Genomic DNA, 121896 nt, shown 5'->3' with positions numbered 1-121896 from the left:
TCAAATTTCATCACTGTAGTACTTATAGTTTCCGAGTAAATCGGCTGTGACAGACGGACAGACGGACAGACGGACAGACGGACAGACGGACATGACGAAACTATAAGGGTTCCGTTTTTGCCATTTTGGCTACGGAACCCTAAAAAACGTACCTCAAAACCATACAGAAAAAGGTGCGGTGACCTAGATGGCGATACGCTTATATTAATACGAGTATTTGTCATTTTAACACATATCAAGCTAAGAATAAGGGCCAAATTGTCAAAATTGAGGTTCAAAAGTTTTAAGCCTGTGTCGAGAGATGGCAGTCTATGCAGTGTGATTACACATTTTACTTTGACAGTAACTCTCTATAATACTCAATTCTCTTTGCCTAAAATATTACATTACTTCTACAGGCTCTATAATTCAATTGTATTGGGGCATGGCACTCAAATAAATAAAAGAAAGTTATCAGATATATATTAACTATAATTCCACACAGCACAAATCAAACCGGGACCCAGAAGCCAAAGCGTTTGTCACACGTCATTAGACGACAGGGTTTTCGAGTGAACCATTTTATGATTATCCAATGTGTATTTTTCAGTGAATTGCTTTCCACAGATATCGCAACAGAACCGTTTTTCTCCTGTGTGCAGTTGCTTATGCCTGTTCAAGTGAGTTTTGCGGCCGAATGATTTATTACATATGTCACATGTAAAAGGTTTATCGCCGGTATGAATCTTTTCGTGTTTACTGACACTGGAAAAATCTTTGAATTTCTTGTCACATGTTCTGCAAGCGTACGGCGTTTCGCCGGTGTGAATTCTCGTATGTCTTTTAAGACTAGATTGCTCGTTGAACCGTTTTTTACATACTTTACAAGCATACGGTTTCTCACCGGTGTGTGTGCGCGCATGCGCACTAAAATTGCACTTTAGAGAAAATCCCTTACCGCACACTTCACAGAAGTAAGTTTTGTCCCCGTGTGTACGTTTATGAGTATGTAAAGCCGAACTCTGTGTAAAAGTTTTGTTGCATAAGTCACAGTTGTAAGGTTTGTCACCAGTGTGTATTCTCTTGTGTACAATTAAAGATGATTTCTGTGAAAACCGCTTCTCACAAACATCGCAGCCGTAGGGTTGGTCTCCGGTGTGAATACGCCTGTGGTCGATCAAGTGGTGTTTGTGTTTAAACTGTTTTTTGCAGAATTCGCAATTGAATGATTTTTCTTCGTTGTGAGTTTTCATGTGGCCGATTAAATACTTCTTCTTTGGGAAGTGTTTCCAGCAGGTTCCGCACTTGTAGAGTTGGTCGGTGCGGGTGGCGGCGTGTGGTTTGTCCTGCACAGTGCCGATGGCGGGCGGGCTCGGCTGGCTCGCAAGCTTCGCCGTCTCGCCGCGGACGAACTCTACTTTCGGCGCTATTTCTACTTTTATTACTTTCGGTTGTGTTAACGTTACTATTGGCTTCAAATCATTTATCTCTTCCCCCGAGTCTTCGTCTGTAACAAAATATTGAATTGTTCTTGAAAACTACACGTAAACAGCTAAAAATATTTCCATGAAAGTGATCGCTTGCTACATTATTAATTATGACTTTCACTGCGGTATGTGGTCACACTACCCCATGCCAAATGCCACAGCGAAGGATAGGAAATTTAAGCAAGTAAAACTAACAAGGAGCGAAATTTCTGAAGCAAAAATCCTTATGTCAAAGTGAGAAAACAATTTATTCTATCGACTATCGATAATTAACACACGACGTAGTTTTACTGTTTATTAAAAAATAAATTTTTAATACAGTTGCTCAAAAAGTGCCCGTTTTTTGGCTGTTTAGCGTGCGAGAAGTTGTATTTTACGAACTAGTGCGTAAAAAGTATATACGTTCCATTTTACGACTACTTACCGAGCTGTTTTCATATTAGTCTAGTTTACTAAGACAGAATAAAACTATAAACATACTATTAAGTGATTAATATTTAAAACGTTAATATTTCATATGTAATTGTTTACTTTTAGTCATACTAAACATAATTTATAAAATGGTTTATACTTTGAAAAATCGGTCATAATGAGTCGTGTAAACAGAACATGATTGGAACGAAACGCGTCTTCTACTGTCAAAGTAGAGGCGTCTACCATGTTTTAACTTAATGCACGTTCAAAAAACCTCAATATGTTACGCGATTTGTCATAATTATTTTACGTTATTTGCAATACGTCGGGGCATAAATGGATCGATTGAATTAAAATGTAGTTGTACATTAAACAATCGTCCCAAATCGTAAATGTTTATGTTTTTATGGCACCCAATGAAATAAATTATGTTAGATGAATAGCAAACTCGAAAATATGCACGCAAGTTTAAAAGCTTCAAAAATACGCCTTTGGATTGTCAAATAATCCGTCAATGTCCATGGGAAAATTGATAGTTCGGATTGTTTTATTTCGTTGTAAGTAAGTAGTAGGTAGTGTTTTTTCGCAACTATATTAAAAAACGTCGTTCGTCACACGTGCGAAGCCACTCATCCCGAGATTTGAGCGTGCCGCTCGTGGCAAAATGTCTCGGGACTCGTGTAATGACATACTTCTCGCACTTATAACGAAATGTACTATTATTAATAGGTTTATTAAAAAAATGTGAGTGTCTTTAGTAAAACGTCCCACTTTGTCGGTTACCATTAAGCCGAGGTTTACTTGTATCTTTATATGAATAAACTAGCAAAGCGGCTTTATAGCAATCGACAAAGTGGGACGTTTTCCCGTGCACACTCACAAATAAATGACTGAACTAGTCGATCACAACCTTCATACTTTACTTCCTAATGTTTAGTATTTTTTTGCCATGTGCCGTCACCGTCAGATACTTGACACTAACTTTTAGGTTCTTTTACACTTATTATTTCATTGATTGGATCATTTCATGGGCTGTCCCGTACAAACGCATTATATTTCGTGTGTGCGATTTTTTCAGTGTTTAAAGCAGACGATCATTATTTTGTGCATAATTCTGCACATTGTCTTGGATATAGATCCTCTTAGGGTGGTTTTAGTGGCATACGGATGATGCGGAATTGCGGACCGACCACGCGGAGCCATCCGCATTACACTAAAACGCTCCCCGAATTTGTTTGCAGAAAAACGCTCCCTGTTTTGCAGAAAATTCGCGTTTGTACGGAACCACTATTATGAGTGACTATTATTTATGATGTGTAATGTAACGTCCTGTCGAATTTAACAAAAAGCGGTAAACCAATTAGTTTCTGACTTATATTGATTAGCCTAACGTCCCGTCGAATTTACATTGTTTTTAGCATTTATGACGTTTGACATTATATTCACTAGGAAACCCTAGTACTATATACAAACATTCATTTCTTGGACATTACTAATGTAATTTTAGTTTTTTATTTTATTGCTTTATTATGACATATTATTGGTTTACTTTTTAATTTGATGATTATTATTGTTTGTATCAATTATTTTCTTATTATTATGTTGTGACGATCTTTTTGTGAATTGGTGCTATTTTTAAGTTAAAATAACATGTAATTTTCATCAAGAAATAAATATAATCTAATCTAATCTTTTAACGGGAATAATAAAACACACTGTGTTATAAAACACCCAATTAAAACATAATTATAAGTGATCGTAAAGTCTTGATTACGAAGAACGAAAGTAATATAAATAATAAGATTAATAAGCGTAAAATAAATGAGCGACCGAAGAACCGCAAGGCAACAGTAATTACACTCATAATTTGTTGTTTCTTAAGGTGATGTTACTTTTTATGTGATAGCTAGCTTTTGCCCGCGGCTTCACTCGCGTTAAATTCGAAAATTTCGAATGCTCCATACAAAATTTGGGATCTATATCAGAATCCCTAAAGTTTTTTGAACTATTTTTACATTGCCTAATATTTTTTGGCATAATGATCATTTGGCCTAATTTAAATGTCCTAATATTGTTTCGCCTAACACCGTTAAACCCACTTTTTTAGAAGCGATTCGGATTTGTGTGAGGTCACGGTTCTAACCTAACCTAAACCTACCTTTCTAACAGCGAATCGGTTCTGGGTAATGTCATTTTTGGGGCAAAATTTAAATTATGCCAAATGATCTTTAGGCCAAAAGAGCGTTAGGCATTTCATAAATCAATTGTTTAGTTTTAAAATTTATTGTTTGTTTTTTTTTTCATGTTCTTACATACTGTTTTTTTCTTTTATGTTATCTAAGTTTCGTGACGCATTGGTTTTACTGTAATGTCATGTAAACATGTTTTTACTAATAAATAAATAAATAAATAATTCGGCCAAATGAGTTAGGCCAAGTGATTTTCGAACAAACGTTATTAGGGATTCCGAGGGAGACCCAAAATTTGCAGCAAGTGTAAGGAGGAAGATATTGCAAACTCGAGTCTTTAAATCGCCCCGACAAGCCGTCGCGATGTAACTATACTCTCGTTTGTAATATTTAATTCACACCCTATGTTGTACTATGTATTATTCCTTGTTTATTCTTTTTTAACCCCCGAGGCAAAAACGACGGGGTATTATAAATTTGACGTGTCTGTCTGTCTGTTTGTCTGTCTGTCTATTTGTCTGTCTGTCTATGTGTGTGTGTGTGTGTCTGTGGCATCGTAGCTCCCGAACGGATGAACCGATTTAGATTTAATTTTTTTTTGTCTGAAAGCTGAGTTAGTCGGGAGTGTTCTTAGCCATGTTTCATGAAAATCTGTCTACTATGTCGCGATCGGGGTTTTTTTCAAAATTTTAATTTTGTGGTTTAGGTTAGTTTATGAATTCCTTAATATTAACACTAACAGACAGGCTATACATGTTGATTGCATAGGAGGGTAGTTAGTATTAGAGACTTATACAATAGGGTACTCGTATAACTTATTAGTTAAATAAGATTAATAATAATCAGTAGCTAATGGAACCCGTAAGCGAAAGCGCGAGCAAGGGAGCGCGGATATCATGTTTACTTCATTTTTTTTGTAAGTTATAATAATAAATAAATTAAAAAAAAAAACAATCTATTAATTTCCGCAAATACAATATTGCCGATTTTTAGAAGAATTTTAATGTTTTTAGACTTTACGAACACTAGTAAGGTACAGCGGTGTAAATCTCGACTGGGGGACAAATGTAACTGGTCAATTTTTTACATGTTTTACAATGTTTGCATTATTAAATAGAGTCCGAGTGTGTATATGGAAGGCGTGTTCAGTGGATACACGTAGAACTCAACATCATAATGTAATAATGAAAAAAATGGATCAGTTACAATGCCTCCCCCCCCAGTCGAGATTTACCCCGCTGTACGTTATACACAAAAAACAGACTTACGTTCCTGTTTTTTTATGGAGCTGATATCAGGGTTCTAACCAGTGAAGGGTTTTTTTTTGTTTGAAAGCTGAATTAGTCGGGAGTGTTCTTAGCTATGGTTCATGAAAATCGGTCCACTATGTTGGGGTTTTTTTTTAATTTTATTTTTTTACATTCATTTTCTGAACCTACTGCACCTTAAATGCATATTATGCTTCGCATTACACATTTGGTCAAAACGTCAAAACGCAGTCTAACACGCTATTAGATAATATAAAATCAATTCCCTTCAAAAAAAAAAACATTGTAGCGTTGTATTTAGCAATGTGTTGTAAGTCAGTTCAAACAATTTATTTTTATTTTATTTTATTTATTTATTTAATATGTTTACACGGCATTACAGCATAAACACCAATACACCGAATAAACTAACATTGACAAAAAATACAATTTACAAAAAAGTATTATAACGACACATAATTACTTAAAAATATCATACACCGACCGTGGAAGGCCTATCATCCATCGTCTCGCAATACCTCAGACACTCAAGAATCTCAAGATACACTGTCTTCCATCTCCATGCAAACAAATCGCAATCAGGTGCTGACGTCAGTAGCGCATTGAGAAGTGTCAAAGCTCGAGGAAGCGGTGAGTTTTTGCGTGACACTGTGCGCGCCGTCGGCACCGACCGCCAACAGCGGGCGCACACGCGGTCTCAGACTAATTCTGGGAATATCAGGCACATACAATCTGAGAACGCAGTTCACCAGATCTGGGCAGTCTGATTCATAATAGGCTAGTTTCCTATACTTAAAATAAAATATTTTATGCAGTGCACGAAATAAAGCACCACATAATTAGAAGAAAAATATGGACAGTAGTTATTTTTAAACATCGTTTAAACAACATTGACCGCGACGTCACTCGTCAGTATTTCATAGTAATTCCATATTAGCAGTATTAGCACATTGTTTTGAGAGTTCTTAAAAAGAGGCTAATTTGACTAGTAGGAATCTAGCCTATTATAACCATAAGAATTTTGAATGATTCACGGTTATTTTCATTAGACTTATATTGACCGGGATATAGACCGTGATTACCTTTTGTAATCACGGTCTATATCCCGGTCAATATAAGTCTATTATAACCATATAATATTAACACTAAATTCTCGCACATATTTTAAGGCTGCTTTCAAAAAAAACGTCAAAATAATGTAAAATTGATAGTTTTAGTCGGTGAAATACTACACTTTCCGTTATCCAATAGATTTATTTAATTCAAATTTAAGTTAGAGCATCTTATTATTTTGATTTTTATAAGACTGGATTTTTGAAAACCAAGTCACTAAATTAATTATGATTTTTTCTCTAAAGCACGTTTAGAAAAACTCACGTATAGAGCTGAATTGGTCGATCTTATTTGTAAAATTTGGACAATTTTGATTATTAAAACAAGTAAAATTATAAATCGTATACCCTGTACTACAAACTTCTCAGACTACATTTTTATTATAAGGTTTTAAAAAACGAGGCCAAGATGAAATCAATTTTTTTCAGAAATTACCTAAAATTAAGTGACAATTTCTTTGGAAATCTACATCACATCGAAATATTTTTTGTATTTAATGAATTTGCAACGTTTACGTTTAGTGATTATAAATTGCTATTATTTATTTTTGTCAATTTTTTGAAAACGACCCTTCACCGGTACAATTATTACCCAATCCTTCCTCCACGTTTGGACATTTTTGTAATTATTTTTTTGTTAACTAAGTAGAAAAAGTCCTATAATGTGATTTATATATATAAACTACTCGCAAAGCCCTTTAATTTGATACCACACACGGTATGATCAAGCGCTGGTACGCAGATGACCTTGTAGTGACGGTGAGGGGAAACTGCCAAAGTACTATATCGTACCTTATGCAGAGGGCTCTCAACACCATAAACGCCTGGTGTGGTGAAAATGAATTGTCCATCAATGCAAACAAGACAATTATAGTTCCATTCACGAACAAACAAAGGCTGGATAAATTAAAACCTTTGGTCATGAATGGTAAAACGATTCCGTTTTCTTCAGAAGTCAAGTATCTGGGGGTAACACTGGACCAGAAACTGACCTGGAACCAGCACCTGAACGGAACTCTACTGAAGGAAAAATCGGCCCTGGCAATATGCTGCCGTCTCGCAGGCAACAGATGGGGCCTTAAACCCAAAATTGCCTTATGGTTGTACACTGCTATAGTGAGACCAATAGTGTCCTACGCCTCTGTAGCATGGTACAAGAAGACGTTGCAGAAAGTGGCAGTGGCGAAGCTCAGCAGACTGCAAAGAGCTGCTTGTAGCATCGTTACTGGAGCAATGTCATCCTCTCCAACAGCGGCACTAGAGGCCCTGCTGAACCTGTCGCCACTCCACCTCTATCTGGAACTAGAAGAAAGATCCAGCATACTGAGAATAGTGGCTACAAAGAGAGGAGGGTGGATATCACAAACACTGAGACTATTTACTGAATCAGTGCTTGATATCCCTGTACTGGGGATGCCGACAGACACCATGCACCCCCAGTTCTGCCCACAGAAACTCTACTCTGTGGAAATCCCGGAAAGGGAGGACTGGTCAAACAGTCAAATATTATGGAAAGAAGGAAGCCTAAGGTGGTACACTGACGGCTCCAAATCCGGATCTGAAGTAGGCTGCGGAGTATACGGCGAAACGCCTAGAAGGGCTAAAAGCCTAAATCTAGGACGGTATTGCTCTATATTCCAGGTATACGCCATCTTAGAATGCGCGTCAATCAACCTGCAATGCAACTACGTCAACCATACTATTTACATCCACTCGGATAGCCAGGCGGCACTCTTAGCCCTAACTTCGGACGTCATAACGTCCAAGCTGGTTGAGAACTGCAGGCAACTATTAAACAACCTTGGATCCAAAAACAAGGTTGTCTTAAGATGGGTCCCAGGGCACGCAGGCATCGAAGGCAACGAGAAAGCCGACGAGCTTGCACGTACGGGGGCAAAGGGTAAGCACCATGGCCCAGAGCCTTTCTGTGGTACCCCAAAAAGCCTTACGAAACTAACCCTAAAGACCTACTGTCAATACAAAACTATTCAGCTCTGGAGGAACACGCCAGGCATGAACCATTCCAAGGCTCTCATCAGAGCCTACAGCAAAAAGGCATCCTCAAATGCCTTGGCGCTGTCAAGGAACCAACTTCGCAACCTAGTGAGGGTGCTGACAGGGCATTGCCACCTGAACAAGCACATGCACACTATCGGGAAACGTGCAAACGGGCGGTGCAGATTCTGTCTAGAGTCTGATGAAACGCCCCTGCACATCCTGGCAGAGTGCCCCTCTCTAATGCGCACACGTAACATGATTCTGGGCAGCTACCAATTTCACCCAGAGGATGTGAGGTATCTCGATCTCAAAAAGATACTACAAGTCTTTGAATTTGTAGGACTTGATCGAGAGTTGTAGTAGGTGGCGATCACAATAGATCAGAAATGGTCGCAGTGATACATAAGGCGCCCTGAAGCCTTACAAAGCCCCTAACCTAGAAGAAGAAGAAGAAGATGATCAAGCGCTCGGTTGCGATTTCAATGGTTTTCACACGAAAGCCCTCTTAATAAAAAAGAATTCGCGACCACGGCTTGTGCAATCTGACCGAAACGTTGGAAAAAAGGTAAAAAATGTTATCTTCGTAGAGAACAAATCAAATTATTTTATTAAATATTTTTTGATTTGTTTTTCTTTAATAGTAACACTACTATATATAACTATATATATATATATATATTTCAGTTTATAAATGTTATCAATCGCGTTCGACCATTGTGTGAATTTTAAAATATCAAGATAGTTATTGAAAACAGGCCATATTTTCACAACTGCCTGCCTGCTTAATAATGAATGCGCCAGCAGGCAAGCCAAGTTCTACAGAAGAGAACTGTGGCATCATGTCAGTGTTACACGATTTATTGTTTATCTTAATGTTAGTATGGCTCATGTCATCTTCCTTGTGTTATCCCGGCATTCTGAACGGCTCACGGGAGCCTGGGGTCCACTGTGACAACTAATGCCAAGATTCGGCGTAGGCACTAGTTGTACGAAAGCAACTGCCATCTGACCTTCCAATTCCAACCCAAAGGGTATCTAGTCCTTATTGCAATTGGGCCGGTTTCTTTACGATGCTTTCCTGTTAGTATGGCTCATAACCATATATTTAGAATTATTAAACTAGATTGTGTAGTTAGGTCAAAAAGTGTGTCCACATGAGAGGTCATTGTTTGGGCTGGTGTCCCTCTCGCACTTACTGACAATGTCAACATTATTCAGTGACGTCATCACTGTCATACATTGGGGATACCAGTTAATTTTCAAAGTCACTACTAAATCTACTAATACCCAATTAAAGGTATTTTTTAATTATACAAATCTTTGATTTATGGGCATTAAAATAATTACATTATAATTATTTTCTAATTCTTTAAAATATATCGTAACCCTGCTTTGAATATAACACTAAAATAAAATAAGAAGTTTTAAAGTCAGGTAATATACAGATAAAAATACTACTACTATGGTAACCTCATTAACACTGGTCACACGTGCGAGAGGGACACCAGCCTAAACAATGCCCTCTCATGTGGACCGTTTTCGCTAGTCTGATACGATCAACTTTCTCTCTCGGTGATAAGGTTCAATTTAGTATGGCAAAAAATGTGATTGAGCTGTCCCCTGTAAAGGTCTTTGCTCATAACAATTAAAATTCAAAGAACAATACATACCTTTAAGTCCGAACTGTCCGAAGCATGCATTTTACATACATACAATCATGCCTGTATCCCATAAAGGGGTAGGCAGAGCACATGAAACTACTAAAGCTTCAGTGCCACTCTTGGCAAATAAGGGGTTGAAAGAAAACGAAACTGTGGCATTGCAGTGACAGGTTGCCAGCCTCTCACCTACGCCACAATTTAACCCATATCCCATAGTCGCCTTCTACGACACCCACGGGAAGAAGGGGGTGGTGGCATGCATTTTATACTTCTAAAATGATTAATTATTAAATAAGACAATACAAAAACTTACGTTCGAAGTCATCCGTCACGTGGTCGTCTGATATTTCTTGTTTTATCTTAGATTCGTCTGAAACAAAATTAAACTCAGTTGAAAAATACGTTTATATATTATATTTAAAAAATCCGTCGAAAATTAGCTAAATACGCGCGGCTGGTTTGAGCTGGAGCGAGGCCACGAGGGTCGCTGAAGATAGGAAGGCGTGCCGCTAGCTTGTGAAGGCCCTTTGCACCTCTGGGGTGCCTTATTAGGACTACAACAACTTATTATATTGAAAATGAAAATTTATTGGTAACATTTGGTTACATGTCAATGGGTAGGTAAAATTTAAATTATTTAAAATATCAATAGTATTAGGCATATAAAATAACACGCTATATACCCAGTAAATAACACGATTTTAACTTAATGTCATGCTTACTAGTAGGTACATACAAGTTCTTTTTTAATTGACACTGATACTATATCAAGTTCATAATATTGAGATTACTAAAACTAGCGCCTCGACCCGGCTTCGCACGGAGGGTAGTCCCCGCTAGCTAATTAGCTATAGCTGGGTTTGCTTAAAGGATAGACACGACCATCGCGGCCTTTTGTGTAGACCTATGAGAGACAATTCCGCGCATCGACCGCCTTTGGCATGGAGTTCATTCTCTGAACGGCAAAGTGGGTGTTGTAACTTGTAAGGGGAAGTTTCCCCCCTACTTGCAAGGAGAGAGTACAGGACAAGAACAGGGTGCGTAGCCGAATGGCACAAACGTTCAGGAAACGCTCATGAAACGAAACGCTCGTAGATATCTATCTCTATCTCTCGTGCGTATTGGCGCTTATGCTGGTACAGTCAACGTCAAAAGTAAGTGATCAAAATCAACGTTTCAAAACATCTTCTAGTATGACGTGCCAGATGTAACAAGTTATACCAACGTGTCAGTTTAAAATGATGTTTTAATTAGTCAAAAGAAAATGATCATAACAACACCGAGACACAGAAACGAAGTGACAAGTCAATATTTCAAATCGATATAATGATACACAATTCAGGAACAAATATCTGTGTTTATCACACAAATAAATGCCCTTACCGGGATCCGAACCCAGGACCGTGTCTTAGTGAACCTGCCCAGTAGCCCAGTACTGACTACGCCAGACCGGTCGTCATTTGATATTTGCCACTTGTTATTCAATATATTATTCCTCTTTATTCATTTTAATTCTTAGGCTAGGTTTTATAATATGATTATAAAAGTAAAATACAAAACCACATACAAAAAAATACAAAATATATAAACACATTATAAAAAACCTAACCTAGGGTGCCGCCAGCAGCGGGGCAGGGCCCAAGCTGCCGGTGGTTAGGGCTGCAGAGAAAGGAACCGTCGGACTATCCGCGCCGTGTCCAAGATCACCGCCTTCTGCATCTGGCCCTTGATCCAGCCACCTAGCGAGAGTCTCTTAAGATGTTGGTCGAGACTCTTCGCTATGAGACCGTTTGCTGAAACGACTATCGGAACAATGATCGTTGATTCAACATCCCACATGGCGGTTATCTCGTGAGCCAAGTCTAGGTACTTACTGGACTTGTCCTTCTCGGCTTTCACGAGATTCTCATCATGGGGGATGGTGATGTCAACGAGCACTGCCCGGCGTTGCAGTCGATCTATTATCACAATGTCAGGCTTATTGGCTACAATAGTCCTGTCAGTGATAATAGATCGATCCCAATAGAGCGTGGCACGACCATTTTCGAGAACCGGCGCAGGTAAGTACTTGTAGTACGGTACTTCGCGGTCAACAAGGCCGTTAGCAAGATGAGAACAACCGGAAATGATATGCTTGAGTGACTCTCCGGGACGGCGGCATGCCCGACAAATGTCGACCGTACCGTCCTTCAGGATATATTTCCGGTAGTTGTTCGTCATCATAACTTCGTCCGCAATTGCACAGGCAAAACCCTCGGTTTCTCCGAAGAGGTCCCCGAATCGTAACCAGTTCACCGATGCGAGCAGATCTACATCGGGTCCCGTGAGGGCCTTGTAGAACCGCCCGTGTAGCTGCTTGCTCTCCCATACCGCCTTGCGGTCCGCAGTACTTAGTACCACAGGTTTGCGCCAGTTCTGTTTCGCCAAGGAGAGCGGCGTGAGGTTTCCGTCCACTGCCACCACATCACGATGCATCCCGCACTCGTTGTTAAGGAAGTAATTCCTGAGGTTGTACACCTCACGGTTGTGGAGATCTTTGGCGTTTAGGAAGCCTCGACCTCCGCACTTCCGTGGGATGTACAATCTCATAACAGACGAGCGTGGGTGTAACATACGGTGTGTGGTAAGCAGTGAGCGGACCCTCCGATCCAGGGCGTCCAGCTCAGTCTGGGTCCACCGTAGTATGCCAAAGGAGTATGTGAGTAGAGGCATTACCCAGGCGTTAAAGGCACGCACTTTGTTGCCTCCTGACAAAAGACTGTTAAGGACTTTTGTGAGCCGACTGAAAAAGCGCTCCTTCACCGACCGTCTAATGCCAACATCCTCAATACCCAACGACTGTGACATACCAAGGTACTTATAGGTTTCTGATTCAGAGATAGATCTGAACGACATCGTCTCAGAAAGTTGTAAATTTTCTGAATTTACAACCTCCCCCCGCTGTACATGCATAACCGCACAATTATCGACACCAAACTAGTAAACTAGTTTATTATTATTATATATTCAGTGAATGAAAAAAAGCTTGTAAAAAACATTGACATTCAATAAGGCCTAACCCAGTATACCTTTTGGATAGCTTTCATTGTAACTAGTGCACACTCCAATTATTTAGTTCAGAAATATAACATTTTTTTTTCTTTAAACTTCTTAATTGTTAAGAGGCACTGAAACTTGAGCAGTTTCATGTGTTCTGCCTACACTGTTTGGGGACACAGGTGTGAGTTTATATACACGGTTGTAACATGAGGAAACCGTTAAATTTTAACTACGCATTTCTAAGAGCAAAATAAATATGAAATGTTATATGATGTCAAGCAAATTTCACGAAAAAAAATTTTTTGTGTAATTTTTTTTGAACTTTTCTTGGATGTATTTTCACATAAAAAGTAAATGTTAATCGACAAACTGGCACTTAGAATTAAAATATACAATTTTTTTCTAAAAAAGTACCTTTTTCCAATGATCACTAGTTACTTTTTGATATATATCAAATATCAACGAGGATAAGATTATGTCCGATAACGGCATCATCGCCATCAAACCAGCGTTTTATTCTGAGAAATAATAAGTATTTTTTTAAATAGCTCTGAAAGTAGACGAAATCCAGAAAAGTTTATATGACATTTTACTCTTCTAATATGATGAGGAATAAAATAAATAAAAAAGCCTTTTATTCTAATTGCACTATTACATTTTTTTTCTACATTATTTTTTTATTTAATTATGCTGGTGCATTAGACCCTTTTTGGGTGAAGGCCTCCTCCATCGATTTCCACATGTCCCTATCTTTGGCAGTTTGGATCCAGTTTGGGCCAACTGATTTTATAATATCTTCGTCCCATCTTGTGTATGATGAGGAATACACACTTAAAATTATATCTATCAAATCAGCTTTGAATCTCACCTTTGATTATATAGTCCCCCCATATCCGCTGCAATTCCTCCTGATTGTGCAGCACTTGCAGCTTGAAGTCGCTGGCATCTCGCAGCCGGCCCACACACACCTCACAGATACCAGCATCCTTCTTGCTGTCCGTTACCTGTCAATGTATATGTATTCATTATTTTATAAGCAAGCAGGCAGTTGTGTAAATTTATATTACTTGTCGGGGTGGTCTAACAGTAAGCATGTCAGCTGCGATAGCTGGAGACCCAGGTTTGTTTCCCGACTTCGCCACAAGTGGGGTTGATCGTTTTTTCTTTAGTGTATGGTGTCTATTTCAGTTCATCTTTTTATGTCTTATGGTATTAGGTTCAAGGTTGTATGTCTCCGTATTTTCAAAAGCCAATTTTGTAAGGCACTAGAAATAAATGACTTCTGAAAAATTAAGTCGGCACTTTTTATTGTATAGTCGAGTTCATAAATATGTGTAATTTTTTAAAAAAAAAAGGACAGCTAATAATTTTAAATCTAGTGACCACACCACTCTTTTTCGATTCTTTTAGTAGAATCTAAAACGCTAGTAGTGGAGATATTACTGAACAAAGTTCACGAAATCGAATGGTCGAAATTCACAAAACGGACCCCAGATAAACGATTGCAAATTGATTAAACAATATATTACTTGTATATCGAAGCATTCCGCTAGCATGACCGAATATATCTCAGTTTTGTCCAAGTGCAGATAAGGCATATTCATATCTCTCTCCGGCGACCGTCGCAAGCAACAGCGGCAGGACTGCAACACCTCCATTACGTTATTCATATTTATTGCATTAAAATTTTCAGAATAACATAGAAATGTATGAAGTTGTTATATAAAAGAAGTAAAGTAACCAAATCAATAAACAATCCTGAAGATAGGTTATGATAGTTTGACATTGACACTTTTTTTTTTGTGTAGTGCTTACGAGAATTGATTCATACCGGTTTTTATGGCCAAGTTTAAGTGCTAAGATTGGCTTTTGCCAGACCACTTTGCCAATGTCAACATTGTCAAGTGAATCAGTTGAACAGGGGTAATTCCAGGAGTACACCTAAAAATTCAGCCCCAGTTTTTGGATTTAAAGAAATAGAATCGTCCCACGATAAGTTTGCAACGATTTTCACACCCTCGCCAGTGCAGATGTTATTTTAAATTATAAACTTTGATGAAATTATGACGTTTACTTAACCCTTGCAGAGGCGGGGCTATTAAAATCTATGCAGACTTATCGTGGGACGATTCTAAATTCCATACTTGATGCCATAGATTTTGATTGGTGACTTGGCACTTGGCATTGAATTGACGATAACCGGTAATCAAATCAACAGTGGGGCGGTACTATCTATTGTTTGTAAAAAAAATCAAGTGTCAATGTGTCATGGTATGTCAGCTGTTTCGCTCTTATCTTATCTTTATCTCGTTTTGTCCGCTGATTTTTACTTGTGTTCTTTGCTACATTTCTAAATTACGGCTTAGATATGACTTCAGTTCAGTTCGGATCTCGTGTAGGATACGTATTCAATCGTGTTGTTTTTCGAACCATGCGGTCATAAGTCTGTCTTGTTTTAAGCCAACGTTTAGTTAGGACTACTGGGTTTACAATGGAAGCTAACGGATCGTGTTGCTGCTGCTTGCTGCGTCCGCCGGTCAGGGGCATGAGTACGCCGTACGTGCGCCTTGGAGTTACGGAGATATATTCGGAAATGCTCGCGGATTGCTTTGATATACGAGTTAGTAAAATCCTTCTTTAAACCATCAATATTATGACATTTATGACGCTGGTGGAGAGGTTGAAATAAAATGATCAGTGTGACACACGAAAAGAAAATCACCACGTGCCTTTTAATTTAAAGCCCTTTGTGATCTTCAGATAACATTTTCAGTTTCTTTTTGGTAAAAGTTAAATGATAGTGTATGATAAATTGATGGTAAAAATACTCTGTAATTTTCAGGCAATAATTGGCAACAACGAGAGTGGCATCTGCACTGCATGTGTAGACCGTCTGTTGGATGCAAGTGACTTCAAAAAACAAGTGCAGTGCAGCCAGGCAAAACTGCAGGAGCGCGCTGATGCTCTACTGGATATAAAAGGTATAATACCACTGGTAACAACTGATGCCCACAAATTCAGCCTCTTTGATAGTAAATATTACATGAAGCAGTTTGGTTTGTGTGAGTTCGACATCCTTATGCCATGTGGCAATAGGCTAGTTTCCTATACTCAAAATAAAATATTTTATACAGAACATGAAATAAAGCACCACATTATTAGAAGAAAAATATGGACAGTAGTTATGTTTAAACATGATTTCTATTTAATAAGTCAAAGAGAAAGATATAAAGTAAATGAATTGACCGTGACGTCACTCCTCAGTATTTCATAGTAATTCCATATTAGCAAATCGTTTTGACAGTTCTTCAAAAGAAGCTGATTTGACTAGTAGGAAACTAGCCTGTTTCCTCAAACTGGCATTTTAGTCCCTCTAGAGTTATAAAATTAACACATGTAGTGAATTGTAGTGTGCAACTTTTCAAACCAACAATATTCACATTGTTTTCCTAATAAGTAAAAAAAATAGGACCCCTTGTATGCCGTGATGAATTTTTCATATGGTTTCCTCGTATGCGGATCCGTGTTCCAGCATATTAGAAGTTAATTAAGCTCCAATATTGGTTGAACAACTAAATTTATTGTACTCTATAGTTAGTTATAATAATAATAAAAATTAAAAAATTAAAAAGCCTTTTATTTCTTACTATTTGGTACTTAACATTAATTATAATCATACCCCGTAATCGAACCCGCAAATCTGTAGCAAATTTACGTCAGGGTTGTCACTATGTAGTACAAATAAATTAAATTAAATTGGAACGAATTTAGTTTTGAAATATTACGATGATTATCTATTGCCGAATGAAGATCAATGTTGTATTTTTTGGAAAATGTAAGTATTAAATGAAATACCTACCTACAGTAAATTTTGTTATGTTACCTGTAATCTAATCCTGGGTTATCTTTTAAAAGAATGTGAAGAGTAACCATTTTTCTTTTCTTGGTGGCTTCTATTAACTAAAATAGGTAAATGTTTGACGACGTTGTCTTTCTTTGATTTTATATTTCCTGCACATTCAATATACCAATATTCTCAAGTAATAAAGATTTCAGGTTAATATTTGATCGTGGTCAAACGTCTACCTATTCATACTACAAAAAAACAGAAAATATGTAATTTTATGAACAAAATGGCAGACACATTAAAACGCGTTTAACATTGAAGACATTGACATATTACTTATTTTCTGATACAAAATTAAAGTTTAGATACCTAAACGAGTATATCTAAAATTTATCATTACTTATCATTAAATTGTAATTTAATAATACGTGCAACAAGTAATGTAGGTAAACTTATTCATCGTAATCGCCAACCTTACCCTAATGCCAAACTTTCAAATGCTACGGTTTTGCTACATCCGTTACGAGGTATGATTATAATACAAAGTTTAATAAGTTATTTTGTAAGAACCCTTCCTGTGAAAGTGAAGGCCTCCTCCAGTGATGACCACTGTTCTCGGTCCCTTGCAGCCACCATCCATTTTTAGTTATTTAGTTATGTACTCAATATTGCTGGTGAGAAAATGCATGTGTGTTATTTTCGGTTTCCAATCCCTGGTGCAGCTTAATACTGATAGATGTGATTCCATCCTTATCCTCGTAAAGCCCAATGTACATTACAATGTACATAGTTGCTTCACTTTAATTTGAACCTTTAAAGAACTGAATAAAGAAGAATTTCCATTGTTACATTGATTTTTGAAACAAACTAAAATCTCATCAATTTATTTGTAGAATAAGGTTCAAATTCAAAATGGGAAAACTAACTATGGTGCGTCATACAAGGTTATAGGAATGGTTGTTGTCCAGGTTTAACTAAAAGTAAAGTTATACTTACTCTAAATTTTAATTACAGGTGAAGAAATAAAATTGGAGATAACAGAAGGTAACGACATCAGTGGTGGACTGATATTATGTAAGTATTTCTTGTAACGTTTAACGTTATGTATGTATTTTTTGTAACGTTTTCAATTTTATTCTTTTTTAACTGTAAGTAGTCCATTTTTCTTGTATATGTGTTTTGCATTTCTTCTGTCTGTTGCCCTCCGTGAATCTTTCTCACTTGATGGTCTCATCGGAAGATCAGCGCTGGAAGTCACCAGCAACACGCTGAGATGAGGCCATTTCGTGGCACTTCATTACTTTCTGTCTTGTTGTTATTATGTGTTCTTTGTCTTGTCTGTGTTCACGAATAAATGTTTATTCTATTCTATTCTATATTTTAGAATACAAGCTATCAAGTATTTTTTTATATGCACATACAATTGCTAATAGAGAAAGAATGTTTCTACCCACGATTTAAGTCACCCTGTACTGTTGATGCTGTTTCTTATTTTATGGCGTTGTTTTAGATGAGCCGCCCAAGTTGGAGGTGGAAGATGACGCGAACGATTATGATACGCTTTTTACATGTAAGTACTAGCTTTTGCCCGCGGCTTTGCTCGCGTTAGAAAGAGACAAAAGTAGCCTATGTCACTCTCCATTCCTTCAACTATCTTCACTTAAGAAATCACGTCAATTAGTCGCTCCGTTTTGCCGTGAAAGACGGACAAACAAACAGACACACACTTTCCCGTTTATAATATTAGTGTGGATGACACTGAGAGAAGACACTGAGCTTGTTACAAGTAGTTATGAATATGTCAAAAAGCAAACCTTTGTTTATAATTACATATTTAATGATGCCCTCATAATTTGTTTAAAATTCCTAAAAGGTGTAGACGGAGCACAAGTTTTAGTTCCATTCTTAGCAAATAAGGGGTAAAAAGAGAATTGAATTGCAGTCACAGTTTGCACGTGACAGGTTGGTAACTGCCCACACGACAAATTAAGTCACTTATATATCCCACAGTCGATTTCTACGACACCCTGCTGAAACTGCCACCACACGGGAGCCACGTCGATCGTCAATCAAAAATTCATATCAAAATAATCTAGCCTATAGGAATTAATCGATAATTATATTTTTTATAATGTGGAATAACACGTGTTTTTGATAAATTTCAGACGACGATAACAAAAATTGTGCGCCGTATGAGCCGGAGCCGCCTTTAAGCGCAGAAATGGCGTGGACAAGTTATTCCGACAGCTTCGAGCCTTCTAGCTACGACGGCGCGAGCGCGGACCAGGAAACAACTAGCCGTCGACCTATTCTCATAACACGTGCTAACCAGTCACACGCTAATTCAAGAAAAAAAACACATACAAAGGAAAATACTTCTAGAGTCTGTAAAAAACAGGTGACGCGCGACGCACACCAATACGAGAAAGAAAATGAGACGATATATCCTCTACGTAGCAAAGTCAAGTTCGAACATAAACCCAAACCGAATAATGATTATACTAATATCTACGCAACGGGACCATACACTTGTAATATCTGTTACGTCGTAATGACCACCAGACGTTCTATGGCATGCCATATGGCAATTCACACCGAACCTAAATCTGAAATATGCGAAAACAATACGTGGGACTGTGACAAGTGTGATAAGATATTTTCTACAAAAAATGCCATGAATAGCCATATGAGAAATGTACACTCGAAAAAGACATTCAGATGCGACGTGTGCTCGAAATTATTTAATAGTCTTCGGCAGATGACTAAACATAAAGTAATACATACTGAACGGGAAAGGAATTATTGTTGTGACCAATGTGGACAACGATTTTTAACAAATACAGTTCTCGCTTGTCACAAACAGTGTCACACGGGTGACAAACCGTTCACTTGCGATATTTGTCAAAAGAAATTCCGGAATAAATATAGCATGAAAGAGCATGTCTATACACACATGGGATTTATGCGTTACACATGCAATAAATGTGGGAAAAAATTCACTACTTCGTCGGGTTGCAGAAAGCATGATTTATCTCATCATAAGAACACTATCACAGAGAGGGCGTTTTCGTGTGAAATATGCAATAAGCAATTTATGCATAATCACCATTTAAAGAGACATAAGCTATTGCACACGGGCGAGAAACCATACGAATGTGAAACATGCGGGAAGCAGTTTTCTGTTAAATTTAATTTAGACACGCACATGCAAACTCACGTCAAAGGGACTTACTCCTGTGATGTTTGTTCTAAAACATATGCGACCAAAGAGAGTTTGAGGCAACACAAAAGAGTTCATTCCAGAGACAAAGTTAAAAAAAGTGAATAACAGATGATATTTTTTTGTAAATGTTCATGATGTAAACAATTTCATAAACTTAATCTTTATTATAAGGTATCTATAATAAACACTTTTAAACGGATTTATTCGCTTTTTTTTTAAGTAATTTCAGTAGAAAGGTGGGCCAAAATGGTTACCGAGTGGGACCCACGGACTACCATAGATGGTGTAGGTAGGGGTTCAGGCACACCAAAAAGGAGATGATGCGACGACCTGGAAAAAATTTATCCTAACTGGTGGGGAAATGCGAGTGATAGGGTCGAGTGGAGGAAGAGAGGGGAGGCCTTTGCCCAGCAGTGGGACACTAACGCAGGCTAGAAAAAAAAATCAGTAGAGGTTGATAATAATTGTTTGTAAGTAAAAAAAAAATTTCGCACTACTTACGTCTGTATTGGTTTGTATGAGATAATAATAAGATTTAAATGAAAATTCTCGTCTACATCTTTGATTCACTTGGAAATGTCATTAAACGACTTAAGGTACAGCCGGGCAAATCTTGACTAGGGGGCAATTCCATTATTACACTATAATGTTGAGTTCTACATGTATCAACTGAACACGCCTACCATATATAACCGGTGGACATTCTATTGAATGATGCAAACATTGTAAAATATGGAAAAAATTGACCAGTTACATTTGCCCCGTTGCACCTTACGGACAAACAATTACCAACCTTAAACATCGTTGACCATAAAAATACCCCCACCCTTCACCTGCGTCAAACATCAGGGTAGCTCCAGCTATATTAAAAACATAGGCCGACAGTCAACTCCATCCTCCTTGCGTTATCCCGGCATTTGCCACGGTTCATGGGAGCCTGTTTATGTATTAAATGTTTGTATTTTTAATACCTATTGTAATTTACCACGAATAAACGATTTCTATTCTATTCTATTTCTATTCTATAATCGCTACAATCTAAGTATATTAATTGAATAACATATTTGTACCTATTTAAAGTGTAAAATAATCATTTGGATTAATGTACTTACCTGTTGACGTATAAAATGTAAATTTTATGAATAAATCATTGAATTAAATATTCTATGATAACCTTTTTTAACTTCTGCACACCTACTATAGACAGGCAACCTAATCTTGGCACAAAAAATTGGAGCGAAATTCAAAGTTTCTATGGTTATTAAACCTTCGCAATCAATTTTTAAGTATTATGGCTCGTTGATGATTCCAGATTTGATTTCGGTTGATTGAAGGATAAGGAAGACATACGTTTCATGAAGACAATTGGCCGGTGCGTCCAACATTTTTAAAATTTGCCGCCTTTTTTAGTGCCAGCATTTGGTTGACCGTCTAATATTTTGTGTCAGGAAAATTACTTAAATAAATAAAATAAAGCGACTAAACCCGTTTAGAAGTGTTTATTATAGATACTTTCCATGACATAAACTTAATTAACACCTTACAATAAAGATAAAGTTGTTGAAATCGTTCACATGATGAACATTTATCTATGAAAAATATCATTTGTTATTTACTTTTTTTAAGTTTCATTTTTACAACTTTCACTCTAGAATGAACTCTTTTGTGTTGCCTCAAGCTCTCTTTGGTCGCATATGTTTTAGGACAAACATCACAGGAATAAGTCCCCTTGACGTGGATGTGCATGTGGGTCCTCAAATAAGATTTACCAGAAAACTGCTTCCCGCATGTTTCACATTCGTATGGTTTCTCGCCTGTGTGCAATAGCTTATGTCTCTTTAGATGGTGCTTATGCTTAAACTGCTTATTGCATATTTCACATGGAAAAGTTCTTTTTATGGTAGTATTCTTTCGAACATGGTGAATTAAGTTATGCCGTTGGTACCCCGACAAAGTAACAAATTGTTTTCCACATTTATTGCAAGTATAAAGCTTAAGGCCCATGTGGGTATAAATATGCTCTTTCACGCTACGTTTATACAGGAATTTCTTTTGACAAATATCGCACGTGAACGGTTTGTCTCCTGTGTGACCCTGTTTGTGCCTAACGAGAGCTGTATTTAGTGGAAACCGCTTTCCACATATGTCGCAACAATAATTCTTTTCCCGTTCAGTATGTATCACTTTATGGTTATTCATCTGCCAAATAGTTCTAAATAATTTCGAGCACACGTCGCATTTGAATTTCTTTTTCGAGTGTACATTTTGCATATGGCTAGTCATGGCTCTTTTTGTAAAAAATATCTTATCACACTTGTCACAGTCCCACGTATTGTCTTCGCGTATTTCAGATTTAGGTTCGGTGTGAATTGCCATATGGCATGCCATAGAACGTTTGGTGGTTATTACCACGTTACAGATCTTACAAGTGTATGGTCCCGTTGAGCTAATATGTCTATAATCATTATATGGTTTGGATTTCTTTGCGGATTTGACTTTGCTACGTTGATGTTTGAATGTCTCAGATTCTTTCTCAAATTGGTGTGCGTTGCGCGTTTTCATTTCATTGCGGACCCTAGAAGTATTTTCCTTTGTATTTTTTCTTGATGCAGCGTGTGATTGGTTCGCACGCTTTGTGAGAATAGGTCGACGGCTAGTTGTTTCCTGGCCCTCGCTCGCGTCGTCGTGGCTACAAGACTCGAAGCTGTCGGAATAACTTGCTCCCGCAATTTCTGCTTTTAAAGGCGACCCTGGCTCACACTTTTTGTCATCGTCGTCTGAAACAAATTTTATAATCAAATAATGTCAACAGGATAGGTTCTGAATTTTTGATTGAATTACGACGTGTGCCGTGTGGTGGCGGTTTATAGTTATTTGTTATACAAGGGGGCAAAGTTGTATTTTAACGCCGAGTGTGGAATTGAAAAACGAGCAAGTGAAAGAATACTATAGTTGAACCTGTTTCGGCTCGAAAATAGAATCCTGAACTTGCGAGTTTTTTAACACACGAGAAGTAAAATACATTTGCACCCGAGTGTAACACAAAACTTTTCCCCTCACTATAGCGAGGAAACTACAACGCAAAAAATGCCTTTATTACTGCTTCCAGTAGTTCCACAGGTGGTAAATCATCTTTATTACTAGATTCACCTACTTTTATCAATTTTAAAGCAGCTAATTTGACTTTATTCAAGGTCAAATTACTTTACTTACTAGTGGATAAAATGCGTTTTTACCCGCTGGTATTAAAGGACAAAACACGTGTTTCCGAGCTAGTGAGGGGAAAAGAATTTTATCACCTCATTTTCTCCCATGGGTGTCGTAGAAGTCGACTGTGAGATTTATAATTTATAAGAGAAAGAGATTTAATTTTCGTGAGGGCAGTTACCAATCGGTCACTGCAATGTCACAATAGGCTAGTTTCCTATACTTTAAATACAATATTTTATGCAGTGTTCGAAATAAAGCACCACATAATCAGAAAAATATGAACAGTAGTTATGTTTTAACATAATTTCTATTTATTCAGTCAAAGAGGAGAATATATAAAGTAAATGAAATGACCGTGACGTCACTCCTTAGTATTTCATAGTAATTCCATATTAGAAAATCTTATTTACAGTTCTTAAAAGGAAGCTGATTGACTAGTAGGAAACTAGCCTATTCAGTTCTCCCTCAACCCGTTATTTGGATTAATGGAACTGAAACATGTGCTCCTACTCATTTTGAGAATACAGGCGTGAGTTTATAAACTAATTATAACGGCATCATCATCATCATCGGCATCAAATATGTAAATATACATAAATGATTAGTTTTTGACATAACTACTTGTAACAAGCTTGCAGTCTATTAAAATTTCATAGGCACTTACATGTAAGAACCGTGTCATAATCATAATCGTTCGACTCATCTTCCACCTCCAACTTGGGCGGCTCATCTAAAACAAAGTCATAAAATGAGAAACGGCCAACGGCAAAGTCGTGCCAAGCCTAAGGTTCCTTATTGCGATTTGTTTATTGTTATAGTTAATGTTGTGCGACTTGGCCGTTGAAGGGTAGCGGTCTTGGCGACAAATTGGTGCAATGGTGTCATGTCATGGAGCACCTGGTTTTGTACCCTTGTGTACCCTTCAACGGCCAAGTCACACCACATTAACTATAATAATAAAAGAAAGGAATCTTAGACCGGCTTCGAATCCCGGTAAGGGCATTTATTTGTGTTATGAACACAGATATTTGTTCCTGAGTCATGGATGTTTTCTATGTATTTAAGTATGTATTTGTCTATTTAAGTATGTATATTGTCGCTTAGCACCCATAGTACAAGCTTTGCTTGCTTAGTTTGGGGCTAAGTTGATCTGTGTAAGGTGTCCCCAATATTTATTTATTTATTAAACTTGGCATGACTTTGTCTGGATTTCATTACTTTTGGAACATAGGTTTAAGTAGGGATCCTTATATAAATAGATTTTTATTTGGTTCAAGGTGGATATCTTGTATATATGTCTTGGTTACGGTAGTAGGGTAGTCGTTTGCTTATCAGTATTGTATTGTATTGTATTGTTTTTATTTATTGCAATTCACATGTACATTACAGGTTTTACAAGTACTTAAAAGTATAGGTAGGTACACAAATGACACATGAAGCCCTGAGGGGCGCAGCAATAGTTAATGTAGGTAGGTAGGAGGTATTTCGCTTATACAATTTGTTAGGTACAATATTTTTCACGTCATGACGGTGCGCCAACAAATAAGGGTAAACAGTCTCCAAAGTAATTCATGACACGGTGTTCTTTAAATGTGTCCGGGGACAGACCTCGTTCTGTGATTTGTGCGTTACAGCCTGTAACTTACACGTAAAGTCCGACCGAGATTCTCGGCCTCGAATAACTTGTATGAAGTCTCGGCCGGCCGAGATTAGAAGGTGCACGGTGACTTTATCCCAAAAAAGAAGAGCAATAAGAAGATGGCAAGAAAGAATTACCACAGCTTCTCAACATACCTCTTCAAAGTGTTAAAATCGTATAAAAGAAATAAAAGAAGGGTTATAAAAAAAAAAGATACTTACATAATATCATACCATCACCTTCTGTTGTCTCCAATTCTATTTCTTCCTCTGTAATCAAAATTATAAGTAAGTTTAACTTTACTTTTATTAAATCGTATATATGAAATGATGAAATGAACACCAAAACCAAATTATTGTAAATATTTAATGCTTAACATTGGTAAGAAAACTGACACCAACTTAACTTTTCATGCTAATTGCTGAACCCTATTTCCGAAATTCCCCACACACTAAAACACGCCACAGACAGTCTGAAAAATTCATAATCTTAAAAATTATTTGTATGCACCTGTCAGTTCAAACTGACAGAATTTTCAGATTAAACTGACAGGTTGCATACAAATCTTTTTTAAGATTATGAATTTTTCCATAAATTAAATATAACCAGATCATACCATCCCATACATTAAAATGCGACCGCCGAACGCGCTTACACTCCACCACACATAGATGGCGCCACAAAAAAAATGCCTTGTTGCCACCGATTATTTGTAGATTGGCATTAAGTGTCAATTCCAAGCCGTAAATCTATGTCAAAAGTGACACTTAACGCCATCTACAAGTATAATCAAAAGCTACAAGACATTTTTTTTTGTGGCGCCATCTATGTGTGGTGGTGGAAGCGCGGTCTTAGGCGGTCGCATTTTAATGTATGGGATGGTATGATCTTGTTATATTTAATCTATGATTTTTCAGACTGTCTGTGGCATGCTTAAATGTGTTCATTTTAAAACTCTACTTGTATACTTATTAAGAGAGTTCACACAGAAAAGCCACCTTTTAGGAAATTGCCACATGGCTTGTTTAGGGATACCTAAGTTCACAAAAATCAAACTGCTTCATGTAACATTTTCCTACCAAGGAGGCTTGTGTTCGTTACCAGTGGTATTTTACCTTTTATATCCAGTAGAGCATCAATGCGCTCCTGCAGTTGTGCCTGGCTGCACTGCACTTGTTTTTTGAAGTCACTCGCATCTAACAGACAGTTAACACACACAGAGCAAATGCCACTCTCATTGCTGCAAATTATTACCTGAAAATTACAGATTACTAAGTGTTTTTGCTATCTATTCATCACAGACTATCATTTAACTTTTACCAAAATCAAAAAATTACCACAGGTTATGGCCCATACGCAACGTTAAGGATCATTTGTTTAAAGCTAGGAAGTGTTTGTATTTTTTCAGCATTATTTAGTCAGCTTTCGTACGGCGAGAATAACGTTAGCAACCACAGTTGTTGACAACATAACCTTAGCAACGAGAGTAACATCATAGTTAAAGAAAAACCGTAAGTAAACTACATCATGGACAGCAAGGACAACATAAAGACTTTGAAATTAAATACGAATTATTCTAATTGGAGAAAACTAGCTAAATTATTTCTGGATGCAAAAGGAATTGGAGCTGATGATAAAGGTAAAGACGCAAAAGCTAAATACTATATTTTAAATTCAATAGATGAAAATATTTTACATTATGTGATTAATTGCTCAACCACAAAGGATATTTTTGAAAAATTAGATATTGTATTCAATTACAAAGTGGAAAAAGACAGTCACCTCAGAGTTATAGAATTTTATAACTACAAATTTACTGGAGATATACTTCAAGATATTAGCAAATTGCAAAATATGTGTTTTGAACTAGAATCTACCGCAAATAAAATAAATGATGACATGCTTATACAAAAGATTTTGACCATTTTACCTTCAACATTAAATTACTTCAGGACTGTATGGGAGGTAACTCCGAAGTCTGACCAAACCATACATACTTTGATCGAACGAATTCAAAAAGAACTTAAGCTTGTTGATAATAATTATTCAATTGTAGTCAATTCAGATATAAATCACCAAACAGAGGAAGCAATGAAAAGCAATGAAAGAATTTGTTTTAATTGTAACCAACGAGGGCATATTGCGAGATTCTGTAATAATAAAAAATGCACAATTAAATATGCAATAAAAGTGGCCACACTTCCAGTGAATGTTTTTCTACAAAGGTATGTAGGAAATGTAACAGGAAGGGACACATTGAAAAATTTTGTCGCACTTTTAGTCTGGTGAGTGAACAACTAAAGCATACAACTAGTATTAGAGCCATTATTGATTCGGGTGCATCCTCTCACATGTTCTATAATAATGATGTCATTAACTCCACAGAAAATGTAAATGTAGAAATAAGATGTGCTAATGCAGAGAACCTCGTCGCACAAGCCATAGGTACAGTAAAAACAAATGTTTTTGAACTGGAAGATGTACTACATGTTCCTGCAATTTCTAGAAACCTGATATCTGTAAGTTCAATCACTGATCATGCAGCTTCTGTACTCTTCGTTGGAAACAAGGTAACTGTAAAGAAATATAATCGCATTATTCTTACGGGATATAAAACTAGAAACGGTCTTTATGAAACAGAATTTTCTGCTAACACTGTTCGCGAGGTTTTGCTTTCTGAGAACGCCGATATTTGGCATCGTCGGCTAGGTCACGTATCGGATGTGCCGCGTCTAGCTAAACTGGTGAACGGTATCAAAATTGGGGGGAACATAAAGAAAACTTTTGTGAAATATGCATTAAAGCAAAAATGACTAGAAAACCTTTCAAAAATAATAGAATTAAAGCAAAATTTCCTTTAGAAATTATCCATACGGACATTTGCGGTCCGATAGAAATTCCCACTTGGGATAATAAAAAATATTTTATTACTTTTTTGGATGACTTTACACATTTTTGTGTTGTCTACTTAATTACTTTTAAAAGTGAAGCCTTTGATAAAATAAAACAGTTTGTGACTTTAGCGGAGAACCATTTCAATACAAAAGTTAGGAAAATCAGATGCGACAACGGAAAAGAATACTCGAACAATAACCTAATGTCTTGGTGCAGCTCTAAGGGCATAATTATGGATCTAACAATACCCTACACTCCTCAATTAAATGGAAAAGCAGAGCGATTGAATAGAACCTTGTTAGAACGAACGAGAGCATTAATATTCGATGGTAGAGTTCCAAATTATCTATGGGGTGAAGCTCTTATAACTGCAAGTTTCTTAATCAATAGAAGTCCTACCGAAGGCAAAGACAAAACTCCAGCAGAGATGTGGTTTGGCATCAAACCTGATGTATCACATGTAAGACGTTTTGGTTCAACAACTTATTATAAAATAAACTCTGGTGTACGAAAGCTAGATGTCAGATGCAAAAAGGGAATCCTGATTGGATATATCAGGAATGGTTACAAAATATGGGTGGATGAAACAAAAACAATTGTAAGAGCGAGGGATGTAAGAATAAATGAAGATGAGCAAGGTATATATACAAATGAAGAAAATGATGAAAGTATTAGAGGTCTTTGGACAATCGACGAAGAAACTGAAGAGACAGTTAGAGAAGGCACAACACAAAATGAAGATCAAATAAACAGGCAGGAAGAAAATCAGGTCAGAAGAGTCAACAGTAATGAAGGTCGAGAAGGAGATACATTAAGAAGAATTGAAACAAGTAGCAATGGAGAGGAGGGTCGAGAAGGAGGTTCATCAAGAAGAGTTGGAGGAAGTAGTAATATAGAGAAGAGTCGAGAAGGTGATATGTTAAAAAGAAAAGTAAGAAGTAGAAATGCAGAGAATGTTCGAGAAGGTGTTATTCATTTAAGAAGATTAGGAAGCGAAACAAGTGAAGATGAAACAAAAGATGAAACAAAAGAAGATGAAACAAAAGATGAAACAAAAGAAGATGAAACAAAAGAAGATGGAACAAAAGAAGATGAAACAAAAGAAGGTGAAACAAAAGAAGGTGAAACAAAAGAAGATGAAACAAATGAAAGCGAAACAAATGAAGGCGAAATAAATGATGGCGAAACAAATGAAGGTGAAATAAATGAAGGCGAAACAAATGATGATAAAACAAAAGACAATGAAACAAATGAAATAGAAACAATTGAAGAAGAAGAAAATAATGAAGTATTTTATGATGGGAATGAAGAATTTTTTGATAATGAAGAAGTTGAAAATCAAAATATTGATAGTGATGTTAATCAAAATAGAAGAGTTCAACCTGCTAGAGACCGCAGATTACCTGATAGATATAAAGATTATTTAATGAATTATGATACTGAAGCTTCAATGTTAACTTACGAGGAGGCAATAGAATCAAAAGAAAAGGATAAATGGAAAAAGGCAATAAAAGAAGAAATTAAATCACTTGAAGAAAATAAGACGTGGTCATTTGTGGATGAACAGGAAGCAAAAGGAAGAAAATTAGTTACTAGCAAGTGGATTTTTACAGTAAAGTCTGATGGCAGATATAAAGCCAGACTAGTTGCAAGAGGCTTTCAACAAAAGTACAAAATAGATTATGACGAGACGTACAGTCCGGTAGTTAATAGTACGTCTTTAAGAATCTTACTATCTATTGCAGCGGCAAAAGGGTTAAAAATAAAACAGTTTGATGTGAAGACAGCCTTTTTACATGGAGACTTGAAAGAATGTATATACATGAAGGTACCCAAAGGCTATAGCAACAAAGAAGGCAAAGTATGCAAACTAAACAAGAGCTTATACGGTCTGAAACAAGCTCCACTAATGTGGAATATTAAGTTTACAGAGTTCTTAATAAAGATGGGGTTCAAGCAGATGAAACTTGATCAATGCATTTTTGTTATGGAGGGTGAAAGGAAGATTATTCTTGCGGTATATGTCGATGATGGATTAGTTCTTGGAGAGAAAGAAGAAGATCTAGTGTACATAATAGAAAGAATTAGAAAGGCTTTTGAACTAAGAGTCTTAGATGAAGTCACCAATTACATTGGTTTGGACATTAAGCAAGATGAAAATGGGATTAAAATTTTTCAGAAAACATACAGTGAGAAAATCATTAAGAAATTTAACCTAAACAATGCCAAAGAATGTAAATGTCCAACAATTCTGATAGAACAGCATCCGTCAGTAAAGGTTGATACTAAGTCTCATGAGCTTTACCGAGAGATGATAGGGTCATTGTTCTATTCTTCTCTTTCGATAGAGATCTTTCGAATAAAACGCGACCAGACATTAGTTTTCAAGTGGGTTATTGTTCGAGGCATCAAAATTCTCCAAATTTAAATGATTTGAATAATGCTAAGACAATTTTGCGATTCCTGAAAGGCTCAACAGAAAAAGGGATTCACTTTAATAAAGATGATAAAGTACTCAGGGGTTATTGTGATTCGGATTTCGCGGGAGATCCAGACACTAGGCGCAGCACTTCTGGTTTTGTGATTTGGCTGAATGGTGGACCAGTGGCATGGAGCTCAAGAAAACAATCAGTAGTCGCACTGAGCAGCACAGAAGCAGAATTCATAGCAGCAGCAGAATGTTGTAAAGAACTACTATTTATAAGGGATCTGACTTTTGAGATAACCAAGGAAAAACTAGAAGTTGAGATGAGAGTAGATAATCAATCTGCAATTTGGCTTATGAAAAAAGGAATCATGGGGAGAAGAAGCAAACACATAGACGTAAAATACTATTACCTAAAAGAGAAAATTGACGAAAATCAGATTACAGTTAAATACTGTCCGACGGGATCACAGCTGGCTGATATACTAACTAAAAGTTTACCGGCTGTAAAGTTTGAAAAATGTCAACGAAGATTAGTGTTTTAGTGATATTGTGGCTAAAATGAGTCATTGAGTGTAGTATAAGTGCGGGCTAAAGTGAACGTTAATTATTTTTTCGGCTCATGTCGGGGTTTGTTTATAATTATCGTAGTATGTAAGTTTTTATAGGGTGTGTAAAAATAATACAGGAATGTGTATTGAAAGAAAACTTAAGGATTCTGGAAGCATGAAATAAAGTTAGAATTAAGGGGGTGCTTAGTAATGATTCACTTAAGGGGGTGTAAGTGTACTAATGGTAAGTGAATCAATATAAAAGCAACCAACAAACAACTTGAAAAAAAAAGAGTAAAACCACACATTCATTTAATAGTCATTATTTACACAGTGTTCTGAAGTTATCCTTAAGTATTTTTTCTAAATTTTTATTTATTCCAAATATTATTATAAGTTTTAGTATTTTAGTATTTGTTTAGAGAAGGAAAGGATACGTAAATTTTATAATCGAATATGTATTTGGCAATTAGTAATGATGTATCGAGCGGTGGAGAATAAAGATAAGTATGAGTCGAGAGGTGGAATAAATAAGGGAGATAGATGTAGTTAATTTATATATTAGTAGCGATGTATCGAGTGGGAGAATAAAGATAAATATGAAGCGAGATGTAGAATAATTAACTACTTATTTATATATTAGTAGTGATGTGTCGACTAGTGGGAGTTTATATTATATGAGAGTACATGTAGATATGTACTAATTAATATTTGATGATAACGTTTGTTGAAACCTTTTGTTTTTTTTGGTAATGTGATGAAAGTTTTGATATATTGTTCTGGAAATGAGATTGTGGCCTTTTTAAATAAAAGTTGTAGTATTAGAATTAGATAAAAGTTGCAAAAGTATGTACTAACGCTTCAAGCAGAGTCGATTGAGGGGGTGTGTTATTGTGAAGGTTGAATATGCAATCGACTCATGCTTGACCAATTTTGAGTTTGGAATCTCAGTTGTCTATGTGAAATAATGCACATAGTGATTTTCTGTTTTGTGTGTCACACATATGATTTTTAGGGATGTACCGACTAGTCGCTGACCCACCCATTTGCAGTCAGCGATTAGTCTGCGACTAGTAGGCAAAAAAGGCCGTTTAGTCGGCACATTATAAATAATAGAAAAACAGTACAAACATAAATTAACAGCTGATATTATTGTATTATGAACCTATTGGTTATCCTTTGTTAGTCAAAAGAACAACCTGTGATCACCTACCTAGGACTATCGGTTTCATAGGCAGGATTCCTGCACTAAGCCAAACCGTTTATTCAAAATGGAAATTGTATATCAATATTCTCAATTCTCATTGACCTTTGAACCTTTAAAAAATAATGAAAAGCGCCAACAAAGGACCAATGTCATTCAAAAATTTTGCTAAGTTAGTTGAAAATTATGTTTTGGCCGACTAGCCGACTAGTCGGCCGACTAATCGCTCACCCAAGCGCTGACTAATCGGCAACCCAAGCGCCGACTATTCGGTAGTCGGCCTAGTCGGCCAAATCAATAGTCGGTACATCCCTAATGATTTTACTTCTATCTTTCGACCAGCGTCCAATATTGATGATTTAAAATGAACATTTTACTTTTATATCGAAGCAATCAGCGAGCATATCAGAGTATATCTCCGTAACGCCCAGGCGCATGTACGGCGTACTCATGCCCCTGTCCGGCGGACGCAGCAAGCAGCAGCAACACGATCCGTTAGCTTCCATTGTAAACCCAGTAGCCCTAACTAAAACGTTGGCGTAAAATAAGACAAAAACTTATGGCCGCATGGTTCGAAAAACTCTATTAAATACGTATCCTCCATGAGATCCGAACCGAACGGAACTCCTATCTGTTTCGGGAAAGGAGACAAAAATGCCAGACACTGAAATACATAGCAATCATTTGGAAATGTAACAAAGAACACAAGTAAAATAAATATCAGTGGCAAACTGCCTGACATACCATGACATTTAACTTTTTTTTACAAACGATGGGAATAGTCAATATGACGCCAAGTGCCAAGTTGCCAATCAGGAGTAATTTTGCAAAAAAAAACATTGAAAAAAAAACAAAAAAAAAAATTTTCATGCAGTTGTAGTTTTAGGTTATACATTTATGTATTAACCGGAGTATTAGTTTTTGTTTTATAATGGTCTATTCCTTTAACAAATGACCGTATAACTATATTGCGATAATGAATGAGTCAAATTCTTGTCGCTGCTGCCTGCAGGCTGCCGCGGAGATGGACTTGACAATACCGTACACACACCTCGGCAGAACCGAGATATACTCGGACATGCTTAAAAACTGTTTCGATTTGCAGGTAAATATCTAATTTTTACATTTATTTAAAATACGTGTGTGGCATTTATAGTCTAAAGCTCCCTCGCACAGGCTTATATCATATATAGTATAAAACAAAATCTGTAAAAGTACGCAACGAATTTTTGATACGTTTTTTAAATAGATAAAAGTGATTCAAGAGAAACGTTTATAATACCCGTGCGAATCTGAGGCGGGTATTTGTACCAAGTTTTGGTATGTTTTATATGCAAAAATGTATTGTATTTCAGTTAATACACAGCGGTAATGGTTCATGTGGGATCTGCGTGACATGCGTGGGGCGCCTGCGAGACGCCAATGACTTCAAGCTACAAGTGCAGCGCTGCCAGGAAGAGCTACAGTGCCATGCTAATAGTTAGTTTGACATTATTTTACTATGTTCTGAAGATCATTTATTTATTTAAACATTAAATAATGTATAAAACGTGAACTTAATATCAGAAGTCACTCTCGGCCAGATAACCTTTGGACCTAAACATAAATGTGTGCCTTAAAAAGCATGTTATATAGATTTGCCACCTTGTGGAATGAAATAGAATGATGTATGTATGTATGTAAACACTTTATTGTACATAAGACAAGTTAGGACATAGAAATACAGTATAGTTATGGTGTACAAAGGCGAACTTATCCCTATAAGGGATCTCTTCCAGTCAACCTTCCATGATATGTTCCAAAAATAGTGAACAATGGCTATTAGAGATGGGCTGAATATTCGGTATTCGGCATGCTTTTCTATGTTCATATTCGGCCGAATAATTTGGTTGCATTGCCAAATATTTACCAAATAAACAAAGTAAATAACTTATGAGATCTTACACATTCCGTTGGATAATAAGCTCCTATTTTAGTAGTTTTCTAAGGAACTACTAAAAGGAGATAATTAATTACCTATGTTGTTTTGTTTTTAGCTTTTAGCTGCAGCTTCGCTCGCGTTAGAAAGAGACAAAAAGTAGCCTATGTCACTCTCCATCCCTTCAACTCCTCCACAAAAAATCACGTCAATTTGTCTCTCCGTTTTTCCGTGAAAGACGGACAAAGAAACAGACACACTTTCCCATTTATAGAAGTAGTAGTAAAACACTTTATTGTACCAGAAAATAAAATAATATGTATTAGTATGGATAAACTTTATGATACAAAACTCTAAATAATTCCTAGTTCAGTCATTTGTAAACTATGTGTCTAACAATTAATCTACAACTACAATCTACAATGATTTCCAATAAATTATTTGTCTCATGTTGCAGGTGAAAATGTAGTCAACAAAATAGAGAAGACTAACCATGGCTCAGAGGATGAGGGTGCGTCACGTAAATATGTATTTTATTACAAGCTTGTATTCAACTTGCCTTGTTAGTATGTAGAGTGTCAAAACGTAGAAGCTAAATTTGACCCAATTCTGTACGAAACTTATCTACTACAATTCCATATTCAGCGAATCTTTGTATGAAATATTTGTGCACGAACATCATAATAACACACATACATTCACGCCTGTATCCCATAAAGGGGTAGGCAGAGCACATGAAACTACTAAAGCTTCAGTGCCACTCTTGGCAAATAAGGGGTTGAAAGAAAACGAAACTGTGACATTGCAGTGACAGATTGCCAGCCTCTCGCCTACGCCACAATTTAACCCCACAGTCGCCTTCTACGACACCCACGGGAAGAAAGGGGGTGGTGAAATTCTTAACCCGTCACCACACAGGTCATAATAACAAAATATTTAAACATTTAAATATTTTACTGGGAACATTATAGTTGGTTAGAGTTTCGCCGTTCTGGTTGGTTTCCTTTGAAACATTTTATAAAAAAAAAAAAATATTTAATATAATTTATGTTATTTCGTCACCTTAGTCCGTCACCCCGTCTATCATCCATATCTACTTCCATACTAATAATAAATGGGAAAGTGTGTGTGTCTGTTTGTTTATCCGTCTTTCACGGCAAAACGGAGCTACGAATTGACGTGTTTTTTTAAGTGGAGATAGTTTTTTAGGGTTCCGTAGTCAACTAGGAACCCTTATAGTTTCGCCATGTCTGTCTGTCCGTCCGTCCGTCCGTCCGCGGATAATCTCAGTAACCGTTAGCACTAGAAAGCTGAAATTTGGTACCAATATGTATATCAATCACGCCAACAAAGTGCAAAAATAAAAAATGTTTTATTAGGGTACCCCCCCTACATGTAAAGTGGGGGCTGATATTTTTTTCATTCCAACCCCAACGTGTGATATATTGTTGGATAGGTATTTAAAAATGAATAAGGGTTTACTAAGATCGTTTTTTGATAATATTAATATTTTCGGAAATAATCGCTCCTAAAGGAAAAAAAAGTGCGTCCCCCCCCTCTAACTTTTGAACCATATGTTTAAAAAATATGAAAAAAATCACAAAAGTAAAACTTTATAAGCACTTTCTAGGAAAATTGTTTTGAACTTGATAGGTTGAGTAGTTTTCGAGAAAAATACGGAAAACTACGGAACCCTACACTGAGCGTGGCCCGACACGCTCTTGGCCGGTTTTTTTTATACTACGTCGGTGGCAAACAAGCATACGGCCCGCCTGATGTAAAGCGGTCACCGTAACCTATGGACACCTGCAACTCAATCAGTGTCACATGCGCGTTGCCACCCCATTAGAAACTTGTACATTCCCTTTTGCTGTGTTAAGTACACAGCAAAAAGGAGTGTACAAGCTCCAAGGAGGGTTCGGGTTGCCGACGGACGACGGACAATAGACGGAACAAGTTAGTTCCGTAAGTCCTCCCGTCATCAGCACACCGCACCCTCGTTGAGCTCTGGCAGCCTTACTCACCGGCAGGAACCCAACACTATGAGTAGGGTCTAGTGCTATTTGGCTGCGGTCTTCTGTAAGGCGGAGGTACTACCCCAGATGGGCTCTGCTCTAGATTCGAGCGAGACGATATCCGCTGTGCTGTGCCCTACCACACAAAGCGGAATATCATAGTTGAAGGGATGGAGAGTGACATAGGCTACTTTCTGTCTCTTTCTAACGCGAGCGAAGCCGCAGGCAAAAACTGGTACTAAATACGTCGAAAAATTAATTGTAATAAAGATTGTTTAAGCCCTTTGGTACTCGTACGTTTAATACTTCTAATTACAACAATTTTTCGCGCTAGTTAGTACCTACGTACCTATAGTACCTATAATATTTTTTAATTTTATTTATATTATTTTTGCTCCTTATTTTTTAGGTGTCGAACCAATAACAATAAAGTCGGAAAACAATGCAGAGGATGGGGCTGTAAATGTCTTATGTAAGTATTTATTTAAATATAATATTCACTAGTCAACCATATTTTGTAGGAAGCGCTGGTAGCCTAGCGGTAAGAGCGTGCGACTTTCGATCCGGAGGTCGCGGGTTCGATCCCGGCTCGTACCAATAAGTTTCTCTGAACTTATGTGCGAAATGTCATTTGATATTTGCCAATCGCTTTTCGGTGAAGCAAAATATCGTGAGGAAACCGACTAATTTCAATAAGGTCTAGTTACCCTTCGGGTTGCAAGGTCAGATGGCAGTCGCTTTCGTAAAAACTAGTGCCTATGTCAAATCTTGGGATCAGTTGTCAAAGCGGACCCCAGGCTTCCGTGAGCCGTGGCAAATGACGCAAGGAGGATGATGACTCATATTTTGTTGATTTTCCTTTATAGAATCTTATGGAGCCAAAAGAATTACTAAAAACTGACGATTATATTTTGAACTGAAATTTGACGTCATACTCCACGGCAGCGCCACCTTAGCTTTAATGAACATGAACATATGGGAAAATATCTATATAAAGTCTATAAAATTCTAGACTAGTTAAAAAAATATCTATGTTTCTAGTTTCGTCGTGAGGTCTTATACATTGTGGCGCTGCTGTAGAGCATACTCCACAGCAGCGCCACCATAAAATATCAATTACTGCATATGGTACAGGCACGTATATGGCTTCAAATAATTCTATAACAATTCTATATTGACCTTGATTACGAAATCCCTACTTTTATTTTGCATTTAGAATAATACGATGCCACAAACCTTTTGTAAGAAATAATTATCGCAGCGCCTTATTGAAAATCTCGGCAAATTTTTTTATTTTTTATTAAGGCGCTGCGATAATTATTTGTTACAAAAGATTTGTGGCATCGTATTTTCCTATATGGAAAATAAAAGTAGGGATTTTGTAAGCTAGGTCAATATAGAATTGTTATAGAATTATTTGAAGCCATATACGTGCCTGTACCATATGCAGTAATTGATATTTTATGGTGGCGCTGCTGTGGAGTATGCTCTACAGCAGCGCCACAATGTATAAGACCTCACGACGAAACTAGAAACATAGATATTTTTTTAACTAGTCCAGAATTTTATAGACTTTATATAGATATTTTCCCATATGTTTATGTTCATCAAAGCTAAGGTGGCGCTGCCGTGGAGCATGACGTGAAATTTGTTGTATTGTATTTCCCATGTTGACGAGTTATATAGCTTTAATAACCTATCTAACCTACTATCTCCTGTATAAATGCTTGATTAGATTTCAATCAATCAATCAAATTTTTATTTGCTGATAAAACATAATACAATGCATGCAAACATAGTTGTAACGAACATTACATCACTGGTAATGTCAAAATAAAAATTAAAATAGAAATAGATTACAATTAGAATAAACGAAAACAAAATTATAAAAAGGGAATACGATTAAGAATAAAATAATAATAATTTAAAAGTCAGGTACTAAGAATAATTGCATATTGAGAAACTAAGAATGTCAAGATAGAAGAGATACAAAGATAATGTGATGTAGATGACCGGAGTGTATAATTATATGTCGATTTAATCGGAGACCACTTGTTTATTCGAATGAACGGCTAGCAAGTAGGTAATTAAGGTGCGACCGTGAGCGAATGACGTAGGCCTGGTGGGACATAATACGCTCAAAATAAATAAGTACGTTTTACTATGGTAAACGAGGAAAACTACTTTTAGGCATGCACGTAATTGAAAAATATAATAAGCCAACAAAGTAACAACCAAGGCTCGGAACCGGTTTATTTTTTACCGGTTAAAACCGGTTTATTTCGATTTTACTCCGAACTTTTTAAAGAACGCGAACATTATGAGAACTTTATTTTAACCGAAATAAACCGGTTTATTCGACGAGCGGCGAGACGCACCTAAATACCTACGTTCACGCAGCGAGTTTTTTGTTTGGTTAGAACAGGTAAACTGTTATCATGCTGCGGAATAAACCGGTTTATTTCGTTCTAAACCGGTTAATCGAACGAAACCTTTATGAAAGAGTTCTAAAAACCGGTTTAAAAATAGCGGTTTTTCGAGCGAAAACGAAATTTAAAGGTTTGTCCGCAAGTACATGATAACGGTTTAAAAATTTAACTGGTATCTGAGCCCTGGTAACAACGATTTTTTTACAGGTGATGACTTGTTAGTCAAGTCGGAGTATCAAGATGTTTTGAAGAATGAAGATGACATGTCACAGTCGGGTAAGACCATTTTGTAAACTGCCATTTATTTTTATCACACTAACTGGTAAAGCCTCTCTTGACACTTCAATAACCTAACCACAAAATTAAAATTAAAAAAAAAACATATCAATGCAAAAACAAACAAATAACAAGATAACATAAATATCAACAAAATAAAATACAATAAAAGCACAGATAAGTCATATGTTTTCTATAGTATATAAGTATTTATATATTATATATATCGTTGTCTGAGTACAGCCTTTTCTCTGCCTCAATTTATAATCATTTATTTTGTCTCCACTGTATCTTTTTACTGAATCTTTTGCTGAGGTGTGCCAATAAAGAGTATTCTATCTATCTATCTATCTATCTAATAACCCTGACATAGTGGCCTGATTTCCATCAAACATGGCTAAGGACACTGCCGACTAATTCAGCTTTCAAACAAAAAAAAAACTAAATCTAAATCTGTTCATTCGTTCGGGAGCTACGATGACATAAACAGACAAACACAGAGACAAGACAGGTCAAACACATAACACCCCGTCGTTTTTGCGTCGGGGGTTAAAAACGGATGAGAAAGTTGCATTTTATTGACAAGCGTGGAAAGTAATTTCATATAAATGTTGACATGTTATCAAAATCTGCATAAAATTAGGGCCAGTTGCATCAACCACATTTGACAGACACACCATCGTCACGCGGCAGACGTCTATGTAACTTCCCATATTATAAAATTTTACGAACACTTTAACGGTGACGAGACGGTTTGATGCATCCGGCCCTTAAACGTTTAATTTAAATGATAATTTTGCATAATAAATGTTACGAGTTCGGAAATTTAACATTATATTAAGTGAATAGTTACAACACTTACTGATTTCAACGATCGCCCCGACGGAAGATCAGCGTTGGCCCTCCCAGGCTAACACCATGCTGAGTCGGGACCATTTCGTGGAAAATATTATATATGTACCTTTTTTTTGTGTTATGTGTAAATAATTTCCGTTGTCACTTGTCACGAATAAATGATTTCTATTTATATTTATTTCTAAATAGGATTTTGATAGATCTTATATGTCTAAAGGCTTACAATAAACAATAACACAGAGGAGTCCCCTCTCGGGATCTGAATATAGACTGCGCTTAAATATTGAATGGGTACATGCGAAAAAAGATATGAAGTTGTCCTTGCGGTCGTTTTACGACATGTAAACCAGAAGCAAGGTAAAGTTTAGGACTTGAGTCCCAGCTAATTCTTGTCCGTGAAGCTAAGAAATGCCTTCGAAAGAGAAACATACATTGTTTTCATATGTTTCTCAAAAGGTAATTTCAATAAACTAAAGAAATTTCGGCCTTTTTGAAGACATTCCAAGTTTTCGGACAAATGAGTCAATTTTTGGAAAACGTATCTTGAAATAAAAAATCTTCGGCGCTAAAAAGGAACATACAGTTTGATAACGCCATAGCACGGTGGGCACCAAGTGTCAATGGCAAAGAACTATAATATAAACTGCTTTTTTGGCATCCAGACCCTTTGGCCGGCGCGGTGGGTGCGGGTGCGGAGCCGAGGCCATCCACGTCGCACAAGGATCTCAGACACACGAGTACTACAGCCGACAAGTCCGACGCCGATCAACCACACTCCGGCGACGAATCGCACAGCGACACCCCTGAAAAACAAAAGAAACACGCCCGTCAATCGCGACATCTCTGCGACTTGTGCGATAAAGACTTCGTGAACAACTCGGCCTTGAAGCGACACCAGCGAAACATTCACAAGACAGAAAAAATGCACATTTGTTACAAATGTAACAAAAAATTCACTACAAAAGAATATCTAAATATACACAAATGCCCTTACGCCGGAGAAGAGTCGTTATGCTGTAATACTTGTGGGAGGAAATTCACGAGGATGGGTCATTTAAGAATGCACAGAGTCAGCCACAGAGAGAAAGCATATAAACGCGAAAAATGCAATCGGAGATTTGCTCACAAATCCTGCTTGCTACAACATGAACAAACTCCATGTGAAGGAAACGTATACATTTGCGATATTTGTAAAAAACAATTTACCATAAAATCGCTTCTCATTAGACATATACTAACTCACACTGGAGTAAAACCGTATGGTTGTAATGAATGTCATAAACAGTTTTCAAGAAATGAAAGTTTGATCGCACATAAAAGAATGCACACTGGACAAAAATATAGCTGTGATGTTTGTGACAAACAATATTTTGACAAAAGACAATTGAATAGACATAAACTAAAACATACAGGTCAAAAATACGAATGTACGACATGTAGCAAACAATTTATTAGTAACTATATTCTGATGCAACATCAAAGAATTCACGCTGGTGATGAACATCGCCTCTATACTTGTAAATATTGTAACAAACGGTTTTTTACGAATAATGATTTAATTAGACATGAGAGAATACATACTGGCGAGAAACCTTTTGCGTGTGAATCATGCCCGAGAAAATTTAAGCAAAAAACTCACTTAGCCACGCATATTAAAACATGCAAGAAGCGTAGGACATCATAAAAGTATTTGCACACTATTGAGAAATTATATGATTACCTTTATAAAACTTTTTGTCTTTGAACAATGTACCTATAAACCAACACCAACGTTGATATTGCTTTTTTATTAATAAAGTCAATTATACGAATACAACATGTTTTTACTGATTTCCGTTAACTTAAGTGAAGGTTCTGTAGTATTTTTTTTTTATCTTTTGATTAGCAGAAACATTTATTGGGATCATTTTTCTGGGTGTATTATTTGAAGTTACTTAAAAGCTGAAGTGAAATTTGCCGAAACTCTCTTCCCCTGGAATTCGAGTGTGATTTGGTTTGACCCCCTCTCCCGATCCCCTCGCATAATTAATAGAGGATCCTAAGAACAGAATAAATAATAGTACATACTTACGTACAGATAGGTCACTTCCTACAAATCCGAATTTGACAGCATTTCAGGTTCAAATCACGTGGCCCCTTTTTTAATGCATGGCACTATCCATTCCTACTCTTTAAAGTTGTCAAAACACAAATAATTTTCTTATCTGTGTTAAAGCACGCAAAGGAACTTTCCTATATTTGCTACGTAGCAATGCGAGTCGTAATCAGTGATCGTGTGACCGCGCGACCCTTGCCTAAAGTGTCCACACAATATTTATTTAAGAGCAAGCAAATTCATAGCCATGATTGACCAAAGAAATGGGTGCAATAAATTGAACGAATAATTTACATTGTAAAATGCTATGACAGAATATTTGCCCCGCCCTTAAAGATAACGCATCCACTGAGCTAAACCAACTAATCTGAATTATTTTCTTCGGGTATGCAGACCCTTTAGGCGCAGCCGGTGAAGAAACGGAACCGACAGCAAGGAAGTCCCGCGCCGAGAGGCTCAGCCCCTCGAGCGACGTGTCGTACACTGGCGAGACACACTCCGGCGACGAGGCACACACTAGCGACACTTCTGAAGAACCAGCGACACACAGCGGACAACAGCGCTATCCGTGCCGGCTGTGTGACAAAGATTTCGTCAACAAGTCCGCCCTGAAGCGACACCTGCGAAACATTCACGCGACAGAGAAAATGTACACTTGCGATAAATGCAAGAAGAAATTTACGAAAAAAGAGTTTTTAAACAACCATAAATGCTCTCACGTCGGGGACGGGCCGTTCGGTTGTGATATTTGTGGAAAAGAATTCACAAAGAAGGGTTATTTAAAAATACACGAAGCAAGCCACAACAGAGAGAAACCATACAAATGCGAAATATGTAACCGGACATTTACTAGCGAAGGGTTTTTGCAACAACATCAAAAAACTCCGTGCAATGAAAGTTCATTCACCTGCGATATATGTAAAAAGCAATTTAACAAAAAAAGTATACTCAAAAAACATATGTCCACTCACTCGGGAATAAAACCTTATGAATGTGATGAATGTGATAAACGATTTTTACAAAAATATGATTTGAATGTGCATAAAAGAACGCATACTACGAACGATAAATACAGTTGCGAAGTTTGCGACAAACAATTTCTTTCTCGCAAAAGCTTGATAAGACATAAAATAACTCATACAGGTCAAAAGTACGAATGTACAATTTGTAATAAACAATTTACTCAGAATTATTCTCTAAAGGCACATCAAAAAATCCACACTGGAGAAAAGGTGGCTAGAAAGCCTAGAAAACGAACTCACGCCTGTAAAGATTGTAACAAGCTATTTGAATCAAAGGTGAACTTAGAGAGACATGCGAGGACACATACGGGAGATAAACCTTTCTCGTGTGAAGCGTGTCACAAGCGATTTACTCAAAAAAGTGGATTATTTAAACATATAGAAACATGTAAATCATGTCCAGCATTTAAATCATAGCCATATTTAGTGTTATGCAGAAATATATTTTTCTCAAAGTTATTTTCGGCTTCGAATATTGCCCTAAGAAATTGATAAACCTACTAAAATAATTTATTTTCGAAATGTGAAAATTGCATATAGATAGACTACATAGGTACCTTAGTTCCTGTTTTAAGTAATAAATCAAAATAAAAAGAATAAACGAATAGGTAAACATTAAGTATTCTTCAAAATAGTATTTACTGTGTTTAAGTAAGAGTACTTGTTTGTAAGAATTGTATTTTTTTACTTTAAGGTGCATCAGGGTAATTCCACATTACCTTTTCTCCAGTGTGAAGTTTTTGATGTACCTTTAGATAAAAATTCCGAGAAAATGTTTTGTTACATATGGTACATTCGTAACTTTGACCTGTATGATTTTTTTTATGTGGCATCAAGTTTGACTTAGTAATAAAGTGGAGGCAGACCACCCCCATCACAAGACACCACACCACCCCCTCACAACTCACACCCCCAAGTCAGATTTTAAATTCGCAGCCCCCCCCTCCCAACAACAACAAAATGATAACCCCCCACCACCCCAGCAAATAAAATCAAGACGGACTACGTGACTATACAAGACAAGACTAAATATCATCAAATAAGAACTATACTGGCCAAAAGGGGCATACAATTCACTGGTAGCAATACAGAGGAGGGCATTAAACTGGCCGTAAGAGGGACTGAGGATTACAGAACGGTCATCCGCCTCCTCGAGGAGCTAAACATACCAAAGATCCGCGATCCCTTCCTCCGAAGAGAGATTCTTCTGGGTAATCCTGAGGGGGGGGTACGCCTCAGAGGAAGTGAAAGCGGACCTGGTAAACAAAAGGCATAGAAGCGGTAGAGGTTCATCGCCTCCATAACAGAAAAAAGGGCCAATACGACATGGTTCTGGTTAAAATTACGAAGAATGAAAGACAAAATGAGATCTTTAATATCAAGGAAGTTTGTCACTTACACGGTGTCAGGGCCGAGTACCCGCGGGTCCACGGCTGGGAGGTGCAGTTCTTCCGCTGTCAAGGCAGAGGCCACACGCAGGGGATGCGCACTGCGTCCCCCAGATGTGTCAGGTGTCCTGCACACCGCTTCTCGTGGGAGCCCAAAAAAGGACCCCGTGGATTGCTCGGTCTGTGAGACCCACAGACACCACCACAGCACTCCCTCTCCCCCCTTACTCCCACAGTCAAACCGCCTGGGCAAATACCCCCCACCAAACAAACCCACCGACAGCACAGACCCCCTACCCCCAAAACCCCCCACCCGTCGGTAGCAGCAGTAGCCCAATGCTTGAAAGGGCGGGCGCATTGTCGAGATTGAGGCCCGACTAGCTGTTGTCGACGGCCGGCAGACACTTCTTATACTCGAAGACTATGAAAGAGAACTTTCGAGCAAATTTCAACGGGAACTAAATGGACAGTCATAAACAAAAAATAAAACCCAGAAATCTTAATTTAGCCACGGCCACGTTTAACACCAACGGCATCAAAAGCATGAACCACGAACTTAAAATGTTCCTCCTAAAAAACGACATAGACTTACTTCAAGAAACATTTCTAAAACCACAAAACAAATCCTTTAAGATCCTAGGCTATAATATGATCAGAGAGGACCGCACCGACAGAAACGCTGGGGGGACAGCCATTTACTACCGAAAAGACCTACACTGCATCCCCCTATCCCCGCCCAAACTCCACAACATCGAAACTTCAGCCTGCAGACTCACCAGCAGGCCACACACCAATCATAGTAGTCTCAGCTTATCTCTCCCCAAAAAGGAATTGCTGCACAAGGACATGAGGCTGCTTAGCGAGCTGGGGCTCTCAGTCCTAGTGCCAGGCCACCTCAATAGCAAGCACGTCTCGTGGAACTGTGTAGCAAATAATCAAAACGGTACGAACGGTACGTATTTCAAATCAAATCAAGTAACGACAATCCCCCCTAAGTATATCAGGTCATGATACTGCCTTTCGAGTACGACGAAAAGGCTGAATGCCTAGCCGAAAGCCAGTGCAGCCCTAACGGCTCAGCCACGACATTGGTCTAAGCGCGGCAGCGTTAAGTGGCGGCCATACATTGGAGCGAGACACAGCGATGGGACTTTTCATTCGCACGTATGGCTGCCGCTCACCGCTGTCGCTCTTAGACCAATGTCGTGGCTGGGCCGTAACATGACGAACGTAGACCCCGAACACATACAAGAAATTGAAACCATAGTGACACAAATACTCTCTCTTCCCCCAACTGTCCCATTCATCAAACCAGTTGAGCCCGATCACATACTACACTACACACGGCACCTAAGGCCACGTAAAGCCCTAGGCCCCGATGGTATCCCCACACGCATACTTAAGACTCTCAACGAAACACACATGCACTGACATTTTCAACGCCGCTCTGACAAACAGCCACTTTCCAGAAGCCTGGAAAATGACTACCGTCATCGGCATTCCCAAACCGGGAAAGACCACCACCGACCCAACATCCTATAGACCCATCAGCCTGCTCAGCACCCTGGGAAAACTCTACGAGACAATCGTCCTAATACGAGTCCAGACCTGGTGTAATGAGGAAGATATCCTCATTCAGGAGCAGTTCGGCTTCCCAGCAAAACACTCCTGCGTGCACCAAGTCCAGAGGATCGTGGAGCATGTTCTGGACGGTTTCTCACGCTTAAATGGCTTGAAGACTGGGGGCGATCTTTCTAGACGTGTCGAAAGCTTTCGACAAGGTCTGGCATTCTGGCTTGATATACAAGTTATATCAGCTAGGCATGCCAGATCGTCTGCTACATCTTGTAGCAGACTTTCTGTCGGACCGGCTTTTCCGATATCGTGTAGAGAGCACGCTCTCGGCCCCCATCCCATAAGAGCCATAGTCCCCCAGGGTTCTGCGTTGTCTCCACTAATCTACTCACTATATACTAATGACATCCCGCACACACCATCAGTCGAGCTGGCTTTGTTCGCTGGTGACACAGCTCTCTATTTCACACACCACACCGACTCAGTCTACACAAACACCTCCAGAGGGCCACCAATTCCTTAGCTTATTGGTGAAACTCTGGAGGGTGGAAGTTAACCCAGACAAAAGTTCAGCAATAGTATTTCACCCCACGATTACACACCACAGGAACATGAATCACATCACACTTAACGACACTCCAATACCCTTCACATTCACAACTCACACCAGATACCTCGGGGTCACCCTGGACTCGAAACTGTCTTTTAGACAGCAGCTAACTAACTTTAGCTAAAGTTAAGGAGAAGGCGCAGTTTGTTTCCGGTAGACTGAGCCCCATGCTCAGTCAGAGAAACAAAATGTCCGCCGGAAACAAACCGCACCTATTCAAGACAGTAATAAGACCTATATTATCTTACGCATGCCCCGCTTTTACATACCAGGGGGAGCGTAGATTGAAGTCACTTCAGACATTCCAAAATAAAATACTAAGACGAATTAACAAATCCCCCTGGTATGTAAGAAACACCGATATCCACAAAGACCTAAACATCCCATCAGTTTACGAATTTTTGAGAAAATCCTCCCGATATTATTTTGATAATGCACCACATCACCCAAACCCCCTCATCAGAAAATCAGTAAATTACACCACTCACCCAAAACCCGACGCACCTAAAGACTCCCCCGAATCGCAACTTACTCTGCTCTCCCCTACCGACATGGCGGACGGAGCCGGCCCCGCCCCTCAACAGGGCGTAACGGCCGACCCCGCCCACCGCAACATGGCCGACCGCGCTAACGCGCACAGACGCAAAACACCTAGAGGACGCGATGTTAGGAGACCAAAGGACGCATTGAATGATACAACGGACTACATTACTAAAGCTAACGACTTTTCAACCAAACAGCGGGCCTCGGCGGCGGCGCCTCGCCTAGATAGGTATCCGGCAGCTATGCACGCCGGGTACCTATCTACACTACAGTACGAGTACACATTTGCATCTGATGACATTTAACTATTAGTTTGTACTCACCGCACACTGCCTCGTAGTGCCCGCGTTCAAACCTTCGCTGCGTCGGGAGGCCCCAAGGAGTCCTCCCACGCACAGTTAAGACATCCGGCGAAATCTTATAAAGATGCCGCAGTGCACAGATAAAAAAAACCCAGCCCCACTTTACAACTCACCCATACTATTTAACACCAAACCATGATACGTCGGGGTATGACCCCGCCGACCCCCTCCGTTTCAAATGTGCTAAACGCCATAACTGGAGGGAGTGCACTAAACCACCAACCCCAGGAATCAAACAGGACCAGGGCAAGGCTTCTCACAGTGCAATTCCCCTTTTCCGCCTTTGCCAGCTCAGGTGCCTGGGAGGGTTAGCTCTCATAGCGATGGATCTTGCCTCTGTCTTTGACATGGATGAGATCTGTCAGCTGGCCTAAGCCTTCGGGGCGGCGAGGAGCGAGCAGGACCAGCTTACTGTTCTCATCAACCATGCCAACCTACTGCGCTCTTTTAGAGCCTTCTCAAAAGTTCCCTCCACCCATAATGGCACACACCCGAAATAAGCCCAGATCGCTGACCATTGGCTTCTTCAACGCTAATGGTCTGCGGCCACAGCGGAATGAAGTGGCCACATTCCTCCAGGACCATAATTTTGATATCTTCTTGGTCCAGGAAACGTTTTTAAAACCCTCCTCTGGTAGCCCTAGAATCGCCAACTTCACCTTAGTCAGGAATGACCGTTCTACTCAAGGTGGCGGAACTCTAATCTACTATAAACGGTCCCTCTTCACTGCTCCCTGCTGGACACACCGAGGCTCCAGAACATGGAAGCCTCGGTGTGCTGAGTGGGCCTCACGGGACACCAACCCATCACCATTGCCTCTGTCTATAACCCCCCAACCAAAGATATCCTGCAGTCATACCTCAACGCGCTCTTCAGGCTGGACTCCTCGGTCATCCTGGTCGGGGATTTCGACTTGAAACATGCGCAGTTTGACTGTAGGGTGTCCACCAAGAACGGCCGAGCCCTCAGCGCATATCTCCTTGCCAACAATCTAGACATTATTGCCCCGATGGAGCCCACTCACTTCCATCCCAACCTCCAACAAAAACTATAATAGACTGGGTCAAAGTCGGCAAAGTCTTGGCGGACGAAAACCTCCCCCTCCTTGAGGCTCTCCCGGCAACCATCCACTCTAAGAATGACAGGCCATTGAGTGCCTCACCAGTGGCCTCCAAACCATCCTAAATGACTGCTCCAGGGAGGTCCCGGCGGACGACAACCGACGCTGGCGTCTCCCTGAAGAAATCAATCTGCTTATCAAAGAAAAGAATAAAGCGCTTAGAATTTATTCCCGTTATCCCAGCCCTGACAACAAGAACATACTGAACCGCCTCCAGAGGAAGTCGGACATAGCTGATTTCAGGTCGAATAGGTGGGGAAATTCCTTTCGGAGATCACGCCGGGCCACCAGGCTCACTGGAGCCTTGGAGCCTCCTCACACAGCTTCTTGCCACCCCCACCTGACCCCCCCCCCCCTAGATTCAGTCGCTTCTGCTGAGGTTAAGATCCTAATCAGAAGCCTAAAACCAAACAGGGCCCCAGGGGGTGATGGTCTCTCGAATAGGCTATTCAAGCTGCTGCCTGATTCCATTATCACCTTCATTTTCATTACCCTCATCTCCACCGCTGTACTCGCCAACAGCCATTTCCCCAGGAAACTGGAAACTCACAAACGTAATAGGTATACATAAGCCCGGCAAACCATCCAACATTCCCACCAGTTATCGCCCCATTAGCCTCCTCAGTACGATGGGCAAGCTCTATGAGCGAATCGTACTCAGGAGGCTAAACCAGTTCATTCACGCTTCAGGCATCCTCATTAATGAGCAGTTTGGCTTTCGTCAAAATCATTCATGCGTTCATCAAGTTCATCGAATTGTGGAGCACAGTCTTTACTGGAAATACTGGATGAACGGCTGGAAGCATTCCATCCCCACTGCGGCGAAGGCCTTCGACAAGGTGTGGCACAACGACTTGACTCTCAAGCTGACCAGACTAGGAGGGCCACACCAGATAGTCCTCACCATCTCGGACTATCAATACGTCGGGGTTTTCGCTACAGAGTGGTGGGCACCCTCTCCCCCGTTCATCCAGTAAGGGCCGGTGTTCCTCAGGGCTCCCACCCGCACCCCTCTAGGTTGTCCTCCCTCCTCCAACGTGCGATGGATTCCCTCAGGGATTGGTTTCGCCGTTGGAGGATCGAGGTCAACCCTGGGAAGAGTCAGGCCGTCACTTCACTAGGGGTGTGAGACGATATCCGAGATGCACCCCCAGATACAGCTGTTCGGCAAGGGCATCCCCTGGGTCGAGTCAGCCAAGTACCTGGGGGTTCATCTCGATAGGAGACTGAACTTCCATCGCTACATCAAGGTGGTTCGGGACAGAGCCTCTTTCATTTCATCCCGCCTAAACATCCTGTTCAACGCCAAAAGCAGGTTGCGGAGAAACCACAAAGTCACCTTATACAAAGCCTGCATTAGACCTGTGTTTGCCTACGCGTCCTCAGTATATGCCCACTGTTCACGCAACAGGATAAAGTCCCTGCAAACAATATAGACTAAGATCCTCAGGCGAGCCGCTGGAGCTCCACGGTTTGTCCACAACTTGGACATCCACAGAGACCTCAAGGTCCCTTCAGTCAGGCACTTCAATAAGACCATTCTCTAAAAGATTTCATGAGGGGGCTGCGGTTCACAGCAACTCCCTGATAAGGGAAGCTGTGAACTACACCCCCCTTCCGTCAGTAACCTTCAGGTAGGAAATCCACAAGACACTACTTCGACAACGCACCGCACCACCCAAATCCTCTCATAAGAAAATCCATAGATTACACCACATACCCAAAAGCCCGACGCTCCCAAAGACACCCCCGGGTCTCAACCTACTCTGCTCTCCCCTTCCGACATGGCGGACGGAGCCGCCCCGCCCACCGCACCATGGCCGACCGCGCAAACGCGCCCAGACGCAAAATGCCTAGACGACGCGACGTTAGGAGACCAAAAGACTCACTAAATGACACGACGGACTACATAACTAAAGCAATAGAGGACATGGACAATAGGATAATACAAGCTGACACGACAATACAACCAAATCACCGGCCACGGCGCCGCCGCCGGGGCGACACGAGTACTTTCAATCTCTCTGGGAGACAAAAAGTGTCCCAGAATTTCCATACATTTTTGTTACTTTCCTCTTTTGTTACTCCACACAACATGTACGGAAAATGGTAACAAAATAAGAAAAAATCGTATGGGACAATTTGTATAACTACTAGGATTGAAAAAGCTAGTGATTCTGAGTAGAAATACCATTTTTCTTTTTTCAAAAATATCACATTTCATAAAAGTGGCGAAAAAAAAGAAATGCACAACACACTTCCATAACGTTTCTCATACACGCTCGTCGGTTTCGAGTACTTCTGACCTGGACTTTTTTCTCGGTGTACTACTGTACTAAATGTCCTAAAAGAACGAACTAGTACCTACACTTCGGAGATCGTATTAGTTGGGAGCGATCTTTTCAGTGAACGAGCAGGCACAACTCTAGCACATACGGAAGAAAAACCTTTTGCGTGTGAAAAGTATGCCAGAAGAAATTTTCTCGAAAAAGTAAAGTAGTTGCGCATGCAAAAACTTAAGGGTGCTTTCAAGAAAAACGTCGAAATAATGTAAAATTGATAGTTTTAGTCCGTGAAATACTACACTTTCCAAGGACGTATATAAGGGGGGGGTTCAGGGGGTTCAAACCCCCCCCTTAGGCAGGGCCGGATTAAGGGTAGAGCGAGTGGAGCGGCCGCTCTAGGCGCCACATGGTAAGGGGGCGCCAAAATCGAGAATATGGAAAAATCCATACAAATAATTATACGTTGCGTGGGCGCGCATATATCACAAAATGGCGAGAGGATTCGGAAATTAATCCACCTATTGAAAATCTAGATTTGTAATTCAGATTAAGTGGAAAGTTGCACCATATTGCCATTCATAAGGGCGCTGTTGCTAGGGCGCCGTAAAAGGAGGATTCTAGCCCTTGACGAACCACATTGTGCGGCGAATGGCAAAGCTACGTCGCTATCCAAATGCAAAAATATGAGTCTACCCGATAGTCCAAAGCGGAGTTCCTCATAAAGCCAAAGACGCAAAATGTCTCAGGGAGGCGCAATTTTGTGAGTCGGAGCAGATGGTGAGCGATTTCAAAGCACTCAGATCACTTAGTGGCAAAATACCGAAATGGGCGTCCCGACGGTGACGATCGGGTCCGCAGTTAATCTCTTAATTAACTCTTAAGCATTAATATAAAAATAATAGAGATGGCGAAATATAAGGCCTAAAAGTCGGGAACATAGGCGCCCTGTGAAGTCAAAATACCCTAAAATATGTCAAAGACCGCAGCTCTGCAGAGTGCACATGCAGACGATAAAAGCTTGAAAGTTCGCGGATTCGCCGCTGGCGGGTCGTCTTAATTAATCGAGTCAATAGGAAAAAAAATCGCGCTTACTATTTATAATTATCTGCTCTTTTAGTTAGGACAAATTCCGAATCTGCTTTCCTGACTTGGCCACTATAGTGCCCCATTTTGTTTGTTATTTTATGTACATGATATTCACGTTCAGCCACACGTAACTATACTAGGGTGCGACTACGAAAGTTCAACCATTTGTCCCTTTCGCACTGTCTGATGAAATCCATAAATTTTGTATTGCGTTAATCTTCAAATTACGGCATTACTATAAAAAAAAATTTCGCGCTCGCTACGCTCGCGATTTATTTTCCTGCGTAGTGAATCTTCTTCCCAAGGGCGCCGAAAATTTATGCCCTGTCGGTGAACTAGTGGCACCTCGTACAACTGGTCGCCAAACCCATCGCAATAATGTTCCAGGGGAAACTGCGGAGATATACTACCGGCGAAACGTATATTATCCTTTCTTGGAACATTTGATATCCGAGTTAGATCCGAGTCATTGGTCAACCCTGGAGCCTGAAAAAAACCTAGACCTGCTATTGGGGCCATCGACCAGTGTGATCCAAATTTCTTTCCTTCGATCAGAAAGTTGCTATTGATACTGGCCACTTTGCCAGTATCAACAGCAACTGCTGAAAGAAGTTTTTCAACCTTAAAAAGGTTAAAAACATTTTTGCGTAATAGGACGGGACAAGAGCGCTTCACGGGGCTAGCCCTTATGTCTATCCATAGGGAAATAGCTGCCGTAATAATAGACGCTAATGATATTGTCAATCAACTAATTTTAAGAAGAAAAATAAGAAGAAAAGTTTTATAACGAAGTAGTGTCTTTTATTTTGCATCATTATTAATTAAATGTTCGAGACCTCTTTTTATCCGGTTGAGTTCATGACCCGGACCCCCCCCTTAGACTTTCTATATATACGTGCTTGACACTTTCCGTTGTATACAATTATAGTTGTATATATTATAGATATATTTAATTAAAGTTTCAATTAGAGCGTCTTTTTATCTTGATTGAAAAACAATGTAAATATTATTTCAGTACAGATGGTGTTTTTTTTACGCACTAGTGCGAGAAGTGGTTCATTATATGCCAGGTCGAAACTTCGGAGGCTCATCTGTACTGAAAAACGTCGTACGATACACGTGCGAAAAGGAAATTCGTAACTCGTGTCGATTTAAAACACTCCCTTCGGTCGTGTTTTAATTTATCGCCACTCGTTTCGAACTTCCTTTTTTACGCACTTGTATCGTAATGTACTATTTTAAGCAGGGATGTAACGGATGTGGTTTTAACGGAACCGGAAGCGGAAGCGGAAGTTTTGAATTTAGTTTAACGGAAGCAGAAGCGGAACCGGAACCAGAAGCGGAAGTTATAGATGTTAAAAACAAAACGAAAAAATACCACACAGGTATAACATAAACCAAAACTAATTAAATTGCCTAGAACTTTTAGGTGTTTACTGTTCAGCCTGTAATCAGCAGTTTGTAATTAGCCTTTAGGCCCACTTAGGTTTTAAAAACGAAAAGAAAAGTTACCTGATATTTTATCTTAAGTATATCATTCATTACATTACAATCCAAAAATTTAAATCACCTTGAACTTTAAGATGTTTAGTTGTTTAGGTATTACTAAAAATCACATAAGAATCCTTTTAAACCTTTATTATGCCGTAAAAGGTTTTAGAAACGAAAAGAAAACTTACTCGTAGGTAGTATAATACAATCCAAAACTAACCAATAAAAATTATATGTGTAATTGTTAGCACACAATTAAATTTTTAAATTAAATGGTGTGATTGTAAAAGAAGTAAACTGTATTTAATAAACAAATTGCTTCTAAGGGGATCGTAGATAAGCCCTGCACCACTGAATAGTTGTTCACTCGCTACTAACTAGGTGGACAGGACAAATATTGGCGCGCAATGGAATGAAGCAATTGATGTTTAGTATCGCAGCACGTGGCAAGCGGAGAGATGAGCGAATGACAGCAGGCCTAGCACATGATGGCCGCGGGAGTATGTCGCCGCGAGATAGACTACCTGTCCTTATGTCATTAATACAATTAGACAAAGACGTGTCATCTATCTCGCGGCGACATACTCCCGCGGCCATCATGTGCTAGGCCTACAGGTATAGATAGACCTGTTGGTCTTTGATGTACGCCGCTCATGTCCCACCGTCGCGCTAGGTTCCGACATCCGCTATAACTTCCGTTTGAAATATAACAGAACCGGAACAGAAGCGGATGTGTAAAACAAAACGGAAGTTCCGCAGAAACGGAAGCAGAAGCAGAGCTCCGTTACATCCCTGATTTTAAGTACTCATAGTGCTAATTATCGCACTAGTGCGAGGAATGGTTCATTATGTGTCTATGTCAAAGCTTCAAATGGCCATATGTACTGAAAAACGTCGTACGATACACGTGCGAAGAGGAAATTCGTAACTTGCGTCGGTCGTGTGTAGTGCTCCCTTCGATCGTGTTTTAATTTTTCGCACTTGTATCGTAATGTACTATTTTATCAACTAATTACTATATTTTATAGACACTATTTAGGAGAAAAACTGATTCCTTCTCAAATCTACATATTGAAAAAGTTTACCAAACTTAGTATTAAAAAAAAATATTGGGGACACCTTACACAGATCAACTTAGCCCCAAACTAAGCAAAGCTTGTACTATGGGTGCTAAGCGACGATATACATATAACTTGGCGACCGGTCTGGCGCAGTCGGTAGTGACCCTGCCTGCTACGCCGCGGTCCCGGGTTCGAATCCCGGTAAGGGCATTTATTTGTGTGATGAGCACAGATATTTGTTCCTGAGTCATGGATGTTTTCTATGTATATAAGTATTTATATATTATATATATCGTTGTCTGAGTACCACAACACAAGCCTTCTTGAGCTTACCGTGGGACTCAGTCTGTGTAAGAATGTCCTATAATATTTATTTATTTATTATTATTTATTTATTTACTTAAATAGATAAATACATCCATGACTCAGGAACAAATAAATGCCCTTACTGGGATTCGAACCCGGGACCGCGGCTTAGCAGGCAGGGTCACTACCGACTGTGCCAGACACAGTAGTACTAGTAGTCGACACAGACATTTTCAAAGTTTTATATTGTTTTAAAAAGGGACGATATCCTTTAGGTCAAATACAGTAGGGTGAGGTTGCCAACAATGAGCCACCAAAAATTTAAATCTTAATAAGTCAGTCATAATAGGTCCAAATTCAATTTTTTTTATTCAGTGCATTTGTTATTTATCTAGCTCTAAATTTTCATCATTATTTTTTAATAAAACTGAATAGAAGTCGAGATATTTTAGTTTTTAAAAAAAATGAACAATGGCTCATTGTGTACAATCGCTGGTACAGACTGAACCGGTACTATGTATTCAATGAACCGGCCTAGTACACAATGAACCTACCATTATATAATTGCATAGTTTTTGATAAATAATTGCAAAATATACAAACTGATTTAGGTAAATATGGGGCAATTTAATAAATACAACATTTACAATGTCAAAAATGCTTATTTATTTAAACTAAGAGTAGTTTACTAATGTAATCATCACAATATTCTTCGTTATATGAAAAATAAAGTCTTGCACTTCAAAAAACTTAAATAATATATGTATTATCATATATTCTTGTACTATATAGTAACGTTATATTAGATATATTTATATTAACTCTTAAACATGGCAAAAGTTGTACAAAATAGACCTTCCAAAGGCTAACTAGAGAATTACCTAGAGAACCGCCTGGTTCATTGAGTACTCTAGCCTTGTGGTTCAATGTGTGCTAGATATACATTTTCACTTTTTAAATTCGGTAAAAAATAAACGGCACAAGAAAGCCGCATCAGTGAATGTCAAAAAGATAGAGAAATAGTCACTCCGCATAACTGATTAATTAGATAAATCAAACATAACTACATTCTGAGAAAATAAAAAAACTAAATACTTTTTTTTTTGTTTTCTTGTCCAAAATCACAAAATACTTCACTACACGTGCAATTTCAACGCGGACCGGCCGCCGACTGGGGAGCGAGCGGGGGAACCTTAGCGGCGCGTGCCTATGTTCGCAGTGCAGTTTGGCAACGTCGCATTTTCGAATAAAACCGTTGGTTCCTTGTGTACCACTGGTTCTCTGTTGCCCACCTTACCCTAGTCTAAGAAACTTGTGTCTTAACTCATACTGTTATTGAGTTAAAAAAAATTGTCTAATTTAACGCAAATCAGAAAAATCATGGTTTACATGTGGGTATAATACTTATGTACAGTCAAGTTTAAAAATATGGGTGTACACATCTTACTCAAAAATATGTCCTATAGCATCTTAGTCCGGTGTAATAAGAGCGTAGTACCATATTTATGAGACGATTATTTCGATACGTATTTTTGCACTTGACTGTACCTATCCTAGTGTTTAATAGTTTCAATTGATTGAAATTAATTTCCATAGAGTACCTAGTCTGTTCATATTCTTTGATGAATACTTTTGCATGTTAAATTGTATCTTGTTATTTAATGCATGTTAATTATAAGATGTAATGTTTTGAAAAGAAGTTGCCCGCCGAGTTTCTTGCCGGTCCCATAGTGGATACCCCCCTCCCAACTGAGGGGGGACTGAAATCTTCTCGAGGCTGAGGCGTAGGGTTAGAGCCGGCGTAGCTTTATTTGACGTTCATATGCGCATTGTAATATGCCTACTTGAAAAATAAATATTTCATTTTCATTTTTTTTCATTTTCAATACGTAGTAGTAGGTATTTTAGTATACCTTATATAGTTTACTTATTTGTATTATTTTAGTTGATTTAGATAGTAACATCATAGATTAAATATAAGAAGATCATACCATAACATTGATAATATTAAAATGATATTGATTAAAAACATGTACGTGATTATTTTTTACATGAAGAAATACATTAAATTGATCAAAACCGTCTCTTTCTCGTCGATCTTTACTGAGGTTGGGCTTGGCTCCTCCTCCGATCCTCACGCATATTTTTAGGCGCATTCTATTAAGTATGTATGTGTTTATTGGTTCATCAAGATACTATACGTGACGCAGGGATTGATGATCGGTATGAGGCGGGCAACAAACAGTCTTAAAATTCATAATCTTAAAAAAAGAGTTGTATGCAATCTGTCAGATCAATCTGAAAATTCATAATCTTAAAAAAAGAGTTGTATGCAATCTGTCAGATCAATCTGAAAATTCATAATCTTAAAAAAAAAGAGTTGTATGCAATCTGTCAGATCAATCTGAAAATTCATAATCTTAAAAAAAAAACCGGCCAAGAGCGTGTCGGGCCACGCTCAGTGTAGGGTTCCGTAGTTTTCCGTATTTTTCTCAAAAACTACTGAACCTATCAAGTTCAAAACAATTTTCCTAGAAAGTCTTTATAAAGTTCTACTTTTGTGATTTTTTTCATATTTTTTAAACTTATGGTTCAAAAGTTAGAGGGGGGGGGGACGCACTTTTTTTCCTTTAGGAGCGATTATTTCCGAAAATATAAATATTATCAAAAAACGATCTCAGTAAACCCTTATTCATTTTTAAATACCTATCCAACAATATATCACACGTTGGGGTTGGAATGAAAAAAAATGACAGCCCCCACTTTACATGTAGGGGGGGTACCCTAATAAAACATTTTTTTTCTATTTTTTATTTTTGCACTTTGTTGGCGTGATTGATATACATATTGTTACCAAATTTCAGCTTTCTAGTGCTAACGGTTACTGAGATTATCCGCGGACGGACGGACGGACGGACGGACGGACAGACAGACATGGCGAAACTATAAGGGTTCCTAGTTGACTACGGGACCCTAAAAAAGAGTTGTACCTATGCAATCTGTCAGATCAATCTGAAAATTCATAATCTTAAAAAAAGAGTTGTATGCAATCTGTCAGATCAATCTGAAAATTCATAATCTTAAAAAAAAGAGTTGTATGCAATCTGTCAGATCAATCTGAAAATTCATAATCTTAAAAAACAAAAGTGTGTGTGGACAGTCGCGAAATTGTATGGAACTCAGTGCACTCGATCCGATTTTTATAAGATTATGATTTTTAAAGATTATGAATTTTAAGACTGTTGCCAGCCTCAACAATTAATTTTTGTAGTAGGAAACTAATATGGTCATGTTTTTAGACGAAAACGGCGTCATTCTATGCCGTAAATAATATGCAAAACTGGCGGTCTAGCGTGATTTCAATTACGGACTCGCGCGGCAGAACTCAAACTGCCAAAATAATCTTATACCTTTAATCGAGCAATTCTAGTATATTTATTTATTTATATATACCGGCGATCTCGGAAACCGCTCTAACGATTTCCCTGAAATTTGTTATGAGGGGGTTTTCGGGGGTGAAAAATCAATGTAGCTTAGTCTTAGGGCCCAATTAAATAAAATTAAATGCGAATGCGAATTTTACAGTTTTTAAACCCCGAGCGAAGCTCGTTCGCCCAGGTACTTATATATAGTCCGACACAGATGATTTCATTATAATTCAGATTTGCAAACCTCGTTATGATGTAGTTGTCCCTTTATAGGGTTCGTATGCACGTATATACGGACAGAGGGGGGTCAGAAAGGTCAACCCCTTTGTCAAACCACCCTTCCACCCCATCTCACCCTGTGCACTTGCTGTACAGAATGCATGCATGGAGGGGGGGTCTTTACAAAACTTTTACGCTTTTACGCAGTTAGGCTCCTAACCTCCTGTGTGTATGTGACCTCCTGGCGCCTAGGTTGGGCACACACGTTTTTAGAGGTAAGTTTTCTGCTAAGGCGATATCGCATCCACTGGTTAAATTTAAACTCTTTTCACTTGGCAGAAGAAACGGAACCGACAGCTACTACGTCCCGCGCCGAGAGGCTCAGCCCCTCGAGTAATGCGAGCGACGCGTCTTACACTGCCGAACTACATTCCGGCGACGAGACATTCACCAGCGACACTTCTGAAGAAGCAGCGCCACACAGCGGCCAACAGCGCTATCAGTGCCGGCTGTGTGACAAACACTTCGTCAACCAGTCCACCTTGAAGCGACATCAGCGAAACATTCACGCGACAGAGAAAACGTACACTTGCAATAAATGCAAAAAGAAATTTACTACCAAAGTGTATTTGAACAAACATAAATGCCCTTACACCGGGGACGAGCCGTTCGGTTGTAATATTTGTGGCAAGAAATTCACACAGAAGAGTTATTTAAAAATACACAAAGTAAGCCACAACGGAGATAAACCATACAAGTGCGAAATATGTAACCGGGCATTCGCACGAAAATGTTTTTTGCAACAACATCGACAAACTCCGTGCAAAGAAAGTACATACACCTGCGATATATGTAAAAAGCAGTTTTACAAAAAAAGTATACTCAAAAGTCATATATCAACTCACACGGGAATAAAACCATATGGATGTAACGAGTGTGACAAACGGTTTTCAGTAAAATATAATTTGGACGCGCATAAAAGAATGCATACTGGAGACAAATACAGTTGTGAAGTTTGCGACAAACAATTTCTTTCTCGCAACAACTTGATAAGACATAAAATAACTCATACAGGTCAAAAGTACAAATGTACAATTTGTAACAAACAATTTACTCAGAATTATTCTCTAAAGGCACATCAAAAAATCCACACTGGAGAAAAGGTGGCTAGAAAGCCTAGAGAACGAACTCACGCCTGTAAAGATTGTAACAAGCTATTTGAATCAAAGGTGAACTTAGAGAGACATGCGAGGACACATACGGGAGAGAAACCTTTCTCGTGTGAAGCGTGTCACAAGCAATTTACTCAAAAAAGTGGATTATTTAGACATATAGAAACATGTAAATCATGTCCAGCATTTAAATCATAGACTAGACATATTTAGTGTAATACAGAAATGTACTTTTCTCAAAGTTATTTTTGGCTTCGAATAATGCCCTAAGAAATTGATAAACGCACTAAAATAATTTATTTTCGAAATCAGAAAATAGCATATAGATAGACTACAAACTACATTAGGTACCTTAGTTCCTGTTTAAAAAAAAAAACGAATAGGTAAACATTAGTGTTCTTCAAAATAGTATTTACTGAGTCTAAGTAAGAGTATTGATTGTAAGAATTGTATTTTTTTTTTACTTTAAGGTGCATTAGGGTAATTACGAATGACAGAAATTCTCTGGTAATTCCGAAAGGGGAATCTTGATATGATGGAAATAATGGTGATTTTTATGCGACTTTCGTAATTAGTCGACTTTTGGAATTACCCTAATGCACCTTACTTATTTTGAGATGTTATTTAAATGTACATTGCATCTTTATTTCAATATAGAACCGTTTTTCCCCCGAAGGGTAAAAAACGGATATTTAGGTTCCTGCCGAAGCTTGAACCACTAATGAGATTAACACCTTCATAACTCGGCCCTAATCGAGTGAATTCCTCAACTAGTAGCGCCATCTGGCGCGCCAGTCAAGTACTAGTGTCGCCCGGTTACCAGCGCTCGGCTGCTTTTTCCTCAGTACCTTTAGCCGGCAAGGCCCTTAAGGGTGGTTCAAGCTTCGGCAGGAACCTAAATATCCGTTTTTTACCCTTCGGGGGAAAAACGGTTCTATTTAGGTGTCCGTGCCTTCGCTTGAACCACTAATGAGACGTGTTTAAACCTCTGCCGGCGCTGGTTAGGGCGTACTGTGACTGATATACTTTATTTATACAGAAATGTCATAATAAGAAATAGGAAGGTATACAAAGGGATGTTTCAAAATTTAGCCACTAAGGTTTCATGAGTTGAAACTGACTCCACACAGCACAGCACAGTTATCCATTATGACTCTATGATGGTGGTGAATCACTTAATTTATGTATAACATAAAACCGACAGGAAGCCAGTAGTTAATAGATCGGTATTACAATATTTACGGAAATAAAACCTGTTATTTTAATAACATTTTTGTGAGAAAATATCTGTAGCAACCCAAACTCTGAAGAACTTCCCCTTCATCAATGGGTGTTACATCAACGTCGGCTAAATTTGTCTCACGTTTCCCTTACAACAGTCCCTAGTCAGAACAAGATCATATACATGTTTTGTCTAATAAATTCACCAAGATACTAGTCTTCTTCTGCTTAAGATAACTATAATTATATCATGTAACTATAATACACAATTATATCATAGCACTGCCATGAGCATTATGACATTATGTTGAAATTTTTATTTTTCATGTAAATTGATTACTGTACCATAAGTAATGCGCCTATATGTATCTCCGAATATGCATATATTATTGTTAGTATACTGAGTAATAAGCAATATTGACATAGCTTAAACATTGTCTTACATAGCCCACTGCCAAATGTCAACATTTCCCATAGCATAATGTGTTATGAATTCTGTATAAAGAAATTGCACGCTATCATATGTTAATTTGTAATGTATACCCACATCACGATAATGTATGCGTTACTGCTGGACTGGTAGCAAAACTGCAAATAAGATGATAATACATTTTCGGCTTCTGACTGAATTAACAATACCATGGCCATGATTAGCTAAGGATACATATAATAAAAGGTAAGCTCCTACTCAAAGTCTTTACGAGAACGGAAACTATGCAAATTTTTCCTATTAAATTAAAATGGGTCAACTGAGCAAAAAGCTTTGGGATACAAGCGATTGAAACGAATCAATGATCTAATGAATCACACATACTTAGGCGATGATCAAATGAAGGCAATTATTTCTAATTTAATTGACTTTGATACTTCCATGAATATACATGAATGTTAATGCGGGAATCCTCTCTACACTGTACGCGTCAACTTTATTTAGTCTTTTACTATGTCTAGCTAGTATGCTTTTTTCGATATTTGAAATATTTAATTTGTGTTTGAATAATTATGAATATGTGATGCATATATTTTTAGGCTTATCATTTTTATGACTTATGTGCTGGCTAGCCGAATTTATAAAGGCAAAATTGTACGATTCGTGAGCTAGTAATTCTAAAACATTACGACTTATGGCTCTTTAGTCCATTTCGATATTCTAATAAGAATGTAAGACGACAGATAACTCTTCAAATAAGGGTTAATGATGTACGATTACCCATTTATAATTAAAATTCAGTCATCAGCTTAAGATAGTAAATAGTTTTCTTTTCAGAACTTTCGTAATTTATCACCAAATTTCAAAGCAATATATTCTATATTGCTCTTTTGTGCGAATATATATATCTCACGTTCTTTATAAACTGATGTATACACATAAACATACGGGTTAATATTTACTGTATTCTTGCTTATTTCCCAAAATCCATATGCAGCGGGACTTCCCACAAACAAGATGCAACTGTTATGTAGGGTAATACTGATTCTACAATTATATCGAGATGACAATTATTTATTTATCGTATGGCATATAATTAGAATTTTCTTAAAAGTCGTACGTGCGCACGGCTGTAGCATGTAGCGCCACGGACGATGACAATGGTATTTACACTTGCCTGTCATCCGAGACCAATAGGTCAAAATATCGTAGCTATAAGTACTGCGTACCTTAAGCGCTGAGCTTTTATTTTTCATTTAGGTTTCAAGACCTTACTTCTGATAAATATAGTTCATCAATATCTATTTAAACGGCAATAATTTTAAGTTTTCTGTTACCACTAGAAACCCATTTTGCCTAGAATCTGCGCTCCCTTTTATGAGTGTCCTAACAAATTATTGTATGTCAGGTATATTAGGAGTCCGAAGTCTTCTAAATTAAGTCATAAGCACAGTAATGTTATAAACATCATATTTCTAGTTCCTTACACTAAATTCAATTGGGACTGGGACTCGTCCTCTGACCTTACGAACCGTTTTTAAATAAGTTGTGGCGTCTCCTCTGTTACTGACAAATAGTCCCGCCGCAAAATTCTAATAAATGGTGCTTAGTAAGCAACTGCGGAAATGTGTATCGATCCTACAACGCGCTAATGGAGTTCCCAAAAGTTAATTGTAAATATACAACTTCTGTTAATCTCTCTAGGCCCCAGAAACCTATTCAGAAAACATTTGTCAAATGAAATAAACGGGAACTTTCTGTTAGTAATACCGCAGTAGCGGGCGATAATTTTAGGATGCGAGCGCCTCTTTATTTGTAAGAGGAAACTGTGGTCTAAAATCGAAAGAGATTCATCCTTCAATTTCCGTTTAATTTATTATTTCAGAAACAGGCCTCCACATTCAGTGACTACCTTTCAACATTTTATCCATAAGAGTGCCTTAGCAAATTGTGAAAATCGGCTTCTCTCGGAAAATGTATTGCCCTATTGGTTTTAATGAGCTTAAAGTGTTTTCCATATATCATACAACAAATAAGCACTTTGAATACAATTTACCTACACGGTTTCTTGCCTTGTTTTGTGTAGTTGTTTAAGTTTAGGACCAACTTCATTTACTTCGGTCAAGAGATGTAAGCCATAGTTCTTTGCTGTAAATAGTTTGAGAATATTGTTCGGTTGTCTCTTTAATCTAATTCGTTAGTTATTTATAGAAACATAGGATTCGTAACATTACGCCATCGAACTGGGCAACCGACAAATCCTTTTACGACGAGAGTCCGTCCTGAGTAACAATGCAACAAGGCATACTAAAATGCTATTGTACTAAATAACATATCCTTTAAGTCATTTTGCCAAACTATCCACAAAATATCGTATATATTTGGGAGTCAGATTTCCGGTACGAGTTTGTTGTCTTTGTAATTAACCTCTTCAAGGATTGTCTGTAACCTTGGTCTAGCTAACGTTAGTAATAATGCATGATTGAGTATTCTAACCGTTGGTCGATTAACGGCAGTTTGAGGTCAATTTGTAGTACATATATGTATATATCGTACTTAGAAAACTTTCCGAGCTGTATCTTTTTATTTCTGAATGAATTGGTTCAGAAGTCTCTACTGGGTCGATTGTTACAGAAGTAATACTTTTGTCAGTTCGGTATACTGAACAACATATACTGGAACATTATCCGCCATTAGTCCGACTGGATGTTTCAGCCGGACAGCTATAAGTTTGCTGAAATACAGACGAATATCCAGGTTTCACAGAGTAATGAGCCTAGTACAAGAATTTTCCTTTGCGGTAAGTTATTTTGTAGCTAATAGTCAACATTTGCTAAGTACCTGAGTGGTTCTTCTGCATTTCTAAAGTCCGTATCAAGACCCAAGACCATGCGTCAATTATTGACGCCCGTGAGTTGATGAGACTAGAGCTCTAATCATTCATTTAAAAGAATCTGCACACTAGGAATAGCGTAAAACAGTGGCATAAATTAATGGATTTTCTTTTTCCCATTGGTATCTTCGCCTCCCCCTCTCCCTTTCTGATTGGGCAAGAAGGGCTTTGTAATATAAAGTGGTTTTTCATTCTGTTTAGCATCACTATTATGTATATTTCTTAATTCGCTTAGTATCTGGCAACAAAGTGCTAGTTAATTGCTACCGAAGCTCCACCCACACGTTTTTAGATGTGGAAGTGGATTTTCACAACGTCAAACCTGCTAATAAACCTCTATCATGACGAGCATTCTAAAAGTTGACATGACAAATTAGGTTGGCAATAACGGCGTTGCTTTACAGTAATTGGATCACACATTCGTCATCATTATGGCCGTTCAGATATTCACGAGTGAGAGAAATTTGGACATTCCTCACAATCATTCATGTGTTGGTCAGGTGACCACGCTGATTATGTATTAGCTAATTAGGCAATTGAGACGACGCCGATGTCGTTCACTTTACCTGTCTAAAATGACCCCACTTATGGGAACCCATCACGTGATGATTTTTGTCTAATAAGACAATGACTAAACTGTGTAATTGTGTATGTCTCAGGTTAACACGTACGCTGTGGTTCTGATTCGAAAGACCTTCTACGAAGTACATGTTAAAGCGACATAATCTCATTGAGATTCGAGTACAAATACAACATTTTGCCTCGTGATCATAACGCTCGTCTCATGACACGAAAGGTGAATTAGTGCATAGCATGTAATAACCCAATGGGTTCTCACAGGATGTCGTAAATCATCGCATAGGGCAACGAAATCCAAATTCCAAGTCGCTGCAAAGTTTAATCTTTTACGGGGCGACGCTTGTCAATTTATATGACAGTGTACTTTTTCGCACAGCACAACTTTACTCATGTTGTCTCTAATGACGAATCATGTCTGCACAATGAATGATCTCCTTTGTCATATCACGAGGCGATGCCCTATCGGATCGTGGGCCCTATCTTTTCATAGGCCAGGTTATCTAATGGGACCTCATCTGTCGTTTCAAGACATCTCTTGTGTCCTGTCACCTCACGAGGCGAAGCTATGACTTTTCAAGGGACGAACCTATGTCGTCTCACGGGACGTCGCTCTGTCTCGTCTTACGTGAGTGTGGCATTTGTCCCTTATATTCTTTATGACGGTGCATAGGATTACACTGCGTCCCATCGCTGTCAATTTTCTTCATCGTCTCCATGCCACCACACAGGAACAACCCTGTCGTCTCGCGGGACAATGCAATGTCGTCTCATTGGACGACGCCTGTCGTGTCACGGCACGACGCCATGTCGTCTAACGGGACGACACCTGTCGTCTCACGGGACGACGCTTGTTGTCTCACGGGACTACGCCATGTCATCTCACTGGACGACGTCATGTCGTCTCACGGGACGACGCCTGTCGTCTCACGGGACGACGTCTTTCGTCTCACGGGACGACGTCTGTTGTCTCACGAGACGACATCTGTCGTCTCAGAGGACGACGTCTGTCGTCTCACAGGACAACGTCTATCGTCTTACGGGACGACATCTTTCGTCTCACGGGACGAAGTCTGTCGTCTCACACGACGACGTCTGTCGTCTCATGGGACGACGTCTGTCGTCTCACAGGACAACGTCTGTCGTCTCACGGGACGACGCCATGTCAGTCTCACGTGAGTGAGGCATATGTATCCGCGTATTTATGACGGTGCCTACAGGAGGTCACTGCGTCTCGTCGCTGGGCCAAAGGCACCGAGCGGAATATCACGAAGTTAGAAGTAATCATAATCTTTTCGATGTTTTAAATTTCTCGAACTTTTTAAGACTTGCTTTTGTAAACGTGTTGCTCGGCCGAGTTACAAAAGCGTACTGAGGAAAAAGCAGCCGAGCGCTGGTAACCGGGCGACACTAGTACTTGACTGGCGCGCCAGATGGCGCTACTAGTTGAGGAATTCACTCGATTAGGGCCGAGTTATGAAGGTGTTAATCTCATTAGTGGTTCAAGCGAAGGCACGGACACCTAAATAATCCTACTACCTTAAGTTTATCAATAGAGAATGTGCAATGGGCATTAACTTAAACTTAAAACCCAGTTATTTCGTGTAAGTAATCAAGGATTTACATTATAAACAGTAGCTTTTGATGAAGCGGAACTGCCGGTGACGAGAATGTATGACATACTAGCTTTTGCCCGCGGCTTCGCTTGCGTTAGAAAGAGACAAAAAGTAGCCTATGTCACCCTCCATCTCTTCAACTATCTCCACTTAAAAAATCACGTCAATTCGTCGCTCCGTTTAGCCGTGAAAGGCGGACAAACAAACAGACTCACACACTTTCCCATTTATAATATTAATATGGATAAACTTGTAAAAAAAATTCTATGAGATAGGTGTACATTACAAGTGCGTAAAAAAGGAAGTTCGAAACGAGTGGCGATAGATTAAAACAGGACCGAAGGGAGTGTTTTAAATCGACACGAATTCCGAATTTCCTTTTCGCACGTGTATCGTACGACGTTTTTCAGTACAGATGAGCCTCCGAAGTTTCGACCTGGCATATAATGAACCACTTCTCGCACTAGTGCGTAAAAAAAACACCATCTGTACTGAAAGGGTGTGTAATGATTGGTATAACTTTTTTTGGTATAGTAACATTTGATATAACAAACAATATTTTATATATATTTAAAGGATATAATCACTCATTTGACATAATTAACATTTGGTATAACCACAAAATATTTACTTTTATTTTGTATAATCATTATTTCATATAATATTTATTTATAATAACCGTTATATGGTATAACTATCTATTGATATACGACTAGTATAATATAACTAGCAAACAGTATGAAACATTTCATGAATTGGTTTTATTCTTTTTTGAAGGGATCACAGTTGTAACCTAACCTAACCTACTTTTCTGATAGCAGTACATATGTTTAAGGGTCACAGTTCTAACCTAACCTAACCTACTTTTCTTGGTAGCAGCGCGTTGTGTGAAGGGGTCACAGTTGACACAGTTCTAACCTAATCTATTTTTCTGGTAAATGATGGATCTAATTTATTTTACAATTTTTTTTATACTGACTGTGCTTTAGAAAGAATTTGTGTTATACAATGTATTTATTATCGGAAATAAGCATTATACTCAAAGTATGTTATAATAAATGTTATTCGAGAAAATGATCATTATATTAAATAAGAATTATACAATTTGTTAGTATGTTATTATATGATTCAATAATTATATCAAATGATCGTTATAACGACTAAAAATATATCAAAAAAAGTTATATCGATCGATACGCACCCGTACTGAAAATGAATTTTACTCCACTGTAGTGCAGTATTTAATTAAAAGATAAATAAATAGTGTGGTTAAGACTTTCACCGTCCTCTTTCTTCCCGTGGGTGTAGTAGAAGTCGACTGTGGGATATGGGTAAAATTGTGGTGCAGGCGAAAGGCTGGCAATCTGTAACAGCAAAGTCACAATTTCGTTTTCTTTCAACCCCCGTAATCACCAAGAGTGGCACTGAAACTTAAGAAGTTTCATGTGCTCTGCCTATCCCTTTATGGGATACAGGCGTGACATTACTCGTATGTATGTAAAATATTAATCAAGGCAAGCAAAGGAATCACGCCTCTTGGCATTTATTATCAGTCAAGAATAAGAAATATCTGAATAAGTTAAAGTGGAAAGTAATTTGTTTTTCCCCTCACTAGCTCGGAAACATGTGTTTTGTCCTTTAATACCAGCGGGTAAAAACGCATTTTATCCACTAGTGGGTAAAGTAATTTGACCTTGAATAAAGTCAAATTAACTGCTAACAAAGTTAATAAAAGTAGGTGAATCTAGTAATAAAGATGATTTACCACCTGTGGAACTACTGGAAGCAGTGATAAACGCATTTTTTGCGTTGTAGTTTCCTCGCTATAGTGAGGGGAAAAGTTTTGTGTTACACTCTGGTGCAAATGTATTTTACTTCTCGTGTGTTAAAAAAACTCGCAAGTTCAGGATTCTATTCTCGAACCACTCGCTTCGCTCGTGGTTCAACTATAGAATTCTTTCACTTGCTCGTTTTTCAATTCCACACTCGGCGTTAAAATACAACTTTGCCCCCTTGTATAACAAATAACTATTACCTCGCCTTGGGCGAGACACCAATATGAATGGTTCCTAAACGAGAGATTATAATTACTTGTTACTTGTAGGCTATTGACTAATAGTGAATTTCGTTCAATAACTATTCAAGTATTAACCAAAAACTTGTTTTCTGTCATATTCGATGTATGTTTGGATATCTAAATATGTACATTAAAATAAAATTAGGTAATTACTTCAATACTTGTATTTTAGTAAAATACAATTAAAAGACCAAGTGACTTTTATTCTTTTTTATTAATTATCAAGAATTAGTAACAAAACTTATCCACTTATACTACTCATTATAATTGTAATCATTGAAAGAAAGATGAACATATTAGTGACATAAACTATTATCATGCAAATAGCCAATGCACCTACAGCATTATTGGGAGTTTTCAAATACAAGTCCTTTCATTAGTTCAGGTATGTTGTTTTGAAATGCAAGATCAAAAAGAGCATCAAATGAGGCCGGAGTTACATTTTTGATCAGCTTTTTTATGCATCCGGCAGCCAACTTATCCATCAAACAGCGTCTCGCCAACAAAAGAAGTGGTTCTAGCCCTGTATTGGGAATAGTGCCTAAGTACATGTATTCCTTCAAGTGTTGTAAGGTCTGTACTGTCACCCCCACCATGTCAATGCTGGCTTCTCCTGTCTCTCTCCACTGCCCCTTCAGCATTGCCCGGAACATCTCGCTATGAATGAACAGTATACTTTTATGTACAGGCACAGTGCCATCAGTCGCCCGCAGCTTGAAGTCGGTGAACTCTATTTCTTGATAAAGTTCACTGTATACATTTGAGGGGTCATTTTGTGTTGGGACATCTACAGAGAAGTTTATATCAAATGTATACAAAAGAACTTTTTCATTAGAAATTTTACATACAGAAATGTCAGGTTGTTTTTCTTTTATAACTATTACTTCTGTCCATTCATTTTGACACAGAAGATGTTTATCAAATCCTTCGGTTTTTATGTTTAGTAAAATATTGCGACATTCCTTTGCATATGATTTTTTTGTATTTGCACTGCTTGCCTTAATTTTGACTGAAATGCAATATGGAGGTTTATGGTGTTTATAGTAAGTCGTCGTTATTGCATAAACTACAGCTGTGATTTCAGAGCGGTCATCGAGGAAAATACTATCACTTCTAATATCACCATGATGATCTTCAAACCGTATAACAGAAAAGGTGGCCTTCACATTAGAGCCACTCCGTTGTTTCTTCACTATACTGGAAATGAAGTGAACGTATTTCATTCATTATGGCAAATATTAGTTTAAAACATAAAGAACTGAACACCGACATTACAGTTGCCCTGTAATTAGTTCCCAATCCCATACAAGTTGGAGAGTTACATTGGCGGCAATAGAGTAGGTACTAAACGGGAACTTTACTTACCACGTACCGTTAGACATTGTATTAATTTAATTGAAATATCTCGACTTGGGTGTTGTTAGTTACGGTATGCAACAATAAACCAAAGAGAATATAATCACTACGTTTTCAATAAACTTCAATAAAGACCCTCTACCAGTCTAACCTATAGAAACGTTCGAGTGGTTTGTCGTTTTCGTTTATTAGGATTTAGGAGTCGGTTGACAAATTCAAATAAATAGGGTATTTTTTTCCTCGAAAACTGTTCTGTCGAAATCAATCATAGAGTTTTATTTTATACCTTGAATGGCCTAGAAACGATAATTGAATCGACAGCACTATTTTAGATATTTATTTGTAAAAAAAGCTAAAATGTCATTATTGTCATTAGTCATTTTATTGTCAGCTGTCAACTCACTGCTTAGAGTGCTCAGCTACCTTTGAGCATTTTGTGTTTCACTCATCAGTTTTTCCTTAGTTTTTCGTTTCTTCTGTTGATTTCATTTTTAACCGCCGCCCAAATCTCAAGATTTTCCAAAGAGCAATGGAGCGCAGCATACTTGTAGTTCATAGAACCGATCGGGTTAGGAACACCGAACTGCGCTCCAGAACTGGTATAGTAGATGTGGGTGTCAAGACAGCCAAGCTCAAGTGGGATTGGGCGGGGCATGTTTGCGGAATGTACTCGGAACGGTGGGCCAAAGTGACTACTGAATGGTTACTGCAAATTAGCCCAGCCAGAGGTAGACCAAAGAAGAGATGGCGGGACGACCTTGACGTATTTTGTAACAACTGGCAATAGCGGACATCAATCCGTAAGGAGTGGAGAAGGGAAGTTTACGTCTTTCCTATACAAAATGTATTAAGCAGGCGTTTTTTAAATTACACTCAAGCGACGCGGCGCAGGCGTCCGCTCCACGCCCCACGTCCCTTGCCGTTTCAGGTGTATTTTACGCCTTAGCTTGCTTTGTCGCTGGTGGTGTAAGGTATGATAAATAAGAATAACATACTGGAAGTTTAAGTAGGTACAGGTGCACCCATATAAGAAATGGTTACAGTATAATCCCATGTGCTGACTGGTTCAGAATTTCACCACCCCTTTCTTCCCGTGATCGTAGAAGTCAACTAAGAGATTATGTTACTTTTTCAGGAACAATTCTTTATTTTAATATTTTCACTGTTTTTTAGGGTTCCGTAGTCAACTAGGAACCCTTATAGTTTCGCCATGTCTGTCTGTCCGTCCGTCCATCTGCGGATAATCTCAGTGACCGTTAGCACTAGAAAGCTGAAATTTGGTACCAATATGTATATGAATCACGCCGACAAAGTGGTAAAATAAAAAGTGGAATAAAATGTGTCCCCCTCCCCCCCTCTAACTTTTGAACCATAATTATGTTTAAAAAATATGAAAAAAATCACAAAAGTACAACTTTATAAAGACTTTCTAGGAAAATTATTTTGAACTTAACAGGTTCAGTAGTTTTTGAGAAAAATACGGAAACTAAGGAACCCTACACTGCCTACACTGAGCGTGGCCCGACACGCTCTTGGCCGGTTTTTGTTATGTCAGTTTAAGTTTCGTGACGCATTGGTTTTATTGTCATGTCATGTATGGCAGAAACTTGTTAAAATCAAGATCGCAATAAACGCGTTTTACTAATAAATAAATAAATAATGTTGATTTTTTTAAATGTTTATTCAAATTTTTATTTGATACATACATATATTTATATTTGATTTTATACACTACACATAGGTTTTTACATTATAGGTAGGTAAGGTAAGTAAGTAGGTAGGTAAGTACGTAATATTATCTTAAAATAAAACTAAACAAAATTATTCTAAAATTAACCTGTGACACGTCAAGTCTAGTTTACGATTAACGAAAGTTCTAGTTTACGATTAACATGGATTTCCGCAAAGTAACGCCTGATTCCATCGATTACAAACAATTTACTCAGAATTATTCTCTAAAGGCACATCAAAAAATCCACACTGGAGAAAAGGTGGCTAGAAAGCCTAGAGAACGAACTCACGCCTGTAAAGATTGTAACAAGCTATTTGAATCAAAGGTGAACTTAGAGAGACATGCGAGGACACATACGGGAGAGAAACCTTTCTCGTGTGAAGCGTGTCACAAGCAATTTACTCAAAAAAGTGGACTATTTAGACATATAGAAACATGTAAATGATGTCCAGCATTTAAATCATAGTCTTATTTAGTGTTATGCAGAAATATACTTTTTCATCACATTTGCTGTTTAAAGGTATCATTGCGTCTTCGTGTACTGAAGCATAATGTACTATTTTATTCCCAAGGGAATAATGGATTTAGTTTTAAAAATTAATACAATCCGTACAATACTTCAGGCAAAGGATGTTTCAATCTGCCAAGGATTTTTATTGCACAACCAAAATTTGACTATTAAACTACAAAATATATTATACGGTATGAAAAATGCATTTCATTTATGTTTTACAATTATTTCAGTTTGTTTTGCATATTTAACTCAGATAAATTGTTATAATTTACAATCTGACAATACCGCGTGCGTACGCGAGGCACCCACCGTTGCCTATTTACAAAAACAAACACCTACAAATTTACAAAAAAAAAAGAGTACAAATGGCGGACTTAACGCCTTGAGGCATTCTCTACCAGTCAACCATTGGGCTAAACAGAAAGCTTAGTTTGGTGCAGGATTAAAAAAAATTAAATAAGAAAACACAAGTCAGTATTCATACTTATCGCAATAAACCTACTTATATACATATAATAAATACATATTCAGAATAAAATAAAATATATATTATACATAAATATATATTATACATACATATATATAATAATTATATGATTTATATGCTTTTTTGAACGTTTCATTTAATTTATATGCAGTATTTTCGTGTTTGTTTTCGTTCAAAAAGTGTTTGTTATCAAAAACAATGGATTTAATGTGAATAATGTTGATGTAGATCAAGATGCACTACTGGTCCCAACGCCGCCGGTTGAAGGTTTTGCCTTATGACTGTTTCCTCTGTATTTTTCTCTCAAATGTGATGAAAAACATTGTGTGTAACTCAGGAGGTAAGGACATTAAAGACTTGTGTCTTGTGTTGTGATAACACGCGTCTTTAATGACCCCCTTACCACCCTTGTTGCACAATGTACTATATTCAAAGTTATTTTTGGCTTCGAATAATGCCCTAAGAAATTGATAAACGTACTAAAATAATTTATTTTCGAAATGTGAAAATAGCATACAGATAGACTACATAGGTACCTTAGTTCCTGTATTAAAAAATAAATCAAAAAAAATAAACGAATAGGTAAACATTAAGTATTCTTCAAAATAGTATTTACTGTGTTTAAGTAAGAGTACTTGTTTGTAAGAATTGTATTTTTTTTTTACTTTAAGGTGCATTAGGGTAATTCCGAAAGGGGAATCTTGATATGATGGAAATAATGGTGATTTTTATATGCGACATACATACATACAACATACAATCACGCCTGTATCCCATAAAGGGGTAGGCAGAACACATGAAACTAAAGCTTCAGTGCCACTCTTGGCAAATAAGGGGTTGAAAAAAAACGAAACATGCGACTTTCGTAATTAGTCGCCTTCGGAATTACCCTAATGCACCTTACTTACTTTGAGATGTTATTTATGTTACTTACCTAATTTTAAATGTACATTACATCTTTGTTTCAATATACTTAGTTACTTACCCTTGGGCTTGGATTCATGAACATATTATACAGTTCACATGTTATTTAATAAAACGTGTTGTCTATGGTGTTTTTTTTATCCTACGACCTTAAGTTTATCAATAGAGAATGTGCAATGGGCATTTACTTAAACTTAAAACCCAGTTATTTCGTGTAAGTAATCAAGGATTTACATTATAAACGGTGGCTTTTGATGAAGCGGAACTGAAAGCGGTGACGAGAATGTATGATATATAAACTAGTAAAAAATTCTATGAGATAGATATGTAAATGAATTTTACTCCACTGTAGTGCAGTAAAAAATCACACACAAACACGCCTGTATTGTATACCATAAAGGGGTAGGCAGAACACATGAAACTACTAAAGCTTCAGTGCCACTCTTGGCAAAAAATCATATTTAATTAAAAGATAAATAAATAGTGTGGTTAAGACTTTCACCGTCCCCTTTCTTCCCGTGGGTGTAGTAGAAGTAGACTGTGGGATATGGGTAAAATTGTGGCGCAGGCGAAAGGCTGGCAATCTGTAACAGCAGTCACAATTTCGTTTTCTTTCAACCCCCTTAATCACCAAGAGTGGCACTGAAACTTGAGTAGTTTCATGTGCTCTGCCTACTCCTTTATGGGATACAGGCGTGACTGTACTCGTATGTATGTAAAATATTAATCAAGGCAAGCAAAGGAATCACGCCTCTTGGCATTTACTATCAGTCAAGAATAAGAAATATCTGAATAAGTAAAAGTGGAAAGTAATTTGCCTTACCTTGCCTTGGGCGAGACACCAATATGAATGGTTCCTAAACGAGAGATTATAATTACTTGTTACTTGTAGGCTTTTGACTAATAGTGAATTTCGTTCAATAACTATTCAAGTATTAACCAAAAACTTGTTTTCTGTCATATTCGCTGTATGTTTGGATATCTAAATATGTACACTAAAATAAAATTAGGTAATTACTTCAATACTCGTATTTTTGTAAAATACAACTAAAAGACCAAGTGACTTTTATTATTTTTTATTAATTATCAAGAATTAGTAACAAAATGTTTGTAGGAGGAGGTAGGATTGTAAGAAATCTCTTACTGCTTGTCATTTTGACATGGTTGTAGAGTGGCCTAGGATTCCAATTGGTTGACTGTACCTACAGCATTATTGGGAATTTTCAAATACAAGTCCTTTCATTAGTTCAGGTATGTTGTTTTGAAATGCAAGATCAAAAAGAGCATTAAATGAGGCCGGAGTTACATTTTTGATCAACTTTTTTATGCATCCGGCAGCCAACTTATCCATCAAACAGCGTCTCGCCAACAAAAGAAGTGGTTCTAGCCCTGTATTGGGAATAGTGCCTAAGTACATGTATTCCTTCAAGTGTTGTAAGGTCTGTACTGTCACCCCCACCATGTCAATGCTGGCTTCTCCTGTCTCTCTCCACTGCCCCTTCAGCATTGCCCGGAACATCTCGCTATGAATGAACAGTATACTTTTATGTACAGGCACAGTGCCATCAGTCGCCCGCAGCTTGAAGTCGGTGAACTCTATTTCTTGATAAAGTTCACTGTACACATTTAAGAGGTCCTCTTGAGTTGAGACATCTACTGTGAAGTTGATATCAAAGGTATACAAAAAAACTTTTTCATTTTTACATACAGAGGTGTCAGGTTGTTTTTCTTTTATAACTATTACTTCTGTCCATTCATTTTGACACAGAAGATGTTTATCAAATCCTTCGGTTTTTATGTTTAGTAAAATATTGCGACACTCCTTTGCAACAAAAACTTTTCTTTTTACACTGCTTGTCTTAACTTTAACTTTGACATCAAGGCAATGTGGAGGTTTATGATGTTTATAGTAACCCGTCGTTATTGCATAAACTATAGCTGTGGCTTCAGGGCGGCCATCAAGGTAAAAGCTATCACTTCTAATTTCACCATTATCATCTTCAAATCTCATAACATAAAAGGTGGCCTTCACATTAGAGCCCCACTGATGTTTCTTCACTATACTGGAAATAAAGTTAACGTATTTCATTCATTATGGCTAGTATTAGTTGAAAGTTTTATTGTATATAAGAATCAGGTTACATTGCAGGTCGAAATATACAATTAAACATTATGTTACAGTAAGACTACCTTTTCAGGCACATATAAGTACATTTTCAGCAGTCTAGTTTAAAAAATAAAACCGATACAGACAGTAGCTTATATGAGAACGAACACCGACTTTGCAGTGGCTCTGCAGTTCCGATACAAGTTGCAGTCCGTCTGTATTGGCGGCAATAGATTACTAAACGGGATCTTCACTTACCATGTACCAGTAGTCTTGGACATTGTATTCAATTGATATGAATTTACTTGAAAAATATCTACTTGGGTGTAGTTAATTAAGTAAGTTGAGCAATAATAAACCAGTAAAAAACCCTCTACTCTCTATTAAGCAGAAAGCAGAGTCGAAGCTGGTTTGTCTGAATTGTCTGTTACGAGCCGGTTGGCCCGGTTGACAGTGGACAAATTCAAAATAGGGTATTTCATGAAGAATAGAGATACCTCTATTCTCCATGGGGTATTTTCTTTCTACTAAAACTGTTCTGTCAGTTTTATAAGAGTTTTATTTTATACCTTGAATGGCCTAGAACCGATAATCGAATCGGCATAAGCTAGGAACACACTACGCGGACGTCCGTCGTAAATCGACCGCGGACGGGAATCTGGACAATGGAAATACACATAACCACAGAACTATATCAAGATAGAAGGAAAATGCTCGGCGATTAACAGCGAAACCGAGCGTGTAACGTTTTGTGTCGAGCCTATGACGTCACGAGTGTACTTTAGTGATGGGAACGTTGTCGCCGCGTAACCTATTCGATCGATTGTGGAGGTTGCTTGCGGGATGCCCACCGAAGTTAAAAATATCGGATGTTCATCTTCGTTGTGAAATGAAGTAAGTATATAACTGTATTCGTGTGATGACAAACAATTCACTAGTAGGTATATAATTTGCCTAAGGCCAGGAACAAAGATTTTAGTAGGTAGGTATTAATACTAGTTAATATTTCGTAATATTTTTAAGAAAATCGACCATGTACTCACTTCATTATCCTCATGTTATTTGTTACAACTTTTAGTAATATATAAATATAATTAACCATTAACACATTTTTAGAGTTATTTTTATTCATAATAAATATAGAGCGTATTATGTTTGTATTTGTTTTTCTGCCGACCACAAATTCAACGTTAATACCGTAACTGTAACCTATTTTAAAGTTAAATTTACTTTTCACTCGTACTTTATATGTATAGGTTCATAACAATATAAAAACATATTTATAATTTCCACTGCTTCGCAAAATCGATTTAAATCGAATAAGGAAATCGCAGCATACATGACGATTTAGTTCCGTGGTGCACCACTATTCTTAAGTTCGACGTGAGTTCGACGGACAAAATAACAAATCTACCTTTGTCTCGACAGTTTGAATAGCCTATTTTTATATCGCTTGTTTTAAACGCACGCCAAGTCGGACTCGTCAAATTAAAGCCGCAATGGAAAACTAGTTTGACGGCCGTACGTCAGCTAATGTTTTGATGATAAAAATAGGAAAATCGTGTTTTTTATTTAATAAAAAATATTTTAGGACAAATGGTACTTACCGATGATAGGAAACACTTTGTTTAACACTCTTGCTTTTATTGGTGGTGTTTGAACAGTTAATTATCGAATACCGACCCATTTTGTATTTTTCACTGTATGTCACTCGCGGGCAGCGGTCGAGAGCAGACTGACTTGCGCGGCGAACAATGTCGCTCGCTATTTAACTTTTCCGCACGCGAAGTAGATACACTTTTTCCTTCTATCTTGATTTAGTTCTGTGCACATAACCGTGCAAACTATCGGTCGACGGACGCGGACGTGGCCTTGAGCGCACGGACGTCCGATCGAAATCTGGCTCTCTGGATGTTTTGTTCCGTGCACACTGATAGGTCGCGGTCGCGGTCGTTTTACGACGGACGTCCGCGTAGTATGTTCCTAGCTTAAAGCTAGGAACACACTACGCGGACGTCCGTCGTAAATCGACCGCGGACGGGAATCTGGACAATGAAATTACACATAACCGTGCAAACTATCGGTCGACGGACGTGGACGTGGCCTTGAGCGCATGGACGTCCGATCGAAATCTGGCTCGCTGGATGTTTTGTTCCGTGCACACTGATCGGTCGCGGTCGCGGTCGATTCAAGCTAGGAACACACTACGCGGACGTCCGTCGTAAATCGACCGCGGACGGGAATCTGGACAATGGAAATACACATAAAGCTAGGAACACACTACGCGGACGTCCGTCGTGAATCGACCGCGGACGGGAATCTGGACAATGACATTACACATAACCGTGCAAACTATCGGTCGACGGACGCGGACGTGGCCTTGAGCGCACGGACGTCCGATCGAAATCTGGCTCTCTGGATGTTTTGTTCCGTGCACACTGATAGGTCGCGGTCGCAGTCGTTTTATGACGGACGTCCGCGTAGTATGTTCCTAGCTTTACGACGGACGTCCGCGTAGTATGTTCCTAGCTTGTATTTATTTATTATTCAAATAAGTTACACAGCATAACAGTAAAACCAAAGCCCTGTGAAACTAAAAAATAAAAACAATAGGTATAGCGGTATAGCACATAAAACAGTAAAAATCAGACAAAAAAAAACAATATTCTATTTAGGCGACGACGTAACAGCGTGGCTCCGTTGCGTCGTCTGACACGGCGTAGGGTTCGGCAGGTTGCCCCGGAACCGCCGAAACACCACGCCCTTCGGCCAGAAGTCTGCACTCGCGATGGTGTCCTGCAGCGGCCGCGGCACTCGCAACACAAACGAACTGAAGTGCACGTAGTGCACGTATATTCAAGCTAAGAACATACTACGCGGACGTCCGTCGTAAATCGACCGCGGACGGGAAACTCAGGCCTCTTGGCCGGTTTTTGTCATGTCAGTTTAAGGCTCCCCACAGACAGTCTTAAAAATTCATAATCTTAAAAAAAACTTGTATGCAATCTGACAGTTCAAACTGACACTGACAAGACACTGACAGATCTGTCAGTGTCAATTGCATACAATTTTTTTTTAAGATTATGAATTTTTAAGACTGTCTGTGGGGAGCCTAAGTTTCGTGACTATTTCCAGTGTTGCCAGATCTACTGATTTAGCAGTAGATCTACCTGATTTTGAAAAAATCTACTGATCTACTGCTTTTTTTGTAATTTTTCAAGAAATCTACCTGCTTTTTCCCAAATCGATATTTTTCAGTATAAACAATTGGATTGGCTTCAAATTTTTACTATAGACAGTCCAACAATTTAGTCAAGGCGCGAAATTAAAATTTTCTATGGGCCAACTTTCATCCCTTCATTTCTTAAAGTTGCTGCTTTTTTCTAGTGACAGAAATCGCTTGACAGACTTTATATCTGCGATGTTTCGTAATGTAGTGGTAGCTTGGTATTAGCAATAGCGATTTAGGCGGGTGCAAGAAGTTTGATGTTTGTATTCTAACTGGTTTAATATGTGTTCATATCAAATAATAGTACATTACGTCAGATGTCGGGAAAGAAGGGCTTACATGCTGTGTAGGTATATCCAGCTGAGTAGGATAGTGATACGAAGCCTGTAAGCCCTTTTCACGGCGAGGCATGTAATTATAGTACTTTTCTTAAACTTGCAATGATATGAAAAAAAAAATCTCGTGATAGTTTTGATAAAACTAGGCAAAAAGAAAACTCTTCTAATTCCGCGCCAAAGTTTTTTTTAACTCTGAGGTAACTTATTAAATGGTGACATTCAGGTACATTAGTACTATTAATGTTTTTTTTCTGATTACTAAATGTCATGGTGTAGTGTCAGCATTTGACGTTTAGAAACAAATGGAGGGTGCTTTACAGGCAGGCTTTTTTTTGCTGTAAACTGTACTATTGTAACTAAACCTCCGCTCACCTTACTTATTTACTTACTTACTTGACTAACCAACATTATAGCTAACCCCCCTTTAAATATACCCCTTAAATTTGGCCTTGTGATCGTCTAGCGTGAATAAGTAGAACCCTTCGATGTGAACCGCGATAACCTAGATCCTTTAATGAGTATCAGCTGTATTTTTGACTGATTTTTAAATTTTTATTTATTTATATTTTAAAGAAGAATAAAGGTTATTGTAGCATAATAATATAGTGTTATAGAAGAGTATTTTATCAGATTTAGGCCTAGAAAGTTATATGTGAGAAAATTAATGACGTAATGAAGAAATTTTTAGTATAGAAGTTAGTGAGTGAAACATACATGAAATAAATATTAAAAAATATTTTGGTAATCATCCGCTACGCCTTATTAGTGGTCCCGGCTTGGGCAAGGGCTTGCGATACGGTATGGGACCCCTGACCTGATCAAACCACTTTATCAGGATCCTAAGCAAGTAAGCCTGAAGGGCTATCTATCTACGAACTAACCCCCTTTTTGTTTTGTTTCTTTTTCCCTAGCTAAACCCCCCTTTTCCCCAATACTGCTAATAGACCATAACTTCTCGATCTTTCTAATGTTTTATCGAAACACCGAGCAGTTGCTAACTTTTATAAGAACTAAGTCTACAGGGTCGAGTGGAGAAAGCGAGGGGAGGCCTTTGCCCAGCAGTGGGACACAAAAGAGGCTAATTAAAAAAAAAAAAAAGTCTACTAACTTTTCTAAGCTTTTGACTTTCCATCAGTGGACGGCGCTCGCATGCCACTGGGCCCTATAACAAACCTATGCTTTTTATTCCAAAGAATAGTTTGTTTCCCTAACCAACTTGATAGAATTTACCTTGAAAAACCAGTTAGCAACACTAAGTGTCCCGCAGCCACACCGAAAAATCAGAAATTGCTACCACAATTATTAATTTCACTCAAATAAATTAAGTAATAAGAGTTTTTATAAATTACCAGTTTTACCACATATTTTAAGATAGTAAACACCACATTTAAAGTCCATTAAAACCATAATAGTAGTAGTTAAATTATTTCTCCACAATACACGTTGACCGATTATATTCCAAGACCAATCATAAAAGAACTCTACTTTCATAGAAATAGTGTGTGACTCTACCCTAATCCTATCGTTTTCCCTACTCTAGCATATATGAAACAAAGACCGTCACTTACCATAGATCTAATGTTCAAAATATGCACAAGTGTATCCCTACCATAAGCTGTACAGTTCAGCCAGCGAAGCTGAGATAGGCAACCTATAGGCTTGAGTTCTGATCCCCCCCTCTGCTTTTGCCCGCGGGCTAGGGTAGCAGAGAGTAGATCGCCCTATCCGTGTATATATCCAGTATTCTAGGACACACCAGTACCAGCCACATGGGAGACCCAGCTGCGATCAGACTTTACTTAGATATGGATCGATCACAACCGAAATCTCCAGCGACCAACGCCAGCATGAACCAGAACACCGAGTAAATAAATATATATATATATATAGGACCCCAGCCTCAAATACTGCCGACTTCAGTGAGCAAGGATTACTCCTAATGTCTTTCGTCAATCGTGAAAGTCCTCACTTCCATCTAACAGTTGGACTCTTTGAGACCGGTGAGAAAATACGCTTTTGTAAGTATAGAAAAGCGTCCAAGCCTCCACTTGGAACAAAAAGACTCCTAAACGCCTTATGTTTAACACCGCAAGGTATAAAGCGCTTAGCCGGACAACAGTCTGTCACAAACAATGATCTGGCTTATAACTTTCACAAAATAACCCCATAGAAAATTACTAAATTCAATTTTACTGACCAACTAAATAAACGAATGAAGTTTCCTTTACGTGCTATAATCTAAGCTTAGTTTTGCAAGAATTACTCCCTACAAAACCAAACACAGACCCATCTCCAAGCACCAGCCATACATCGACCCAGTCTTTGTATTGCTTGACGGCACTCATGAAACAAAGCACAGAAAACTTCACTATACACATCAATTTAAATGTAACACTACACTATAAATAGAACACTAAATTAACCCCACAACTGACAGTAAAGCAATTCCACCACAGGTCTAAATTCAACTGTACGACGATATTGTCCCCGCACAATCAAACAGAGACACAATTTCAAAGTTTACAATCACTTAGAATAATTTCCAAGTAAAAACAAACAGAGAAATAATAGCAGAACAACTTCACTCACCAGTATAACACACGAAAGCCAGAGACACTGTTAGTCTTATAGATATTTTAAGAATGACGCGCGTCGGCTCGCTTCGACCCTTTTATAGCCTCTATCTCCGACTTAAATCCGACATCCGACATCCGACATATCTCCGACCTAAATCCGACCTATCTCCGACATCCGACATATCTCCGACCTAAATCCGACCTATCTCCGACATCCGACATATCTCCGACCTAAATCCGACCTATCTCCGACATCCGACATATCTCCGACCTAAATCCGACCTATCTCCGACATCCGACATATCTCCGACCTATCTCCGACATCCGACATATCTCCGACCTATCTCCGACCTATCTCCGACATCCGACATATCTCCGACCTATCTCCGACCTATCTCCGACATCCGACATATCTCCGACCTATCTCCGACCTATCTCCGACATCTGACATATCTCCGACCTATCTCCGACCTATCTCCGACATCCGACCTATCTCCGACCTATCTCCGACGTATCTCCGACATCCGACATATCTCCGACCTATCTCCGACCTATCTCCGACATCCGACATATCTCCGACCTATCTCCGACCTATCTCCGACATCTGACATATCTCCGACCTATCTCCGACATCCGACCTATCTCCGACCTATCTCCGACGTATCTCCGACATCCGACCTATCTCCGACTTATCTCCGACTAGGCGGCTATTAAATCGCGCACATAAGAAAAAGATCATAAATGCTTTGTTTACTAAGTCATACGCCCTACGTAATAAAGTTCACGATCATCACGCGGACGTTCGCTTATCAACACGTGCAGATTGCAGCTGTTTTAGAGAGAGACAGAGCTATTGGTATTGATACCTATGTAGTCCAATAGTGGAGTGTTCCGTAAATATTTTTACGTAAATATTATTTTGTGAAAGACTGTTTAAATCAATTTAGTAAGTGACTTCGCAATGAAAGATCACATTTGTTATTAATTGTTACATTGAATGATATATTCAGGAAGTATAATAATCAATATTAGTCATTATTACCTCTCTGACTTGTAATTGGAACCAAGACATAATATCGGAACGCTATGCAGTTGACAACTGTCAATGTCAGTATTTCGTCCATGTGAACGTAGTTTGTTGATAAATACGTTTTTCCAACCTGTTTTACATTAAATAATAGTGAATTTTATCAGTGATGACGTAACTAAACATGTGATTAACCATCAAAGATATTATTTGTTAAAATATTCAATGAAATCCCGAAGGAAATATGCACCAAAAAGTTGGTCAAGGAAAAGTTGATTCGCCGTAAGTTTTATATGTAATAACGAGTCCATTTCCTCGTCATAGACGCTTGTTCTGTTACACTATGAAATATTATCTTCACTCAGCTCACCGGACACGTAGTAGTCCCGACAACATTTCATTGCAAGTTTGAGAAAAAGTTCTTATTTGTGCAACTGCCCCATCGATACTGAATAGGAATGGAATCAATTTAATGAATCCTACACCTTATAAAACAAAGTCCCCCTTCGCGTCTGTCTATGTGTGTTCGCGATAAACTCAAAAACTACTGAACGGATTTTTATGTGGTTTTCACCTATGAATAAGTGATTCTTGGGGAAGATTTAAGCATATAATTTGTTGAGACTTTGTTTGAAATATAACGATATTTGCTAAACAAGTCGGACAAAATCCCACTGGCTGAGAGAGAGCCTTAATCGTAAACGCTGCCCAAACCGTTTGAGCTATATCATGAGCTGTATGGCGAAATAGTGTATCTCTCATAGGTTTACATAAAAGTACGCGAAAGCATATGTCTATCTTTTACGGATAACTTACTATGTATAACCATTTTTAATCCCCATGCGTATCTGGGGCGGGCCGCTAGTGTGGAATAAGTTTATCTTCGTAAAAATTGTATGGGATAAGTTTTTTCTTGATGTGTGGCCGGATTCTGATTCTTTTTTTTTCATACAAACATTTAATCATGGATAAGAAAGAAAAAAAATTATCAAAAATGACCTTCGTATGTTTTATCCAAAACCTATCAACGCCAATCTGCATGAATTTGAAATCGCGAGAAGTCTAAAAGAGTTCCAGGACCGTGTTCGATCGTGTCACAGCATAATTTTTCTTTCATTCTTCTTCACTTAGTATCAATATTTTGTAGTCTACTGCTTTTTTTCCTGATCTACTGGTTTTTTATTCATTTTTCTACTGTATACTTCAGATTCCGTCTGGCAACACTGCTATTTCGTGACGCATTAGTTTTACTCAAAGACTTTTACAGGGGACAGCTCAATCACATTTTTTGCCATACGAAATTAAACCTTATTACTGAAACAGAAAGTCGATCGTATCAGACTAGCGAAAACGGTCCACATGAGAGGACATTGTTTGGGCTGGTGTCCCTCTCGCACGTGTTGCCAGTGTTAATGAGGTTCCCATATTAGTAGTATTTTTATCTGTATATTACCTGACTTTATAACTTCTTATTTTATTTTAATGTTATATTCAAACTAGGGTTTCGATATATTTCAAAAAATTTGAAAATAATTATAATGTAATTATTTTGATGCCAGTAAATCAAAGATTTGTATAATTAAAAAATACTTTCAATTGGGTGTTAGTAGATTTAGTAGTAACTTTGAAAATTGACTGGTATCCCCAATTTATGACAGTGATGACGTCACTGAATAATGTTGACATTGTCAGCAAGTGCGAGAGGGACACCAGCCCAAACAATTACCTCTCATGTGGACACACTTTTTGATATAACCAAACAATCTAGTTTAATAATTCTAAATCTATGGTTTTACTGTCATGTCATGTATGGCAGAAACTTGTTAAAATCAAGATTGCGATAAACGTGTTTTACTAATAAATAATGTTGATTTTTTTAAATATTTATTCAAATTTTTATTTGATAGGTAATACATTACAGGTAAGTACTAAGTACGTAATATTATCTTAAAATAAAATTAAACAAAATTATTCTAAAATTAAACTTAAAATAAAAATGAAACTAAATAAACCTAAAATTAAACTAACATAAATCTAAACACGGCCCTGTGACATAGTATCGAAGACGCAGGCAGTATTTCCTCGCTGATTGTCAAGCTGAGCGATAATGTTGACTGATTTAAACAGTTCTTACTTTATTTGAGAGAAGGTTTTTACACATACCTCTCGATCTATTCTATTATATTCTAAATCTGGAAGGTTTATGTCAAAAAACAAAAATTTCACAATATAATTTTTTTTTCATGTATTGAGAAAAAAACAAAAATTTCACAAAATATTTTTTTTTCATTTATTGAGAAATAAACAGTCATTAAATAAACATCAGTAAAATTAGCTATAGTCAGGTTACATTAAATATTAGAGAGCGGATTTCTGGTAGCGATTTAAACATTAATATGGATATGACTTGCATAATTGATTAATTTTCTACATACAAAAAAAAATGAATCGGAACATAAAAGTAAAACCCTTTCTGAATTCTTTCGTGAATATTGGGCAAAAATTATGATGAAAATAAATTAAAAAATGTTTGTTAATTTTTTAAATAGTTTATTTATTTAAGTTCTTTTTCTTTAATACTTCTTGTGCTCATCGCACATTTAAAACTTCTATTGCAACTCAAAGAAAAGAAAGAGGAAAATAATTCGCTTCCTGTATACAAACTCCTTTATTTAGACTAAAATACTTTTCTTTAACTGTAGTTTATTGCAAAACTTACAATAAAAATTCAGCGGTTTGCGGTATGCGATGTAATAATAATAGATTGTTAAGTCCAGTAAGTACCTAGACTTGGCTCACGAGATAACCGCCATGTGGGATGTTGATTCTACGATCATTGTTCCGATAGTCGTTTCAGCGAACGGTCTCATAGCGAAGAGTCTCGACCAACATCTTAAGAGACTCTCGCTAGGTGGTTGGATCAAGGGTCAGATGCAGAAGGCGGTGATCTTGGACACTGCGCGGATAGTTCGACGGTTCCTCTCTCTGCAGCCCTAACTACCGGCAGCTTGGGCCCTGCCCCGCTGCTGGTGGCACCCTAGGTTAGGTTTTTTATGATGTGTTTATATATTTTGTATTGTTTTGTAAGTGGTCTTGTATTTTACTTTTACAATCATATTATAAAATAACTTAGCCTAAGATTTAAAATGAATAAAGAGAATAGATTGTTATAAACCACATGACATGTAGGTACTTAAAAAACCGGCCAAGAGCGTGTCGGGCCACGCTCAGTGTAGGGTTCCGTAGTTTTCCGTATTTTTCTCAAAAACTACTGAACCTATCAAGTTCAAAACAATTTTCCTAGAAAGTCTTTATAAAGTTCTACTTTTGTGATTTTTTTCATATTTTTTAAACATATGGTTCAAAAGTTAGAGGGGGGGGACGCACTTTTTTTCCTTTAGGAGCGATTATTTCCGAAAATATTAATATCATCAAAAAACGATCTTAGTAAACCCTTATTCATTTTTAAATACCTATCTAACAATATATCACACGTTGGGGTTGGAATGAAAAAAAATATCAGCCCCCACTTTACATGTAGGGGGGGTACCCTAATAAAACATTGTTTTCCATTTTTATTTTTGCACTTTGTTGACGTGATTGATATACATATTGGTACCAAATTTCAGCTTTCTAGTGCTGACGGTTACTGAGATTATCCGCGGACGGACGGACGGACGGACGGACGGACGAACGGACGGACAGACAGACATGACGAAACTATAAGGGTTCCTAGTTGACTACGGAACCCTAAAAAATGCACTAGTCATATCCATATTAATATTTAAATCGCTACATGAAATCCGCTCTCTATTAATTACAGACCTAGTTGGGTGTTTTTCAGAGGTAGCGGCGTGAGCCTCGAAACAGGTCTACTAATTCAATCACTTATGTGAGTTTTCTCGTGTAAGTTCTTTCCAGACACAGATAAGAACTTTAAGCTACAAAAGCCGCAAGAATATGTCGTCTTACCCGCGTGTGTCGTGACGTGCTCATTAAAATTGTCCTTTCGTAAAAACTGTTTGTTACATATGTCGCAAGCGTAAGGTTTGACTGCCGTGTGAATTTTCTCGTGTCGTTTTAAAGAAGACAAGGTTTTTAATGCTTTATGACATACGTTACAGGAATAATCCTTCCGATCGACGTGTGTTTTCAAGTGCAAGACCAGGCTACGCTTACACAAAATTAGTTTATTACAATAATCACAGATAAAGACCTTTTGCGCCACATGACTTTGCCCGTTATATCTGTTAATGTGTTGTTTGAGGTCCCGTTTTCGATTAAATCGCTTGGGACATAGATCGCAGGCGTAAATATTTGTGTGAATTAAAGAATGTTTACGTAAATCAGCTTTACTTATGAACATTTCACTGCACGATTCACATGTAAAAGATTTGGGTTTTGTATGTATTTCTTTATGCATTTGCAGGGAAACTAATCGTAAAAATAGCTTACCACATGTGTCGCAGGCGTAGGGTTTATCTTTTGAGTGAATTATTTTATGTTTACTTAAGCCCTGTCTATCGCTGAACCGCATGTGGCACTCTTCACAACTGAAAGGTTTCTCTCCAAAGTGTTTTCGCTGATAATGTAACTTTAATACGTCCGGGCTTGCAAAGTTCTCATCACATATTTCACATGTTACCCTAGTATGTATCCGCTGATGAATTGTTAATTTGCTGTAATTCGATAGTACCTTATTACATATGTTACAAATGAATTCCTGGTGGGTATTTATGTGCTCACGTATAGAAATCTCTTTCGAGTGAATGCGTTTAATATGTTTCATAAAGCTTTCTCTTTCGCTGAACTGCCTTTGGCACTCTTCACAACTGAAGGGCTTCTCCAAAGAGTGTTTTCGCTGATGATGTTTCTTTAATGAGTCTGGACGTACAAAATTCCTGTCACATATTTCACAATTATATTTTTTCCCAGCATGTATTCGCTTATGGCTTTTTAGTGTGCTATAATTTGATAGTACCTTATTACATATGTCACAAATGAATTCCTTGTGAGTTTTTTTGTGTTCAAGAAGAAGAATGTGATAAGAAAACTGTTTAGAACAACATCCACAAGTATGAGATGTTTTATGTGTTACTGATATGTGTTTGGACAAACCAAGCTTAGAACTAAACTGTCGTCGGCAAGTGTCGCAGGTGTAGGGTTGTGTGCGGGGCTCTCGCTGCACAGTGGCGGGCGGCGGCGCGGGGCACGGCTGGCTCGCGCGCGGGGAGTCGCGGAGGCGCGCGAGCCTCACGCAGCAAGCCATCGCGAGCTGCTGTCTGGCGCGCTCCGCTTCCGCGCACCCCACACCGCCCGACGGCACTGGAGACACAATAATGCAGTCATGCGAGTCAACCAGGTAACCAACTGGACACCATATATATGAATGTCGAAAAAAAACAATAAACGGCACGACATTATTACCAACAAAGAGGATCGAATATTAAAGAGAGTTACTGTCAAAGTAAAATGTGTAATCACAGTGCATAGACTGCCATCTCTCGACACAGGCTTAAAACTTTTGAACCTCAGTTTTGACAATTTGGCCCATATTCTGAGCTTGATATGTTTTAAAATGTCAAATATTAATATTAGCGCCATCTAGCCGAGCGTACCCCAAAGGTGTATCGCCATCTAGCTCACCGTACCTTTTTCTGTATGGTTTTGGGGTACGTTTTTTTGTTTGACTCTATCTGTCTCTACGAAGTTATATAGGTCTTTGTTATTACATAATTCATGCGTAAGTACGAGTGAGGTAGTTGTACCTCACCTGACTCACCTGAGACGCAGGCCGCTTCGCTCGCCGCGTCGGACCTCTCATCCTCCGTATTGATGTTAACATCTTCCTCTAAAACAATAATACGTATATAAATAAACTGTTTCACAAACGGTAACAGACTTTTTCACTCCTGAGTCGTTTACACGATGCCTTTTCAGCACCAGTCTTTGCATGCCGACAGCTAACGTGGCTAGTTATTACACCAATGTATCTACACACCTCGGACACTGGCGATCAAATATATTGAAAAAGCGCATTCCTAGCACAGTCTTAGCTCGTGTAGGTAAACGCGTACTATGCTTGTATGAGTGAAATATGACAGGTCGACTGTTCGTGTTTTTGACAGGCGGTAACTGTGAGGTAACCGAGAGGGGGTGGGCGGCACTTTCAGCGGGGAGAACTGTACTGTACGATAGTACTCTTTATTATACTGTGGTATCTATGTAAGATGTCCATCATTTAAAATGAATTCAGGAGCTCCGAAGGAGCACGGAAGCAGACTAGCGACTGGCACCAAAGTGTTTACACGAAGGCGAAAAAAATGCAAGGGGGCAGCCTGGCGCCGAAAAATAGTCCTTTGTTCTATTCAGTGCCTTCACGGCTCAGCCACGACATTGGTGAGCGGCGGCCATACATTGGAGCGAGATACGGCGCGATGGGACTTTTCATTCGCACGTATGGCTGCCGCTCACCGCTGTCGCGCTTACGGCCTAGCCACGACATTGGTCTAAGCGCGGCAGCGGCGAGCGGCAGCCATACGTGCGAATGAAAAGTCCCATCGCTGTGTCTCGCTTCAATGTATGGCCGCCGCTTGCCGCTGTCGCGCTTAGACCAATGTCGTGGCTGAGCCGTTAGACCAATGTCGCACTATGGGAGGTATTCATGATCTACGCGGCCAAAACTATTTTATAGCTTAAAATGGTTACAAATGGGGTAAATGATACAAAAAATACTGTTTTTTTAATATTTGCATGGTATTTTTATTAAATTAATTGTTTACATTATTTTTCACTTATTGTACTAAGCATGTTCTTCATCTTCACTTTCTGAAGAATCATTTTTCTCATTTGGCTGAGGTAATTGCAGCAGGGCGATAGTTCCTGGAAGAAACAAACGAATGATCCTTTTCTTTAAGGTCCTCATGCTGCTTAGCAGGGGGTCTGAGCTTAGAAGTAGCCTATTGAATATGTCTTGATTGCAAGCTATTCTTGAGCATTTTTTCGAGTAGTTCTGCCGATATATTCGAAAATGTTTATTTCTCGCCTCTGCTGCCTCTTCCGAAAGCTGTCCTATCGGTACTGATATGCGTGTTTTATTATAATACCTCCATGTATTACCACTTTATGAAGTTTCGGCGTCATTGGGTGCCACAGGTACTAATTATTTAATATTCAACGTAAAGTCGGGCAGTTTCTAAAGCATATTTGTCGTATTTTCGTCTATATATCTTTCAGAATATCGGAGGCATCCCTTTTTCCAGATTTCATCAGCTCAACTTGGGCTGCGTAGACTATCAGTCCACCCTCTGCACCCGAACGTAGTACCTCTGTTTTTCTTAGTTTTCTCCTTTCACTGGACTCTTCAAACTATTTTTTGGGACGTCCGTCCGACCGATTTTGTGTAGCCACCGGAATCTCAATGTTTCTTCTAACCACAACTACGAAAGTTTCTTCTTTTTTATGCGCTTTGGCCCATAGTTGTGTCATTTCTGATTTGAAATGTGTGAAACTGCTACTAATTTTTTTTTATTCATCTTCAGTATACTCCTCGCCTGACAGTAGAAGATTTTTCAAAAAAAAATAGTTTTTTTTTGAAAATCGGCAAATTTTCATTTCTCATTAGGTCCAGCAAGTATCGACGGGTGACTGTCCTTACTCCGGATGTTCCCGGTGAGCCTATAACACTTACAATATTGAGTTAAAAAACATAAATCAACATTCGCAATTTTATACTTTTTCGACCTTAAAAACTCAATGTACTATGATATTTTACAACTGCGAAATACCGCGGCTGTTTTTGTTGTTATCTATTACCTAAAACTCTAAATTATCAATATCAATCAGAACATATACCGGATCTACCCCGATAATACATTAAAAACTTTAATATTTAAAATAAATACTAAGATAATCTTTGTTGCACGTGGTATTTTTTAAATGTCTAAGTTTGTACATGAAATCTGACAATTCAAACAAACAAAAAAACATTGAAATAGCATATTACCTGCAGAATTAGGATCCATTAACTTTTCTTTATAAAACAACGTAGAATAATAACTATTCACTAGGAAAGCCATCAGTTTTTACAAAGTTGCCGCGAACTGACACGTACACTAGGTTCAATTATCAAATTCCGACGAACACTGACAAGGCGCCATGCACTGGACAGGGGTGGGAGGGGATGAATATTGTTCCCCGGAATGTCACCTTGCTTATACAGTGTTTTTTGGACCGTTGTTTTAAATTTAGTGAAATCTAGTATTGGCCGCGTAGATCATGAAAACCTCCCATAGTGATGTCGTGACTAGGCCGTTAATGACATGCCGCAAAAAAACGATGCCCTTTTCAGGCGGCGTAGTTTAGGAGCATCAAAAAAGGCTTTGGCTAAATCAACCATAACTACGAGTGAGGTACAAAGCAAAAACTCACGTGAGACGCAGTCTTCGCTAGCCGCGTGCGACCCCTCATCCTCCATATTGATGTTGACATCTTCCTCTAAAACAATAATAGGTATATAAATAAACTGTTGCACAGTATATGATTGTTAAGCCTCATGGAGATGGTGCCCGTATGCAATTTTTTCTACTCCCATACTGTTTTTAGGGTTCCGTAGTCAACTAGGAACCCTTATAGTTTTTAGGGTTCCGTAGTCAACTAGGAACCCTTATAGTTTCGCCATGTCTGTCTGTCTGTCCGTCCGTCCGTCCGTCCGTCCGCGGATAATCTCAGTAACCGTTAGCACTAGAAAGCTGAAATTTGGTCCCAATATGTATAGGTATCAATCACGCCAATAATTAACAAAGTGCAAAAATAAAATATGGAAAAAAATGTTTTATTAGGGTACCCCCCCCCCCCTACATGTAAAGTGGGGGCTGATAATTTTTTTTCAGTACAGATGGTCGTTTTTTTACGCACTAGTTCGAGAAGTGGTTCATTATATGCCAGGTCGAAACTTCGGAGGCTCATCTGTACTGAAAAACGTCGTACGATACACGTGCGAAAAGGAATTTCGTAACTCGTGTCGATTTAAAACTCTCCCTTCGGTCGTGTTTTAATTTATCGCCACTCGTTTCGAACTTCCTTTTTTACGCACTTGTATCGTAATGTACTATTTCATTCCAACCCCAACGTGTGATATATTGTTGGATAGGTATTTAAAAATGAATAAGGGTTTACTAAGATTGTTTTTTGATATTAATATTTTCGGAAATAATCGCTCCTAAAGGAAAAAAAAGTGCGTCCCCCCCCCCCTCTAACTTTTGAAAAATATATTGACAGGTACCAAATAGGTAGTAAATATTGACTAAGATATCAATTAGTAGTGTTGTCTAGAACTATGTAAACCAAAAATGGTCCAGACATCCTGACGTCAGAATGTCTGGCCACTTTATTCGCTCGATTTTTCGATATCAGTGGAGGTACCAAATATATGTACTCAGGTACCAAATAGTATCAAATAGGTACTAAATTTTAGTATGTACTAAACATCAAATATCTGTAGTGGTCCAGGGGTCCTGACGCTCACGAAAATGGGCAATATGCAAGTAGGGCAAAACTGTCAATGTCAAGTGTGGTATCGTAAGAAAGAGCTCAAACCGTACATATCAAAAGTTGTATATATTATATTTGTGTTTTTGCATGCCACCTGCTGGTGAAATATGCATGTCCTAAATTATATTAAGTCTACCTTGTGTACCATATTTTATGCAAAATATATATGAATAAATATGTAAAAAAATACCATAATATTTTTTTTCTGCTAGTTTGCCTCAAGAAAGGCAAAACCCTACCAAGAATAGTGCATTAAATTTGATCATTAAAAAACAACCTTGACACTTAAAGCAAAAGTTCAAAATTATTACTAATGGATCTGTGTCAAAGCATTCAAACGGTTAAGTCATGCAAGAGGTTAGCAGAGACAACACAGCTTTAATTTATTTATTTATGTTTGTGTAATATAAGAATTACAACCTTGCAGGCTGGCATTTAAGCATCATTGTAACTACCAACCTTTGATATGGAGTTCTATAAGACAACTTTCCCGCAGCGTGTTCTGGCTGCGCTGCACTTGCAGCTTGAAGTTGTGCGCTTCCCTCAGCCGTCCCACACATTCCTCGCAGATCCCACTCTTGACATTCTCACCCAAACTCACCTGCAAATATAATATTCACAATAATTATTAATAAATGATAATGAAAACTCATAATACATTAGGTAGGTATTAAACATCTATGTAATGTAAGTGCCTTACCCACTTACATAGACCTCAGATATACCTAAATTCCTACTAGTAGGTTGTTATATTTCATTTAGCTAGTTCATAATGATTGCACTGTAAAAACAAGAGTTAGACAGAAATAGGAGATACTGCATGCACTGGTCTTTTGGCAAGTTCTCATAATATCTAAAATAGTGAACAAATGTAACATCCTACTTAGATTTACAATGCCATGGAATAGGCTAGTTTTCTACTAGACTACTAGTCAAATCAGCTTCTTTTTAAGAACGGTCAAAACAATTTGTTGTTGTTGTTGTATGTCCTAAGGCACCCCATATGTGCATAGGGCCTCCACAAGATCCTTCCACGCCTTTATATCTTGAGCCACCGCCTTGGCCTCGTTCCAGCTCAGTCCAAAACAATTTGCTAATATGGAATTACTATGAAATACTGAGTGACGTCACGGTCAACTCATCCATACTTATACTTACTAATATTATAAATGCGAAAGTAACTCTGTCTGTCTGTCTGTTACGCTTTCCCGCTTAAACCACGCAACCGATTTTGATGAAATTTGGAACAGACAATCTTTAGACCCTGAGACAGAACATAGGCTACTTTTTATTTCGAAAAAAAGGGATGAAGGGGTTGAAAAAGAGGTTGAAAGTTTGTATGGGATTTCTTAATTTTAAAAGATAAAACCATGAAACTTTATATTTTAGCACTTGATAAGAAATCATTGAACATCTTGATAACGGATAGGGATAGCGATACGGATACGGATAATATGGGTATCGTTAGAGGGATACGGATAATCGGTTGGCGGTCTCTTACAATCAATGTGCTCTAAGACGATCGTTGTTTGCTTGCTTGAAGATTACGTTTACGATAAGTATAAGCAAAATGTAAATTTTTTTAAGGGATAATAGAAAAAAGTACTTTTTACCCACCGATCATAGTGTCGAAATACGGGCTATGTGGGATGTTTATAAAGGTTTCCCCAGCGTATATAGAATTACCTACGCTGTGGTCTCGATGTGTAATATTTCTACAATCATTGCAAGCAAAAGTATTATGTGCAATCGAAATAATCGCAGATAAATATACCTACAGAGAAACCTAAGGATCCAAATGAAAATCTTAATGAATACTTTTATTATGCGGGCGAAGCCGCGGGTAAAAGCTAGTTTACTTTATATATTATCTTTAACTTATTAAATAGAAATTAGGTATAAACATAACTACTGTCCATATTTTTCTTGTAATTATGTGGTGCTTTATTTCACGCACTGCATAAAATATGTTATTTAAAGTATAGGAAACTAGCCTATTATATTGAATCGGACACAACCCTAGACAAATAGGTATATCATTCGTAAATTTACCAAGATTTGGCTGTAAAACAGTTTTGGCCTAGCTGAGACAAAACAAAATAATTAATTAAATTATCCAATTCCGAGTACTGATCCACAGTTAGTGCGGGAAAAGGAGAGCTCAGAAAGTATGGGCAAAGACCCACGGCTCTTTTTTTCCGAACAGACAACTACTTACATCAATTGCAAAGCATTCTTGTAACATGTCCGAGTATATCTCCGTTATTCCGAGCAGCGTGTACGGAGTCTTCATATCCTTCGCCGCGGGTCGCTGAAGGCAGCAGTGGCACTGGTTTACCATCTCCATTAGATATCGGAAAATATTTAGTTATTACTCAAAGCATCTTAAAGGTAAATTGCTGTACAAATATAACAAAAAAAATCAGCTAACGGAGTCAAGTCAACGTCGGTAACGTCATGCAAGCATAGATTTATAGATTATGCCTCTGCCATACATGCATGGACTTTCAATAGGGACTGAGCTCACACTTTTTTTGCCATACTAAATTGAACTTTATCACCGATGCAGAAAGGCATTCTTATCAGACTTGTAAAAGTGTGTCCACATGAGAGGGTCAAAGTTGGGGCTGGTGTCCCTCTCGCACGTGTGACCAGTGTTAAAGAGATTACTATAATAGTAGTGTTTACCTGTATGATAACTAAATTTATAAACTTCTTAAATTACTTTTGTATTATATAGAGGCAAAGATATTAATACCTTATAACGAATTGGTAAGTCATAATTATGAAGCAATAAAACCAAAGATTAGCGCAATTAAAAAAAAACCTTTAATTGGGTATTAGTAGATTTGGTAGTAACTTTGAATATTAACTGGTATCCCCAAATTATGACAGTGATTCAAATGATTTTGACAGCGGCAATAAGTGCGAGAGGGACACCAGCCCCAACTTTACCCTCTCATGTGGACACACTTTTTGGCCTAACAACTCAATCTAGCTTAATAATATATAAATCTATGGGCAGAGGCTTCCCACAGACAGTCTTAAAAATTCATAATCTTAAAAAAAAACTTGTATGCAATCTGACAGTTCAAATCTGTCAGTGTCTTGTCAGTGTCAGTTTGAACTGTCAGATTGTTAAAATCAAGATCGCGATAAACGTGTTTTACTAATAAATAAATAAATAATGTTGATTTTTTTAAATATTTATTAAATTTTTTATTTGATAGGTAATACATTATAGGTAAGTACTAAGTACGTAATATTATCTTAAAATAAAATTAAACAAAATTATTCTAAAATTAAACTTAAAATAAAAAAAATTGGTTGTCTGTAAAGTCGGTTTACGGACGGTAGTTTAACGTGATAACGTCAAACATTACAGTAGTATAGAAGGGGCGGTCAGAGTAGCAAAAGGGGCCCGATTCTGGGACTTTTTCACGTTTATTTATTTATTAAAAATACACAAAAGTTAACAGTATTTCACCAAAGCACTTATGTGGTAATATAATTATGTACATGTTAAATTGACATAAATAAAAGCAAACACACTTAAAAGTTAAACTATGGTTATTACATTAATCACCTAAGGAGTGTAGAGTCTATGAACCTTAAGAGTTTTCTGTAAAACACACCAACACTATCAGCAAATATGTCAATATGGTCTGTCTCCAACATGATACGGTTAAGAGCAGCTCGGGCTCGAGCGGTGCGCCGGCCGCCGCGAACAGGCGCCGCCGCCGCCGCGCCGGCACCGCGCCCGGCATGCCAACCACCACATTCGCTCTTGGCACTTGCAGCCCCATTCTCTCAAGCACGGATGCGTCATCTACTCTATGGTGAAACAGTTGGCGGTAATGCATAATATGCCGCAGTTTCCGTCTGGTTTCTAGAGTTTGAAGACCAACCATTCCTGTTACGAATAGAGATGGATACATATATGGGTAATATCCGTACAGTCGTTTGTAAATGTGCCTACAGAACTTCCTCTGCACTCTTTCTAGCATAGTGTTTTGTTCTTATTAGAAAGAATGCATTAAAATAAGCATCTTTTATAAATTAAATTTTTTTTTAAAACCTACTAATTTAGGTGTTAGAGTGGTGCAAAGTTGCAAATTTTTCCCGTAGCATTACTAAGGCGCCAGAGACAGAAAGCGATATCGACGGAGCCCCGCTTATTACAGAAACTGCACAGAATAGGAGCCTTCGGCCGTTTGAAGATACCTAATGAACCTAACCTATACCTATATAAAAGTCGTAATTTTGTATCCTAGACCGTTTGCGAGACACGCGTTAATTTTATTAAAGTGCTAGTGCCATTTACTAATCTTAGAACCCTAATATCTCAGTATATATTAATGGAGAAGAAAAAGTTTATATAACAAAACATCCTTATTTAAACGTGTTCTATATGATTTATCAATATTAACATAGGTTATATTGGTAAAAAAAATCATCGTAAATTTATTAAGTCTCTGGCGCCTTAGTAAATACTATGGGAAAATTCGCAACTTCGTACTGCTCTAACTCCTAAATAAGTAGGTTTTTCAAACAACTTCATTCTATAAAAGATGCTTATTTTAATGCAATCTTTCATGTTTTTAAATTACAAACACTCAAAAATAATAAACACGGGCGCGCCATCTGTCGCAGCTGTGGTGCTTTACTCAGGCCACACGCTACAACCATACCGAGCGCATCGATCAGCCGTTTAGTTCCAAGCAAGCTTAAGCTATATTGGGAAACGGGACAATGACGTCATCTTTTTCGTGCATGCTGCCCGTAGTAACGAGTTATTAGACGTTATCACGTCAAAATGAAACTAAATAAACCTAAAATTAAACTAACATAAATCTAAACACGGCCCTGTGACATAGTATCGAAGACGCTGGCAGCATTTCCTCGCTGGATTGTCAAGCTGAGCGATAATGTTGATTGATTTAAACAGTTCTTACTTTATTTGAGAGAAGGTTTTTACACATACCTCTCGATCTATTCTATTATATTCTAAATCTGGAAGGTTTTATGACAAAAAACATAAATTTCACAATTTTTTCACAAAACAGTCATTAAATAAACATCAGTAAAATTAGCTGTAGTCAGGTTACATTAAATATTAGAGAGCGGATTTCTGGTAGCGATTTAAAAATTAATATGGATATGACTTGCATAATTGATTATTTTTCTACACACAAAAAAAAATGAATCGGAACATAAAAGTAAAACCCTTTCTGACTAAGTGATAAGGTTCAATTTAGTATGACAAAAAATGTGATTCCACAATCTAGTTTAATTCTAAATCTATGAAACTGTCAGATTGCGTACAATTTTTTTTTAAGATTATGAATTTTTAAGACTGTCTGTGGCAAGCCTTAGGCTTCCCTCAGACAGTCTTAAAAATTCATAATCTTAAAAAAAAATTGTATGCAAATTGACACTGACAGATCTGTCACTGACAAGACACTGACAGATCTGAACTGTCAGATTGCATACAAGTTTTTTTTAAGATTATGAATTTTTAAGACTGTCTGTGGGGAGCCTTAAGCTAGGAACATACTACGCGGACGTCCGTCGTCTGTCATGTAATGTATGGCAGAAACTTGTTAGGGCCCGCGCACACGGGGGCAACAGTTGCTCGGCGACTTTCGTATTTGTATGAAAAGTTGCGTCGCCTCGTGTGCGCACTTTCATACTAGGCCATGGCCGCGACAAAAAAGTCGCCGGCAACAGTTGCCCGTGTGCGCAGGCCCTTAAAATCAAGATCGCGATAAACGTGTTTTACTAATAAATACTCTTAAATAAATAATGCTGATTTTTTTAAATATGTATTCAAATTTTTATTTGATAGGTAATACATTATAGGTAGGGATTGCAATCCGGTCCGGCGGATCCGGTAATCCGGCCGGATCCGGTGCTTTTTTCATGCTACCGGATCCGGTGAAATTCGCCGGATCCGGTAATGTAATTTAATATGTTAGAATAGTGCAAAAAAATAACATTTACGCTAACATTTGAACGTAGCTCAACAGGGGATTGCAATCCGGTCTGATTTCCAATCGAAACATAATTTAATACGAATGTTTTTTGCATTACTAGGCCGTTTGGAATAAAATAATGTGCTCAAGTGACGCGTCAAACTTTCCGTCTTTGAATCTGTAGTGAAATCTGTGCAATTGTTTGCTTGGATGCAAAATGTGGAATAGTGGAGAGTGACAAAGGGCCATACGACAAAACTTTTCGTTAGCATGTCACTGAGGTCGATCCTTCGCGTTTTCTGACCAAACACCATCCGAAATCAAGATCTATTGAGTATATGCCAGCAAACACCCATTAGTGAGGAAACCGCGACACAAAAAGTACGTTGGTAGCACACAATTCCAAGAGTTCCCTCTAACGAAATAACGCAACCATTTCTTTCGGCTGGAAATCGCCTGCCGCTGGAAGGAGTCTTGGCTCCGGGCGCCCTGTAAACCACGGAAGCGGTCCGTTGAGGATGAACTACGAGCGACCGGGTCGAGCTGCAGGAGCGAGGCCACGAAGGTAGCTGAAGATGGGAAGGCATGACGCGAGCTTGAGAAGGCCCTTTGCATCTCTGTGTTGACGTAGGACTTCAAGAACAACAACGTTTTCAGCATGATATTAGAAGTATGAGGGCACATTGCTACAAGAATCATAAAAAAAAAACAATTCAAAGCTTAAATATGAACATTTTTTAAAGGTATCCGGTAAGATTGTGGTTTCAGCAATAGCAAATAATACTAAGGTCAATTACTCTTGATGACTTTAATTTAGCTACTGTAGTTTTTTTAGTTCTTCTTTGCATGTGAGAAAAGTTAACAGTAAAATAAGACAAAACATAATTATCTTTTTTTAAATAGTTATCTCATAGTGCATGTAGGTAATGTTATATAATGTCCGTTCTTAATTGTATCTTAAAAGCTCTATATGTATTACTGTAAAACAATACAGTAAAAATAATTTTGTTATCCTATGAAAGTTTAAAAAGAACGAAAGAATTTTATTCACGACTGATTATTTTAGTAAAATGTACTTGTTACCTGGTAAAAATGTTGATTTCTAAGCTTTCAACTTTTGGTTTATTAATCGTGAAGCAAAATACCATCATATTCCTCATATTATTCTGAAAACATACAAAAAAAGTTACTATTTGGGTACTTTTAATCCTCAAGGTCAATCCGGCCGGATCCGCCGGATTGGGACCAAAATCCGGCCGGATCCGGCCGGATTGGATATCAGACCGGATTGCAATACCTAATTATAGGTAAGTACTAAGTAGGTACGTAATATTATCTTAAAATAAAATTATTCTAAAATTAACCTGTGACATAGTACCGAAGACGCTGGCAGCATTTCGATTCGATAGCGATAATGTTGATTGATTTAAACAGTTCTTACTTTATTTCAGAGAAGGTTTTTACAAATACCTCTCGATCTATTCTATTATATTCTTAATCTGGAAGGTTTTATGTCAAAAAACAAAAAATTCACAAAATACAAATTTGGTTTTTTTTTTCATTTATTGAGAAATAAACGATTTCTGGTAGCGATTTAAACATTAATATGGATATGGCTTGCATAATTGATTATTTTTCTACACACAAAAAAAATTAATCGGAACTGTTATTAGCGCGCCGTCAGTGAACTGTTTCAAAAATAGACTGGACAATTATATTAGAACTTTGAAAGTGCAAAATAAACACAAGTGCAGTGATATACACGCATCAGCTCGAAGAGCTGCTAGTGTATCAAAATAAATAAATAAATAAAAGTAAAACCCTTTCTGAATTCTTTTGTGAATATTGGTCAAAAATTATGATGAAAATAAATTAAAAAATGTTTGTTAATTTTTTAAATAGTTTATTTATTTAAGTTCTTTTTCTTTAATACTTCTTGTGCTCATCGCACATTTAAAACTTCTATTGCGACTCAAAGAAAATAAAGAGGAAAATAATTCGCTTCCTGTATACAAACAAACTCATTTATTTAGACTAAAATACTTTTCTTTAACTGTAGTTTAAAACTTACAATAAAAATTCAGCGGTTTGCGGTATGCGATGTAATAATAATAGATTGTTAAGTCCAGTAAGTACCTAGACTTGGCCCACGAGATAACCGCCATGTGGGATGTTGATTCAACGATCATTGTTCCGATAGTCGTTTCAGCTAACGGTCTCATAGCGAAGAGTCTCGACCAACATCTTAAGAGACTCTCGCTAGGTGGCTGGATCAAGGGCCAGGTGCAGAACGCGGTGATCTTGGACACTGCGCGGATAGTTCGACGGTTCCTCTCTCTGCAGCCCTAACTACCGGCAGCTTGGGCCCTGCCCCGCTGCTGGCGGCACCCTAGGTTAGGTTTTTTATAATGTGTTTATATATTTTGTATTGTTTTGTAAGTGGTTTTGTATTTTACTTTTATAATCATATAAAATAACCTAGCCTCAGATTTAAAATGAATAAAGAGAATAGATTGTTAGACCTTATTATAAACCACATGACATGTCCTTAAAAAAAATGCACTAGTCATATCCATATTAATATTTAAATCGCTACATGAAACCCGCTCTCTATTAATTACAGACCTAGTTGGGTGTTTTTCAGAGGTAGCGGCGTGAGCCTCGAAACAGGTCTACTAATTCAATCACTTATGTGAGTTTTCTCGTGTAAGTTCTTTCCAGACACAGATAAGAACTTTAAGCTACAGAAGCCGCAAGAGTATGTCGTCTTACCCGCGTGTGTCGTGACGTGCTCATTAAAATTGTCCTTTCGTAGAAACTCTTTGTTACATATGTCGCAAGCGTAAGGTTTGACCGACGTGTGAATCTTCTCGTGTCGTTTTAAAGAATCCAATCTTAGAAACGCTTTAGCACACACGTTACAGGAATAATCCTTCCGATCGACGTGTGTTTTCAAGTGCAAGACCAGGCTACGCTTATACAAAATTAGTTTATTACAATAATCACAGATGTAGACCTTTTGCGCCACATGACTTTGCCCGTTATATCTGTTAATGTGTTGTTTGAGGTCCCGTTTTCGATTAAATCGCTTGGGACATAGATCGCAGGCGTAAATATTTGTGTGAACTAAAGAATGTTTACGTAAATCAGCTTTACTTATGAACATTTCACTGCACAATTCACATGTAAAAGATTTGGGCTTTGTATGTATTTCTTTATGCATTTGCAGGGAAACTAATCTTAAAAATAGCTTACCACATGTGTCGCAGGCGTAGGGTTTATCTTTTGAGTGAATTATTTTATGTTTACTTAAGCTCTGTCTATCGCTGAACCGCATGTGGCACTCTTCACAACTGAAAGGTTTCTCTCCAGAGTGTTTTCGCTGATAATGTAACTTTAATACGTCCGGGCTTGCAAAGTTCTCGTCACATATTTCACATGTTGGCCTAGTATGTATCCGCTGATGGATTGTTAATTTGCTGTAATTCGATAGTACCTTATTACATATGTTACAAATGAATTCCTTGTGGGTATTTATGTGCTCACGTATAGAAATCTCTTTCGAGTGAATGCGTTTATGTTTCATAAAGCTTTCTCTTTCGCTGAACTGCCTTTGGCACTCTTCACAACTGAAGGGCTTCTCCAAAGAGTGTTTTCGCTGATGATGTTTCTTTAATGAGTCCGGACGTACAAAATTCCTGTCACATATTTCACAATTATATTTTTTCCCAGCATGTATCCGCTTATGGCTTTTTAGTGTGCTATAATTTGATAGTACCTTATTACATATGTCACAAATGAATTCCTTATGAGTTTTTTTGTGTTCAAGAAGAAGAATGTGATAAGAAAACTGTTTAGAACACCATGCACAAGTATGAGATGTTTTATGTGTTACTGATATGTGTTTGGACAAACCAAGCTTAGAACTAAACTGTCGTGGGCAAGTGTCGCAGGTGTAGGGTTGTGTGCGGGGCTCTCGCTGCACAGTGGCGGGCGGCGGCGCGGGGCACGGCTGGCTCGCGCGCGGGGAGTCGCGGAGGCGCGCGAGCCTCACGCAGCAAGCCATCGCGAGCTGCTGTCTGGCGCGCTCCGCTTCCGCGCACCCCACACCGCCCGACGACACTGGAGACACAATAATGCAGTCATGCGAGTCAACCAGGTATCCAACTGGACACAATATATGAATGTCGAAAAAAAAAAACAATAAACGGCACGACATTATTACCAAAGAGGATCGAGTATTAAAGAGAGTTACTGTCAAAGTAAAATGTGTAATCACAGTGCATAGACTGCCATCTCTCGACACAGGCTTAAAACTTTTGAACCTCAGTTTTGACAATTTGGCTCATATTCTGAGCTTGATATGTTTTAAAATGTCAAATATTAATATTAGCGCCATCTAGCCGAGCGTACCCCAAAGGTGTATCGCCATCTAGCTCACCGTACCTTTTTCTGTATGGTTTTGGGGTACGTTTTTTTGTTTGACTCTATCTGTCTCTAGGAAGTTATATAGGTCTTTGTTATTACATAATTCATGCGTAAGAACATACAAGTGAGGTACAGTCAAGTGTAAAAATATGTGTGCGTACAACTTATCAAAAATATGTCCCATAGCACTTTATGTCGGCGGAATAAGGTCTCGGTACATATTTTTGAGCGGATAAAATCGATACGTATTTTTGCACTTGACTGTACAACGCAGAAACTCACCTGAGACGCAGGCCGCTTCGCTCGCCGCGTCGGACCTCTCAGCCTCCGTATTGATGTTGACATCTTCCTCTAAAACAATAATACGTATATAAATAAACTGTTTCACAAACGGTAACAGACTTTTTCACTCCTGAGTCGTTTACACGATGCCTTTTCAGCACCAGTCTTTGCATGCCGACAGCTAACGTGGCTAGTTATTACACCAATGTATCTACACACCTCGGACACTGGCGATCAAATATATTGAAAGAAGCGCATTCCTAGCACGTCTTAGCCCGTGTAGGTAAACGCGTACTATGCTTGTATGAGTGAAATATGACAGGTCGACTGTTCCGTGTTTTTGACAGGCGGTAACTGTGAGGTAACCGAGAGGGGGTGGGCGGCACTTTCAGCGGGGAGCACTGTACTGTACGATAGTACTCTTTATTATACTGTGGTATCTATGTAAGATGTCCATCATTTAAAATGAATTCAGGAGCTCCGAAGGAGCACGGAAGCAGACTAGCGACTGGCACCAAAGTGTTTACACGAAGGCGAAAAAAATGCAAGGGGGCAGCCTGGCGCCGAAAAATAGTCCTTTGTTCTATTCAGTGCCTTCACGGCTCAGCCACGACTTCGGTGAGCGGTGAGCGGCGGCCATACATTGGAGCGAGATACAGCGATGGGACTTTTCATTCGCACGTATGGCTGCCGCTCACCGCTGTCGCGCTTAGACCAATGTCGTGACTAGGCCGTTAATGACATGCCGCAAAAAACGATGCCCTTTTCAGGCGGCGTAATAATAATTGGCTAAATCAACCATAACTACGAGTGAGGTACAAAGCAAAAACTCACGTGAGACGTAGTCTTCGGTAGCCGCGTGCGACCCCTCATCCTCCATATTGATGTTGACATCTTCCTCTAAAATAATAATAGGTATATAAATAAACTGTTGCACAGTATGATTGTTAAGCCTCATGGAGATGGTGCCTGTATGCAATTTTTTCTACTCCCATACTGTTTTTAGGGTTCCGTAGTCAACTAGGAACCCTTATAGTTTTTAGGGTTCCGTAGTCAACTAGGAACCCTTATAGTTTCGCCATGTCTGTCTGTCCGTCCGTCCGTCCGTCCGCGGATAATCTCAGTAACCGTTACCACTAGAAAGCTGAAATTGGTCCCAATATGTATATCAATCACGCCAACGAAGTGCAAAAATAAAATATGGAAAAATTGACTAAGATATCAATTAGTAGTGTTGTCTAGAACTATCTAAACCAAAAATGGTCCAGACATCCTGACGTCAGAATGTCTGGCCACTTTATTCGCTCGATTTTTCGATATCAGTGGAGGTACCAAATATATGTACTCAGGTACCAAATAGTATCAAATAGGTACTAAATTTTAGTATGTACTAAACATCAAATATCTGTAGTGGTCCAGGGGTCCTGACGCTCACGAAAATGGGCAATATGCAAGTAGGGCAAAACTGTCAATGTCAAGTGGGGTATCGTAAGAAAGAGCTCAAACCGTACATATCAAAAGTTGTATATATTATATTTGTGTTTTTGCATGCCACCTGCTGGTGAAATATGCATGTCCTAAATTATATTAAGTCCACCTTGTGTACCATATTTTATGCAAAATATATATGAATAAACTAGCTTTTACCCGCGGCTTCGCCCGCGTAATAAAAGTATTCATTAAGATTTTCATTTGGATCCTTAGGTTTCTCTGTAAGTATATTTATCTGCGATTATTTCGATTGCACATAATACTTTTGCTTGCAATGATTGTAGAAATATTACACATCGACCACAGCGTAGGTAATTCTATATACGCTGGGGAAACCTTTATAAACATCCCACATAGCCCGTATTTCGACACTATGATCGGTGGGTAAAAAGTACTTTTTTCTATTATCCCTTACAATTTTTTACATTTTGCTTATACTTATCGCAAACGTAATCTTCAAGCAAGCAAACAACGATCGTCTTAGAGCACATTGATTGTAGGAGACCGCCGACCGATTATCCGTATCCCTCTAACGATACCCATATTATCCGTATCCGTATCCCTATCCCTATCGCTATCGCTATCGCTATCCCTATCGCTATCCCTATCCCTATCGCTATCCCTATCGCTATCCCTATCCCTTATCAAGATGTTTAATGATATAACACTTTAAGTTCTCGCGCTTTGTACACATATTTAAAGTCACATACAGGTCGAACGAGATTAATTAACATTATTTTTACCTTTTTTCCCAACGTTTTGGCCAGGTTGCACTGGCCGTGGTCGCGGAAGACTGACGTCCCAGCAAAATGTCACCGGAGATGTAAACAACACAAAACTACCCGATATTAATTTATATAAATGTTCGGGGTAGACAAATAAATATAATCTACCCGCTTTTAGTTAATGTTTATTTCCCACCATGTTTATTTTAAAGGTAAAAATAATGTTAATTAATCGCGTTCGACCTGTATGTGACTTTAAATATATGTTTAATGATTTCTTATCAAGTGCTAAAATATAAAGTTTCATGGTTTTATCTTTTAAAATTAAGAAATCCCATACAAACTTTCAACCTCTTTTTCAACCCCTTCATCCCTTTTTTTCGAAATAAAAAGTAGCCTATGTTTTGTCTCAGGGTCTAAAGATTGTCTGTTCCAAATTTCATCAAAATCGGCTGCGTGGTTTAAGCGGGAAAGCGTAACAGACAGACAGACAGACAGACAGACAGACAGACAGACAGACAGACAGACAGAGTTACTTTCGCATTTATAATATTAGTATGGATGGATATGTAAAAAAATACCATAATATTTTTTTTCTGCTTGTTTGCCTCAAGAAAGGCAAAACCCTACCAAGAATAGTGCATTAAATTTGATCATTAAAAAACAACCTTGACACTTAAAGCAAAAGTTCAAAATTATTACTAATGGATCTGTGTCAAAGCTAGGGAATGCAATTACCGGTCGTTTTTCAAAACCGGTAATTTACCGACATAGCGTCGCCAAAACCGGTAAACCGGTAATTTCCCGGTTTTTATTTTATTTCATGAAAAATCAATATTCTCCGTCAAAATCGATATTTAAGTAGTTTTTTAGTAGTTTTCATTAAACTACCACTTTCGAAAGACAAATATTATTACTGAAATCTTGAAAAAAAAAGCAGGTTTTCGGTCTTGGTTACAAAACATAAATACATTTTAGTTGCTAAATCTTACAATTAGCAATCATCTTCGATAAAATCAACTAAGACACTAGAAATCATCACAGATTATTGAAATATCAGGTATTTGTAATTGTGTAAAGGACAACTACAGGACCCTGGTTCTTATATCCCACGCCACAAAAGTGCTAATACACATCAGGTTACGTCACGTCCTGGACTGGCAGATCCCTCAAAAACAGGCAAGTTTCGTCAAGGGCAAAGGTGCGAACAGATCCTAAATGTACGTCCATTGAGAGAGATGGCTTACGAATTCAGTACTTCGATGATCCTCTGCTACATCGACTATAGCAAAGCCTTTGACTGTATCGTTTTGACATCAAGCATAATTGGTAGCTTTCATTGAAACTCCGTTGAAAAAGGAAATCGACAGAGAAACTTCGAGCCCTTTTACTTTTGTAAAAGGTGTTGATAAGGTTGCCCGTCACCTGCCTATGGTAATATATCATCAGAAGAACCTTCGGAAGCTGAGAGGGAGGAATCATCATTCGTGGGCACCAAAATAACGAATCTTCGATAGGCAGATAACACCAATTTCTGGCTCCAATGAAGCGGAAATGGTTGACATCACTGGTAAAATGGAACGCATCAGTCTGGAAACGGATCTCAAGATTCACCACAGTAAAAACCAAGCTCATGGTGGTGGATTGTGGTAGGTAGATACAACACACAGGTGCTCTTAGGCCAGTAACAGTAGATGACTTTATATACTTCGGCGCAAACATCGACAATACCGGTTCTTCTGAAAAAAAATCAGAATACGCATAGGAATGGCCAAAAGGGTCCCAGCTACAAGGATTATTTCCATAATTATTGGTTCCTAAGAACCGCATGTCTCTAGAAAAACCAAAACCGGTTTGGTTTACGCTCCATTTTTCTCAATTTTCAGCTACGGAGCTGAGACTTGGAGTCTGAAAAAGGCTGCAACCGCATTGACGCTTTCGACATGTGGTGCTGATGAAGATTTTGCCCTGGATTACCTTCCGTACAAATGTGTCTATCCTACGCGAATTGAAAATCAATACCAGGTTATCAACGTTTACGTAGAATTTTGGAGTTTTTGGAGGGAAAAAGGCCACAACCTTGAGCAACTAATCATTACTGGCAAGGGTGATGGCTAACGATCCAGATGTCGCAAACGTCGCAGTCCAACAAGATGGACAGATGAGATCCCTTCCACCCTCTACACCCAACTTCAGATCTGGAACAGAAAGTCAGAATAAAATTGATTCTATTGGGACTTTACGACCCTGACGCTTTCCATCAGGCGGACCGTACGCTTGTTTGCCACCGACGTAGTATAAAAAAAACCCTCAGCAATGAAGATACCAATGCGAGGAAGAGGGGGTCTTATCTTTAAAGCTAATCAAATATTTATATAACAATGAGTGACTATGGTCTTATCCTTCATTCGGGGTCTAAATTTGGAGTTTATAAAACCAACTGTGGATAGTGATTGTCCACATTCCACACTTGTTGGTTTTATAGAAATCATAATTTTTATCTTGGAACCGACAATGCAGGCACGCACAGTGCAGGCAGGAATGCAAAGACTCTAGCCGCTGCGATAACTCATGCCTGATGATGGGTCTCCATATGACACGAAACATGTCGACAGACATAGGTACGTTTATGAAACGACAACCATTCATCCCTCTCGCACGTATTAACTAGCAACGTATTACAGAGGGTAAGATATAACATACATGCTTTCAATACCACAATATAGCATAGCAATGACACAAAAAATATACGTTTTCGTGGAGAAAACGAATTCTTGCGAAATAGTGTTTACCAGAAGTATCTGTAAGTGTTTATTTAAGAAGAAATTACGGAAGAAGTGCTTTTTGTAGCAATTTTTAAGAAAATTAAAATTTCGGTAAAAAACCGGTTTTGGAGTATAATTACCGGTAATTTACCGAACCCAAATTTGGCAAATTTACCGGTAAACCGGTAAACTGGTTTACCGGTTTGCATTCCCTAGTCAAAGCATTCAAACGGTTAAGTCATGCAAGAGGTTAGCAGAGACAACACAGCTTTAATTTATTTATTTATGTTTGTGTAATATAAGAATTACAACCTCGCAGGCTAGCATTTAAGCATCATTGTAACTACCAACCTTTGATATGGAGTTCTATAAGACAACTTTCCCGCAGCGTGTTCTGGCTGCGCTGCACTTGCAGCTTGAAGTTGTGCGCTTCCCTCAGCCGTCCCACACATTCCTCGCAGATCCCACTCTTGACATTCTCACCCAAACTCGCCTGCAAATATAATATTCACAATAATTATTAATAAATGATAATGAAAACTCATAATACATTAGGTAGGTATTAAACATCTATGTAATGTAAGTGCCTTACCCACTTACATAGACCTCAGATATACCTAAATTCCTACTAGTAGGTTGTTATATTTCATTTAGCTAGTTCAAAAATGATTGCACTGTAAAAACAAGAGTTAGACAGAAGTAGGAGATACTGCATGCACTGGTATGTATGTATGTATGTATAAGCTTTATTGTACACTGGTCTTTTGGCAAGTTTTCATAATATCTAAAATAGTGAACAAATGTAACATCCTACTTAGATTTACAATGCCATGGAATAGGCTAGTTTCCTACTAGTCAAATCAGCTTCTTTTTAAGAATGGTCAAAACGATTTGCTAATATGGAATTACTATGAAAAACTGAGTGACGTCACGGTCAACTCATTTACTTTATTCTTCTCTTTGACTTATTAAATAGAAATTAGGTATAAACATAACTACTGTCCATATTTTTCTTCTAATTATGTGGTGCTTTATTTCGTGCATTGCATAAAATATTTTATTTAAAGTATAGGAAACTAGCCTATTAAATTGAATCCGACACAACCCTAGACAAATAGGTATATCATTCGTAAATTTACCAAGATTTGTCTGTAAAACAGTTTTGGCCTAGCTGAAACAAAACAAAATAATTAATTAAATTATCCAATTCCGAGTACTAATCCACAGTTAGTGCGGGAAAAGGAGAGCTCAGAAAGTATGGGCAAAGACCCACGACTCTTTTTTCCGAACAGATAAGTACTTACATCAATTGCAAAGCATTCTTGTAACATGTCCGAGTATATCTCCGTTATTCCGAGCAGCGTGTACGGAGTCTTCATATCCTTCGCCGCGGGTCGCTGAAGGCAGCAGTGGCACTGGTTTACCGTCTCCATTAGATATCGGAAAATATTTAGTTATTACTCAAAGGTAAATTGCTGTACAAATATAACAAAAAAAATCAGCTAACGGAGTCAAGTCAACGTCACAAACTACTAAGAAGATACTACGTATCAGACAAACATCTTCCATACTTGAACTTTAGTCGTTACGTATCTGTGGTCGTGCTATGTCGATACTGACGTTTGTTTTTTTTTTAATGAAAATGGCGGGAATAATCGTGAAATTTGAATTGTTTGCTCACCAGAAAGCGGGAAATTCAAAGTTCAATTCTGCTCAAATTTCAATATCAGGCTACTTTCAAAGGGGAAAGCTATTTAAGTTCACCCAGAATACTTCCAGATAAACTTAAACAACTTTTGAAATGAAAACACCAAGGCTTTCAAACAAACAAGGCTTTCAAAATTCTGGGCTTTGTACTGCGCCGAGCAGTGGGCTTCTCGAACGTGAAAGCAGTTTCGGCGCTGTACAATGCCCTAGTCAGAAGCCAGTTAGAACACAACGCGGTAGTATGGGCTCCACATGAGGCCAAATACAACATCATGATAGAAAGGATACAGAATAAGTTTACAAGGTACTTATACTGGAAATTGTATGGAGTGTATCCTTTTTATCCGCTGATGTACCCTACTCTATTTGTAATTGGCATGGTCGGTTACGACAAATTAGAAACCCGTAGGAATCTGGCCCTTGCGTGTTACTTGCTTCGGATTCTCCGTGGTAGTGTCTGCAACCCGTACCTTTTGCAGAACATTAAGTTGTGCGTGCCTGACCGGTACACCGAGCGGCGAAGACTACCGCGCCTGCTGGCAGAGGTAACCGGCAGGACGAACCTACTGCGTAAAGCACCTTTCAGCCGTGCCTTGCACATACTGAATCTCGTTGCCGACAGGACAGACCTTTTTTATTGCCCCATGTGGGAATTGACAAAAATATGTTTATGTGTATTGTGTATGTGTAATACTAATAATGAGAATGAAATAAAAAAATAATGTATTTAATTTTGATATTTTGTGTGTAATATTGGCATATGATTGTATAAAAAATTTTAGTTAAGTAAATGTAAGGATAATTTAATTTTAGGCACTATTGTATTAGGATTAGCCTGTAAGAATAGTTGCTATATTTAATAAATAAACAATAAAACCACATATAAACACAATCATTTATTTCTAAACCTTTTTTTATATTTCCTGAAAGCCTGTGCTTGCATTTGAGGCAAGTTTTTCATGGTCAGTCGTGACACATCAGTGCCTTTTAAAATTTTATTTATAGTATTGCACCAGTTGAAGATCGACAATGTCAGAGATACAGATAAAAACGTCTGCCCTGCCAAAACACGGTGCATTTCGCATTTGACAAAATCGAATGAATATTTGGAAAGTACAACTTGAATAATTTGTTTTTTGATGTTTGCTTTATGGGCATTGTGTTCCAAATATTCATTCGATTCGTCTACAATGTTCCCAAAAAACCTCACAGCATGTTCCGAGGGATAGGTCAATTTATTCTTTTTGATGACATTGTATTCTCTTTTGGATATCCATTTATGGATATCCGTTTCTTCAGTTGTTAAGTCTTTCTCACAATCGTTACATTTCAATATTTTTAATACTTTTCTTGTGACCCATCCCGCGGTATATGCCCGTGAGTGTACATGCCAAGTAGCACTGAATATCACAATTATCACGGAGAAATAAAGGTACGGAAATTAATCAACGCAAACACTTCACTACTCGGCGCAAAAATTGTAATGATGAAAATTATAACGGCGAGATATTTGACACCTTTGACAGTGCTGAGTGACAAGCGGTGGGGAGAACCAATAGGAGAAGACTTTGTAAACGTCAATATCGAAATTCTCTACCACCTCAAGGTCATCGCTATGGCCACACTGCATTTCGTTCTTCGTAGATGAACGCCCGTGGTCAACGTCATGCAAGCAAACGTAAACATACCACTTGCATACCACCACAAACTACAGAAGATACTACGCATACATACCACTAAACATACATAAGGGCCCGCGCACACGGATGCAACAGTTGCACGGCGACATTTTTTGTCTCTGTCGTCACTCCCTGTACGCACGACAGAGACAAAAAATGTCGCCGTGCAACTGTTGCATCCGATCCGTGTGTGCGGAGCGTAAAGCCCCGCGCACACGGAGGCAACAGTTGCTCGGCGACTTTCGAATTTGTATGAAAAGTTGCGTCGCCTCGTGTGCGCACTTTCAGACTCCGCGCAAAGAGCATTGAATCACTACGTTTTGAAGGTGCGCACACGAGGCGACGCAACTTTTCATACAAATACGAAAGTTGCCGAGCAACTTTGTCGCCCGTGTGCGCGGAGCCTCATACTAAGGACCCCCACAGACGGGAGACAAAACTGTTTTGTCTCCGTCGCTTGGTCTATGGGCTAGTATGAAGGTGCGCACATGAGGCGACGCAACTTTTCATACAAATACGAAAGTCGCCGAGCAACTTTGTCGCCCGTGTGCGCGCACCCTTAATATGATAAAATTACTGAAGACGAGGCAGTATGGCCAATGGTCTTAGCCTGTTCGGAAGGACGAATAAAAAGAAATCGGATCGGACATGGTTTGTTTTCTTTTCTAGCTGTTTTCTAGTTTGAGTTTGATCAGTGATTACAACTATTACTGGTTGCTTAATAGTGGTTAAAAGACACTTTAATTAATTTATTCTGAGTCTCATTTGGAGCTCCTATATTAAATAAACAATGCTCTGACGCTTTTTGAGCCTACCAAAATCGAGGCGCTTCTGGATACAGTAGTTTGTAATCAAATGTTATTCCTCACATCGATTTAATCTAAGCTATGGATATGCAGGATATGGTATACCAGTGCCACTGCTGCCTGCGGCGACCCGCGGCGAAGGATATGAAGACTCCGTACACGCGGCTCGGAATAACGGAGATATACTTAGACATGTTGGAAGAATGCTTTGCAATTGATGTAAGTGGCTATTAGTACCTACTCAGCATTAGATACCTGATAGAGCGCGAGCAAAGCGTCTCCGTTTCAGCTTTAGCAAGAATGTTTTTCTCCCCTCTATTGTCCCAGATTTCATTTTCATTTATTCAATATGGCAGCCTCGTAGGACTTTGCCAATGACAAGTGTATTACATAGATATAAAAAACACCCATATGTGCATGTAAGTGATTAGGCCTTCACGTTGCACTTGAGGATAGCTGCTCCATAGGCTCATATTGGAAGTGTTACGCGGTCATAAGCCGGGAAGTGTCGGGCGAAGCACGACGCACGCGGTCCTAAGCCGGGCGCCCTCTAACTTAAAGTGTCGGGCGACCCGACGCACTCGCTCCCAAGCCGGGCGCTGAAGGCGCCCTCTAACTTAAAGTGTCTGGCGAAGCCTGACGCACGCGGTCCTAAGCCGGGCGCCGAAGGCGCCCTCAAACTTAAATTGTCGGCCGAAGCCCAACGCACGCAGTTTTAAGCCGGTGGCCTTCAGCGCCCTTAAAATGTAACCCCAAAGTAAGTTAACCGTTAAAAATCTGGGACAATAGTCACATTTCTCTACCAACCATTGCTCTTGGTAAAGTTAGAATGGATATTATGCTTCGTTTTGTATCTAAATCTATTTAATCCAGTGGAAAACATTATCTAAACCAAACTTTGTTTTCTTACTATACCTCATTCATTTCATTGTTCTTTGCAATCTGTTTCCTGCTTCCCTAAGGTTGTCTGGTAGAGATCGCTTTTTAGCGATAAGACCGCCTGTTGTTACCTGCTTCTTAATATGTTTTATTTTTGTAATCTCATTGTCAATAAGTGGTGTACAATAAAGTATATATTATTATTTGTATGTCTTTCCCGTCATGGAACAATGGTGTTCCCGGACCTTTGGGAGGCGTGCGCGGGGCCGAAGCCAACGCGTAGAGGCCCTTTTGACACTTTAATGAAATGTAAGGGGTACACCGAGCGGATGTTGCCCTTCCCCGTATCATGGGACACAGGGACATACGCAGAAGCAACACCCGCCAGGGTGTAAGGACTATTTGACAGTTAATGGAATCTAAAATGAACTGGGCTATTGGATGAAAGAGATGGACTAAATACTGGGCTATGGGATAAAAAACTAGACGCCTGCCTAATAAAACGGTATCCAATTATATTTCTGGCAGACAGTGACTCGAAAAGCGACATCCAAGATGGCTCAAGGGCAACACCGGTGTGAGAACTCAAGGGTGTCGAGAGGTGTACACCGCTTTCTGCCCAGTGGCCATTAAGTCACTGTACCAACTTGCGTCTTAAGCAAATTTTCACTTCCACCCCTGAGGCATGTAGCCCTAACGCCCCTAACGACTCCACTCTGGACGGCCAGCCAAGGCAAGTCAGAGGTAGAGAGTCCTGTCCTACCCACCCGCCTTACGGGTAACAGAACTCCCCAGGAGCACTCGGGTATGTGGGGTCGCTGTTCCCCAATTTTGAGCATATTTGACGACTGGTCTGGCTCAGTTGGTAGTGACCCTGCCTGCTGAGCCGCGGTCCTGGGTTTGAATCCCGCATCTATTTGTGTGATGAGCAAAGATATTTGGTCCTGAGTCATGGATGTTTTCTATGTATATAAGTAAGTATTTATCTATTCAGTATGTATATCGTCGCTTAGCACCCATACTGTAGATGTAGTGTAGGGACGCCTGGCGCTGTGGCTGTCGATCGCTGGTGCGTTCATTCAGCCCAATTCCCTGGAGTTGGAGCTGCAGGTTACTGTCCCGGCTGCCCTCCCACACTTCTCTCCTCAAATCTTCTTGTTTTCCTGCAGAACAGAAGGACATCTTTAAGTTTGACATCCTTGAGTTCATCTTCTCCCAAATTGTCTCTACCGAATGTTTCATGTCGCTTAGCACCCATAGTACAAGATCTGTGTAAGGTGTCCCCAATATTTATTTATTTATAAGAAATTTTCATTCTGTTATATTGAAGGTCAAAATGTTTTTTATCATTCAGTATCACTTACTGTACTTATTTTATTGCCTAAAGTTATAGTAATGCATATTTTGCAGGCAACTTTGGGTGAGTATCATCAGAGCGGAATCTGCGAGGTGTGTGTGGGACGGCTGCAGGAAGCGTGCCATTTCAAGCTGCAAGTGCAGCGGAGCCGGGTCACGCTATTGCAGAGTTTGAAGACCATAAACCGAGTCAAAGGTTAATACTTACCTTGATGCTTATAAGTCAGCTAAGTTGGTAGACTATATTTGTATGCGCTGCTGTAGTTTTTAGTCCTTTTTCACATTATCCGATCCAATATCAGATGTCGGAAGGATTTCAATGGAAAAAATCCAAGATGGCGCCTGTAATCTATACGATATTGGTCTGAAATCCGATATCGGATCGGATAATGTGAAAACGCACTTATTTTACATAAACAACCTAAATACTCACCTAGTTACTAAAGTACTAAATATCATTATCATCTTTTTTTATAACTATACCATATACCTGAATTAAATTCACAGATATGTACATATACTGGTATATAATATCTATATGTTTTTGATTTAGATGAGGAAATGACACTCCTGGAGGCCGAAGATGAGGCTTGTGAAGATCCTTTCCTTTGTAAGTGACCAGTTTACTATTATTTTTTACAATAAGCTTTTGAAGTAGAAATAGAAATACTCCTTAACTTAAATACACGTTCTGAGCTAGTATTCCTGTATTACACAGACTTAATATTATTCACATTTATGTTGTAATCCCTTGGCCCTGAAAGAAATCAACTCGCGTGTGACATGAACATGAGTTTGGTACTAGTTTATGTTGCTAAATTATTTATAAGAGTAACCCTTTCATCAAGAATACTGCAAGTCCTTGGAAATGTATTTCAAATGTCTTTCTCATCCACCGCGGAAGCTATAGGGTATTCCAGGCTTTTGGGAGGCGTGCACGAAACCGAAGCCAGTACGTAGAGCCCCTTTTGACACTAATGTAATGTAAGGGGTACACTGAGCGGATGATGCCTTTACCTGTGTCAAAATCAAATTATTCTTATACAATTTTATTACTTGTCATAGTTTTAGTTTAAAGAAATTTGTAGTTATAGTGAATAGTAGTTAAGAGCGACATCTTGGTGACAATTCCGTGTGACTGTACGCGCGCCTAATTGGCGGGTTACGTCCGACCCTACAGTCCCTACAGAGTCCAATGTATTGTTTCATGTAATATCAGGCTGTTAAATGTAAAAGAAAAATTCCGACATCTTGCCAGATTAGACCTCTTTCTTGCAAAAACTGAAATCAATGATTGTGCTGCAATATTCCCCTCTCAGTGGATTCATTACAACATGCATAATATATGTTTAAGATCGCAATTTTTGGGGAATAAATCAGATTGCAAACATTCCTCAATTTACTAAAAAAACGTCTGCATATATATCATACCTACTTATATTACCACTAACCACTTTAAATATTATTTCATTAGAATATATGTTTGTTTCAGATGGAAACTTTACCAACAATACGGAGTGTGAGGTGTCGGACGCGCAGAACGAAGAAGACTGCGTGTCTCGTGAGTTGCTGCTTCGTATTTCATTATCATGTACCAACACTACCCCAGCGACGATATACGTATAAACTCATATCATGTGTATAACTTAAAAAAAACATTTCACACACCTAATACTTACGAGTATATGTCACGCAGATATGTATATATCATTGACAGTTGTACATAATTTAGGGTTGGGGATATCACGCCTCTTTGACTGTCATTTGTTGTTGCAGTGTCGTCGGGCGGTGTGGGGTGCGCGGAAGCGGAGCGCGCCAGACAGCAGCTCGCGATGGCTTGCTGCGTGAGGCTCGCGCGCCTCCGCGACTCCCCGCGCGCGAGCCAGCCGTGCCCCGCGCCGCCGCCCGCCACTGTGCAGCGAGAGCCCCGCACACAACCCTACACCTGCGACACTTGCCGACGACAGTTTAGTTCTAAGCGTACTTTATCTACACACATAACATCAACACATACAAAAGCTTACACTTGTGAATGTTGTTCGGAAAAGATTTCTAATTATTCTCTTTATATTAGTCACAAAAAAACTCACAAGAAATTCATTTGTAACATCTAAATATATAAAAGAAGAAGCTGACTGACTGACTGACTGACATATCAACGCACAGCCGAAACCGCTGGTCCTAGAGATTTCAAATTTGGCACGTAGGTTCCCTATATAGTGTAGAGGAGCACTAAGAAAGGATTTTCCAAAATTCACCTCCTAAGGGGGTTAAATGGGGGTTCAAAGTTTGTATGGGGAAACAAGATTAGTTTGACTAATTTATTCGAAACTTCACAGGAAGATTCCTTAAGACATATGACTGAATACGTGTTTCAGGTTTTTTGAAAATTTAACCCCTAAAAGGGTGAAAGGGGGTGATAAAGTCAAAAAATCAATATGGGTATCGTTTTTATGGTTTATCGGGTCGCTGATCACGATAAATACAACGTTTTTAAAATCTAACGAGGCGGAAGTGAAATACCTTCTCCCCTGTTGTGGTGCAATGGGGTTTAAATATCAAAAAAATATATAAAAGAAGATATTGACTGACTGACTGACATATCAACGCATAGCCGAAACCGCTGGTCCGAGAGATGTCAAATTTGTCAAGTAGGTTCCTTATATAGTGTAGAGGAGCACTAAGAAAGAATTTTCCAAAATTCACTACCTAAGGGGGTCAAATGGGGGTTCAAAGTTTGTATGGGGAAACAAGATTAGTTTGACTATTTTATTCGAAACTTCACAGGAAGATTCCTTAAGACATATGACTGACTACGTGTTTCAGGTTTTTTGAAAATTTAACCCCTAAAAGGGTGAAAAGGGGGTGATAAAGTCAAAAAATCAATATGGGTATCGTTTTTATGGTTTATCGGGTCGCTGATCACGATAAACACAACGTTTTTAAAATCTAACGAGGCGGAAGTGAAATACCTTCTCCCCTGTTGTGGTGCAATGGGGTTTAAATATATAAAAGAAGATATTGACTGACTGATTGACATATCAACACACAGCCGAAACTGTTGGTCCTAGAGATTTCAAATTTGGCACATAGGTTCCTTATATGGCGTAGAGGAGCACTAAGAAAGGATTTTTCAAAATTCTCCTCTTAAAAGGGTGAAATGGGGGTTCAAAGTTTGTATGGGGAAACAAGATTAGTTTGACTATTTTATTCGAAACTTCACAGGAGGATTCCTAAAGAAATTTGACCCCTAAAGGGGTGCAAAGGGGGTAAAGTCAAAAGCACAATATGAGTATCGTTTTTATGGTTTATCGGGTCGCTGATCACGATAAATACAACGATTTTAAAACTTAATGAGGTAGAAAATAAATTTTCTCCCCTGTTGTTGTGCAATGGGGTTAAAATATCCAAAATAGCAATAAGTATAGCTTTAGTTTTTATCTTTACTTCTGGTTCAAGAGATTTCAAATTAACACGGAAGTTCCTTAGAGGAGCACTAAGAAAGGATTTTTTAAAGTTCACCTCCTAGCATGATAATTTGACAGGGGCAAGGACAGGAACAGGGCCAGGGATAGGGACAGGGACAGGGACAGGGACAGGAACGGGATAGGGTTAGGCACAGGGATAGGGACAGGGACAGGGACAGGGACAGGGACAGGGACAGGGACAGGGACAGGGACAGGGACGGGGACGGGGACGGGGGCGGGGGCGGGGACGGGGACGGGGACGGGGACGGGGACGGGGACGGGGACGGGGACGGGGACGGGGACTGGGACGGGGACGGGGACGGGGACGGGGACAAAGATAGAGATAAGAATAGGGATTGGGGTCGGAATAATCGGTCGGCAATCGATATCAAGGCAGTGGCTCAGTGGGAAGGTATCTATCTATCTATCTATCTATCCTGCATCCGTAATAACTATTACATTCAATGTGCTGTAAGAAGATCGTTGCTTGCTTGCCTTTTATATGTTTACGTTTACAATAAGTATAAGCAAAATGGAAAAAATTGTAAGCGATAATGCAAGGAAGTACTTTCTACCCTGCCGACCATAGCGTCGAGATACTGGCTATGTGGGTTGTATGAAGTTTCCCCAGTATAAATATTTGAATAGGTAAAATACATACATATTCGTACCTACTACCTACGCTGTGGTCGCTTTGTAACAATTCTACAATCATTGCAAGAATTTATTTTAAAGCAATAGTAATATGTGTAAGGTACAGTCAGCCAAAACCGGACCGTACAGCAAATAGATCAGTTACAATGGCCCTCCAGTCGAGAATGGCCCCGCTTTACCTTAATCGAAATAATCGCGGACATCTGTACCTACAAAGAAACCTAAGGATCCAAATGAAAATCTTATTTTTTGTAAACGTTTCAATAAGAATACTTTTATTACGCGGGCGAAGCCGCGGGTAAAAGCTAGTATGTAATAAGATACTGTCTAATTACAACACGTTAACAGTCCATAAGCGGACACATACCGGGGAAAAACCTTATTTTTGTAAGTATTGCGATAAGGGGTTTACACAACTAGCTGCTTTAAATGCACATATGCCACAGCACACCGGAATTAAAAAATATAATTGTAAAATATGCAACGAGAACTTTACACGTTCGGGCACATTAAAGAGACATCATCAACGAATACACTCTGGGGACAAGCCCTTCAGTTGTGAAGAGTGCCAAAAGCGGTTCAGCAATATAGATTGCTTTAAGCGACATAAACTAATTCACTCGAAAGAGAAACCTATGCGTGCGACAAATGTAGCAAGCTATTTTTACGATTACTTTCCCTGCAAATACATAGAGAAATACACACAAATCCCAAATGCTTTACATGTGAATTGTGCAGTGAAATGTTCATGAGTAAGGCTGATTTACGTAAACATTCTTTATTTCACACAAATACTTACGCCTTCGATCTATGTTCCAAGCGATTTCATCGGAAACAAGACCTCAAAAAACACAAACGCAGATATAACTGCCAAAGCCATGGGGAGCAAGTCTATATCTGTGATTATTGTAATAAACAAACTTTGCATAAGTATGAGCTGATCTCTCATATAAAATCACACATCGGTCAGAAGGATTATGCCTGTAACGTATGTTCTAAAGCATTTATAAGCTCAGGTTCTTTAAAACGACACGAGAAGATTCACGCGTCGGTCAAGCCTTACGCTTGCGACATATGTAACAAGGAGTTTCAACGACTAGACAATCTCAAAACGCATTTCGCGTCACACGCAGGCAAGACTACATACTCTTGCGATTTTTGTAGCTTAAAGTTCCTATCTGTCTCCGGCAAGAACTTACACGAAAAAACTCACATGTAGGGTTTGCAAAAACCGGTTAACTTTAAAAACCGGTAAATAACCGAACCTATACCTTCAAAACCGGTTAACCGGTTTTTAACCGGTTTTGCGGATTTTTAGTAAATTACCGTACTACGCAATAATATTACCAATACCTTCAAGAACTCTGTTGTTTATGATATCGTAGCAGGTATTACTTGCACGATGAAGATCATTTTTATCTAGTTTTTGGAAATTTTGTAAAATGCAGATGACTTTACTGTGATAATCACTTTAAGGACTAAATATTTGTCAGTTGTGCGTTTTCTAAGCATGTCGCGAAGGTCTACAGCTCCCAGAGACAGTAATACAAGGAATTAACGTAAGAAAACCAAGATCTTCATTTTCCCTTTATTTTAAAAATATAATTTTAAATATACAGTAGAGTCCGGTTATAACGACGCCCAAGGGACCGCTGATATTACGTCGTACTAACTGGACGTCGTCGTACAAAACGAATTTCATTTCGGTTTAAAGATATGTCATTTTTTAGTATGCGTGGTTGCTCATCACCGGCAAATTACTGTCATATTTCGTAATAATAAATAGTCGCATTCCTTGAACCTCGGTTTACGTAATTATGACAATCGATTTTTTTATTAAGTAAAACTAGTTTATACGCAATCGAAAAATAAAAAGTGGGTTCTATTTAGCTCATAAGATTAGACCCGAGGCGAACCAATTGTTAAAATTATTAAAACCAATGCTCCAAAAAGTCACATGGCCACAATCTCATCTTGCTACTCGTAGGCAAGACGGGGCCGAGCTTGGGGCGGAAATAGCTTTGGTTCCTCAATTTACTAGTAAAAACGTTGTCGCTCGTCGTTGTAACCGGACTTGACGAACGGATTTTGTGTAAAATTACGTCGTAAAAAGCGGTTGGTCGTTAAATCCGGAGTCGTAATAAACGGATGTACTTTCATAATATCACATATGAAAACCAAACAAATACCTGCACTCAGTGCCGTAACTAGCCTTTTATGCACCCAGTGCGAGCTTTCAAAACTGCGCCCCTGAAAAATGCTCTAACCAGGCTCTGAAAATAAAATTGACAAATGTGCATACAAATAAATCTATCTATTTATTGTTAACCAAAGTATGTAAGTACCTACTTAGTATATTTCTTTAAGATAAAAATTGTTTATTCAAAAATAGTTGCTCAAATACAGAAATGAGTACTTACTTTAAGATTACTTAAAGATTTACTTTCCTCGCTTTTCTCATTGCGAAGTCCTTTATTACATTTTCATATGACAGGAGCCGTGCTATGTCGCGTTCAATCGACAAAATTGCTAGGCCAGACAATCTTTCTTGACCCATCGTCGAGCGCAGATACGTTTTTATTAATTTGAGCTTACTGAACGATCTCTCGCAAGAAGCTACAGTCACTGGCATCGTTAAAAATATCTTTAAAACGACTACTATATTGGGAAACATTTCCTTTAAATCCAGTTCCACTATAGCTTTGAGAAGACCCATACTTGACTGACATTCACAATTATCAAATAATGTAGTCGCTTCAACTTGACTCTTCAAAGTTTCTATTTCGGACCAAAATTCTGTCGCATTTATATCTGCAGAATATTTGATGCTCAAATCAGCTGCATATTTTTTTAGTTCTTCAACCGAATATGTAGTAATGTGTTTTAAGGTCAAAAAACCGAAAGAGTTATGTATGTCGCGTAGTTTTTCGAATCGCCATTTTAATTCAGAAATGATTGTATCTATTGCTTCATTTATCTGAATTTTGAAACTTTGTTGCTGAGTAATGTCGTAGCCGGAGTCTGAACTTTCAATTAAATCGTGTCTTTTTACTCGCTTTCGTCGCTTTTCAGGAAAATTGTCTTCAATGCCACATTGTTCACAAATCTTTTTTGCCTTTTCGAAAACAATGTCTATAGTCTCGCGAATATTTTGTATCTGGTTTGTTAATCCCTTTATTAATTCAGAAGCTTTGTCGATAGTCATAGTTTTAGACTGTAGAGCTACATTCACTTTGTCAACAGATTCCAAAATTTTATCCCAAATTTGGAGAGTACATATGAATTTATAATTAATTTGGTCCATTATGCTTTTAGCTGCAGAAATTGTTTCAGCATTGTAATCATTGGTAGTTTGAATCTTTAGCACACACCAGATTTGGGGTATTTGCGAGTTCAAAGCTTTGGCAGCCCTAGCTTTAGAGGCCCATCTAGTGTCGGCGTGTTTTTTCAAAGAAATATTTAAGTATTTCATTAAAGTTTCCCATCTGACCGTTGAACTCGAAAAAAACACAAATATTTTCTGGATTAATCCAAAAAATGTGATCATGTCAGGTGTGACACTAGCAGCGTGTACGCCAGATAAATTCAAAGAATGCGCTGCACACGGCACATAATCAGCATTTTCATTA

At 38.4% G+C, this 121896-nt stretch overlaps 7 protein-coding genes and 1 long non-coding RNA gene across 19 annotated transcripts; 3 read left to right on the top strand and 5 right to left on the bottom strand.

Moving 5' to 3' along the window:
- Positions 1 to 459: 459 nt before the first annotated feature.
- On the bottom strand, positions 460 to 14883 carry LOC125239746 (zinc finger protein 501-like). Its single transcript, XM_048147404.1, has 4 exons — positions 14677 to 14883; positions 14016 to 14151; positions 10422 to 10478; positions 460 to 1486 (listed from the first exon to the last, which is right to left on the bottom strand). Exons 1-4 carry the CDS (start codon positions 14815 to 14817, stop codon positions 522 to 524), a joined length of 1299 nt encoding a protein of 432 aa, XP_048003361.1. The 5' UTR covers positions 14818 to 14883; the 3' UTR covers positions 460 to 521.
- Positions 14884 to 15447: 564 nt separating this feature from the next.
- On the top strand, positions 15448 to 20416 carry LOC125239743 (zinc finger protein 732-like). The gene is made up of 5 exons (XM_048147399.1): positions 15448 to 15767; positions 15990 to 16128; positions 18009 to 18068; positions 18505 to 18564; positions 19160 to 20416. Exons 1-5 carry the CDS (start codon positions 15639 to 15641, stop codon positions 20320 to 20322), a joined length of 1551 nt encoding a protein of 516 aa, XP_048003356.1. The 5' UTR covers positions 15448 to 15638; the 3' UTR covers positions 20323 to 20416.
- Positions 20417 to 21701: 1285 nt separating this feature from the next.
- Positions 21702 to 32867, bottom strand: LOC125239968 (zinc finger protein 501-like). Of its 2 annotated transcripts, none has more exons than XM_048147761.1 (5): positions 32519 to 32867; positions 26182 to 26320; positions 25288 to 25335; positions 24092 to 24157; positions 21702 to 22994 (listed from the first exon to the last, which is right to left on the bottom strand). In XM_048147761.1, exons 1-5 carry the CDS (start codon positions 32645 to 32647, stop codon positions 21826 to 21828), a joined length of 1551 nt encoding a protein of 516 aa, XP_048003718.1. In that variant the 5' UTR covers positions 32648 to 32867; the 3' UTR covers positions 21702 to 21825. The 2 variants fall into 2 exon arrangements, with proteins under 2 accessions (XP_048003718.1, XP_048003719.1); XM_048147762.1 differs by lacking the exon at positions 32519 to 32867 and adding an exon at positions 32151 to 32455.
- A 149-nt stretch (positions 32868 to 33016) lies between these two features.
- Positions 33017 to 71825, top strand: LOC125239612 (zinc finger protein OZF-like). Of its 9 annotated transcripts, XM_048147224.1 has the most exons (7): positions 33017 to 33246; positions 33497 to 33620; positions 34517 to 34570; positions 36484 to 36546; positions 38711 to 38779; positions 58566 to 59336; positions 71506 to 71825. In XM_048147224.1, the coding sequence occupies exons 1-7, from the start codon at positions 33118 to 33120 to the stop codon at positions 71742 to 71744; spliced, it is 1449 nt and encodes a 482-aa protein (XP_048003181.1). In that variant the 5' UTR covers positions 33017 to 33117; the 3' UTR covers positions 71745 to 71825. The 9 variants fall into 9 exon arrangements, with proteins under 9 accessions (XP_048003181.1, XP_048003178.1, XP_048003177.1 ...); XM_048147221.1 differs by lacking the exon at positions 71506 to 71825 and having other exon boundaries at positions 36484 to 36543; positions 58566 to 60047; XM_048147220.1 differs by lacking the exon at positions 71506 to 71825 and having other exon boundaries at positions 58566 to 60047.
- LOC125239616 lies at positions 68407 to 69704 on the bottom strand. Its single transcript, XR_007178539.1, has 2 exons — positions 69577 to 69704; positions 68407 to 69408 (listed from the first exon to the last, which is right to left on the bottom strand). It is a non-coding gene; the product is annotated as an uncharacterized LOC125239616 (long non-coding RNA).
- A 2494-nt stretch (positions 71826 to 74319) lies between the features above and the next one.
- LOC125239615 lies at positions 74320 to 75750 on the bottom strand. The gene is made up of 2 exons (XM_048147228.1): positions 75590 to 75750; positions 74320 to 75287 (listed from the first exon to the last, which is right to left on the bottom strand). The coding sequence occupies exons 1-2, from the start codon at positions 75610 to 75612 to the stop codon at positions 74435 to 74437; spliced, it is 876 nt and encodes a 291-aa protein (XP_048003185.1). The 5' UTR covers positions 75613 to 75750; the 3' UTR covers positions 74320 to 74434.
- A 10455-nt stretch (positions 75751 to 86205) lies between these two features.
- LOC125239611 (zinc finger protein 883-like) lies at positions 86206 to 109220 on the bottom strand. 3 transcript variants are annotated; one of them, XM_048147214.1, is made up of 6 exons: positions 109024 to 109220; positions 108071 to 108212; positions 103573 to 103638; positions 90932 to 90997; positions 88284 to 88352; positions 86206 to 87826 (listed from the first exon to the last, which is right to left on the bottom strand). In XM_048147214.1, the coding sequence occupies exons 1-6, from the start codon at positions 109150 to 109152 to the stop codon at positions 86382 to 86384; spliced, it is 1917 nt and encodes a 638-aa protein (XP_048003171.1). In that variant the 5' UTR covers positions 109153 to 109220; the 3' UTR covers positions 86206 to 86381. The 3 variants fall into 3 exon arrangements, with proteins under 3 accessions (XP_048003171.1, XP_048003172.1, XP_048003173.1); XM_048147215.1 differs by lacking the exons at positions 103573 to 103638; positions 108071 to 108212; positions 109024 to 109220 and adding exons at positions 92513 to 92654; positions 94272 to 94487; XM_048147216.1 differs by lacking the exons at positions 86206 to 87826; positions 88284 to 88352; positions 90932 to 90997 and adding exons at positions 100524 to 102150; positions 102739 to 102807.
- A 2522-nt stretch (positions 109221 to 111742) lies between these two features.
- LOC125239614 (zinc finger protein 726-like) lies at positions 111743 to 119523 on the top strand. Its single transcript, XM_048147227.1, has 7 exons — positions 111743 to 111756; positions 112005 to 112130; positions 114201 to 114342; positions 114700 to 114756; positions 115639 to 115707; positions 115923 to 116256; positions 118578 to 119523. Exons 1-7 carry the CDS (start codon positions 111754 to 111756, stop codon positions 119017 to 119019), a joined length of 1173 nt encoding a protein of 390 aa, XP_048003184.1. The 5' UTR covers positions 111743 to 111753; the 3' UTR covers positions 119020 to 119523.
- Positions 119524 to 121896: the final 2373 nt, after the last annotated feature.

This window comes from Leguminivora glycinivorella, chromosome 26, assembly GCF_023078275.1.
Source record: "Leguminivora glycinivorella isolate SPB_JAAS2020 chromosome 26, LegGlyc_1.1, whole genome shotgun sequence".
Lineage (NCBI taxonomy): Eukaryota > Metazoa > Arthropoda > Insecta > Lepidoptera > Tortricidae > Leguminivora > Leguminivora glycinivorella.
Note: the sequence above shows the minus strand (reverse complement) of the source record. Positions and strands in the feature narration are given on the sequence as shown.

Bases quoted from the DNA above. Each gene is read 5' to 3' on its own strand.
- LOC125239615 (XM_048147228.1), bottom strand. From the start codon at position 75,612: ATGTCCAAGACTACTGGTACATG. The intron at 75,288-75,589 runs GTAAGTGAAGAT...CTTTATTTCCAG, and splicing joins TCCAAGACTACTGGTACATG to TATAGTGAAGAAACATCAGT.
- LOC125239743 (XM_048147399.1), top strand. From the start codon at position 15,639: ATGGAAGCTAACGGATCGTGTTGCTGCTGCTTGCTGCGTCCGCCGGTC. The intron at 16,129-18,008 runs GTATAATACCAC...TTTTAATTACAG, and splicing joins TGCTCTACTGGATATAAAAG to GTGAAGAAATAAAATTGGAG. The intron at 18,565-19,159 runs GTAAGTACTAGC...GATAAATTTCAG, and splicing joins TTATGATACGCTTTTTACAT to ACGACGATAACAAAAATTGT.
- LOC125239612 (XM_048147218.1), top strand. From the start codon at position 33,118: ATGAATGAGTCAAATTCTTGTCGCTGCTGCCTGCAGGCTGCCGCGGAG. The intron at 33,621-34,516 runs GTTAGTTTGACA...CTCATGTTGCAG, and splicing joins GCTACAGTGCCATGCTAATA to GTGAAAATGTAGTCAACAAA. The intron at 36,547-38,710 runs GTAAGTATTTAT...ATTTTTTTACAG, and splicing joins TGGGGCTGTAAATGTCTTAT to GTGATGACTTGTTAGTCAAG.
- LOC125239614 (XM_048147227.1), top strand. The intron at 112,131-114,200 runs GTAAGTGGCTAT...CATATTTTGCAG, and splicing joins AAGAATGCTTTGCAATTGAT to GCAACTTTGGGTGAGTATCA. The intron at 114,343-114,699 runs GTTAATACTTAC...TTTTTGATTTAG, and splicing joins GACCATAAACCGAGTCAAAG to ATGAGGAAATGACACTCCTG.
- LOC125239746 (XM_048147404.1), bottom strand. From the start codon at position 14,817: ATGAATAACGTAATGGAGGTGTTGCAGTCCTGCCGCTGTTGCTTGCGA. The intron at 14,152-14,676 runs GTAATATATTGT...ATACATTGACAG, and splicing joins CGGAATGCTTCGATATACAA to GTAACGGACAGCAAGAAGGA. The intron at 1,487-10,421 runs GTAAGTTTTTGT...ATTTTGTTACAG, and splicing joins CGTGACGGATGACTTCGAAC to ACGAAGACTCGGGGGAAGAG.
- LOC125239611 (XM_048147214.1), bottom strand. From the start codon at position 109,152: ATGGAGACGGTAAACCAGTGCCACTGCTGCCTTCAGCGACCCGCGGCG. The intron at 108,213-109,023 runs GTAAGTACTTAT...TTATATTTGCAG, and splicing joins AAGAATGCTTTGCAATTGAT to GCGAGTTTGGGTGAGAATGT. The intron at 88,353-90,931 runs GTGAGTTTTTGC...TTATTGTTTTAG, and splicing joins TAGCGAAGACTGCGTCTCAC to AGGAAGATGTTAACATCAAT.
- LOC125239968 (XM_048147761.1), bottom strand. From the start codon at position 32,647: ATGGAAGCTAACGGATCGTGTTGCTGCTGCTTGCTGCGTCCGCCGGAC. The intron at 26,321-32,518 runs GTAAAATGTTCA...TGTAATTTTCAG, and splicing joins CTGATTGCTTCGATATAAAA to GTAATAATTTGCAGCAATGA. The intron at 22,995-24,091 runs GTAAGTGCCTAT...AATTTGTTTCAG, and splicing joins TTATGACACGGTTCTTACAT to ACGACGATGACAAAAAGTGT.